The sequence below is a fragment of the Mauremys reevesii genome, linkage group 4 (assembly GCF_016161935.1).
Source record: "Mauremys reevesii isolate NIE-2019 linkage group 4, ASM1616193v1, whole genome shotgun sequence".
Classification (NCBI taxonomy): domain Eukaryota; kingdom Metazoa; phylum Chordata; order Testudines; family Geoemydidae; genus Mauremys; species Mauremys reevesii.
The window spans coordinates 145,807,065-145,945,813 of record NC_052626.1 but is presented as its reverse complement, the minus strand read 5'-3'; the positions used below and the strand labels follow the sequence as shown (position 1 = coordinate 145,945,813).

General features: G+C 54.2%; 5 protein-coding genes, 1 long non-coding RNA gene and 1 pseudogene across 7 annotated transcripts; 5 read left to right on the top strand and 2 right to left on the bottom strand.

Moving 5' to 3' along the window:
• Positions 1-10,203: 10,203 nt before the first annotated feature.
• LOC120403240 lies at positions 10,204-15,358 on the bottom strand. Its single transcript, XR_005597498.1, has 3 exons — positions 15,277-15,358; positions 10,831-10,976; positions 10,204-10,588 (listed from the first exon to the last, which is right to left on the bottom strand). It is a non-coding gene; the product is annotated as an uncharacterized LOC120403240 (long non-coding RNA).
• Positions 15,359-19,206: 3,848 nt separating this feature from the next.
• LOC120403187 (zinc finger protein 436-like) lies at positions 19,207-24,793 on the top strand. 2 transcript variants are annotated; one of them, XM_039534030.1, is made up of 5 exons: positions 19,207-19,409; positions 19,991-20,095; positions 22,386-22,512; positions 23,067-23,171; positions 23,733-24,793. In XM_039534030.1, exons 1-5 carry the CDS (start codon positions 19,371-19,373, stop codon positions 24,422-24,424), a joined length of 1,068 nt encoding a protein of 355 aa, XP_039389964.1. In that variant the 5' UTR covers positions 19,207-19,370; the 3' UTR covers positions 24,425-24,793. The 2 variants fall into 2 exon arrangements, with proteins under 2 accessions (XP_039389964.1, XP_039389965.1); XM_039534031.1 differs by lacking the exons at positions 19,207-19,409; positions 19,991-20,095 and adding an exon at positions 21,704-21,930.
• A 1,307-nt stretch (positions 24,794-26,100) lies between these two features.
• On the top strand, positions 26,101-29,458 carry LOC120404078 (zinc finger protein 629-like). Its single transcript, XM_039536085.1, has 4 exons — positions 26,101-26,136; positions 27,517-27,616; positions 28,197-28,838; positions 28,923-29,458. Exons 1-4 carry the CDS (start codon positions 26,110-26,112, stop codon positions 29,456-29,458), a joined length of 1,305 nt encoding a protein of 434 aa, XP_039392019.1. The 5' UTR covers positions 26,101-26,109.
• A 19,188-nt stretch (positions 29,459-48,646) lies between these two features.
• LOC120403131 lies at positions 48,647-77,683 on the top strand (annotated as a pseudogene).
• An 11,948-nt stretch (positions 77,684-89,631) lies between these two features.
• Positions 89,632-107,730, top strand: LOC120403130 (integrin alpha-X-like). The gene is made up of 31 exons (XM_039533893.1): positions 89,632-89,667; positions 90,006-90,116; positions 90,374-90,488; positions 90,639-90,742; positions 91,043-91,107; positions 92,029-92,143; positions 92,276-92,406; positions 92,760-92,905; positions 93,250-93,403; positions 95,338-95,488; positions 95,893-95,966; positions 96,333-96,462; positions 96,618-96,766; positions 97,715-97,855; positions 98,162-98,368; positions 98,559-98,689; positions 98,995-99,152; positions 99,311-99,465; positions 99,613-99,744; positions 100,857-100,930; positions 101,109-101,250; positions 101,513-101,626; positions 104,766-104,845; positions 105,003-105,086; positions 105,331-105,409; positions 105,646-105,753; positions 105,994-106,077; positions 106,254-106,367; positions 106,586-106,678; positions 106,856-106,966; positions 107,163-107,730. Exons 2-31 carry the CDS (start codon positions 90,080-90,082, stop codon positions 107,262-107,264), a joined length of 3,480 nt encoding a protein of 1,159 aa, XP_039389827.1. The 5' UTR covers positions 89,632-89,667; positions 90,006-90,079; the 3' UTR covers positions 107,265-107,730.
• Positions 107,731-112,820: 5,090 nt separating this feature from the next.
• On the top strand, positions 112,821-127,864 carry LOC120403220 (integrin alpha-M-like). Its single transcript, XM_039534079.1, has 30 exons — positions 112,821-113,154; positions 113,415-113,529; positions 113,679-113,782; positions 114,083-114,147; positions 115,025-115,139; positions 115,314-115,444; positions 116,222-116,367; positions 116,756-116,909; positions 117,653-117,803; positions 118,176-118,249; positions 118,592-118,721; positions 118,945-119,093; positions 119,459-119,599; positions 119,901-120,107; positions 120,574-120,704; positions 121,036-121,193; positions 121,361-121,515; positions 121,680-121,811; positions 122,978-123,051; positions 123,403-123,544; positions 123,758-123,871; positions 123,983-124,062; positions 125,308-125,391; positions 125,549-125,627; positions 125,883-125,990; positions 126,229-126,312; positions 126,489-126,602; positions 126,817-126,909; positions 127,076-127,186; positions 127,362-127,864. Exons 1-30 carry the CDS (start codon positions 113,118-113,120, stop codon positions 127,482-127,484), a joined length of 3,501 nt encoding a protein of 1,166 aa, XP_039390013.1. The 5' UTR covers positions 112,821-113,117; the 3' UTR covers positions 127,485-127,864.
• Positions 127,865-132,239: 4,375 nt separating this feature from the next.
• Positions 132,240-135,762, bottom strand: LOC120403212 (cytochrome c oxidase subunit 6A2, mitochondrial-like). The gene is made up of 3 exons (XM_039534070.1): positions 135,552-135,762; positions 133,884-134,026; positions 132,240-132,390 (listed from the first exon to the last, which is right to left on the bottom strand). Exons 1-3 carry the CDS (start codon positions 135,649-135,651, stop codon positions 132,295-132,297), a joined length of 339 nt encoding a protein of 112 aa, XP_039390004.1. The 5' UTR covers positions 135,652-135,762; the 3' UTR covers positions 132,240-132,294.
• Positions 135,763-138,749: the final 2,987 nt, after the last annotated feature.

Below are 138,749 nucleotides of genomic sequence, written 5' to 3'. Positions count from 1 at the left end.
TTTGTGTGTGAGAGGGGTCTGGGCAAGGCATAGGTGTAGGGTTTTAAAAGTACTTGGTTTGTTTCAAACCAACAGGGTTTTTTCCTGTGCAAAATGTGGTTTTAAATGGATTTTAAAAGCAGTTTGGTTTTTATTCTGCAAAATGAGATGCATTTTAAAAAAATGTTTTTGAGGTTTTTGTTGTTGTTTGTTTGTTTGTTGTTTTTTGGTTTATGTTTTAAGTGGTAGAAATAAACTCAAAACCGGTGTTTCTCGTACAGCCTGAACTGGATGATTTGTTTTAAAGCTGTGACTTTTTAAACAGAAAAACACCCTAATGAATATTTAGTTTTTAAGTTTACAAGACGGTTTCATGTGTTTTATAATAATGCCGTTTGCTCCACAGTACGGTGAAAACATGAGAGATCCTTAGAGCAGAGGGAAAACAAGCTCAGAAGAAAAGGGAACGAGACAGCTGAAAGGGAAAATTCACCAGCATCAGTGACTGATGGATGGAAGAAGCCCAGTAAATATATTTTGCTTATTGGTTGGGTTGTTCTGTGAGGTTTTGTATTTGAAGTGAATACATAGGTGTGGGTGAGAAAGATGGTAAAGTTCAGTTTTGTAAAATGGTTCCCCCCACCCCCCATAGGCCTGGGCAACTTTTCTGACAACGCTTAGTCCGCGCTACAAGGACACCTCCTCCAGAACCGCCAAAGAACCAGGAATCTGCTTTGAGACTTTTAACAACGCAAAACAGCACAAGAGTGCAGATGAAGCATCCGGGCAGTCCAAACCTCATATCCGGCAAACCCAAGGGCAAAACAAGACTCTGGTAAACAACAACCACAACTCCAGTTCCTCAGCGGCCACTGCCACAGCAAACCCTGAGAAAACACCCACATTCACAAACCCAGAGCATGCGTTCGAGGGACTCTGAACGTGCGCAGAACCACACACATTCACAAACCCGGAGCATGCGCTCGAGGGACTCTGAACGTGCGCAGAACCACACACATTCACAAACCCGGAGCATGCGCTCTAGGGGTTGTGAATAAAACACCAAGGACTGACAAACCATTCTCCCAAAACCATAAGCTTGTCACCGCTCCCCTATATTCTAGTATTTGGGAACAGTTTGATGGTTCATTCAGAAAACTGATGGACGCTGTGTCCCCAGAGGGCGGGGGGCTAAAAAACGGCATTCTAAAGAGAGTTGGTAAAAATCTGACGCTTCGCTCAGAACACTGGTGACCTCTGTATCCTCAGGGGGCCTAACGACCGACCACAACTCACTTACTGGATGCTGAAACGAGTCTGTTCTTCAAAGAACCGACTGAGCCAAATACTAAAAGGCTAAACCTTACAGCGCCGAGCTTCAAAGGTGCCTAATGTACGTGAAGCCGAGTGACGCGGAGAAAGTGAAAATCAGTCTGTATCTACCAGAACAGGGACAGAATGTAACTGCAACCCCCCAGAAACACCAAAGAGCTCAGAGTCTGTTGCTCAGCAGGTGCTGGATAACGTGAAGAAGCGTTCTAAGAAAAATGCATTCGTACTGCTAAAGAAGCTGGGCCAGGCTACAAATCTCTCTTCATGGAACGATAAAGGGGCTTCTGTGTACAAAGGCTCTGTGGTTAATGGTTCTAACATGCTTGACTTAGTCCGGGCCGTGACCCAGACGCGCTCAGTTCCTAGCAGACATAGACCTTAAAGATGGGATGTGTTTATGAATGTCATGGCAGAACGGAACTTACCACCTTCCGTCATGGGCACTGCGGCCAGGAGAGCTCTATGGAACGTCTCACGACCTCGACCGTCACTTAATCCAGAGGTGAAAGTAAGCTGGTACGGGCCAGTACGGAGTAGCAGCCAGAGCCAGTACGCCGTGCCGAACCGCACCGGCTTCCTCGGCGGGGATATAAAGGGCTCAGAGCTCTGGCAGCTGTAGGGAGTCCAGAGCCCTTGCGGCTCCAGCAGCTGGGTTGGGTCTGGGATTTAAAGGGCTCACAGCAGGGGGGAAAGTAACTTCCAGGACTTACCGGTACTGCCAGTATCCTGAGGAGGCGTGGCCTCAACCGGAAGAGGCTGGGCCTCTCAAGATTTAAAGATCCTGGGGCATCGGCTGTGGCTGGGAGCCCCAGGGTCTTTAAAGTAACCCTGGGCTCAGGGGCAACGTAAAGGGCCCAGGGCTCAGGCCGCGCGAGCCCCAGGCCCTTTAGATTCCCCGCAGCTCCGGCAGCCGGATTCAGGTGTGGATTTAAAGGGCCCAGAGCTCCCACGGCTGCGGGGAGCACCGAGCCCTTTAAATCTGGCCCCAGCCTGGTTGCCAGAGCTGTGGGGGAAAATTAAAGGGCTCTGGGCTCCCTGCAGCCGCCAAAGCTCTGAGCAGTTCAAATCCTGCTCAGGAAGCCGGTGCGGTCCGGCACGGCATATTGGCTCTTCCTGGTACGCCGTACTGGTCCGTAATGGTTTATCTTCATCTCTGCTTCAGAGAACCCACGGCTGCGGGGAGCCCAGAGCCCTTTAATTACCCCCTGCAGATCTGGCAGTCGGGCTGGGGCCAGGATTTAAAGGGCTCGGAGATCCTGCGCCTGCGGGAATCCCAGAGACCTTTAAATACCCCCTGCAGCTCTGGAAGCCAGGCTGGGGCTGCGAATTAAAGGGCTCAGAGCTCCCGTGGCTACAGGGAGCCCAGAGCCTTTTAAATTCCCCCGCAGCTCTCGCAGCCGGGTTCGGGTGTGAATTTAAAGGGCCCGGAGCTGCCACGGCTGCGGGGAGCCAGAGCATTGCCGCGTTGGGGCAGGGATTTGAAGGGCCCAGAGCTCCTGCCGCTGCAGGGAGCACCGAGCTTTTTAATTCCCAGCCCCAGACCGGCTGCCGGAGCTGCAGTGGGAGGGGAGGAGGGATTTAAAGGGCTCTGGGCTCCCCACAGCCGCCGGAGCTCTGAGCCTGTTAAATCCCCGCGGAGGAAGCCGGTGCTGTCCGGCTCAGTGTACTGGCTCTTGCCGCTACGCTGTACTGGCCCGTAACGGCTTACTTTCATCTCTGGCTCAGAACTCCTATGGCTGCGGGGAACACAGAGCCCTTTAAATTCCCCCCGCAGCTCCAGGAGCTGGGCTGGGGCCGGGAATTAAAGGGCTCAGAGCTCCGGCAGTTTCTGGGAACCCAGAGCCCATTAAATCCCCCCTGCCCCCACAGCTCCAGCAGCTGGGCTGAGGCCGGGATTTAATGGGCTCAGCGCTCTCCGTGGCTGCATAAATCCCAGAGTCCTTTAATTCCGCTCCATGCAGCTCCAGCAGCTGGGTTGGGTCTGGGATTTAAAGGGCTCACAGCAGGGGGGAAAGTGACTTCCAGGACTTACCGGTACTGCCGGTATCCTGAGGGGGCGTGGCCTCAACCGGAAGAGATGGGGCCTCTCAAGATTTAAAGGTCCTGAGGCATCGGCTATGACTGGGAGCCGCAGGGTCTTTAAATTAACTCTGGGCTCAGGGGCAAATTAAAGGGCCCAGGGCTCAGGCCGCCGCGGAGCCCCGAGCCCTTTAGATTCCCCCCGCAGCTCCGGCAGCCGGATTCGGGTGTGGATTTGAAGGGCCCAGAGCTACCATGGCTGCGGGGAGCACCGAGCCCTTTAAATCTGGCCCCAGCCCGGCTGCCAGAGCTGCGGGGGGAAATTAAAGGGCTCTGGGCTCCCTGCAGCCGCCAAAGCTCTGAGACGTTCAAATCCCTGCTCAGGAAGCCGGTGCGGTCCGGCACGGCATATTGGCTCTTCCTGGTACGCCGTACTGGACCGTAATGGCTTATTTTCATCTCTGCTTCAGAGATCCCATGGCTGCGGGGAGCCCAGAGCCCTTTAATTATCCCCGGAACCCCAGCAGTCGGGCTGGGGCCAGGATTTAAAGGGCTCGGAGATCCCACAGCTGCCAGAATCCCAGAGACCTTTAAATACCCGTAGCTCCGGAAGCCAGGCTGGAGCTGCGAATTAAAGGGCTCAGAGATCCCATGGCTACAGGGAGCCCAGAGCCCTTTAAATTCCCCCGCAGCTCTGGCAGCCGGGTTCGGGTGTGAATTTAAAGGGCCCGGAGCTGCCACGGCTGCGGGGAGCCAGAGCATTGCCGCGCTGGGGCCGGGATTTGAAGGGTCCAGAGCTCCTGCTGCTGCAGGGAGCACCGAGCTTTTTAATTCCCAGCCCCAGACCGGCTGCCGGAGCTGCAGTGGGAGGGGAGGAGGGATTTAAAGGGCTCTGGGCTCCCCGCAGCCGCCGGAGCTCTGAGCCTGTTAAATCCCCGCGGAGGAAGCCGGTGCGGTCCGGCTCAGTGTACTGGCTCTTGCCGCTACGCTGTACTGGCCCGTACCGGCTTACTTTCATCTCTGGCTCAGAACTCCTATGGCTGCGGGGAACACAGAGCCCTTTAAATTCCCCCCGCAGCTCCAGGAGCTGGGCTGGGGCCGGGAATTAAAGGGCTCAGAGCTCCAGCAGTTTCTGGGAACCCAGAGCCCATTAAATTCCCCCCTGCCCCCACAGCTCCAGCAGCTGGGCTGGAGCCGGGATTTTTAATGGGCTCAGCGCTCCCCGTAGCTGCATAGATCCCAGAGCCCTTTAATTCCCCTCCATGCAGCTCCAGCAGCTGGGTTGGGTCTGGGATTTAAAGGGCTCACAGCAGGGGGGAAAGTGACTTCCAGGACTTACCGGTACTGCTGGAATCCTGAGGGGGCGTGGCCTCAACCGGAAGAGGTGGGGCCTCTCAAGATTTAAAGGTCCTGAGGCATCGGCTATGGCTGGGAGCCGCAGGGTCTTTAAATTAACTCTGGGCTCAGGGGCAAATTAAAGGGCCCAGGGCTCAGGCCGCCGCGGAGCCCCGAGCCCTTTAGATTCCCCCCGCAGCTCCGGCAGCCGGATTCGGGTGTGGATTTGAAGGGCCCAGAGCTACCATGGCTGCGGGGAGCACCGAGCCCTTTAAATCTGGCCCCAGCCCGGCTGCCAGAGCTGCGGGGGAAAATTAAAGGGCTCTGGGCTCCCTGCAGCCGCCAAAGCTCTGAGACATTCAAATCCTGCTCAGGAAGCCGGTGCGGTCCGGCACGGCATATTGGTTCTTCCTGGTACGCCGTACTGGACTGTAATGGCTTATTTTCATCTCTGCTTCAGAGATCCCACAGCTGCGGGGAGCCCAGAGCCCTTTAATTATCCCCGGAACCCCAGTAGTCGGGCTGGGGCCAGGATTTAAAGGGCTCGGAGATCCCACAGCTGCCAGAATCCCAGAGACCTTTAAATACCCCCCGCAGCTCCGGAAGCCAGGCTGGGGCTGCGAATTAAAGGGCTCAGAGCTCCCGTGGCTACAGGAAGCCCAGAGCCTTTTAAATTCCCCCGCAGCTCTGGCAGCCGGGTTCGGGTGTGAATTTAAAGGGCCCGGAGCTGCCACGGCTGCGGGGAGCCAGAGCATTGCCGTGCTGGGGCCGGGATTTGAAGGGCCCAGAGGTCCTGCCGCTGCAGGGAGCACCGAGCTTTTTAATTCCCAGCCCCAGACCGGCTGCCGGAGCTGCGGTGGGAGGGGAGGAGGGATTTAAAGGGCTCTGGGCTCCCCACAGCCGCCGGAGCTCTGAGCCCTTTAAATCCCCGCTGAGGAAGCCGGTGCGGTCCGGCACAGCGTACTGGCTCTTGCCGCTACGCTGTACTGGCCCGTACCGGCTTACTTTCATCTCTGGCTCAGAACCCCTATGGCTGCGGGGAGCCCAGAGCCCTTTAAATTCACCCCGCAGCTCCAGGAGCTGGGCTGGGGCCGGGAATTAAAGGGCTCAGAGCTCCGGTGGTTGCTGGGAACCCAGAGCTCATTAAATCTCTCCCCGCCCCCACACAGTTCCAGCAGCTGGCTGGGGCCGGGATTTAATGGGCTCAGCGCTCCCCGTGGCTGCATAGATCCCAGAGCCCTTTCATTCCCCTCCACGCAGCTCCAGCACCCAGGCTGGGGCAGGGAATTAAAGGGCTGAGAGCTCTTCGCAGCGGCAGGAGCTCCAGGCCCTTTAAATCCTGGCTCCAGCCGGGGAAGGCTCAGGATCCCCACATGGGAGCTCCACGCCCTTTAAAACCACGCTCGAACCCAGCTGCCAGAGCTGCGGGGGGGGATTTAAAGGCCCTGGGGCTCCCAGCCACAGCCGATGCTACAGGACCTTTCAATCTTGAGTGGCCCCACCCCTTCCGGTTGAGGCCACGTCCCCTCCGTACTCCGGCAGTACCGGGAAGTCCTGGAAGTTACTTTCACCCTTGACTTAATCATTCCTTTACCTGTGTTCACCTTGTGCGCCGGTGACTCCCCTGAGCCGCAGTCGCATTCCACCTCGAAGGGGGTGAACAAAGAGAGGCCACCATGCTCATCGGGGTGTCTCACAAGCAGTTGGGTTTTGGGTTCGGGTTCCGGCGTGTCCATCAAAGGCTGGGCCGAAGGGCTCCCCTCGGTCGCTCCCTCCTCCTCCTCGGCACTGTCGCTGATGTAGCGCTTTCTCCTCGGATGGTCAAAGACCCTCGGGGCGAAGACAGAGTCCGAAGTTCTCACGGGGGTGGTGAAGGAGTCCAGGTTTCCTCTCCGCAGCCTTCCCACGAGTTCTAAACCATGTGTCCTTGGTGAGAGATGGCCTCGTCCGTCCAGCGCTGGGACTTAGGAGGTGATGGTGCTGCACCCTGATTGGCAGAGGGCCCTGCGAGGAGTTCTTAGTGGGGTCAAACAGCCCACTCCCGGAGGGGTCACCCTGCCCCAGAACTCACCCTGATTGGTCAGAATCCCCTCTTGGGGTGGTCCTGTCAGGACAAAACCGATCCTAATTGGTCGAGGGCAGTGAGAGGAGTTCTTAGAGGGGTCACAAGACACACGTCAGGATAGGTCACCCTCCCACCCCAGAGCTCACCCTGATTGGTCAAATCTCCTCTTGGGGTGGTCCTTCCAGGAGGAAACCCATCCTGATTGGTAGAGGGTGGTGGGAGGAGTTCTTAGAGGGGTCACATGACACACCTGGCTTCCAGTCATGTGGCCGCCTTGACCACGAAGTTATACCCCCATGGGGCAGGACTTCCGGTGACAGGTGGGAGGGACTAAGGGGTCATGGGGCAGGGTTGGGGTTTGATTTACGGTGGGGCCTGTCTACTGCAGCCAGGTGCTGACTATGTGCAGGCCCATCCGGAGCCAGAGTCCATATCTGCGCCGGAGGTCGAAGCCTGGTGGTCGAAATTGCCGTTGTCGGGGAAGATCACGAGGAGGAGTAGGCAGGGCTGGAGCGGGTGGCTGGAGGGCCTGGAGCGAGGCTAGAGAAAGGCAAGGAGAATACTGAGCCGGGGTTCAGAACCCAAATCTGGAGCCAAGAAGGGTCACGCCAAAGTCATAGCCAGAGACCGGAGTCAAGAGTCCAGCCAGAGTCAACAGTGAGAAACCGGAGGGCAGGGCAGGGCAGGGCAGGGCAGGGGGTACATGCGGGAGGGAATGTGGATGACTTACTGGAGCCTGGAGACCCCTCATCGGGGGACTCCCTTCCTAGCAATAACAGAAGGACAGCGGGATGACAAAGATGTCTCTGAGCCTGGGCTCCAAGCCAAAGGGAGCTCCCATCCAGGCTGTGTGCCACGACCCTGTCACCCTCCCTGTTCATTTCACACTCTCAGACCCCATAGCCGGAGGGGAGAATAAAGGGGCAGAAGTGAAGGTGCCCCTGGGGGAAAGGCTCTAGGCCGGGACCCAGTCCACTTCCCAGATCTACACCCAGGATTGTGTGACCAGGCCCACAGCCCTTCCTCTGCGTCTCAGTTCCCACCTGCCAGACGGGGAGGCTGCTCCCCTGCCCCAGGGTGTTCGGGGGGAGTTTCCTTCCTGGCTGGGAAGGGCTCAGATACCGGGTGGGTGGATTGGGCCCCGGCTGGGGGATGGTCGGATGGGCACAGGGTGTTACTAGTCCCCAACGCCCCGGTCCTCCTCCCTTTCCCCTGGGTCTCCCCTCACCTCCAAAGAGGGAGCCTTGAAACACAGGGCTCCCAGACCCCACTGAGGAGCTGCTGGCCCCGCAGGAGAATACGGAGCTGGTGCTGTCACTGAACTCCTGCTCTGGGCTGGGAGGAGGTGCCACAAGTGCCAGGCTGGGGCTGGCGGGAGGCTTCTGAGGCGTGATGGGGGACGAATCCTCCTCCTCCTCCTCCTCCTCCTCCTCTTCCTCACCCCACCACACCTGGGCGCTGGGGGTGTCTGCACCAGGGAGGGAAGGAGAAAGTTTAATCCCTTCTGCTGCTGGGGGGATGCAGTGGACAGAGAAGGCTCCATGTTTCCCCTTTCTCTGTAAGGAGCCCCATGGCAGCCAGGGCCCCACCCTGCCCCTCCCAGAGACGCCCTCAGCCCCATCAGCCTCAGGGCCCCGTGGCAGTCAGCCCCCCCCCAACATGATCAGGGGAGGCCAGAGCTCCCCGACTCCACCCAGCATCCCCTGCCTTGGGGTGTGGCTGTGCTACCCCCACTGGTGTCAGTGGGGCTCATGTGGGTCAGTCCCGGTGCCTTGGCGAGCCCATGGGCACAGGATGTTACTAGTCCTCCACCGCCCCAGTCCTCCTCCCTTTCTCCTGGGTCTCCCCTCACCTCCAAAGAGGGAGCCTCGAAACACAGGGCTCCCAGACCCCATGGAGGAGCTGCTGGACCCGCAGGAGAATACGGAGCTGGTGCTGTCACTGAACTCCTGCTCTGGGCCGGGAGGAGGCGCCACAAGTGCCAGGCTGGGGCCGGCGGGAGGCTTCTGAGTCACCAGGCTGGGGCCGGCGGGAGGCTTCTGAGTTGCCAGGCTGGGACCGGCGGGAGGCTCCTCCGAGGCCAGGCTGGGGCCGGCGGGAGGCTTCTGAGTCGCCAGGCTGGGGCTGGCGGGAGGCTTCTGAGGCGTGATGGGGGACGAATCCGCCTCCTCCTCTTCTTCCTCCTCCTCCTCACCCCACCACACCTGGGCGCTGGGGGTGTCTGCACCAGGGAGGGAAGGAGAAAGTTTAATCCCTTCTGCTGCTTGGGGGATGCAGTGGACAGAGAAGGCTCCATGTTTCCCCTTTCTCTGTAAGGAGCCCCATGGCAGCCAGGGCCCCACCCTGCCCCTCCCAGAGACGCTCTCAGCCCCATCAGCCTCAGGGCCCCGTGGCAGTCAGCCCCCCCCCAACATGATCAGGGGAGGCCAGAGCTCCCCGACTCCACCCAGCATCCCCTGCCTTGGGGTGTGGCTGTGCTACCCCCACTGGTGTCAGTGGGGCTCATGTGGCTCAGTCCCGGTGCCTTGGCGAGCCCATGGGCACAGGATGTTACTAGTCCCCCACCGCCCCAGTCCTCCTCCCTTTCTCCTGGGTCTCCCCTCACCTCCAAAGAGGGAGCCTCGAAACACAGGGCTCCCAGACCCCATGGAGGAGCTGCTGGACCCGCAGGAGAATACGGAGCTGGTGCTGTCACTGAACTCCTGCTCTGGGCCAGGAGGAGGCGCCACAAGTGCCAGGCTGGGGCCGGCGGGAGGCTTCTGAGTCGCCAGGCTGGGGCCGGCGGGAGGCTTCTGAGTCGCCAGGCTGGGACCGGCGGGAGGCTTCTGAGTTGCCAGGCTGGGACCGGCGGGAGGCTTCTGAGTCGCCAGGCTGGGGCCGGCGGGAGGCTCCTCCGAGGCCAGGCTGGGGCCGGCGGGAGGCTTCTGAGTTGCCAGGCTGGGGCTGGCGGGAGGCTTCTGAGTTGCCAGGCTGGGGCCGGCGGGAGGCTCCTCCGAGGCCAGGCTGGGGACGGCAGGAGGCTTCTGAGTCGCCAGGCTGGGGCCGGCGGGAGGCTTCTGAGTCGCCAGGCTGGGGCTGGCGGGAGGCTTCTGAGTCGCCAGGCTGGGGCTGTCGGGAGGCTCCTCCGGGGCCAGGCTGGGGCCGGTGGGAGTTTCCTCCGGGGCCAGGCTGGGGCCGGTGGGAGTTTCCTCCGGGGCCAGGCTGGGGCCGGCGGGAGGCTTCTGAGTCGCCAGGCAGGGGCTGGCGGGAGGCTTCTGAGTCGCCAGGCTGGGACTGGCGGGAGGCTTCTGAGTCGCCAGGCTGGGGCCGGCGGGAGGCTTCTGAGTCGCCAGGCTGGGGCCGGCGGGAGGCTTCTGAGTCGCCAGGCTGGGGCTGGCGGGAGGCTTCTGAGTCGCCAGGCTGGGGCTGGCGGGAGGCTTCTGAGTCGCCAGGCTGGGGCCGGCGGGAGTTTCCTCCGGGGCCAGGCTGGGGCCGGCGGGAGGCCCCTCAGCTGCCACGGTGGTTGGCGGCTCCTGCTGGGCCCTGGGGCGCAGCTCCTGGCTCCTTGGCTTCCTGCAGTGGAAGCCCCAGAGCTGCCGTCCCCGGCTCCTGCCCTCCCCTGGCTCTTTGCTCCACAGCTGAACCCGGGGCCACTTCCGTTTCAGCCCAGAAGGTGCCTCTGGGTCAGCTAGAGGAGCTGCTGTCTTCCGCCTCCTCCAGCAGGCGAAGCAGCTCCTCCCTTTCCGCTGGCCACGAGCCTCTTCCCCGCCCGCGGGGACAGAGGAGCCGCTCTCCGCCTGCGCAGGCTGCCTGATGTTTGCTGGCTCTGGAGCCCCGTGCCCGGCCTTCCTCCTCAGCATCCGCCTTATTCGCTCCATCCTGGAATGGAGTGGGGAGCAGCCATGAGTCTGGCTTCAAAGCAGCCTCTCATTAACGAGCCTGCCTGCTCCCCTGCCCACCTCCCCTCTGCTGAGGCAATTTTTCCTCCCGACACATCCCACCCCAGGGCACAGGAACCCTCCACCTGGGGAACAAACCCTGACAAGGGACGGGCTGGGAGCCCCAGTGGTGGGATATTCCCACCACACAGGGGATGGCTCTGGAGAACTCCACTTACTTACTCTAGATCAGATGGAGCTGAATGACAGATGCTTGGGGTTGCTCCTCCCTTCACCCTCCTCGCTCTCCGCACCCAGGTGGCCGGAAACAGGTGCCACTCAATGCCCTGCCAGCAGGGCAAGGGGTAGCAACCAGCGATCGAAACTGGCTGTGAAAACAATACAATGCCACTAGCGGAACGCTCCTGGGACACTCCATAGCTGTACCCGGGGCCACCTCCATTTGGGACCAGAAGGTGCCTCAGGGTCAGCTAGGGGAGCTGGGGGCTTCCTCCTCCTCCAGAAAGCCAGAGCTGGCAATGCCAGCAGGACTTGATTCCCAGTCTCCCTGGCTCCGAGTGGGACCTGTTGTTCTGACTGACGGATTTGTTCCTTGTCCCCCATCCAAAGCCAATAACACATCTCTGGGTTGGCAGTCATGAGTTAGACCTTCTCAGCACCCCTCTGTCTCCCGCAGCCCTCAGCTGTTCCTTGGACTGAGGTGGCTTGGATGGTAACAGGAGTGGATATTGTTACTGGCTCACTGGGTGGTTCTAGCCAATGAGGGTCTCAGTCTAGCCTCAGAGGCCCACACCCCCAGACACTACAGGTCAGGGTGGACTGATTTAATTCCAAATGTTTTGTAGTTGTATTTTTGAGTTATTTTCCTAATGAGGGATTGATTCTCATGAAATTCTTAGTGGTGGCCGATGACAGAACACGGAGCAATGGTCTCAAGTTGCACTGTGGAAGGCTTAGCTTGGCTATTAGGAAACACTAGTTCACTAGGAGGGGGGTGAAGCCCTGGAATGGGTTCCCTAGGGAGGTGGTGGAATCTCCATCCTTACAAGTTTTTAAAGGTCAGCTTGACAAAGCCCTGGCTGGGATGATGAAGTTGGGGTTGGTCCTGCCTGCAGCAAGGGGTTGGACTAGATACCTCCTGAGTTCTGTTCCAACCCTACTCTTCTATGAGGCTAGGAATTGGGATCCATTCAAACATGTTGACTTGCTGGTTTTGCAGGATACAGAAAAACAAAAAGGTTGACTGAACCATTTGTTTTCATTTCAAACAAACTGAGGTAAAGAAGTATCTCTAGTTTGTGCACTGAACTGATTGTTCCTGCTCATAACATCCTTCCAGATTTTAGAAGTAGTAGCTCACACCTCCTCCTCTCTAGCCTTTATTCATATATTACAAGAGGAAAAGAAGCCTTCATCCTTTTCCAACTCCCAATCAGTTTCTTACATTTGAATGAAGTAGCTGCATCAACTGGAATGAAGAAAATATTCTTTCTGTACCCGCAGAAGAGGCTAGTGCTGCCAAAATCTGGCTGAGTGTTTCAATAACTTCTGGACCCCCAGGTTCTTAGGCAATGACTTCCAACAGTTCAGTGCTTTGACTTCCTCTGACACTTGGCAGCAAACATGGACTTCTTCATATATGTAGTTATTTAAATTACTTTAATAGGCTGGAGAAACTAGAGGCCTTAACATCACTTGTCATCATTTCAAATTTTATACTGGATAAGTTTAAAAAAAAACTTTTTCAATATAAATTTAAAAAACCCAGTTTGAATAAAAAAAATCTCGGGGCTGGGGGGGGGGGGGTTGTGAAAAAGCCACTGATTGGTCTTGCCCTTGATTTTAGAAGAACTACTTCATCTGAGAGAATCAGAAACTGCTTGTATTCTAGTCAAGGAGAGGAGGCAGCAAAATTCACCCTAGCAGTAATCTGTTGGGCCTTATTTGCTCAGTCTCAAACAAACAAGTGTGCAAAACTCTAGCTAGTCTCTTTTATGTAGGCCCAGCTAAGAGGTGGTGGGAGGGGCAGGAATGCTGTCTCCGTCTCGGATCCAGTAGCAATTGCACAGGATATTGCCACAAAACCTACATTTTACTGCCAAACTCTCTAAGCCAGTCCTCTTCTGCGCTTCCTGGGTTCTAAGTTTCAAATCCACAAAACCTTCCCCTTGACAGTCACTGCCCAGGTGGTGCAGCAGGCAGAGGAACCTGAGCGGTAACATTGTGACACCAGAGGTAACTCAGCCACCTGCCGCTCCCTGACTCCACTAACCCGGAGCGTAAACCCGAAGCCTGAGCCCTGCCTTGGGCATCGCTCCCACAGAAACCTGCAGGTTCCTTTACTGACTTATGCAAATCACCTGTGGAGAGTTAGCACTGACTGGCTGAATTCACTCTCAAGTCACAATGCCCTTCAGCTTACAGCATGAATGGAAGGGGCACAGGGTGGAAATCAGGCTTTTCAGGTGGCCCGTTTCCAATTGAGAAGAAGGGACAAGAGGGAAGGAGGAAGAGGGAAGCAAAATGGCCACATTCCAAATGCCCCCAGCGAGTCACAGGTTAATTCCAAGCCCAGAGGAAACCATTGTCGTCTGACTTTCTCTTTCACTTCAGCCATAGAATGTGCCTCAAAATAATTCCCATAGGAATTAGAGCAGATTTTTTAGTAAAACACCCAAGCTTGATTTTAAAAGAGGCCAGTTGTGGAAAATCCAGCACAACCCTCAGTGAATTGCTCCAAACTCTGAGGGTAAAAATGCTCCTCGCCTTCTTTCCAGTGTGTATTGGTCTAGCTTCAACTTCTAGCCATTGTCTGCTCATAACCTTTCTCTGTTAAAGGGAAGATGGAGGCTTGCGGTAGCAAGGCTCCAGGGCTCTGCGAGGTTCCCCCTGCCCCACATCCCTGTCCTGCCTGGCTGTTGGCAAGGGAGCTCTGTGAGGTCACAGACGCCTCACTCATAGAATCATAGACTATCAGGGTTGGAAGGGACCTCAGGAGGTATGTAGTCCAACCCCCTGCTCAAAGCAGGACCAATTCCCAACTAATTGTCTTTGCTCAATGGGCTGAGTTCCTGCCAAAAGCTTTTGTGAAGTCACTGCCACACCCACCTTTCCCTGGCAGGCCTGACCTCTGCCCCTGGCCAGCCCAGCTGGATGCTTGAGCTGCACCCCGGATCACCCCACTTGCTCATTATTGATTCTGGGGAGCAAGCAGGCTACCCAGTAAAACAGCAGAGTCTGTTCCGCACCCCACACTGAGTTTTTCATAGAGGCTGTGAAACAATTGTTGTGAAACAATTCAGTCTCCTAATGTGGCCTCTATTTCACGGGCTATGAAATTTCACACTCTTAGCACCCAATTAAGCCCAATTGTTTGTAATTCACTAAAAGGCACCTTCCCAACCAGTTATGATGGTAGGACACCAGGAAACAGAGACTCCACCTCTCCCCTGGGTAATTTCTTCCAGTGGCTAGTCTCCCTCACTGTCATCATTACATTGGAAATTGACAACCTCTGATAAGGGCCCAATTTATGACAATCTTTTAAATAATTTAAATAGAAGAGAAAAAATAACATTCAGTAGAACATGTTCACTGCCAAGCTTTTCAGACAGTCGCACCACTGATGTGATAGCTAAGGCCCCGGAAGCAAATCTAGCTGAAATGCTAACCCAGCTTTGGGCAGCAGTAGCTTCCTTGAAAGGTGCAGAAAATATTGTCTTCCTTTCACTTTATTCAAATCGTTCAGTTCAATCGACTAGTTTGTTGAAATTCAAGAAAGCCATTGGGCAGTCACAAAACTGGCAAACTTGTTTTCCTCCCTCAATCTAGGGATAAAAACTAGGGGATAGATCTACTGGATCATCAATCTAGAAACTCGTGGAGACAAGAATGTATCATTTCAGTTCACGAACCACACATCAAATTGCCTTTGTTTAAGAAATCTGTCAGTTTGAAATGCAAAACATTTTGATACAACTTCTTTCTTATGCTTCTCTTTCTAGCTCTGGCATGGCCTTGCTGTGTGACCAAAGAGAGGTCACTTCTTTTCTCTTTCCCTCGGTATCCTGGGGGATGGAGAAAGTTCTCTCAGCCCTAGCAGGGGAGAGATTGAGCAAGTCAGGCGCGTTAGGGCCCTCGTGCTCTAAGGGACAATGGGTGATTGTTGTTTGGGGCAAGAATCCCAACGGATTTGTTACTTGTCCCCCAACCAAAGCCAATAACACCTCTCTGTATTTTCAGTCATGAGTTAGACATTCTCAGCATCCCTCTGTCTCCCGCAGCCCTCAGCTGTTCCTTGGATTAGGGAGGCCTGGATGCTAAGAGAACTGGAATTATTTTACTGCCTTCCTGGGTGTTACTAGCCCATGATTGTCTCGGTCTGGCGCCCAAGGCCCACACCCCAGACACTAAAGATCAGGATGGGTTGATTTCACTCAAAGTTTTTTGTATTTGCATTTTTGAATTATTTTCCTAATGAAAGATTGATTCTCACGAAATCTTAGAGCTGGCAGATGACAGAACAAGGAGCAATGCTCTCAAGTTGCAGGGTGGAAGGCTCGGATATTAGCAAAAACTTTTTCCCTAGGAGGGTGGTGATGCCTGTGAATCTGCTAGGATAGAGTCCCCTATCTTGTATCTATATCTAGAGCCTATATTTTTTCTTACCTTCCACACAGATGACAACGTCTTGGAAATAAATACACGCGGGAATGAAAAACACGCACTGAATTTCCTCTACAGCAACTGGCTCTTGGTTCTGAATGAGAGACCGCGAGCTGGAGGCTTGCTGCAGCAAGGCTACAGGGCTCTCTGAGGTTCCCCCTGCCCCGCATCCCTGTCCTGCCTGGCCGTTGCCAAGGGAGCTCTGTGAAGTCACAGACGCCTCATCATCTTTGCCCAATAGGCTGAGTTCCTGCCAAAGGCCTTTGTGACATCACTGCCACACCCACCTTTCCCTGGCAGGCCTGATGTCTGCCCCTGGCCAGCCCAGCTGGGTGTTTGAGCTGCACCCCGGATCACCCCACTTGCTCATTACTGATTCTGAGGAGCAAGCAGGCCACCCAGTAAAACAGCAGAATCTGTTCCCCACCCCACACTGAGCTTTTCATAGAAGTTATGACACAATTCGATCTCCTAATCTGGCCTGTATTTCACAGGCTATGAAATTTCACATACTTTGCACCATATGAAGCCCAATTGCTTGTAAGTCACTAAAAGGCACCTTCCAGAATGACAGGCAGTTGTGACGTGAGGACACCAGGAAACAGAGACTCCACCTCTCCCCTGGGTAATTTGTTCCAGTGGCAAGTTTCCCTCACTGTCAAAAATGTGGGCCTACGTCTCATTTGAATTTCTCTGGCTTCAGCTGGCAGCTCTTGGTTCTTGTTGTGCCTTTTTTGGCTAGACTGAATTAGCCCTGCCCCATGAAATGCAATCTTCCTGTCCTACTGGACCCCTCAGCCAGGAGAACCCAGTAGGGGCCTCCTAGCTGTTTGTCTGCCCATCTGGGGACAGGACTTCCTCTCCGTGGGGATATCAGATGCACCTGCAGCAGCAATGCAGAAGTGAGTGCGCTGCATCAGCCCGGCGTTGGGCTCAGGGCTTTGGCCTTGGCAGCTTCTGCTCCAGTCACGTCTCTGGCTGCCTGGACTCAGAGCTTCTGGCCCCCTGTGGCTGCAGCCAGTGCTGGAGCACTGGGCTCAGGACTTTCATGCCCCTCCCCACTCCTGCCGGCGCTCTGGGTGCCTGGGCTCGGGGCTTCTGCCTGGCATCTGCAGCGGGGGCTCTGGGCTTCCCTTGCAGTTCCTTCTGGGGCTCAGGGGTCCACTTCTCTGGATGCCCCGAAAATGGTAGGAGCCGAGGTGCTCCCAAGTAGTAGGTAGGAACTGAGGTGCTGCCAACAGCAGGACCCACCTGCACATCTGGGAACCTCCTCTAGCTTCAGAAAGGTTGCTGGCTGCTGCCCTTGGAGCCCAGCTCTGAAGGCAGCATAGAAGTGAGGGTGACAATGCTGTGACCCCCCCCCACAACAACCTCTGAACTCCCCCATTCTCCCAGGTTGGTCGGGACCCCCATGGTTACAATACCAGGAAATGTCAGGTGGAAACATCTGAAATGGTGACGTCGGTCAATTTCAAGGTGAGAGGGTTTGTAAATTAGTCAAAGTGAGCCCTGAATGTGGTAGGGACGTGGCTATTATGGAGGCCCGAGCAGGTTTGCACTCCCAGTTCTCCTGAAAGGCCGTGGAGAATTCCTGCTGCCTGAGAAACTTCCCAGAATAAGCTACCAGGACTGGGGGGAAACGAAGGAAACCAACCAAAGCCTGAGCTAGGATGGAGAGCATTGATCCAAGCCGTGTTTGAACCCCTACACCCCCACCTGCCTGCCTGCGCTGAAACGGACAGAGGGGCACTGATTTCTAGTTGTGAACTTGCTACCGACCCTGGGCTTCAGCACAAGCCGTACAGCCCATACTCTGAACTCTTGGATAAACAGCAAAGCTGGCTTTTCCCAAACCTTTCCCCCCAGTGCCCTGCATCCACTTGGGATTGTGCCCAGCAGAGGCTGGTGGAGGGGAGGGGAAGGGAGAGGAGGACATGCAAATGTTGTGGCGTCTGCACTACTCCACAGACACACACACACAGCAATGCAGGGCGTAATATCCAGGACAATAAATTATTTGGCCATAACCTACAAAATCCTCAGTGTTGAAAGTCCAATTTCTCTAGAAAACAATGGGAGGGAGGGGTTAGGGAGCTGCAGTAACACCTGGACTTCCGGTCTCTGGCCAGGCACATCCCCCTCTCCAGAGTTTTCACTGCTATCGTCTCCAAACTGGTCCTCCTGATCTAATGTGAGGTCACATCCTGGCCTTTAGGGACATTGGTAGGATATTCCCTGTTCCCAGCTGCAGCATCACCCTCATTATCCTGCCTGATAAGGATCCTGCCTAAATGGCATGTGGCATGACAGGTTCTTTGCTGAGGGCCCTTGACAGCTCTCAGTCAAGGTCTGAATCGGATGGGCACGTGCAGCTGCATTTCCTGACTTTTTACTGGACTCCTGGACCCTCTCATGCTGCTGCTTCCAATGTTCCTTCTCGCTCAGCGCTGAGCAGCAGAATGCTCCTTGCCCTTTGGCTGTGCGACATCCAGACGTCTAGTCCTGCTGCTCTGAAAGAAACCATCTTCACAGCCCTAATCCTGGCAGATATTGATTAAAATCTTGCAGTGCTCCTCTAAGTGTAGTTATGATTGGACGTGCTTCTTGCTAGGGGGGATTTTCATACAGATGAACTGCATGAAACAGAGGGAAAGACAAAGAGAAGCATCAACATTTCTAAGAACTTGAACAATATTTGAAGACCATATATTGGTGTCTAATGACCTCCTGCTGCCGGGAGATGCAACTGGTATTTTAATGACACACTCACTCCGCTTGTGCCTGACCTGAGATTCAGGAGGGATAGCTCAGTGGTTTGAGCATTGGCCTGCTAAACCTAGTATTGTGAGTTCAGTCTTTGAGGAGGCTATCTAGGGAATGGAGGTAAATTTCTGTCTGGGGATGGGTCCTGCTTTGAGCAGGAGGTTGGACTAGATACCTCCTGAGTTCCCTTCCAACCCTGCTATTCTATGAATTCTGTCCTCTTGTGTTGGCAGAACAAATAAACCCCACCTCCAATTACCCCTTACACAATCCATTTGAGTTCAAGAAAGAGAGATCTGTCTTGCAACAAGTTTTAACATTACGGGGCAAAGACTAAGGTGAGTGGTCTATTTTTCTTTCAGTTCTAATACCTGAGGAAAGCTTCAAAATCCATTCTGTCGACCAAGAGAAAAGATTGTTTTTCTGTTCTCAAAGTGCTGATGCATTTGACCCCAAAATGTTGTCTTCATTTTCTCTCACAAAATAACTTGCAGTGAAATGGGACCAACTGCCTAAACTATCCTGAACGCTGCATGTCGGAGTTTGGGAATATCAGGATAGATCATCACCTGGCATCAGTTGTCACAGATCCATCAGCATCAGCAGAGCTACGGTGATTTATACCAACCGAGTGTCTGTTCCATTCTGCTGTACTGAGTTAAATGGTGTCATACGCTGTGCATATGAAGATGAAAATAGTCTGTTTAAAATGACCCCTTGGTTTCACAGAATCTTGTTTAATGGAGGGTTTTTATCTTTTTTTTTCTAAAAATGTGTTTCATTTATTTGAATATCAAACATTTTCATTTAAAATTTCCCAGAGTAAGTTTTGTGCTGGTGAAATATTCCCAGCTGACAGCCCTGGAGAGAGAAGATTGTGAATAATGACAGTACAGTATGAAATGGGCTTCCCCAGTGCACCATTCTCTGCCCCCATGGAAAGTCTCATGGGTTCGGGGTGGATACACACCGATAAGGGAATGAAATCTCTCTTGCTTTAGCGAGAAGGCCTCACTCCCTGCCGCGCCCGAGAGGGACAAGCCAGAACAGATGCTGCAGTGGGTGGAGCCACCGTTGCCTGTCCCCGCCCCCTGGAAGTCAAGGGGCGGGACAGGAAGTATAAAAGCCCGGCCTCAGCGTTCAGTTGGGGGCAGACTGCCAGAGAGCGCAGACGCTGGTGCCCGAGCTCCCGCCGGGCCCAGCCTGCCCCATGCTCGGTACCCGAGGAGCACTGGCCCGACCTGCCCTGTGCTCGGTACCCAGAGGAGCCTCCCCACACCCGCTATCCCGAGGAGTGGCCTGAGCTTCCCCACGCCCAGTACCCTGTGGAACCCATGGCCTGGGACCCACCGGACGACGCCAGCGGAAGACAGGTACCCAGTGAAGGGGAGATTGGAAGTGGCCCGGGGTAGCCGACCCGTCAGGCTGCAGATATACCTGAGCCCATGTCAGTGTGTTGCAGCCAGGATCCCCACTGACTGCAGCGGCTCCTCGCCGCTGTTAGGGCCCTAGGCTGGGACGCAGTGGAGCGGGAGGGCTTGCGCCCCCCTGCCACCCTCCCCAGGGTGGCAGACTCCCCCTCCCCCTGGCCTGCTAGGAGGCCTTTGCTATTGTTTCGCTCGCTGCTCAGCCCCTGCCTGAGGGCCCGAGCTCTAATTGACTCTCTGTTGCTCAGCCTTGCAGCTGAAGGCCTGAGCCCTACCGACTCGGTATTGTCGCCGCTGCCCTGAAGCAAAGAGCCTGACCCCATTATGTGCGGCAAGCCGGTGTGGCTCCCCTCAGCCCCAGGGAGGGTCGAGCCCTGGCCCCCCCCCCCCTCACCCACACTTGCATAGTTGAGTTTTCTTCTTAGTTTGAAGCGGGAGAAGGAACAGGAACATCTGGACCCGCTTAGCTTCCAAGGGAACCATCTTTCTTGATGCTGTTTGACCTGCAATTCATTGTGGCCCTTTAGGTGGAGATCAGTGGGTATTCTCTAGGAAGCTGCTTTATGACTCTGCTAAAGAACTATCTTCTGAAAAGGACACGCTGGTCCTCCCACTGTCTCCACTCACTCATGGTAAATTATAGAGATTTGTAGTCGCAGGTTGTACAGGATGATAAGATACTGCATGTGAGCATGGGAGAGAGGGAGATGTTTTACTTAGTATTCATTAGGGTCCTTTCCTTTGGAGGTGGAAGGTTTTCCAAACTCACTTGCTGCCTCTGCTTCCCGACTGCAGAACTCCAGTTTTAGGCTGTGCAAGAAGCCAGGGCAGGCAGGAGGGTCTCACCCATCGTTTTAATTCAGCTCCCGCTGCTTAACTTTGCTCTTCATTCATATCTCCTCAGTTAATATACAGTGAACCAGTGTGAACATAATCTTACTGATTTCAACAGGAATGCTGGTTATTGAACTTAATCAGCATTTATTACTAGTTTGTGGTTTTAACTGACTTCTTATACATAGCATAGCTCCTGGTTTAATTATGAAAAGGTAGGTAGACAAGTAGACGCTAGACAGATGGGGTTAGAGTTGGTGACCCGTGAGCCATATATGTTGTTACAGTGGATTTACCCCAGCTAAGACTGTGGTCCTGAAAAATTTAATATCTTACAGAACTTTGTTAAGGCTGCAGACACATTCCAGAGGTCAGAGCAGAACCCTCTGACCTCTGTTGATGAAAGTGTCACTGCACAATAATTTCAATGACAGATGAGCAGAGGCCATCAGACCCAACAACGTAGAACTGGGAGATCCAGGAGTGACAACTGCCATGAGGACAGGGCCCCTGCTGGGGATGAGACTGAATGAGATGTAACAGAACTGGGGGGGGGGGCTACCAATGGCTTTGCTGGGACCCCAGCTTTCCCCTTCACTCCGAGCCAGTGCCGCTCATTCCTCACCTGGGTGGGCACCTCTGGGGATCTCCCTTCCTGGGGAGCCCTGGAGATCCGGGACCCTCTGCTCTTCCCCTGGCTCCATCAGGGAATCCTGCTGGTGGGGAAGGAAACAGGCGAGGGAGGAGGCGCTGGGTGAAATCTCCCCTGAGGGCTTGGTGCAAAGCCCGTGCCCTGATTTTAACCCAGGCCTGTTCTCTGTAGGGGAGGGATGTTGGATCCAAGCAGGGGGAAAAGTTAACGGGGGTCCCCTGGAGGCAGTGAGATTTCGGGGGGGCGAGGGGCAGTGCCCCTTGCAGGGAACAAAGGGAAGAGAAGGGCTAGGGAATAAAAGCCAGGAGGCCTGACTCCCAGCCTCTGCTCTAACCCACTACAGCCCCCAACACAGGGATAGAACCCAGGAGTCCTGCTGACTCCCCCTACTCTAACCCACTAGATTCCCCCCGGCTGCTGGGGTGGGGGGAGCAGGGCATTGGGCGAAGGACTCCGCGGGATGACAGGATCCCATCTGCGGCTCCAACGCGGGAGCCTCTAGCCTGGGTGTCCCCGGGAAATCCTTCCTCTGGGCACCCGGGTTCCCCCCGAGGCTCCAGCCCGGCTGGCCCAGCAGCGCAGCCCCCCAGCTCCCTGCCCCCACGCCGCGGCTGCTCCGGGTGCGGGGGGGCGCGAACCCGATCTGCCCCGGCGCAGGGAGGCTGGACCCGGAGCCAGTCTGCGCCAGGAACCAGCAGCGGCTGGGCTGTTTTCCCAGGGATGGTGTTTATAACGGTGCTGATTGCCCGGACTCCTGGGTCCTCAGGGGAGAGGCCAGAAGGGAGGGGCCGCTGTGCTCATCTAGGGCTCCCCCCGAAGGACAGAGGCGGGCGCGGGCTGGGCCCCCAGTGTGTCCCGGCTGGGGAGCAGATGTAGAGAGGAAGAGCGAGATCCGCAGCGAGAGCGAGGAGGGGAGAAGGACCCCCCCCACATACACCCCTCCAGCAGGAGAACCAGACAGCCGGGGGGATGGCAGCCCTGGTAGGAAACAGTCCCTGAACTCTGCCCTTGGGCGCTACTGTAACCAACCCAGTTAATAATAAGTATGGAGTGAGGCAGTGGGGTTAGAAATGTTCCCTAACCCCCTTGGGCAATCAGAACCGCTCTGGGCCCCCGGGCAGGGGGGCTGGCTGGCTTTGGGCAGTGGGGAACGGGGCACAAGGCTTTTCCCTCTCTAGGGGGCTCTGGCTCCGATCCAGCCCCTGGGGCGGGGGACTGGCTGGCTCAAGGGGGATGGGGAAGGGGGTCTTTACCCTCTAGGGGGCTCTGGCTCCGATCCAGCCCCTGGGGCGGGGGACTGGCTGGCTCAGGGCAGCGGGGATGGGATAGATCAGGTTGGGGACTATCTTTGGTCACTGCAGAGGCATTTGGGGAGTTACATAGGAGAGAATGTGAAGAGTGTTGTTTTCACTGTCTGGCCTGTGATCACTCACCAGGCGCCAGTGGGGTTCGAGGAGGTGGCCGTGTATTTCTCCCGGGAGGAGTGGGGACTCCTGGACGAAGGGCAGAGGCAGCTCTACAGGGACGTCATGCAGGAGAATTACCAGACTCTGATCTCGCTGGGTGAGACGCAGCTGCCCCTGCTCCTTGGGGATTGCGGGGGGAGAGGGGGTTATGCACCCAGGGTGGCTTCAGCACATGATTCTTCCCGAGCTCTGTAGATTTCTCGTGGAGTGGCCCCTGAAGCCCCCAGACCCCCACCTCTTACCACTGAGATGTATTTCATTTATGTGGCTCTAGCACCTCTGAGCCCCAGCCATGGCACTGTGCTGGGTGCTGTATATTATATATTAAGTGTATTATGGTAATGCCTAAGAAACCCAGTCATGGGCCGGGCCCCCACTGAGCTTGGTGCTGCACAGACCCAGAACAGAGGCAATCCCTGCCCCATGGAGCATAATGCAGAGCCGTGACTCCCTCACAGGGGGCACAGCCCACCTGCCCCCAGGCATCTCCCTGCCCCCAAAGAGTCCCTGTGAACTTTCCCCCTCCACTCTGATCCTGTGTCCCCCCACTGAGAGCGAGGCTGGGATTAAAATCAGGACACATTCTCTGCACCGAGCCCTTGCGGGAGATTTCACCGAGCCCTGTCTCTCCTCTTTCCTTCCCCCGAGCAGGATTCCCTGTCCCCGACCTGGCCATGATCTCCTGGATGGAGCGAGGGGAAGAGCCGAGGGTCCCGGATATCCAGGGCTCTGAGGAAAGCGAGATCACCCGCACAGGTGAGGAATGAGGGACACCGGCTCGGAGTGAAGGGGGAAGCTGGGATCCCAGCCAAGCCAGCGGGAGCCCCCCAGTTCTGTCTCCACTCACTCTGTATCATCCCCAGCAGGGCCCTGTCCTCATGGCAGGTGTCACTCCTGGATCCCGCCCCTGGCAGGAGCCCTCCCCTCCCCCAGCCTTTCTCTGAGGGCTCAGCAGGGATGTTGGGGCAACCCCGAGGAAGGGTTCAGGTTCATGGGGGAGGGGTGCTTCCAGCCCATCAGGTTTTCTGCTCAGTGACAAACCCCTTTACTGACCCCTCTCTCACCGGTGCAGGGAACGAGCCCTAGCTGGATTCTCTTCAGGAATCACTCTGTGAAATGTTCTCCGTGTGTTCCCTGAAGGACATCAGACTCCATGATCATGTTATGGTCCCCTTCTGGCCTAAAATCAGTGGGGCCAGATCCCCAGAAGGTGTAAATCAATGTCACTCTGCTGGAGTCGGTTGAGCCAGATGCCCGGAGGGTGTAAATCAGCATCGTTCCACCTTCCTCTCTGAATGTCTCTTTCTTTCCCGGCAGGCGAGAGGCACTGGAGGCGGAGCCAGGAGAAAAGCCTCAAGAGGCTGGACCCCCAGCAGACCTTCCCAGGGATAGCCCGGAAGTGGGCCATGCAGAACCCCAGCCAGGGCAGGGCTTGGGGGAGCCAGCAGGAGGCACCCCCGCCCAGCAGATCTGCTACATCCAGACGCCAGGAGCGAGGCTTCGGCCGGCTCCTGGGCATCCTCTTCGAGCCCTCAGCCGTGGCAAGGCCACCTCGGCCCAGGGAGCTCGGGAGGGCCCCTGGGTGCAGAAAGGGCTCTGGGAGGCCCTACGGCTGCACCGAGGGTGACAAGAGCTTCCAGCAGAAGCCGCATTTGGTGACTCACCTGCACACCCACACGGGCGAGCGGCCCTACCTGTGCGCTGCCTGCGGCCAGGCCTTCGGCCAGAGCTCCAACCTGATCGAGCACCAGCGCACCCACACTGGCGAGACCCGCTTCCGCTGCCCCGACTGCGGGAAGTGCTTCTGCCTCAGCTCCAACCTGGCGCGGCACCGGCGCCTCCACACAGGGGAGCGGCCCTACCGCTGCACCCAGTGTGGGAGGAGCTTCTGCCACAAGCACCAGCTGACCCAGCACCACCAGGGACACACCGAGGAGGAGGCCGTTGCAGTGCTGAGCCTAGGACCCAAGGGGGCCGCCCCAGTGGTAGAGATCAGGGATGCACCGTGAGCTGTGGATGGGACACTGCCATGCCTGCGTTAGATATTGCTCAGCTTTCTGCTGCAATGTGATGCTGCAGCTTCTGTAGCACCAGGGCTGGGCCCTCTGCTGCAGTAGGATCCTGCGAAGGGTTCTGCAAAGCTCCAGGGGAAGTCACTGGCTGGCGTGACAGGGAGCTGAAAGAGCCGAGAAGCGGGAGGGAGCGTTTATTGCTGCAGTCAATAAAATGTGTTGTGATTGGTTAATGATAATGCGATGGAACTGCCACCACTTCTTGGCCACTAAAAGACTGTCAGACACGCTTAAAAAGAAACCCTACAGCTCAAAGGAAAGGGAATAAGGGGGACGGTAAAAATAAAAGCCTTACTTAAGACTTGACTTTTCACAGCCTTCACTGGTTTTCCTTCTTTTTGGGTATCTTTAATACAATGATAAAAAGATTTGGTTGTTGTTGCCATGGGCTTAAGTCAGCAGTAATTTGATATGAAACCCCAGACCGCTTTCAGCTCTTCAGTGTTTAATCTTACCCCTTTTCAGACCTGGACCCCCCCTTTTCAGCACAACAAGGGCCCTGAATGAAATTAGGATCACTAGACACTACTAGAATAAAGTGTACGGAAGGATTCATAGACTGGAAGGCACCATTAGATCATCTCCTCTGTATAACACAGGCCGTTACGACTTTCCTGAATTAATCCCTGTTTGAACTAGAGAAGATCTTTTAGAAAAGCATCCAATCTTGATTTAAAACTGGCCAGGGATGGAGAATCCACCACGATCCCTTGGTAAATTGTTCCACTGGTTAATTCCCCTCATTGTTAAAAATTCGCAAGGCACTGATGCCTGGGTAAAACTGATTATTTTAATCAGGAAATCCAGAGTTAAGAGTCCTGGGGAAATATTGGCACATCCCGATCTTGTGCATATTCATTGGAACAGGGCATCTCATCCCAGAGAAGGGAGAAAATGCTCCCTCTCTATGCACCTACAGAAACCTCCCTCTCTACAAATTTCCTGTCTTTGGGATCCGATCACCAATGAGTGTCTGTTCTGATGATGTAATCCTTTGGGGTGGAGTGTCTCTGGATAAAAATGCCTTTGCCTTTCTTGGACAGTTTCAACTAAGCTCAGTGGAATTATTTCTGTTAAAGAAACACAGTAATTGATATCATTAAATATTAGCAGGCAAATGTATAGCACGATTGGAAGCCTGGGAGCTGGGAGGAGGTGAATTACAACAGGAAATAAAAGCTCTGATTTTTAACAGTCAAGGTGATTAACCATGATTTATCCGGGAATGTGATGGATTCTTTTATCACTCAAAATCAAGATTGGACATTTCCCTTCAAAAGTTCTAGCTCAACCAGCAGTTATGAAATGGATGCAGGAGCTACTAGGAGAAATGTTCTGGCCTGTGGTAACAGGTCAGATTAAGATGATCCTAATGGCCCTTTCTTGCCTTAAAATGTATTAATCTATTATTACTCCACACACAGTAAACACACCTGACATGGCTGAACTGGCCTAAATTAGAAGAGATTCTCCGTGACCTTTTGGCACGTTTGGGCAAAGTGAGTCTAAAAGACAACAGATCAGATCCACCACTCACCTCCATGGGGGCATCTTACATTTGCTTTGCAACAGGGATAAGACACAACCCAACGTGCAGAACAGCATGAATTCATGCTGACTACATGCTTTCCTTTTTGCATTTCAAGCAGGTGAGGCACTGAATCTGGTCTAGTCGATTTCATGTTTGTTTCTAATCCATTTCACTTTTAGGCTCTAACATAATGGGGCAATCTCTGGGTAGCAAACAATGCAAGTTTCACAAAGCTTCCCCTGCTTACTTAGCAGCAGAATTTGATTCTAGACCCTTAAAGTCCACAGCATGGGCCTCTACTGCTTGAGATAAAGGAGTATTAGCATGCAGCTGTAGAAGGCTGTTATCTTCCATGTGGCTGCGCCTCAAGAGGCAGAGAAAACTATAAAAGATGCATTTTCTGATTAAAAAAAAGACATTAAACAAAAATTCCCTGCCCCTGTTCCTATAACCCCAGACATTATTAAACCAGCTCATTTTTTTTTTTACAAGAGAGAACCCTGGGGTCCTGGCTCCCAGCCCCCACTCCTCTAACCCCCCAGATCCCACTCCCCTCCCAGAGCTGAGCAGAGAACCCAGGAGTCCTGGCTCCCAGAGCTGGGCAGAGAACCCAGGAGTCCGAGCTCTTCCAAGGGCAGCAGGCAGAGGGAGGCAGCCCAGGAGCAGGAACGATGCGGCAGGGAAGATTTCAGGGGACTGGGTTGCAGGCGCACTGCATCCTGTCTCCAGCTGAGCTGCTGCTGGCAGCGGATCCTCGCCCCGGACCCCAGCGGGCGGAGCTTCTGCCCCTGCTGGGGTGGGGTGGGTTCGCTTCCCGGGTCGCTGCCGGTCCCGCGCGCGGAGCCCCGCACCACTGCCAAGGGGGCAGGAGCAGCTCAGCTGCCGGGATGCTGCCTTTAAATAGCCCCGAGCACCGCCAAAGCGCAGGGCCACGGCTGGGGCTGAGTCCTTCCGAGGGTGAGATGGGGGGCGGAAAGCAGCCACGCCGCTGTGCAAAGGGGCTGGGAGCCAGGACTCCTGGGTTCTCTCCCCAGCTCCGGGAGGGGAGTGGAGTCTGGGGGGTTACAGGAGGGGGAGGGCTGAGAGACAGGACTCCTGGGTTCTCTCCCCAGCCCTGGGAGGGGAGTGGGGTCTGGGGGTTACAGCAGGGGGAGCCAGGACTCCTGGGTTCTCTCCCTAGCTCCAGGAGGGGAGGGGAAGGGAGTGGAGGTTGAGGGGTTACAGCAGGGGGAGCCAGGACTCCTGGGTTCTCTCCCCAGCTCTGAGAGGAGTGGGGTCTGGGGGGGGAGGTTACAGCAGGGGGAGGGCTGGGAGACAGGACTCCTCCATCATTCTGGCACTGATCACTGGAAGGGCCCTTGTGAAATTTCACCTCAGCTTGGATCTGCCCCCACCCCTGTGCACAGAACAGGGCCAGGTTTAAAACCAGGCAGCAGCTTCTGAACAGAGCCCTCTGGGGAAATGTAACAAACTCACCTGTTTTCTTCCCTGCCAGCAGGATTCCCCCGTGATTGCCGTGATGCAGGGAGAGGAAGGGCCTTGTGTCCCAGATCTTCAGGGTGCTGAGGAACAGGAGAGCCTGAAAGGTTCCTGCAAAGGTGAGCAATGAGTGACACTGGTTCAGAGAGTGGCCAGGAGTGAAGGGAACAGCTGGGATCTCAGCAAAACTGCCGGGAGTCCCCCAGTTCTGTCTCGTCTGGCTCAGTGTCATCTGCAGCAGGTGCCCTGTCCTCACGGCAGGTGTCACTCCCGGCTGCCACCCCTGGCAGGAACCCTCCTCTCCCAGCCTTTCTCTGAGGGCTCAGCTGACCCATTGGGGCAGAACCAGCCTTTCCTCTCCCTACTGGGGAAGTGTTTGAGGGAATTGACTTCCTGCCCCTCAGGTTTTCTGCTCAGTGGCAAACCCATTTGCCACCCCGGGGGGGTTTGTCAACCAAGCAGACCAACTTTCTGACCAAACAAACCCAAACATCCTTGCCCCACCCCTTCTCTGAGGCCCCACCCTACTCATTTCATCCCCCTTCCCTCTGTCGTTCACTCTTCCCCACCCTCACTCTCTCACTCACTCATTTTCACCCGGCTTGGGAGTGTCACTTTTCAACCAGGTGTTTGGTTGAAAACTGGACACCTGGCAACCCCAGAGAATGAGCCCTGGCTGGATTCTCTCTCTCCCATCAGGTGGCAGGATGGATGAGGAGAGTTCCCTGCAGCATGGGCCTGTGGGAGCAGATCCAGATGGGGCATCACCCGATGAGGATGCTTCCATGGGAGAAGAGCCACATGGGATGCTGCCTGGTGGGAATGAGTCCATTGAAGAGGACCCAGATGGGGCATTGTCTGATGAGACTTTATCCCAGGTTCCAGCCCTGCGGCAAACCTCTGAGCACTCTCCTGGCTCACAAACCCCTTCAGCCTTGGAATCTCAGTGGGAAAGGCCCCCAGGGCTGCCTCTTCCATTGGCACCCACTCAGCCCAGACCAGCCCCCAAGAAACCCCCTTACCGCGAGGCACACCCGACCATCTGCAGCGAGTGTGGGAAGAGCTTCACCCGGAGCTCCCTGCTGGCCCAGCACCAGCGGGTGCACACAGGGGAGCGGCCCTACCAGTGCACTGAGTGCGGGAAAAGCTTCAGCCGCAGTTCCACCCTCATCCAGCACTGGAGGACCCACACGGGGGAGCGGCCCAATACGTGCACCGAGTGCGGGAAGGGATTCAGCCAGCGCTCCGACCTGGTGAAGCACCAGCGCACCCACACCGGGGAGCGCCCCTACCAGTGCCCCGACTGCGGTCAGAGCTTCAGCCGCAGCTCGACCTCATCAAGCACCAGCGCATCCACACCGGGAGCGGCCCTACATCTGCCCTGACTGCGGGAAGGGCTTTAGCCGCAGCTCTGACCTCTTCCAGCACCAGCGCACTCCAGCGCGGCGAGAAACCACAAGTGCACCGAAAGCGGGAAGAAGTTCAGCCGCAGCTCCAACCTCATCCGCCACCAGCGCACCCACACGGGCGAGAGGCCCCACGCCTGCCCGGACTGCGGGCGCGGCTTCTCCCAGAACTCCCACTACACGGACCACCAGCGGAGCCACCGCCATGAGAAACCCTACCACTGCACCCAGTGTGGCAAGGACTTCGGGCGCAGCTCCACCCTGGTCAAGCACTGGCGCACACCAGGGAGATCTTGTGAGCCTGGGGCAGAAGGCGGGACCTTCAACTCTCCAGTCGTGGACCAGGAATCCCAATGTGGCCTCCTGGGGAACTTGACTCAGTGTTGCCCCCAGGGTCAGCTTGAGATGTCGTCCACCAGTAGAGTCAATGCTCTTCTTCTGGGGAACTTGACCCAATATCTCCCTCAGGGTCAGCTTGGGTTTGTGGTGCCACTAGTCACCGCTGGTCCCTTGGAGAATTTGATACAGTGTATTATCCAGGGTCAGCCTGATTAACAGTGTTACAAGTCAATGCTCTTCTCCTGGGGGATTTGAAACAATGTCTCTAGCAGGGTCCATCTGATACAATGTTTCCAGTGGGATCACACATACCTCTTAACCTGGCACATTTGATACAATGTTTCCACCAGGGTCATTTCTCCTTTCCGTAAATAATTTGATTCAATGTTTCTAAGAGAGTCAATTCTTCCCTGGAGGGTAGGCCAGGGTTCCTTTGATGCAATGTCTCCTTCCTTGGGCGCATTGATACATTGTCTCCAATAGAGTCACTCTTCCTCTTTTCAGAGAACTTGGTACAATGTTTCCACCATTGTCAATTCTTCTGTCCTGGTTGCTTTGATACAACTGTATCCAAGAGGGCCAGTTCTTCGCAAGTGATATCTCTAGACCAAGATCAGTGTGATACAATGTCTCCACTCAAGGTCCTTCCTAACTACTTTGGGTGAATTGATACATTGCCTCCAGTAGAGTCAACTCTCGTCTCCCAGGGCAATTTGAATCCAGGGTGACCAATACTCCCCTTGAGGACTGGATACAATAGTCAGATCCTCAGATGGTGTGAATTGGCATGGGTCCACTGCAGTGAATGGCGTTCTAGTGATATATACTAGGTGAAGATTTGCCCCAATGTTTCCATCATTAGTTCTTCTTTCTAGGGGGATTGAAGCCAGGAACCTGATCCTGCCCTCACTTACATGGCCATTTTACATCAGTATAATTCCACTGACATCAGTGGGGTTGCTCCAGATTTACACCAAGGTCAGTGGGGTCAGAATCCAGCTGTAACTCATCTTCCATGGATATCAGTGGGGTCATTCCAGATTCATACGAGGGCCAGTGAGATCAGAATCTGCCTTGACTTCATTAACATCAGTGGGTTCCCTCTGGATTTACACTGAGGTCTCTGAGATCAGAATCCAGCCCTAACTCCCTTAACTTCAGTGGAGGAGGTGGGGATGGTCACTCCAGCTTTATACCCATCATTAACTAGAGAGGAATCGAGCATCAGTTCTGGTTTCCTGGAAGACTTGAGGCTGTTTCTGGACTTTCACAAACCTGTCCATAGATGACTGGGTATTTTTACCTTGGAGAATAAGTAAGTGGGTTAGGAAATTAGATGATGAGGATTGAAAAGAGGAGGAAATACAGAAGCAGCAACAGGTAGATTATGGTGGAAGGAGGTGTTCCGTGTATTTCCCTTGGAACATATTGGGCAGAGGGAAGGAACCAGAAGCCAAAGCAACCCCTAAAGGGATCTGTGCTTTAGTGGACAGTTGGTGGAATATAAAGAATAGGGTCTACTCAAATTCATGGCCATGAAAAACACATCATGGACCATGAAATCTGCTCTTTTATTTACTTTTACCCTATACTATAAAAGTACCCTATACTATAGGGTAGAAGTACACAGCAGTACACAGTATTTCTCAAACTGGGGGTCCTGACACAAAGGGGTGCAAGACTATTTTGGGAATCATGGTATTGCCACCCCACGTCTGTGCCGCTGCTGGTGGCAGCGCTGCCTTCAGAGCTGGGCACCTGGCCAGCAGCCGCTGCTCTCCGGCCACCCAGCTCTGAAAGCAGCACAGACGTAAGGGTGGCAATACCGTGACCCCCCTACAGTAGCCTTGCAAACCCCTTTTGGGTCGAGACCCCCAGTTTGAGAAACACTGAGTCTTAAGGGCTTTGTGTGTTTATCTTTTGCCATTTTCAAACACACATTCATAGACTCATAGACTTTAAAGTCAGAGTCATGTTTTGTTACAGCACCATGAAATTTAAGATCTGAAACTGTGACAGTCAAGATTTTTAAAATGCTGTGGCTGTGAAATTTTCAGGAATGGACTGTGAATTTGGTAGGGCCCTACTAAAGAGATATCTAAATGCTCCTTGGAGTAGGGGGAGGTGCAATGCCTCAAGTCAGGTTAATTTCCCCCTTCACCCCTTGCTCTGCAGGAATCATTAATGCACAGTCCCCTTCAGACCCAGCTTTAGAAGGGAGGTCCAAGAAATCCCATTTCAAAAGCTGATTTCACTTTCCTTATGGGCTCTGGCTGGGTGACTCAATCCTCCTGGAGTGTCTGTGTTGTCTAGGGCCATCTGTGTCTTGCCTAAAATGTTGGGGCCCTTCGTTTGAGTTATCTTCAGGGAACTGAATTTGGGAACCTCTGTATCAGAACAAAATGAGCCTCTATTGCTTGCTCTGTACATTAGAGGAAATAGACTCATAAATCTTTGCTCTGTTCTAGCCACTAGAGGGTGGTATAAGCCCACATTGTGGGTTCCACCTGCATTTGGAGTTTCAATTGCTTGTGGTAGAATAACCCACAAATCACACATCTCTGTCTGTGTCCCAAGCAGTGAACATGAGTCATATTTGCCTGTATTAAATCTCCAGCATAATTGCCGTGCATGTGTCTAAGAATGAGGGAGGCAGTTGTTTGTTTTGCTCTGTTTTTTGTTTGTGCATGTTTCCCATTGGCCAATTTGAATGAGTAGAACTTTAAATGCTTTTAAAAAAACATGAGGTTTAATTAGCCATTGGAACTCCCTGACACATGATATAATGGGGGCTGAGACTTCGGTAGGATTGAGGGAAAGGATTTATATGGAACATATGCATCTCCACTAGACCAGTGGTTTTCCACCCGTGGTCAGTCCACAAACTATGTCTCAGGGGTCTATGAAAGCTTGTTACCGTAAAAGAGTGGTTTTCAGTCTGTGGACCCCTGGGGGTCTGCAGACTACGTCTAAGATTTCCAAAGGGGTTCATATCTCCATTTGAAATGTTTTTAGAGGTCTGCTAATGAGAAAAGGTTGAAAACCACTGTATGAGACAAAGATGTCTAAGAGATCTAAGCCGTCATGCCTCTGGGCATAAACCGGACACTAATGTAGCAGAGGGAGGAAGAAACTTTCACGGTGAGTAATTTATTTTATAATGGCCCATGATGAGGCTTCTTGCACCTTGTTTGGAAGCAGCTGACGATGGCCTCTGCTGGAGACAGGATGCTGGGCAAGATAGTCCCATTGGTCTGATCCAGAGTGACAGGGAGCGGGTGAAATATCAGGCTAGATGGGCCCATGGGTCTGATCTGGGGCTGCCAGGAGGCAGGATACTGGGTCAGATGGGTCCATTGCCCGAGCAGAGGCAGTAATGCCCTGGAATACTGTTTCTGGTCATAAACCTGGTTCATTGTTTGGTCAACATCTTGTCCTTTCTGGGAACAGTTCAGAGGAGAATTGCTAATTCACCCAACCTGATCCCAGTTGAGGGACAATCTGCTAGCCCCATATTCAGCTCGTCTGTAGAGGCAGCAAACTGTATTTCTGCTTCTGTCGGTGTCTGTCAGTATTCTTGTCTGTAACTAAAACATCAATAAATATGTTGAAACAGGAGGGGGGCTGGTGGCTCAAGGAGATGGGGAATGGGGCCTTTCCTTTCTAGGGGTGCCAGCTGTGGTCTGGACCCAATGTGAGGGGACTGACTGGCTCAGAGGGTGGGGAATGAGATATGGCCCCTCTAGGGAATGCTGGCTCCAATCCAGCCCCAGGGCAGAGGGAATGGTGGTTGGTGGCGGAGGGTGAAGAATGGGGACTGAGGCCTTTCCACTCAGGGGTGCTCATTCTGATCCTGCTCCGTGGCAGAGGGACTGGCTGGCTGAGGGGGTGGGGAATGGGATATGGGGCTTTGCCTTTCTAGAGAACACCAGCTCCAAGCCAAGCTGGCGGTGACTGACTCAGGGAGGGCAAGGAATGGAATATGGGGCCATTCATTTATAAGACACCAGTTCTAGACTGGCTGGCTCAGATGGGTCGGGGAATTACAGTATACCCCTTTGCACTAACAAGGAGTATGAACTTGTCCTGTGTTAAAAATAAGGTGTGTGCTGAGTGGAATATTGTGAGATAAAATGAGGCAATTTTTGCACCTTTCCCAGAAGAAACAGAGCTGTCTTGTGAGACGATTCTTTGTGGCTCTGAATAGCGTTGTATTTTGAAGGACGGTGGAGAAGAGAAAAGAGCCAGTTTCAAGAAGACAAATGCGAGACGGGGCCTGGAGAAAGACAGGGAAAGATTCTTAGAAGACAGGAACTGAAAGAGAAACTGCAGGAGAACAGAATTTGAGTGAGAGTTTGAAGTTAAAAATAATAGGGGTAAATCCCCACACAGGAGGTAGAAACAAACAAATGTTCAGAATGAAAGCCTAGACTGGAAGTTGAAGGTTCTTAGAAGGAGAAGCTGAGGACAACTTAGTACGTTAGTGCATGGCAAAATTATCCCGTAAGTCTAAGCAAGAAAAGAGTCTCCCTACCTTAAGTGAACTATTAAGGACATCTGAAACAGAACTGGTAGGGAATTGGCCAATTAATTTTTTTTGGTCAAAAATTACCAATTTGTCAGAACTAAAAATTTCATTTAGTTTTTTTGTCAATGCTAACAAAATTTTCAACAAATTTATATCAGAACATGTTTTTAAATGGATCTTTTATTTCATTTTTTACTTTACTGTTTCACTTCATTCTGACATTAGAGTTTCATTCCAAGTTTCCTGTTTCTTTTCAACTTTAGCAGGTCATTTTTTCCAACCTGGCATATTCCTACCTTCCTTTTTATGCAATGAAGCAGTGGGATTAGAAATCAAAATGGCCACTAGTGGCCTTCATCTTCCAAGATGACAAAGGTCAAAACATTTTAGGTTTGACATTTTTGACTCAAAACATTTCATTTGGGCATTTTTTTCAAATCAAAATGTGTCAAATCATTAAAGCTGACCCTTTCAATGTTGCAGACAGAATTATCTTTGTATTTGGTCTAGTGTAACATTTGAAAAATTTAGCTTTTTGTCTCAAGTCAGGTTTAAAACAAAACTCCCAAAATCACAAAATTTTCCACAAAGTGGAAATTCAGTTTTTCAGCTAGCACTAATTTGAGGGTGAATCCAGAGGCCATCCAGTTTCACCCCAGAATGATTAAAGTTTGGGAAAGTTATGTCACTGAAAACAGGGTCTTTTAATAGGGATTGTTAGGAAACCTTAACAATTGCTGCCTTTTAAACCAGACCGTGGATAGGTGGATTTGGGTAAAGGGATTTTGCTGTACAATGGGGCCCTTATTTTGATTCCAGAAAGAAAAATGTGAAGTTTTGGTAAGAGCTGTCAATATTCTCTGGGTTTTGTGACTTATTTTTATCAAGGTTGTTTCCAGAATCATTTACATTTTTTTTATTTACCGAGAGCCAGTTCGCTGTTGAGGTTTTTGGTGTGTGAAAAAGTGTCAGTAATCATAGAACCCCACAGTTAGAAGGGACCGCAAGGGTCATCTAGTCTAATCCCCTGCCAAGATGCAGGATTTGTTGTGTCTGAACCATCCCAGACAGATGGCTCCAGCCTCCTTTTGAAAACTTCCAGTGAAGCAGCTTCCACAACCTCCCTTGGCAAGTCTGTTCCATTGTCCTACTGTTTTTACAGATAGGAAGATTTTCCTGAAATGAATCTAAATCTCTCCTGCTGTACTATAGTTTGAACCCATTGCCTCTTGCCCTGCCCTCTGGCAAGAGAGAACAACTTTTCTCCATTTCTTTTATGGCAGCCTTTCAAGTATTTGAAAACGGTTGTCCTGTCCCCCTCTTAAACTCCTCTTTTCCAAACTAAACATACCCAGTTCCTTCAGCCTTTGCCCCCGGGGCTCACATTCCACCTCTTTGATCATCTTTGTCTCTCACCTCTGGATCCTTTCCAGTTTCTCTGCATCCATTCGGTACAGCGGTGACCAACATTGGAGACAGTCCAACTGAGGCCTAACCAGCACCTGACGTACGTGCTATAATCTGTTAATGCAACCTATTTTTTTTGTTTTGTTTTGTTTTGTTTTGCAACAGCATCGCTTTGCTGACTCATGTTGTGGTTGTGACCCACCACAACTCCCAGATCCTTCTCAGCAGTGCTGCTGCCAAGCCAGTTTCCCTCCATTCTGTATTTGTGCATTTCTTCCCTAAGTGCAGCACCTTGCATTTGTCTTTGCTGGATTTCATTGTGTTGGCTGTAGGACAGTTCTCCAATGTAGCAAGAGCCCTCTGAATTTTAGCTCTATCCTCCAGTGTTGGCAAGCCCTCTTGCTTTGTGTCATCTGCAGACTAGATCAGCAAGCTCTCTCTTCCTACATCCAGGTCATTAATAAAGATGTTAGCACTGGGCCAGAACAGATCCCTGCAGAACCCCCCTTGACACCTCCCTCCAATCCGACATCCTTCCATTTGAAGAAGTTGGTTAAAAATAACATTTCAAAATTAGGCTTGTTTCAAAACCTGCAAAACAAAAAGAGTGTCTGGGCTAGTGCTTAGGGTACCAGCTTGGCATATAGATGATATACATTCAGTTTCCTGCCCTGCTACACATTTCCTGTGTGACCTTTAGTTTCTCTGGATCTCAGTTCCCATCTGTGAAATGGGTACAGATATGTGAGGGTAAATACATTAAGGATTAGGAGTTGCAGCTACGGCACGGGGTAACGGGGGCCACAGATGCAATGTGGAGTGCTGAAGAATTGTTTCCTCACTTTCTAAGCAGCTCCAGCAATCAGCCACTTAGCAAGCACATACTGTAGCTCGTTCCACTTTTCTTTAGCCCGTCTGCCCTTGGCAGAGCTCTTTGAGGGCCGGGTGCACCTTCCTTTTGTGTGACTGGGGTGGCTGTTTGCATTCTTTTAGCACAAAGAGCTGGAGGCGTGTGGGGGGGGGGTGGAATCACTTGGAAGGGAGAAGTGCCAAGACCGTTCAAGCAACGCTGCAGCTGTCCAGCCCCCAGGGTTTGGAAACGCCCTCAGGCAGGCGCGTGCTCCAGGGCAGAGGAAAGGGAAGTTCCGATTGAAGAAGATCAGGCTCAGATGTTTGTCGGAAGCGCAGGAGATGGTGAGGCAGATAAACACCGATGGAGAGAGAAGTTCAGACTGTTGCAAAAGGGTTATAAACTCTGTTCATACAGAGGCCGCTCTGCCACGCCCCATCCACCAGGCATGTCAGCGCCAGGCAAGGGATCCCTGTGTAAACAGCTGAGGTGTCCCACCTAACAGGCAGCTGCATCTCAGCACCAGGCAAGGGGTCCTCACATAAACAGCCCCTGCGCCCCACCCAGAGAAAGCTACACCCCCGTGCTGAGCCAGGGCCCCTTGTGTGTTATTGCGGCACAGCTCATACTTAGCTACAGTACCCCACCCCAAAAGCAGCTGCATTTCAGCACTGGGTGAGCTATTCCTGTCAGGGCTGGCTCTAACTTTTTTGCTGCCGCCAAACCAAAAACACGCCCCCCCCCCCGCCCCGAGCACTGCCCCGCCAAACCAAAAACACCCCCCCAGAGCGCCACCCCGCCGAACCAAAAACACCCCCCCCAGAGCGCCGCCCCGCCGAACCAAAAACACCCCGAGTGCCGCCCGCCAAACCAAAAACACCCCCAGAGCGCCACCCTGCTGAACCAAACCCCAGAGCACCGCCCTGCCGAACCAAACACCCCCAAGAGCGCCGCCCTGCCGAACCAAAAGCACCGCCCCAGAGTGCCGCCCGCCAAACCAAAAACACCCCCAGAGCGCCACCCGCCGAACCAAAAACACCCCAGAGCGCGCCCGCCGAACCAAAAACACCCCCGAGTGCCGCCCGCCAAACCAAAAACACCCAGAGCGCCACCCGCTGAACCAACCCCCAGGCGCCGCCCCGAACCAAACCCCAGAGCTCCGCCCCGCCGAACCAAAACACCCCCAGAGCGCCACCCCGCCAAACCAAAAACACCCCCAGAGCACTGCCCCACTGAACCAAAAACACCCCCCCAGAGCACCGCCCTGCCGAACCAAACACCCCCCAGCCGAACCAAAAACACCCCAGAGCGCCACCGCCAACCAAAACACCCCAGAGCGCCGCCCCGCCGAACCAAAAACACCCCCCCAGAGCACCACCCCCCCGAACCAAAAACACCCCCGAGCGCCGCCCGCCAACCAAAAACACCCCAGAGCGCCGCCCGCAACCAAAACACCCCCAGAGCGCCACCCCACCGAACCAAAAACACCCCTGAGCGCCGTCCCGCTGAACCAAAAACACTCCCAGAGCGCGCCCACAACCAAAAACACCCCCGAGTGCCGCCCGCCAAACCAAAAACACCCCCAGAGCGCCACCCGCCAACCAAACCCCCAGAGCTCCGCCACAACCAAACCCCCAGAGCTCTGCCCGCCAACCAAAAACACCCCCGAGCGCCGCCCACAACCAAAAACACCCCAGAGCTCCGCCCGCCAACCACACACACCCCCCCAGAGCTCCGCCCCGCCGAACCAAAAACACCCCCCGAGCGCCGCCCCGCCGAACCAAAAACAACCCCTTACTGAAACTTAGTGGATTTTTGGTTTTGTTTTTTTTTTGGTTGGCCAGCTCCCAGTACCAAAAGGAAGGGGAAGGATCGATGGGAAATCAGGACCCTGAGACTGACAGTCCTCAGGAGCAATGGGAAGAGACCAGCGGAGCTAAGGAGAGAGCAGGAGCCTGAGCTGAGCTGGGGAGCGGAGCCACTCCAATGGGAGTCAGAGGAGCAGCCCAAGGAGCTGCGCTGCAGGCAGAGTGGAGATGGGGCTGGAGCTGGGTGTGGGGAGCAGCTGGGGAGAGCGAGGGGGACCCTGGGCAGTGGGCCCAGTGCAGGGAGACATCCCCAGCCAAGGGGCCCTGCAGGCCAGACTGGGAGGGGGATCGTAACCCCAACAGGGCGGGGGTGACACTGGGGAGAAGAGTCCTGCCACCTAGAGCCTGAGGGCGTGTGGCCACTGCCAGAGCACATGTCCGACCCGCAGCGTCCCTGCAGCACAGCCAGGGCCTGGGCAGGAGCTCTGGGCGGTGCAAGGAACAGACTGTGAACGTCCCCTACCTTCCAGAGACACTGGTTTTGGAGTCCCCGTGCCCCAGAGCGGGGTGATGGGTTTTCCATTAACCTTCCCCATTTTTCCCTTTTATTTTTTAATTAGTTGCTGTTTAATAAATCGTATTTGCTTTGAACTGTATGCGATGATCTGTGGGTCAGGGAAGCGTGTGGTGTGAAGAGAGCACCCCGGAGTGGGGATACCCTAGCCCCTGCCCTAAGTGATCACGACAAGACTGGGGGTCGAGCCCCCCAGGAATCCTGGGCCCAGCCTTGTTGGGGTTACGAGGACTCTGCCACACAGGAGAGTGGAAGGGGAGCCCTCGAGGTCAGGCGGGGCTCTGGGTAAAGGCAGTGGGAGCGAGGACTCAGATCCTTTCACCAGCCCATTTCACCGGGGTCGTGTGTAAGCCAGGAAAGTTCCCCACAGTAGTGGGACCGTTCCCCCGCTTACACTTTATCATGAGATGGGGATCAGGCCATGATGTGAACTGTTTGGCGTGTGCAGTTGCATACCAGGCTGGTGAGAGAAATCTCAGCCGTGACGAGTCACAACTGGCAGGCAGATCCCTTGGGCTGTCGGCCTGCACATGCTGTGGGTGTTAGGTATGTGCCTCGCTCGAGAGCCAACGTTTTCAAATGCTGTCTGCAGTGTGGGTCTCCCCAACAGGGAGGCGGGTGCCAGGCTAAACCCTGAGTGACTGAGACTGTTTGGGGCATGGTCAGGGCAAAGGTTTGATCCTTAGATCTGTTCCAAAAAATTGTATGTAGACTCTGCTGAGCAGTTTTATTGGGACGGGGAGCGGTATCTCAGGACCCCCTTGATCACAAGACTGACTTCACCCTGCACAACTGATTTCAAGGTACAGTAACAACTGCCACGCCCCACCCCAGACGCAGCTGCATCTCAGGGTTGGGTGAGGGAAACCAGCATGAACAGCTCCCCCTCCCCGCATCCTAATGGTGGCTGCATCTCAGCACTCGGTGAGGGATCCCAGTGTAATCAGCTCCCATGCTCCACCTCAGAAGCAGCTACATTTTAGCACTGGCTGAGGGCTCCCTGTATGAACAGCCATCTCAGCACTGAGTGAGGGATCCCTGTATGAACAGCCCCTGGTGCTCCACCCCAGATGCAGTTGCATGTCAGTACAGGACAAGAGGTCCTTGTAGAAAGGCACAGCCTGGAAAGGGCTTTGTTCTTGTGCAGGTTTACAGGCATGAAGAGATGAAAGATGGTCTCACTGCATATTCTCAACAAGGAACAGGGTCTCCTGGCTCCATCTGTACTTTCGCCTCTTCCCCTTCCCTGTGCTGGATCAGAGAAGTGGTGTGTGTGGCGCCACAGCTGGGTCCCAGATTACAATTGGGGAAGATATAAGTCAGGCTGATTCACCGATTTCTCATCTGTCTGTATTTCCCAGCCTATTTCGGTGGGTCTCGTTCTCTGGCCTTGTTAACAGTAGACATTTTGCCTTAAAATTTTCCCCTATTGCTACCACTGGTGCTGAAATGCAGCTGCCTCTGGAGTGGGGCAAGGGGACTGCTTGTACAGGGATCCTTTGTCTGGCACTGAGATGCGGCCATGGCTGGGGTCAGGAAAGGGGACTGTTCTCATCAGAGTGCATCACCCAGCACTGAGCTGCAGCCACCTCTGGGCTGGGGTGTAACAGCTGTTTGTACAATGGTCCCTCACTCAGCGCTGAGGTGCAACCACCTCCGCAGTGGGCTGTGGGGGCTGTTTATACAGGGATCCCTCATCCGGCCATAAGATGCAACCACTTCAGAGGTGCTGTTTGGGGTGCTCAGTCTGAGCCTGATTTTTCAGAGGATGAGCACTCAGCGCTTTCTGGGGAATCATTTTCCTTGTAAGGGGGTCTCCCCCATTTGACTCCCATAAAAAACGTGCTGCTTTTGACAGTGGTGGCCACTGAATCTTCAAAGTAACTGGCTGGAATCCCTACTCTCTGCTTAGCCAGGTCTTCCACCCACCCCTCACCCTCTCCTTAAGTCAGTTATTTGTTTCTTTGATTCATGTTGGGAAACCTTTTCTAAAACCAAAGGAAACCCAGAGAAGTGACTGCTGTTAAAATGCCCCTTTAAAGTAATATTTTTATCCTTTTAATTTTTTTTGCAGGAAGGGCGTGTCTATTTTAATTTGGGGGATCTTTATAAACACAGAGGGGGAAGTAAAGAGATTGGCAAGATTTTGTCTTAGCAGGAAAGAGAGAGCTCTTTTCTCCGCAACTTCACAGGACATTATAACCCAGAGATCTTTCTCCCACAGCTTCATGAGTTGTCATAACCCAAAGATCTCTCTCCTGCAGCTTTGTGAGATGTCATAATGCAGAGATGTCTCCCCAACCATTTCAATCAATGTTACGAGGAGTTGAGAGAGACTTAATGCATGAAACTACTTGTGGCAGGATCGGGGCCTTCTCACTATGTAGCTTTTAAGGGAGGGGTGTTTGAAACAGGCCTGTGTTTTCTTTTTCTTTTTTTTTTCATTAATTTTTAATCCAATTCTGACAGTTCTCCACTGATCAAAAACCTCAACAGAAAACTGTCTGGGGGTAAATAAACAATCGAAATAAGCATCGAGAGCCTGAAGATATTGACAAAGTTTATATATAAAAAAACACGTTTTTTTTACTAGAATCAAAATCAAGGCCCCATTGTGATGGGAGTCCCCCAGTCCCCCTGCCCAGGGAGCAAGGGCTGTCTGTACAGAGATCTCTCACCTGGCACTGAGATATTGTTGTCTCAATTTGGTGATTTTTTGGTGGCAGTGGTGATGTAACAATCTGTAGTACCTATTTAGGTCACTATTCCATTGAGCTCTCAACTGGAGATTAGGACTTCCCGCTCCACATGATGGAATCCAGGTTGGCCAAGATGTGGCCACTGACCAAGACTATGCCAATCATGTTGCCTTTCTCGTGGAGAAGCCGGAGAATTTCAGCCCTGGTCTTCAAGGGTTCCAAGATGCTCCCAGTTGAACATCTTGTGGTAGAAGACCAAAGTCCAAAACCTCAGAGCTGGGCCACCAGAACCCCCCAGAGCAGGTCAGGTCAAGCACTGTAGAGAGTGCGGATGAGTTTATCTACCTAGGCTGCATGCAGAGATCAGACACTCTCTGATAATTAGGAGGCCACGAAGGCCATGTCTTGCCTATCAATGCCTTTCTCTGCACTGAGACCAAATTCATAGTCTATCAAACCTGTGTCCTACTTGCATTAATGTGTGGGTCAAAAACCTGAACCCTCTTACGGGCAGACTTGTAGCAGCTAGAGAAATTCCATACATGCTGTCAGCGTCAAATCCTGGCCATAAAGTGGTTTGAAATGTCACAATCTCTCAAAGATCTGGCCTTCCTTCCTATGTTCCAAGCAGCATCGCATTCTCTTCAGCAATGTTGCCAGGATGGACGGAAACCTCAGTATATCACGTTCTCAACTCTCCATCGACGTGCAGAGGGGTGCGCATCCTGACCCCACCTGGTGAATTCTCAGGATTAATCTAGATGTAGGAACGTCACTCTACAATGCCTGGGACAAGACCATCAACCATGGTCACTCTGGCTGGTGGGAACAGTCCTTAGTAGACTATGCATGTTTGATGATGATGATTGATTATCTATACAACTGTTACTAAAGGGTAAAAAGAAAGAGGCAGGCCCAAGAGGTGTGTGTGTGCGTTGGTTTCTGGACAGTTGTGGGTGAGGGAGGATCTCAGTGCAGTCGGGTATAATTGTGTGTGTTTGTGTATGTGGTTCTCTCAGTGCAGTTCTGTCTGTGTAGTGCAGCTTTGTGCATGATTGTCTCATTGGGGAAACGTGGCGTTTCCACTGTGGATTTGTGTGAGGTTGTATCAGCTTAGAAGTGTGTAAAGTTGACTATGTGCTGGGATATATGTGTATATATATATATATCAATATCCATTGTGATTCATATCTCCATGTAATATGTTATAGGTCAGTCAGGCCTGGTATGAATGACGCATGCTTGACATGAATATGTGTGTTGCAAGTTGGCAACCAAAGCAAGGGCTTAAGGTCAAGGACTAGTAGAACTATTTGTATAAAAACAATATTGTTATGTTCCAAGAAAAATACAGAGAACCAGCAGAAAAGGAAACACCACCAGCTGGACTGATATAAAATTGTATAAGAATTGGAGAAAATGGCACACTTTGGATCATGGCAGCTCGCCCAGGATTGTCTCTTTGGAGTTGTGTGGGCAGAAGGCCTAGTAAACAAAGGCAAAAAAGCAATGATGCATCAGAATGGACTATAAATGGTTGCCTATGATTTCTGCAAAACAGATTGATTGATCCAGATCCCCGTGTGGATATAGATGTGGTTTTCACTGGCTCCTCGCATCTTATGATGAGAGAGAATCTTGACTGGCCATCAGGACCATTCTAACCTTTGGACTCTGGCATAGTATGTTTGGGGTATGAATGTGGATTGAGTAAGGTTTGTTTTGTAATCAGTAATGAGCATTTAGAGTATTATATACTAACATGGTGTCCAGTATCTGCCTGCTCCCCATCCCGTAGGGAGACCTCTATTGCGGGGTCCAACATGTGATGAAGAATGTGGGGGTGGGAGGGGGAGATATTAAGGAGTGGCGGATTTTGAGACGGGGTCTTACAATGTTGGGGAGTCATTATTTAAGACTAATAAGGGTGACTCCTTATTAGTGAAATCTGTGGAAAAATTTGTGAGAAAAAGAAACACGTGGGGAGACACCACGTGGTGTTAGTGTTAGAATGTTACAACACTGTTGAAGAAGAGAAGTAAAGGGGTGGAAGAGGCACCCCAGTGGACTGAAGTTAAAGCCCCTTCTCTGTTAGAGAAGGAGATAATTGCATCTGGGACGTGCCCTTGGATGGAAAGTGCAGTGGAACCAGATGTAATATCTGATACCTTAGAAAACATGTTTGAGAAATATGTGCAGCTGCTCAAGCCTAATGCCAGTAAAAAGCAAACCGCTGTAGTATGGCTGTTGTGGCAAGCTGTAAAAAAGGGAATTGCATGTAAGGGGGAAGTCTGTGCAGAGTTGCAAACATTACAAGAGAATTTTAAAATGTGCCAGGAAAATTTGGAGCAGGAAGTGAGGCAGGCACAGATAATGCAAACTCAGTTAGAACAAATGGGGAAACAAAATAGGACCTGGAGAAAAGAATGATGGTTGGGAAAAGGTTAAAGCAGACAAAGATAAATTAGACCACCGAGTGATAGGAACGAAACAGTTAATTTTGAGGTTTGACTAAGGAAAAGGAAGAGGAGATTGCAAGTGTTTCTGACAGTCTGTGCCAGAAAACTGTAGCAGCATTGAAAAAGCAAGTGAAAATACAGGAACTGCAGGTCACGGCTGTGCGTCAAAAAGAGAGAGATTTGGATTTGGATTCCAATGATATTTGGTATGGAGAGGATCTGCGAGGGGGTCAAGAGAAAAGGGAATTTGATCAACCTTGAGAGGGCTTAAGGGAAGAAATAAGAAACTTGCTAGGAGAGCGTAAGCCAGAAAAGTCTATAGCAGTGATCGAACAGAGATCAACCATTAACGATGCAGCAGGGAAGACAGAGTCAAAGGAGACACAAATACTTCCTGTCAGTTCATCAGCCTTACAGTTGATGGTAAAGTCATTAGGCCCAATGGATATAAAAGATTTAACTACATGGCTAGTACAGTGGGAAGAGTTAGGAGGAACAGAGAATTTAAATATGGCCTGGTCTACACTAGGAGTTTATGTCGAATTTAGCAGCGTTAATTCGACTTAACCGTGCACCCGTCCACACCAGGAAGCTAATTAGTTCGACCTAGAGGGCTCTTTAGTTCGAATTCTGTACTCCTCCCCGATGAGGGGAGTAGCGCTAAATTCGACATGGCTATGTCGAATTAGGCTATGTGTGGACGGAAATCGACCTTAGTAGCTCCGGGAGCTATCCCACAGTGCACCACTCTGTTGACGCTCTGGACAGCAGTCTGAGCTTGGATGTTCTGACCAGCCACACAAGAAATGCCCAGGGAAAATTTGACACGCTCCGGCGCCTTGTGGATGTTCTGCAGGACCGCAGGCAGGAGGACAGAGCCCCCCTGCACTGTATCTGCAACCGCCCTCCCCTGCCACAAAGTCCCAAACCCCCCTCACCCAAAGTAACAAGAAGGAGGGGTGACAGGGGCCGTGAAAACTGTCACTGCACCCCTGCAGAGTGCACAAATACAAGAAGGCTCTCATTCCCTAAATGTTGAGAAGTCCTTCCCTTCCTGGCTCACCGAAGCCCCAATCCCAGTTTCATCCCCTAACTGTGTAGTTGATTATTAAAAGTAGTTTGCTGTTAATTACTATTTCCGTCAAGTTTTTCTACAGAAGACTGTCTGTGAAGGGGGGGAAGGGGGTTGTTAATTGCATAGGACAGTCACCTTTACCAGGGTACAGACACGGGGGCAGGATCAACAGCAGGTCACACACACAGTGCAGTCAGTAGGCACCCTGGTCGGTCTGGGAGGTGTTTTCCATGTTCTGTGTGGGTGGGGGGTACGTGACTTTGTGGCATGGGAGGGCGGTTACAGAACTTATGTAGCGGTCCTTGTCCCGGACCACAGAGCCACGCAGCAGGGGAATCTGTAACCGTCCTCCCCCGCCACAAGGTCACGTAGCCCCCGCACACAGAGTCCCGAAAAGGAGGGATGGCAGGCTCCGTTGAAACAACCAGTCCGGCACTGCAGACCGCTCTAGGAGCAGGAGCCTGTCATTCCTCGAGTGTAGAAGCGGTGTTAACATCACTGCACACTCTACCCACCACAGTCTGCGTCCCTGTTTCAACCCTTTAACGTGAATTCATTAATAAAGAAAACGTTGTTAATTAACAATGTTCCATTAACTTTATTTTTAAACGTGTGTTGGAAGGGGGGAAACGTGGTGAACGGGGTATGTAACCACAGAAGAAAGACAACAGTAACTGAAGCAGAGGCAGGTTCAGCTTCTCTGTAAAGAAACTGAACAGTCACAGGTTACCCTGCTCCCTGAGGAACCTAGCTTTCAAAGCCTCCCGGATGCACAGCGCTTCCCACTGGGCTCTTCTAATTGCACAGCCGTCTGGCTGAGTGTAATCAGCAGCCAGGTGATTTGCCTCAACCTCCCATCCCGCCATAAAGGTCTCCCCCTTGCTCTCACAGAGATTGTGGAGCACACAGCAAGCTGCAATAACAATGGGGATATTGGTTTCGCTGAGATCCGAGCGAGTCAGTAAGCTCCTCCATCTCCCCTTGAGACGTTCGAAAGCACGTTGAATGATGACAGTTACCCAAGACCACCCTCGACACATTTTTCCCCCCAGCATGCATTGTGGGGAAATCCCAGAATTCAAATGGGCTGCGGGAACTGTGGGATAGCTTCCCACAGTGCACCGCTTCCAATGTCGACGCTTGCCCCGTTAGTGTGGACTCACAAAGTCAAGTTAGTGTCCTTAGTGTGGATACACAAATTCGACTTTGTAAGGTCGATTCCACAAATTCGAATTAAGTTAAATCGAACTAATCTGGTAGTGTAGACATACCCTAAGAATAGCAAAGAATCCTGTGGCATGTTATAGACTAACAGACATTTTGCAGCATGAGCTCATGCTGCAAAACGTCTGTTAGTCTATAACGTGCCACAGGATTCTTTGCTGCTTTTACAGATCCAGACTAACACGGCTACCCCTCTGATACTTAAATATGAGTGAATCTTACAGGTTAATCAGGACATCTTCCACTGGAGAGATTAGACAGGCAGTGGATCGAGTGAAAAATGTTTTGTACAGGCAGCCAGAAACCCACCAACTGATACCACGATTTATTATGCTGTTAGGAAAAGAGAGAGGTCAAAGACCCATGAAGGTGTTATCCAGTGCAGATTACATGAAGCCTGGAGATTCACCCAGGGATTACCTGTTAAAGAGAATAACATTGGGATTATTGGCTAGAAAAAATACAACTGATGACTAATCCCAGGGCAGAGGTCGCCAGACATCTCACAGCTGATTCTTTGATGGCAGTTGATTTGAATCAGAGGGAATTTTGGAATGACGTGTTTGAAGGACTGGATAGAAATTTATTAGTGATGTCTACTAATTTGCTGAACCAAGCAGCCCAGAATGAGGGGTTAACTGTTATGAATGCACTGGAGCATTGGATAGTTTGCCAGTGAATGATGCCAGGGAAGCCAGGTGGAAGGATTGAAACCCAGAGTACCTTTTGATGAGGCAATAACATATTCAGATGAGAGTGCTTATAGATCAGGATACCGTGAGAGAGGAAAAGGTCGCGGTAGAGGACAAAACACCTCACCCCAAAAAGGTAGAGTGTGGAATAATCAAAATGAGCAGATGTGACTTGGAATATCGCTTGGAGGCATTTGAAATTGAGGGGAGGAGATGTGGATAAGTGGAATGGGAGACATACTGATGAATTGATCAAAGCAATGCAAAGGATGGAAGAAGAAATGTTTAAGGAGCAGGAAAAGGTTGCAGCTGTGCAAGCCGAGGGTTCAGAGAAACCTGCTGTACAGGGAAGCCCCGATGATAAGTTGCTCCCACTGGAAATGGGCCCTCAGGAGCGGAAGATGGTAACTGGATTAAGATGGGATTCAAGGGGGAGGCCAAGGACAACAGTCAGTGTGGGAGGTAATGGACCCAAAGGTGCCCAATTAGCTAGTGGGGCTGGTGTAAATAGAAGTTGTGATTTGACTCGATATGTGTCAGAGATTATTACAGCAGCCTCCTTTATTGGGGAAGGAGTGACAGGAAAAATGTATCATTCAGTAGAAATAGCTACACCCAGAGAGAGTGGGGGGATATTTGTTGTAAAGAACAAATGCTTCAGATAGATCCGGCGGCTGAGCCAGTAATATTGGGGACTCCTTTTTTGAAGAGGAATCGGTTAGTTTTGGATTTAACTAATGCAGTTCTGTGGCATGTGCCCGGCTGGATGGAAAGCGTCCTGACAGCAGGGTACATTCCAAGAATCTGTGCTGCAGAAGCAGTGGAGGAGATTATACTGGATCAGCAGGATGTGGGTAAAGGAGTTCCCCAGGTATGGATTAAGAATAAAGCAAAATGTGGTAAAATTGTGTTAAAATCATGGGGGACAAAGTGCCACCGCAGAGACAATGTAAATATCCCATGTAAGAAGAGACAGGAATTGTGAAAATAATCGAATCGTTAGAACAACAGGAAGTATTTAAAAAGGGGAATTCCGCATACAATTTGGCCTGTATTAAAAGCCTCAGGAGATTGGAGATTGACAGTGGATTTTAGACAAATTAATAAAATCACCCACCCTCTGGCTCTAACAGTAGCAAATCTACTTTAAGTGATGGCAAGAATACAGGGGGGTTCCTAAATGGTTCACTGTTGTCGATTTGGCAAACTGTTTTTTCGCCATCCCATTGCATCCCGATTCCTGGGCCCGCTTTGCGTTGACTTTTAAGGGACAACAGGACTTGTTTAAAAATTCCCCAGGGCCCACACTGAGCTCCAGCTATTGTGCACCAACGTGCGGTGCGAATGCTGGATCAATTATCCAAAGAGGATTGGGAGAAATGTCACCTCATATGTAAATGGCATATTAGTGTGGGTGGGGTCACTGAGGAGGAGGTGGCTGAGTGGACTAAAAATGTGTTAAAGCTCATCCAGGAAATGGGTTTCAAGGCTAATAAAGAGAAAGCCAACTAGTGCAGAGGAGAGTGAATTATTTGGGGGTGACCCTAGGGGAACAAGCAATTCAGGTAGATCAACAAAAGGCAAAATCATTAATGAATTTACCAAGGCCAGAGGATTCTCATGCCTTGAGGGTGATGTTAGGAGAGTTTAACTGTTTAAGGAAACACATGGACTTTTGCCGCTGTAACTGGACCCTTGTGGCATTTACTAAAAAAGAAAGAAGCATGGGAGCGGGGACCTGAACAAGAAAACACTTCCTGTCATTTAAAACAAGCCTTGATGCAAGCTCCAGCATTGAAATTTCCAGATAAACAAGCCACTGGTGATTAAGTTGGCAGCAACCCAAGAAATTCTAGCATCAGTTGCTAAGGCAGGAAATGGATAGGAAGTTAATACCAGCCAGGCTTCCAGTAGAGAGTCAGGAGCCCGGGCAGCACCCAGGCTTGGAGTGAGGAGTGGGGAGCCCAGGCAGCAGCCCAGATGGGATCAGGGAACTGGTAGCCCGGGGGCTAGAGCCCTCCACCCACCCCAGGCCCCAGACCCAGCTTTGAGCGGCTTTCTTGTCAATTTCATGGCTCCAGCACAGAAAGAACGGCCACCATCCGATGTAAGTAGCCCTCAGTGTCTACACAGACACTGCGTCACCCTAACTACACTGACATAAACCCTTCGCCTCTCGCAGAGGTGGAGTTATGATGTCAGCATAGTCGGCACTTACGTGGACAGGACAAGGCTGCAGTGTGGATACTGACATAATTACATCGATTTAAGCTGCCTTACGTCAACCTAACTCTGTACTGCAGACCAAGCCTTAGTGTAGCCGGGGGTCTGTCTTTCTCTCCCTGTGTAGGTTTTCATGTCTCTCTGTTTCAGTGTAGGGGTGTGTGTGTCTCTCTGCGTAGCTTTGTGTTTCCCTGTCCGAGTGTAGTTGTGTGTTTGCAAATTTAGTTGTGTGCCTCTGAATGTCTCAGTGTAGCTGGGGGCTTGTGTCTGTCTCAGCGTGGCTTGTGGTCTGAATGGAGTTGTGTGCGGGGGGGGGGGGGGGACTGGCTCAGTGTAGCTGAATGTGTTTCTGTCTGAATGTAGCTGTGTGTGACTGTCCCAGTGTCATACTTGTCTTTCTGCCTGAGTCTGAGTGTAGGCATGTGTGTGTGTGTCAGTGTATCTCTGTCTGCTTGTCTCTAGTCTGTGTAGTTTTGTGGTTCTGCCTCTCTCAGCGTAGCGGTGTGTCTGCCTCAATGCTGCTTTGTACAGTAGAACCCCAGAGTTCCGAACCCCTTGGCAACACAGGTTGGTTGTAACTCTGAACAAAACGTTATGGTTGTTCTTTCAAGCATTTACAACTGAACACTGACTTAATACAGCTTTGAACCTTTACTATGCAAAGAAAAATGCTGCTTTTAACCATCTTATATTAAATGAAACAAGCACAGAAACAGTTTCCTTAGCTTGTCAAATCTTTTTTGAAACTTTCCTTTATTTTTTAGTAGTTTATGTTTAACACTGTACTGCAGTGTATTGGTTTTTTTTGTTTTTGTTTGGGGTTTTTTTTTTTTGTCTCTGCTGCCTGATTGCACTTCCGGTGCCAAATTAGATGTATCGATAACTTGTCAGTTTGTATCTCTGGTGTTTATAACACTGACGTTCTACCGTATGTCCACCTATGTCAGTGCAGCTGTTGATGTGTCTGTCTGTCCATCTGTCTAATTCAGTTTAGTTTTCTTCCCTTCTTTCTTTGACTTCTCCCTGCATCTCCTCTGAGTCCAGTCCAGTCCCCTCCCCAGGGCTGGTCTCACCCTCCCTTCACACGACACTGATTGCACTTCTCTTTACTCTGGCACTCCGCTGCTTACTCTGCAGGCAGTGCCCTCAAATCTCACACAGCTCCCTGCACCCTACACTGCCCTCCTTCACCCGGCCCAGGATGGACCCCCTGCCTCTGCTCATCTACCTGTGCACAGGTAAGTACCGGCCAGCAGGATGGGGAAAAGCTGAAGTCCCCCATGCAAGATGCTCACTGTGTACATCTCCGGCAGGGGGATGGAAGAAGCTGGACTGTCAGGACACCTGGGTTCTGACCCTGGCTCTGGTAGAGGAGTGGGGTCTGGTGGGTCAGAGCTGGGAGGGGCTGGGAGTCAGGACTCCTGGGTTCTTTCCTTAGGACTGTGCAGAGGGTGCAGTGCAGAGCAGCTGTTCCTCCCCCACTGAGCCTCAGCCCTTCTGGCAGCAGGTTTGGGTGGGTAGCTTTGCCCAGGACCCCCAGCAGTGGGGTCGAAGCACTTCCAGACAGACCCCGTCTGCCCAGCTTCTCTGGTGCAGGCTGTGCAGAGATGCTGATCTCACCCAGCGGTTTCCAGGAGTGGCTGGAGGGGATATCCAGGGGGGACCCATCAGGGATCTGTAGGAGGTCTGGCTTGGGGGATTTGGGTGGGGTTAGTTGGGGGTGGATTGGCACTGACTTAGCTTAACATATCTGTCCTTCTGCTTCTCTCTCACACTGAACTCCTTTCTCCCAGCCCCACCTGCTCCAACACACCAGAGCCCACTCCCTTCCCAAGGCTGGAGCGAGAACCCAGGAGTCCTGATTCCCAACCCCACCGGCTCCAACCCACCGGACCCCACACTCGCTTTAGAAAGGAGTGTCTCTCTCCAAGTTTCTCAATTGGACTTCACTCATCCAGACAATGGTCCTGGCTCTCCCATCCCCCACTCCTCTAGACTTTTAGTCAGAGACACATTTGTCCAAGTCACTTCCCCTACACCCTGTCCCAAAACACCCCACACAACTCTCTTGGGCTGCTCACTTCCTCAGAGCAGCACAGCTGTGCTGTCTAGGATGGAGGAAAGTAATTCATAGAATCACAGAATATCAGGGTTGGAAGGGACCTCAGAAGGTATCTAGTCCAACCCCCTGCTCAAAGCAGGGCCAACTGTAACTTACCCCCTGCAGTTGCCCTGGGGATAGAACCCAGGAATCCTGATTCCCAGCCCCACCCCCGCTCTAACCAGCAGACCTCTCTCCCCTCCCAGAAGTGGGGGTAGGACCCAAGAGCCCAGCACCACCTCCCCCAGTTCTCCTTCCCCAGCCTCTGCAGCACCTGACCGGTGCCACTCCCAAGTGGGTTGCACCACAGGATGGGTTGTTTCCCAATTGCTTTGCAGAGCCCTGTAGGCGTGGGGGCGCCAGTCTGGTACCAGCGTCAGCGCTAGGCAGAAGACCGAACAATTGCTTAGAGCCTAGAGCAGCTCAAGGAGGCCTAGGGAGACCAGATGTCCCAATTTTATAGGGACAGTCCTGATTTTTGGATTTTGTTTTTATATAGGATCCTATTACCCCCTACCCCCGTCCTGATTTTTCACACTTGCTGTCTACTCATCCTAAGGGGGCTCCCTATTTTGTTTTTTAGCATGTGTTTGTATGTGGGGGGAAATATGCCTGCTGAGGGCCCCGCCTGGAGACAGAGCAGCTTGGGACACTCCCTGTGAGCACATACACACCACACACACTTCCTTCCTCTGGAAAGTCTTGCCAACCCACCCCCCGGACTCCTGGGTTCTACCTCCAGCAATGAGAAAGCACTAGGGGCTAGTGAAGGAGAGTGGCAGAGGGGGTGGGGTGGGCGTCAGGACTCCTGGGTTCTCCCCCTGGCTCTGGGAGGGGAGGGGGTTTTGTGGGTTGTCATGGTTACTTACCAGAAGACCTCACACTTTGGCTGAGCTCATTGAACATTCTGGGAGCTCCTCACATCCTTCCATCCCCCTCTCTTTGTGGGACCCCCCCCTGAAGTCCCCCACCCCCTGCCAGGGTCTCTGTGTGCCCATTACTCCCTTTCTCCCACGGACTCACCAATCCCCCATGATCTCTTTCCCACTCCCCTTCTCCCATACAAGAGGACCCCAATCTCCCCCACCTGCCAAGGGTTCTGGGGGCTCCATTTCCCCATCTCCACCCCCATGCCAGGATCAAGTATGCACCCCCATTGCCTCCTTCTTTCCCCCATTGCCCCCTTCTTCCCCCCCATGCCTCCTTCTCTCTCACCATTCTGCGTTGATCGGTTGTTCAGGGTGTCACATGCGATGCCGGGAGGAGGGATGGCGGAAGGTGTTCTAGACCGAGCTGGCTGTAGCTGCAGGCTCTGCTAATCAGATGCCAGGGGGTCTGTGTGTCCCCCATTTCCCTCCTTCCAGTTTTCTGGTTTTCCCCAAACCCACAGGGCTCTGCCCCTTGAGACCTGAAACATTCCCTGAAATTTTGGACACGATCAGATGTGATGTTCAAAGTGCATCATGCCGCAGACAGACACACAGATACCCGGACTCCAATTCTACGTATTCCTGTAGGGCTCAGCCAGGGACCAGCACCCCACTGTGCTAGGGGCAGTACAAACACAGAGCAAAGAGATGTTAGAACAGGGTGCAGGGGAGGGGCTGGGAGTCAGGACTCCTGGGTTCCATCCCCTAATCTGGGAGGTGAGTGGGCTTTGGTGGGTTGGAGTCGAGGAGGCTGGGACCCAGTCCCACAGCCTGGAGGGGCTGGTGCCTAAGGCCCCACCACTGGCCCCACTCTGCATAGGGGAAGCTCTAATGGATGGGTGTTTAACCCCTGCAGTGCTGGCACCGAGCCGTGGATTCAGCATGGACGTGGAGGTACCCATCACCTTCCAGGAGGCAGCAGCGGGGTTTGGGCAGAGCGTGGTGCAGTTTGGGAGTGGCAGAGCCGGGGGGTAAGTGCTGAGCGTGGGCTCAAGGCCCTACATGACTTCTGCCCACCCCTGAGGGGCCTGTCTGGCTGGCCTGCCCCACCTGCCCCCCCCCAGGGATGATGGGGTGCCCCTGAGCCCCTCTCTTCTCTCTCCCACACAGGCTGATTGCCGGGGCCCCGCTGCAGACAGGAAACGTGAATGAAACTGGCAAAGTCTACAAGTGCGACCCGGGCTCCAGACGCTGCCAGGAGATCCCCATCCAGAGTAGGGCCACCCTCTGCTATGGGGTCCAGTGGGGCAGGCTGTGGGGAGAGGGGACCTGGAGCCAGGACTCCTGGGTTCTATTCCAGTTTCTGGGAGCAGAGTGGGGGATAGGGGGTTAGAGAGGTGTTGTGTGGAGAGGCTCGGAATCAGAACTTGTTCTGTGTCAAACTCTGGGAAGGAAGTGGGGTCTAGTGGGTTAGAACAATGGGGACTGGGAATCAGGACTCCTGGGTTCTATTTCCATTCAATTGCAGGGGTATGTACAATTACTTCCTCTCCTCCCCCACCTATCTGGGAAGGAGATTGAGTCAGAAGAGTCATGTGGGGGCGGGGGGGGGAATGACTCAGAGAAATGATGGGCTAAAATATCCAGCCACAAGATTTCTCAACCTGGTGCTGGTGTGTGTCTCCTCTCAGGGCCCCTGGATGCAGTAAACATGTCCCTCGGATTGTCTCTGGCTGCTCGAGACTCCAGTCTCCTGGTGGGTACCACATCCAGAGGGGTTGGGGGGTTCTGAAGCGGCTTGTTTATACCAGGGTACACCCAGAATTAAGTTCAGTCACTTGCCCAGAATTCCACAGACTGGTCCTCCCCTCAACAGTGTTTGTGAGATAGAGTGTCAGCATGATGATGTCACAGAGTGGGTGATAACCAGGTGACATCATAGCCTCCTGAGCACCTGGGGAGCTACCATCACAAAGGAAGATGTGACCGTGGGATGTGAACGCCTGTGCGCTGTCACAGGGAGGTTGATAACTGGGCAACATTTGGAGGGAGGATGGATTGATATTGTAGGAATGGGTGAGGTCACCACAGCTAGAGCAACTGTGTGGTGATGTCATGGTGGTGGTGGTAAGTGGGGGAGGTCACCCTGACTGAAACTGTGCATTTTCAAAATATTATTTATTGGGTGTATTATGGTACACCCCTTTGTCCTAGGTCCTGTACAAACACAGAACAACAACACGGTACAAGGGGACTTACAAACTAAGTTTAAGACGAGACAACAGCTAGATACAGGCAGACAGATGGGAGAAGAACAAGGAAACAATGAGACGATATTGGTCACTGTGATCGGCAGTGGTCTCAGCACACCAGCGGCCTAATCGTTGTTAAGTTTCGTTGTAGGCCTCATGGCAAAGGAGAGCTTGAAGGAGGGTTGTGCAGGAGACAAGGCGGTAGTTTTTGTGGCTGTTTCCAGGGAGCTCATCCCAAGTGTGAGGGGTGGCACGAGAGACAGCACGAAGGGACTGGTTGGAAAACGTAACAACTGGGTGGTGGAGGCCGGCACGAGGGGCCAATCAGAGACACACCTCGACAGCTCAACACAAACTGGGAGATGATAGGTGGGGGTGGGAGAAGCCGATAAGGGCCTAGAAAGGGAAGAGCAGCAGCTCGTGTTTGATGTGATAGAGAAGAGGGAGCCAGGGGAGGGCTGCAAACAGAGGGGTGACGTGGTCGCAGCAGCATTCTGAATGGAGATGAATGGGGCATTGTTGCCATGGCAACGGGTGAATGGCCTAGGACATTGTGTAAGGTGGTGGTAGCCCGGTGCCGCAAGAATGACTTGTGATGGTGTTGTGAGGGCGACGGTAAGCAAGTGACATCACCATGACTACCGTGACTGTGACGATGTTCTGGTGGAAGGGGGGAGACCAGACAGTGCAATGAAATAGCAGGGAGGGTGATAGATTGATGACACCACCATGGTGACAGTAACTGCAGAATGATGTTGCAGGGAGGGTAATGATGGTGCACAGACATAACAGGGAGTGTGACAACCCGCTGGGTGATGTTGACATGGCAACAGTGACCGGTTGCTGCCATAGCAGGGAGCATGGGAACCAGGTGATGTCCCCATGTCGCTCCCCTGGGAGTCTGAGTGCTGGGTCCTGGGGTCCCATCTTTCCCCAGGGGATCCCCTGCCTTGGCAGGGCCTTTCTTTGCATATCCATATGGGGGAGCAGGCCCTGGGCTCTCTGCTTCACCCCAGGGTTCTCATCACCAACTGACCCCGTCCCTCTCTCGTGCCCCAGGTGTGCGGCCCCACGGTGCACCGGGCCTGCGGGGAGAACATGTACATCAATGGCTACTGCTTCCTCCTGGACCAGAGCCTCCGGCAGCTCCGGCACATCCCGGACACCCTGGCAGGTGAGGGGCAGCCCCATGGGGAGGAACTAGCACTCAGAGATTATGGTGGGGAGGAGAGGAGATGGGTCTAAATGGGCCCATGGGTCTGATATGGGGTGGGATAGCAGGCTAGGTGGGCTCATTGGTTTGATTCAGGATGTCAATAGGAGCTAGAAGTCAGGACTCCTGGGTTCTGTCCCATCTCTGGGAGGGGGGTGGGGTGTATTTTTTCCATCCCAGTGCATGTCATGCTCTACTCTCAGGACCCCTCAATGGCAGGGAAGGGATGATATTGCAACAGAGGGGACCATTGGTCTGATCCGGGGTTGCAGGGAAGGGGCAGGATACCAGGTTAGATGGACCCAGAAAAGCAAACTTTGACTCCCTCAGGGAACTGATGGGCAGGATCCCCTGGGATAATAACATGAGGGGGAAAGGAGTCCAGGAGAGCTGGCTGTATTTTAAAGAATCCTTATTGAGGTTGCAGAAACAAACCATCCCGATGTGTAGAAAGGATAGTAAATATGGCAGGCGACCAGCTTGGCTTAACAGTGAAATCTTTGCTGATCTTAAACGCAAAAAAGAAGCTTAAAAGAAATGGAAGATTGGACAAATGACCAGGGAGGAGTATAAAAATATTGCTCAGGCTGCAGGAGTGAAATCAGGAAGGCCGAATCACACTTGGAGTTGCAGCTAGCAAGAGATGTTAAGAGTAACAAGAAGGGTTTCTTCAAGTATGTTAGCAACAAGAAGAAAGTCAAGGAAAGTGTGGGCCCCTACTGAATGAGGGAGGCAACCTAGTGACAAAGGATGCAGAAAAAGCTAATGTACTCAATGCTTTTTTTGCCTCTGTCTTCACGAACAAGGTCAGCTCCCAGACTGCTGCACTGGGCAGCACAGTATGGGGAGGAGGTGACCAGCCCTCTGTGGAGAAAGAAGTGGTTCAGAACTATTTAGAAAAGCACAAGTCCATGGGGCCGGATGCGCTGCATCCGAGAGTGTTAAAGGAGTTGGCGGATGTGATTGCTGAGCCATTGGCCATTATCTTTAAAAACTCATGGCGATCGGGGGAGGTCCCAGATGACTGGAAAAAGGTTACTGTAGTGCCCACCTTTAAAAAAGGGAAGGAGGAGGATCCGGGGAACTACAGGCCAGTCAGCCTCACCTCAGTCCCTGGAAAAATCATGGAGCAGGTCCTCAAGGAATCAAGTCTGAAGCACTTAGAGGAGAGGAAAGTGATCAGGAATAGTCAGCATGGATTCACCAAGGGCAAGTCATGCCTGACTAACTTAATTGCCTTCTATGAGGAGATAACTGGCTCTGTGGATGAGGGGAAAGCAGTAGATGTGTTATTCCTTGACTTTAGCAAAGTCTCCCACAGTATTCTTGCAGGCAAGTTCAAGAAGTATGGGCTGGATGAATGGACTATAAGGTGGATAGAAAACTGGCTAGATTGTCGGACTCAGCGGGTAGTGATCAATGGCTCCATGTCTAGTTGGCAGCCAGTATCAAGCGGAGTACCCCAAAGGTCGGTCCTGGGGCCGGTTTTGTTCAATATCTTCATTAATGATCTGGAGGATGGCGTGGACTGCACTCTCAGCAAGTTTTCAGATGACACTAAACTGGGCAGAGTGGTAGATACGCTGGAAGGTAGGGATAGGATACAGAGGGACCTAGACAAATTAGAGGATTGGGCCAAAAGAAACCTGATGAGGTTCAACAAGGACAAGTGCAGAGTCCTGCCCTTAGGACGAAGGAATCCCATGCACCGCTACAGACTAGGGACCAAGTGGCTGGGCAGCAGTTCTACAGAAAAGGACCTAGGGGTTACAGTGGACGAGAAGCTGGATATGAGTCAACAGTGTGCCCTTGTTGCCAAGAAGGCTAACGGCATTTTGGGCTGTATAAGTAGGGGCATTGCCAGCAGATTGAGAGTGATCATTCCCTTCTATTCAACATTGATGAGGCCTCATCTAGAGCACTGTGTCCAGTTTTGGGCCCCACACTACAAGAAGGATGTGGAAAAATTGGAAAGAGTCCAGCAGAGGGCAACAAAAATGATTAGGGGGCTGGAACACATGAGTTATGAGGAGAGGCTGAGGGAACTGGGATTGTTTAGTCTGCAGAAGAGAAGAGTGAGGGGGGATTTGATAGCTGCTTTCAACTACCTGAAAGGGGGTTCCAAAGAGGATGGATCTAGACTGTTCTCAGTGGTAGCAGATGACAGAACAAGGAGTAATGGTCTCAAGTTGCAGTGGAGGAAGTTTAGGTTGGATATTAGGAAAAACTTTTTCACTCAGAGAGTGGTGAAGAACTGGAATGGGTTACCTAGGGAGGTGGTGGAATCTCCTTCCTTAGAGGTTTTTAAGGTCAGTTTTGACAAAGCCCTGGCTGGGATGATTTAGTTGGGAATTGGTCCTGCTTTGAGCAAGGGATTGGACTAGATACCTCCTGAGGTCGCTTCCAACCCTGATATTCTATGATTCTATGACCCATTGGTCTAGTCTAGCTCTTTCTACTGGGTTTTCTCCATGTTTGTGGTGTCAAGTCAGGAGTCGGACGTATTTCTTTCCTGTCCCTCTCAGAGTGCCCCAAACAAGTCACAGACATAGCGCTCCTCATCGATGGCTCGGGCAGCATCAGACCTTATGACTTTGGAAAGATGAAGACGTTTCTTTCTGAGATCATGAAGCGTTTCCGCAGCACCGACACGCAGGTAACAGGCAGAAGCTGAACCCTGACTACGTACCCTGCCCCTCACAATCAGTGCTGATCCCATTGCCCCAGTGCGGCTCTAGGGGGCGCTGTGCTGCAGGAAGCAGCAATGGATTTTGCATCCAAAACCAGGAAAAAATTCCTGTAGAACCAGCTACATCCTGACCGCCTGCCCCAGCCATTAACTGAGTCTGATTCCTGCTTTACTTACCCTCCACCCCCTGGGTTGTTTTTCTCTCTTCTCCCATGTATCCTGCAGTTCGCTCTCATGCAGTACTCGGACGAATTTAGAGAGCACTTCAACTTCTTACAGTACAGGAGGAGCAGCAACCCGATGACCTTGTCAGGTCGATCGTGCAGCTCAGGGAACGACGCACACGGCCAGCGCCATCCGGAAAGTGGTGTAGGTGTTGCCCTCCTCCCCATGCTGACTCCACATGGAATGGGCTGCAAGGACATGGGAGCTAAGGGACAGGGACTCAGGACTCCTGGGTTCTATCCCCAGCTGTGGGAGGGGAATGGGGACCAGTAGGTTAAAGCAGGGGGGGGATGCTGGGAGCCAGGATTCTGGGGTTCTATTGCCAGCTCTGAGTCTCTGTTGCTGTGTGACTTTAAGCAAGTCACATCTCTGCCCTGTGCCTCAGTTTCCTAAATTAAAATGGGGACATGACAGTGGCCTCCTTTGTAAAGGACTTTGAGATCTACAATGCAAAATCAGTGGACGAGCACTAGGTGTTATTACATATCAATAACCATCCCATGCATTCTCCACCCCCCTTTTCCAGGCGGGAGCTGTTCACCTCTAGGAAAGGAGCTCGGGATGAGGCCACCAAGATTCTCATTGTGATCACAGATGGGGAGAAATATGAAGATCCGCTTTCTTATGCAGACGCCATCCCAGAGGCTGAGAGAGCTGGAATCGTCCGCTACGCCATCGGGTGAGCCGCGGCTGTGCGGAGAACTAGTATGGATCTGAGCCCGTGTCCAGGTTCCCATCAGATAAGGGAGAAGACCTGACCCTGGATTATAACTGGGTCAACGTGTGACATTATAGGAGAGCTGGAGCTTCTCTATTGTTAAGGTTGATCGAAGTTTTCTAGTTACAGGTCAGGTTTTCTGACTGCCCTACTGACTCAGATTGTTTTTGAAATGTGTTATGCCTCAGGGGGACGCAGGTTAGGATTAATGGTCCAAATTTAGGGTTACTTGAACTGCCAAAATTAGGCTATCCCATCATATCATCCTCCATAAACTTATCAAGCTTAGTCTTGAAGCCAGATATGTCTTTTGCCCCCACTGCTTCCCTTGGAAGGCTGTTCCAGAACTTCACTGCTCTAATGGTTAGAAACCTTCATCTAATTTCAAGACTGAACTTCCTGATGGCCAGTTAATATCCATTTGTTCTTGTGTCCACATTGGTACTGAACTTAAATAATTCCTCTCCCTCCCTGGTATTTATCCCTCTGATATATTTATAGAGGGCAATCATATCTCCCCTCAGCCTTCTTTTGGTTAGGCTAAACAAGCCAAGCTCTTTGAGTCTCCTTTCATATGACACGTTTTCCATTCCTCGGATCATCCTAGTAGCCCGTCTCTGAACCTGTTCCAGTTTGAATTCATCCTTCTTAAACATGGGAGACCAGAACTGCACACAGTATTCCAGATGAGGTCTCACCAGTGCCTGTATAACGGTACAAACACCTCCTTATCTCTACTGGAAATACCTCGCCTGATGCATCCCAAGACCGCATTAGCTTTTTTCACGGACATATCACATTGGCAGCTCATAGTCATCCTGTGATCAACCAACACTCCAAGGTCCTTCTCCTCCTTTGATACTTCCAACCGATGCATCCCCAGCTTATAACAATAATTCTTGTTATTAATCCCTAAATGCATGACCTTGCACTTTTCACTATAAATTGCATCCTGTTAGTATTATTCCAGTTTACAAGGCCATCCAGATCTTCCTATATGATATCCCGGCCCTTCTCTGTATTGGCAATACCTCCCAGCTTTGTGTCATCCGCAAACTTTATTAGCACATTCCCACTTTTTGTGCCAAGGTCAGTAATAAAAAGATTAAAGAAGATTGGTCCCAAAACGATCCCTGAGGAATTCCACTAGTAACCTCCTTCCAGCCTGACAGTTCACCTTTCAGTACGACCCGTTGTAGTTTCCCCTTTAACCAGTTCCTTATCCACCTTTCAATTTTCATATTGATCCCCATCTTTTCCAATTTAGTTAATAATTCCCCATGTGGAACTGTATCAAATGCCTTACTGAAATCGAGGTAAATTAGATCCACTGTTTCCTTTCTCTAAAAAATCTGTTACTTTCTCAAAGAAGGAGATCAGGTTGGTTTGGCATGATCTACCGTTTGTAAAACCATGTTGTATTTTGTCCCAATTACCATTGACCTCAATGTCCTTAACTACTTTCTCCTTCAAAAATGTTTCCAAGACCTTGCATACTACAGATGTCAAACTAACAGGCCTGTAGTTGCCCGGATCACGTTTTTCCCTTTCTTAAAGATAGGATCTATGTTAGAAATTCTCCAGTCATACGGTACAACCCCTGAATTTACAGATTCATTAAAAATTCTTGCTAATGGACTTGCAATTTCATGTGCCAGTTCCTTTAATATTCTTGGATGAAGATTATCTGCGCCCCCCCAATTTAGTCCCATTAAGCTGTTTGAGTTTGGCTTTACCTTGGATGTGGTAATATCTACCTCCATATCCTCATTCCCATTTGTCATCCTACCATTATCCCTAAGATCCTCATTAGCCTCATTAAACATTGAGGCAAAGTATTTGTTCAGATTTTGGGCTATGCCTAGATTATCCTTAACCTCCATTCCATCCTCAGTGTTTAGCGGTCCCACTTCTTCTTTCTTTGTTTTCTTCTTATTTATAGAAGCAGGGTTATTCCATCAACTTCCTTAATGCAGTGTTAAGGTTTCCCAGGGCTGCTTCCTGCCCTTCCCAAACATGGAGAGTGGCTGCACTTAGGCCTCTGAAATCCATTAAATACAGTTAAGGCAAACACCCTCACAACCTTAACTCTGCCCTCTTTGAGCCATGCGTCAGCACACCAGGAACACACACAGGCCTTTACAGATGCTACAGAGCACTGGGCGCAGAGCACATGAGCACTAGGGGGCCCGGCCCATCACCTTCCCTTTGCCAAGGCAAAACTCGGATTTAGAGTCATAGATTCCCAGGCCAGAAGGGACTTTTGCGATCATCTAGTCTGAGCTCCCGTGTAGCAAAGGCCAGAGAACTGCCCCAAATAATCCTTGCTGGAAAACCAGCCAGTCTTGAGTTAAAAATTGCCAGGGATGGACAATCCACCACGGCCCGTGATGAGCTGCTCCAATGGTTAATTCCCCTCATGGTTAAACCTGACACCTTCTTTCCAAGCTGAATGGGTGTAAATTCCATTTCCAGCCACTGGACCTTGTTAGACCTTTGCTTGCTGCTTCTGTCGGGCCCAGCAACCAGGAGGTGCCTGACTCTACCACTGAACCGACTGCGTACAACCCACCCAGACTAGCGCAGTGGTCCCAATCCCAGCCCTTCACCCCTTGCCCTGAGACGTCCCCCGGAGACAGTGCAGCACTCACCCCTCACTACGCCCTGGAGATTGAGTCATGCAGGGCCCCAGAGTGCTGACAATCCCCATGGCAAGAAGATCCCTGTCCCCACCGCTGATACAACTGACACAACTCGGTGCTGAAATGAGGCAGGCTCCATAACTCCAGGCATGAGGGCACCTCTCCTCACGTCACAGTGACACCTGTGCCAAGCTGCTCCAGCGACCCCCGTCCCCGCTCCCACTCACCAGAGTGGCACATGGCGCTGGCTGAGCTGTGCCTCTCTAGGGCCCAGCAGGGCTCGGGGCGGGTGGGTGTTGGACCAGGGCTCTTGGCTATGACTGACCTTGATGCCCTGGTCTCCCCTGTACCTCCCTCTACTCCATTAAGGTTGGCGACGCCTTCTCCAGCGCTGCTGCCCAACAGGAGCTCCATGTGATCGCCTCTGAGCCCACCAGCGAGCACGTCTTCCAGGTGGACAATTTCGATGCCCTCCAGGGCATCCAGAGCCAGCTGCAGGAGAAGATCTTCGCCATCGAAGGTACCAGAGTCGGGGGAGGGGCTGCACTGGCGCCGGGGCTCTAGAAATGGGTTTTCAAGGCCGAGATGGGATGGGGAGCAGCTGGGAATCCAGAGTTCACATAGGCCCCAAATATTCTCTCTTTCCCCATCCAACATCTATCTACTGAGCTATCTCCACGTATCCCCCAAATGCTTTTCTCATCCGGGGACCCCCGGGCAGGGGACTGGCTGGCTCAAGGGGTTGAGGAATGAGATATGGGGCCTTCTCCCTAGGAGACGCTGGATCCAATCCAGCCTCGAAGTGGGGAGAAGGGCTGGCTCAGGGCATGTGACAAGGGGCCTTTACCGTCTATGATGGTCCCTCCCATGTCTGTCTGTCTGTCTGTCTCTGCCCCCAGGCACCCAGTCCCAGAGCGGCAGCTCCTTCCAGCTGGAGATGGCTCAGGAAGGATTCAGCTCCCTGCTGTCCCCTGTGAGTGACGCCTGGCCCCGGTGTGTGTCTCACGCTGCCGTGCGCTGGGGCCCTGACAGCGCTTTCGAGCTAAGAAGGAGCTGATTGGCTTAGTGCTTGCAGGGGAGACAACCCTTTACTAGCCCAGAGCGCTGCGGGAGCAGTGCAGGGGGCACCCTCCTCCCACTCAGGGTGGGAACTAGGGGGGGGCTCTATGCTCCAGCTGGGGCCAGTAGGGGCCCAGTAGGGGGTGCTCACTCCCCTGTCCATCAGCACCGACCCCAGTGTCGCAGCACATTGCTAGGGGGCGCTGTGCTGCAGGTTCTGGCCTTGTCTAGTAAATACATTCTGCGCTGTCTGTTTCCTGTAATCAGTCCCCTTTGCCGTGTGTGTTGGTTTAGGACGGGCCTGTGCTGGGAGCGGTGGGAGCCTATGACTGGTCCGGTGGGATATACCTGTACGGAGCAGCAGGAAGCCGAGCTTCATCAACGTATCCAGAACCTCCACTGACATGAATGATGCTTACCTCGGTAAGAACAAACCCACCGAGCTTCCCTTACCTATTTAAATAGCCCCCGTGCCCCACCCCAGAGCTGGCTGCATCTCAGTTCTGGGAAAGTTCTGTGCAGCACTGTTGTACGGCTGTTTCCCATCTCACCTCCCCACGTCCCTCTCTTCCTTTGAGGTTATTCGTCTCAGGTCATCACAGCCAATGGGCAGAGCAGCTACGTGGTCGGGGCCCCTCGCTATCAACACACCGGCAAAGTCGTCCTGTTCAGCCGAGATACCAAGGGTGGGGAATGGACACCCAGATCGGAGCTGTCAGGAGAACAGGTATGGGGAGCACTACTGCTAATATGGGGAGTGTGGGTGTGAGAGAAGGAGAGGGCTGGAGGAAGCCTGTAAGATTTTGACATTGTGTAATATTTGTGTTTGGCTCATGGGCGGGCAAACTTTTTGGCCTGAGGGCCGCATCGGGTTTTGGAATTGTATGGAGGGCCGGTTAGTGGAGGGGGTCGTGGCCTGGCCCCCACTCCCTAGCCTCCCCCCGGGGACTCCTGCCCCATCCACCCCCCCGGTTCGCTGACAGCCCCCCCAGGACCCCTGCCCCATCCACCTCCCCCCCACTCCCGGTCCCCTGTGTGAAATGGGCAACTGGCTGGTGCGCGTCAGACAGCAGTGCACATGCCCTGCCCTTGAGGCAGCAACATAAGGAGCTTCTACTGCAAAAACTTAGGCACCAACTCAGGTTAGGCACCTATAGGGGTCAGCAGCAGCCAGGCAGAGGTTTTGTGGATCACAGTGTCACCTAAGTCTGGGGGTTAGGCACATAAGTCCCTTTGTGGATCTGGGCCAGAAAGACTCGGGCAAGGAAAAAAACGTTGCTAGTGATATTAACAGTGTCTGAAAAGGATCACACTACACTAACAAGTGAATTTCTCCAAGATCTAACTGCCTATACATTCCAGCTGAACACAATTTATAACAGTGGCTCAGTCAGTGAATAAACTTTACTCGTGCTAGCACAACCTCTAAAAAGAATTGCACCACAACTAGCATTCAGCATCTCTCCAAGATCTAACTGCCTATGCATTCAAGAACACTTACAGCGATAGCGCCACCTGCTGTGCAGCAGGAGGGTGAGTCTAAGGATGGAATGAGTATTGGGACTGAATCCTTAGTCCCATAGGGTGAGAAGGGTCCCAGTGGGAGAAGAAGGAGGAAGTGACTAAATTGAGGGGGTGACTTATCTGCCCCTCCAGATTGGCTCGTATTTCGGGGGTACACTGTGCGCTGTGGACCTCGACAGAGATGGGAACACGGATCTGGTTCTAATTGGAGCCCCCATGTACCATACACGTCTGAATGGAGGACGGGTCTATAACTGCCCGATTAACTGGTCGGTAAGAAAGAGGATGCAGCCAGGGGGAAGATGGATGGCCTGGGGTTCTTCTTTGCCTGCACTGACAAGGGGTTGTGATGCTGGGACTATTAGCATGGGAGTAGCAGGTTTGGTGCTCCAGGGAGCAGGGTGGGGGGATCATTAGAGAACGCTCTTCCCTGCCAGTCAGTGCTGGCCCCAATGCCCCAGAGCGGCACCAAGGGGTGTTGTGCTGCAGAGAAAGGGAAAGGGGGTCAGTAGGGGGCACTCTCTGCTGGCTGTCAGTGCTGATCCTTTCCCCACATGTCTCTTTGGATGGGGCCTGCAGGGGATGACACTGATCTGCACCAAGACACTGCAAGGACAGACGGAGCAGGCGTTCGGTCGCTTTGGGGCCAGCATGTCTGAAATCGGGGACATCAGCGGGGACGGATGGACGGACGTGGCCATTGGGGCCCCCCTGGAGAATGACAATCATGGGGCCTTGTACATCTTCCATGGGGAAAAGGGAGGCCTCAGTCCCCAGTACAGACAGGTGAGCCCAGCTCCTGCACGGAGGGGTCATCACAGATCCTGAAAGAGACATCCTGGGGCTCCACGGCCCCCTAGTGCCTATTAGCCTGTAGCAGCTGCTTTCCCTTCCCTCACCCTCTGCTGCCCCCTAGTGCCCATTATACAGCACAGCCGCCCCTTCCCCACCCCTTACTGCTCTCTCTGCCCCACAGCGCATCAAGGGGTCACTGTTCCCCAGCAGGCTGCAGTACTTTGCCCAGGCCGTCAGTGGCGGGACAGACCTGACGGGGGACGGACTCCCAGACATCGCGGTGGGGGCACAAGGGCAGATCCTGCTGCTGAAGTGAGTTACTCTGTGTTGTTGTGCTGCTCCACGTGGCAGTACATGGGGGTTTGGGAGTAGGTGTGCATCACTGCTGCCCCCTGCTGGAGAATGGCACAATGACAGCTCTGCTGCTCCCTTCTCTGCCCCCAGCATCTCCTCTAGCAGAGCTGTGTGTCCATAACCAGGGCCGGCGCTTACATTAGGTGACCCTAGGCGGTCACCTAGGGCGCCAGGATTCCGGGGGCGGCATTTTGTGTGCTCCCCACGGGGCGCGCAGGAACTTCCGGTTCCGCTCCCGTCGCGCCGCCGAAGAAGGACCTTCTGCCGATGTGCCGCGGGAAACAGCGGCAGGCAATTGAGCAGCTCAATGACTGCCGCTGTTGCCTGCGGCATTTTGGCGGAGGGTCCTTCTTCGGCAGCACTATGGGAGTGGAACCAGAAGCTCCTGCGCGCCCCGTGGGGAGCGCACAAAATGGCACCCCCCGAATTCTGCCTAGGGCGCCAGAAACCCTGGCGCCGATCCTGTCCATAACCCATCATCTTGGGGTGCTGTGAGCACATCCAGGCTGGGTGGGAGGCTTTGGGGAGGGAGGGGGCCTCGCCCCATTGCAGGGAGCAGCTGGGTGATGTTTCTGTTCCCCCCATGGCAGGTCCCGGCCGGTGCTCAGAGTCGGGGTCTCCATCAGCTTCCAGCCCCCCACGATCCCCACCTCGGCCTTCAACTGCCAGGAGCAGGAGCAGCTCAACACGGAGGCCAGCAGGGCAGAGGTCTGCTTCACCGTCACTAAGAGCACCAAGGACAGCCTAGGTCAGACCAAACCCACCCCCTGCTCCCCTCCCCCCTGAGCCAGCCAGTCCCCTGCCCTGGGGTTGGATTGGAACCAGCGCCCTCTAGGGGGAAAGGCCCCGTGTCTCATTCCCCACCCCCCTGAGCCAGCCAGTGCCCCCTCCTGGAACTGGATTAGAGACAGTGTCCCCTAGAGCGGAAAAAAACCATAATCCATTTCCACCTCCTGAGCCAGCCAGTCCCTCTGCCCTAGGGCTGGATTGGAGCTGGTGCCCCCTGGAGGGGAAAGGCCCCATATCTGTATCCCATTAATGATCCTGCTCTCACGTCTCTCTGACCCTCATTTCTCCTCTGTGGTAGGCAATGGGATCTCCAGCACCATCCAGTACACCCTGTCCCTGGACCCCGGGCGGACGAAGATCCGAGCCGCCTTTGACTCCACCGGCCCCGTCCTGAGCAGGGAGCTGCGGCTCGGCATTGAGAAGAAATGTGAGAAGCATCAGATAAAGTTACCTGTGAGTGTGGGGGTTCCCAGCTCCTTCCCCTCCTGCTGTGTGTGCCCCTCCAACCCTGCCCCTTGCTCCCAAATCACCCAGAGAACAAACCTCTCTATAGATCCCACCTTTGCTCATGGGTCCCTAAGTGTCTCTCTGTCTCCACAGCTCTGCCCTGAGGACACACTGACCCCCATCACCCTGCGCCTCAACTACACCCTGACGGGGGAGCCCATCGCTGCTGCCGGTCGCCTCAGACCCATCCTGAGCGAGGACTCCGCACTGGTGTCTGTAGGCTCGGTAAGGCCTCCAGGGCCAGGCAATGGAGTTTGTGACTGTCTGCAGAGGTTTTAGTGTGTGTGCCTTTGGTTACAGTGCCTGTGCAGACTGTATCAATGCTTGGTGTTAATGAGTGAGATTGTGGTGTGGGTGAGTGTTTGAGGTTTTAGAGGTTGTGTTGTTGGTGACATTGTTGATTCAGACGGTGGTGATCTTGGTGTGGTTGTTGGCTGAGGTTGTAGTGATTGTGTTGGAAACCTTGGTTTAAACTAGACTGTAGTGGTTGTGATGGCAGTGTGAGGTGAGGTTATAGTGGTTTTGTTGTTGTTGACATTGCTGGGTTCAGACTATACTGATCTTGGTGACTGTGTGAGGCAGAGTTATAGTGGCTGTGTTGTTGAGGCTGATGTTGATACAGAATGTATTTCTGGTGGTGGGGAGATTGTAGTGGTGTTGGTGAGTGTTGGTTGAGGATGTTGTGGCTGTGTTGTAAGTTACACTGTTAGGACTGTACTGGTAGGTGGTTGCGGTTTAGACGGTAATGTTGGCCGAAGTGTAGTCTTAGGTAGAGTGGGTGAGTTATTGTGCCAATGTTGGTTCAGATTGTGTTGATTCTAATTGTGGTTGTGGTTGAAACTATAGAGGTGTTGCTGACATCATCGGTTGCGATTGCAGTGTGTGCATTGTTGGTAATAGTGTTGTTTCAGACTACATTTTTAGTGGTGGTTGATGAGATTGTAATGGTGTTGGTTACAGTGTTGGCTGAGATGGTAGTGGTTATGATGCTGGTAACAGTGTTGATTAACACTTTATTGGCTGTTGTGGTGATGGAAGAGTTGGTTGTGCACTTCATAGTGTTGGCAGAGGGTGGTGCAGCTACACTGCTGGTGACACTGTCAAATCAATATTGGGTCTGGTGGTGGTTGAGGCTGTGAATGCAGTGGTGCAGGGACAGTGTTGGGGGCAGTTATTGTGAGTGTGATGGTATATCATGGTGACGGTGTTAGTTCAGACTGTACTGGTGGTGAGAGTGACAATTAAGATTGTAGGGTGAGTGCCAATGTTGACTGAGTTTTGCTCCAATTCCCTCACACCCACCGTGCTCCCTGATTTCTCCCCCTCCCCCCTTCCCGGATCTCTCCCTAGCTCCCGTTTGAGAAGGACTGTGGCAGTGACAAAGTCTGCACTGATGAACTACAAATTTCCTTCAATTTCTCAGGGTAAGTCACCCCCTGCTGCCTCCTTCTCCACACTCCATGGTGGGGCCCATTTACTCCATCAGGCCTCAGATCATGCCAGATTTCCATGTGGCTTCTGAGTGGGAACCATTATAGGAAGCTCACAGAGCTGTCAAGGCACTGCCCTGAGGAAGCTCCCCCCTTTGTCTCCCCCTTAGCTTGAGCACCCTGGTGGTGGGGGTCACCCCGGAACTCAACACCACCGTCTCCATCCAGAATCACGGCGAGAATTCCTACAGCACCACGGTGCAGTTCTTCTACCCGGCCGCGCTGTCCTACCGCCGGGTCCTGCTGCTCCAGGTACCACCCAGTCCCCCCAAGCACTGCAGACATGTGGGGCAGGATATGAGAGACCAGCCGGTGCAGAAAGCAGGCAGGGCTCAGGAGGGGGCGCTGTGCTGCAGGGGGCAGGTGGGGGCTCAGCAGGGGGCGCTGTGCTGCAGGGGGCAGGTGGGGGCTCAGCAGGGGGGGCCTGTGGGCCCATCTCTCACTGGCTGGTCCCCTGTGCTCAGTCTAACAGGAGGGCCATGGCCGTTAGGTGCAGCTCGGCCGTGGGCTCCGAGGAGCAGACTCAGAGGAACAGCACCTGCCACATCAACCACCCCATCTTCAGGAGCGGGGCCGAGGTAGGGATGGGCCCTGGCCTGTGAACTCCCCAGGGGTGAGCCCAGCTGTGGGCAGAGAGGGGCAGTTCCCTGGGGTCAGCCCAGCCCGTGACAAGAGATGTGCTGGGGAAAACGCCCCAGGGAGCCTGGCGAGTCAGTGCAAACAGAGCCCTGAGGTCACTCCGGGGCTGAGGTCAGGCCCTGCCGGGGCTGCAAACCAAGGGCCAGACCTGGGGGGGCTGGAAATCAGACCTCACTGGGGGAGAAAATAATGAGGGGAGGGGCTGTTCCCTCCCCCTTGGGGTCCTAAAAAAGACGTGACTCGGGGTGGGGGGGGGGAACGTGGCTCCGTAAAAGACAAGGAAAGGAGAAGGAGCCAGCGTCATGGTCATGGCTGCCCCCCTGCCCGTCCCCTCGGACCCAGCGTGACACCACTGGGCCTTCGTCGTCCTGATCCTGAGAGGTGTCCTGACCCCGCCCCCGCAGTCTCTGGCAGTTCCCCAGGCCCTGACTCTCACCCGCCCTGTGTTTTCCAGGCCGTCTTCATCGCCACCTTCGACATCTCGTCTGAGGCCGACCTGGGGAACAAGCTGCAGATCACGGCCAAGGCCAGCAGGTGAGGGGGCTGGGCAGGGCCGGGGGGCAGGGTGGGGAGCAGTGGGAGGGGGCCGTGCACAGAGCAGGGCCAGGCAGAGGCCTGTGGTGCAGCCTCCCTGCACAGTTACCTGCCTGCGTCTCCTCACATCTCTCTCCTTTGCCCTCCCCTCCCCCCAGTGACAATGGCGGCCCCATCACCGAGCGCATGATGCACCGGGCGGAGCTGCCAGTCAAGTACGGCATCTTCATCATCCTCACCAGGTAGGTCAGTACGGAGATGGGGGGGAGAGCGCCCCCTACTGGGACCCCTGTTCCCTGCAGCACAGCGCCCTGTAGCGCCACACAGGGTCATAGGTGCCAGCGCTGATTGCAGGAGAGCGCCCCCTACTGAGCACCTCCCTGTAGCACAGCACCCCCTTCTGGACATGGCACCCCACCCCCACTCTCCAGCCCCATCTATCACACTCCCACCTCTCTCCTTCTTTCCATCCTTTTCCTCCCCCAGCCTCGAGGAGTCGACCAAGTACGTCAACTTCTCCTCCAAGGAGGCAGGGACAAGTGTGCCAGTGACACATCGGTACGAGGTGAGGCTGGTGGTGCAGAGTGTGAGAGGGGCAATAGGGCAAGAGGAAGGGAGTAAAACTGGTTGAATGGGATCTAGTGGATTAAAGCATGGAGGGGTGGGGGTGGGCAGGGAGCCAGGACTCCTGGGTTCTATCCCCAGCTCTGGCAGGGCAGTGGGGTCTGAGGGTTAGAGCGGGGGCTGGGGATCAGAGCTCCTCGGTTCTCTTCCTGCAGTGCCCTATGGAGAGTCTGTTTCTTTCAGGTCAAGAACCTGCGGCAGCGAAGCGTCCCCATCTCGGTCACGTTCCAGTTCCCCGTGGAGCTGAGCGGGGTCCAGGTGTGGGACGCCTCTGAGGTCGTCCCCTCCAAGGTACCTGCCTCTCCCTGCCCTTGTGTGTGTGTGAGATGGGCCCAGTGACGCCTTCTCTGCCCTACAGCGCCCCCTGCTGGGACAGGCTGCTTACAGGAGAAACACACCATGTCCCCACCCCCTAAACCAGCCAGTCTCCTGTCCTAGGGCCGGATTAGAGCTGGTGCCCCCTAGAGGGGAAAGGCCCCGTGTCCCCTTCCCGACCCCATTAACATCATGTCTCTCTCCCTCCCCAGCCCCAGCTGGCTCAGTGCGTCAGTTTGGCTGAAACGCCCGGTTCAAAGGACTTTGTGAAGCAGATGAGCGATCGCCCCCTGCTGGTGAGTACAGGCTGGTGTGGATCCCAGCAGCCCCTTCCCCTCACAACTAACACAGACAGCGAGTGGGGAGCTGGGCTGGGTGAGGGACCCCTGCTATAAACAGACCCAGACCCTCATGGTCATGCTGGGTCCCTGCACACCCCCTGCCTCACCCGGCGATATCCTTCCACCCCCCAGGACTGCTCTGTGGCCACCTGTAAGAAGATCCGGTGCAGAATCGCCTCCCTGGAAATGCAGCAGCCACTGGAGTTCATGATCAAAGGGAACGTCAGCTTCCAATGGGTCTCCCAGGTATGAGAGCTGCCACTGCCTCCTGGCACCAGATGAGGGATTCCCCTTGCACGCCATGTGAACAACTTCTCTTCCCCTCCCCAGAGGTGGCTGCATCTCAGTGCTGGGCAAGGGATTGCCCCAGTGTGAACAGCCTGTAAATTGCTCTGGGTCCCTCTGGGCTAACGCTCTGGGCTGGTTTGTGTCATTTCTGGTCAGGGATGGTAAATTTCTCTCTTCTAAGCGACAAAGAGTCTTCTGGCCCCTTATAGACTAACAGACGTATTGGAGCATGAGCTTTCGTGGGTGAATACCCACTTCATCGGATGCATGTAGTGGAAATTTCAAGGCAGGTATATATATGCAAGCAAGAATCAGGTTGGAGATAATGAGGTTAGTTCAATCAGGGAGGATGGGGCCCTCTTCTAGCGGTTGAGGGTTGAACACCAAGGGAGGAGAAACTGCTATTGTGGTTGGCTAGCCAGTCACCGTCTTTGTTTAATCCTGAGCTGATGGTGTCAAATTTGCAGATGAATTGAAGCTCAGCAGTTTCTCTTTGAAGTCTTGTCCTGAAGTTTTTTTTGCTGTAGGATGGTTACCTTTAGATCTGCTATTGTGTGTCCAGGGAGGCTGAAGTGTTCTCCTACAGGTTTTTGTATATTGCCATTCCGAATATCTGACTTGTGTCCATTTATCCTTTTACGTAGGGACTGTCCAGTTTGGCCGATGTACATAGCAGAGGGGCATTGCTGGCATATGATGGCATATATTAAATTGGTGGACATGCAGGTGAATGAACTGGTGATGGTGTGGCTGATCTGGTTAGGTCCTGTGATGGTGTCACGGGTGTAAATATGTGGGCAGAGTTGGCATCAAGGTTTGTTGCATGGATTGGTTCCTGAGTTAGAGTTACTATGGTGCAGTGTGTGGTTGCTGGTGATAATATGCTTAAGATTGGCGGGTTGTCTGTGGGCGAGGACTGGCCTGCCACCCAAGGCCTGTGAAAGCGAGGGGTCGTTGTCCAGGATGGGTTGTAGATCACTGATGATGCGTTGGAGAGGTTTAAGCTGAGGACTGTAGGTGGTGGCCAGTGGAGTCCTGTTGGTTTCTTTCCTGGGCTTGTCTTGCAGCAGGAGGCTTCTGGGTACACCATCATGTTCCAGCAACGCCCCTCCATTATGTACATCGGCCGAACTGGACAGTCCCTACGTAAAAGGGTGAATGGACACAAGTGGGTATTTGTTGCATCGCAGGCGTACATGAACAAAGCTCAACAATCAGTGTGATTGGCAGCAAAGTCCTTTATTTCTCTCCAGCATGCTCTTATATACAATTAAGCTCAAGCAATCAAGCAGTTGCTAATTGGTTAATAAGGTACACACAGGCACAACTGTAACTTCATTGGGTAATTGCCATTCTGTCTAACCTTCTAATTTATTATCCCGTTACTGCCTACCAGCAGATAAGAACTAGCCTCATCCTAGAAACTTGCATGTCAGTTTCTCACACTCTCATGCACAACAATCCCACACCTCCCCCCTTTTCTCATAATAAAAAGGGAAGGCACAGCAAAACATTCCCAGCTCATAGCATAACATTACTACAATTTATTACACAGCAAAACTAAAAGCAAATCTAAACACCAGCTGCCTAACTAAACCGTAACAATATCTTCTGCAGTGCCCTACTTTTACCTATACATCCCTCCTCCAGGTAACGCAAGTGGCCCAAGGGGCCAGGAGGGTTCTGCCAATGTGAAAACACCCACAAAGCAGGTTTCCAATAAGGGCTTCCACTGCAGCAACATGGGGCAAGCAAAAGGCCGTAGTATTTATGGCACTCTGCGCCAAAATCAGCCAAGGCCGGGCCCACTTCGCCGGAATCCACCTGGGACCTTGAAAACAATCTCAGCTAGGCCGCCTGGCATTTGCCTCGCTCTGGCATAACAACTTTATCTCATCCCTCTGTTCTTGTAACCACGCTGCTGTAATTTTCCACCAAGGCAGCATAGGGAAGATGCAACCGGACATCTCCCCCCTATTCTTAAACACAAAAAAAAATTAAAAACATCCAATAAACTACACCAAACTTTATAGCAAAAGGCATGCAAAACAAAACCAAAAACAAATAATCTATCTTATGCTGTAGGGCTCACCTGTAACCATGCAATTCTCAACATATAACACCAACAACACCAAACAAAACAAACATAAAACAACAAGGGTAAAACAAATAAATAATATAAATTCTGCAGGGTTCCCCCATTCTCTATTGCACACCAAATTGTGACAAAATTTCTATTACCAATCCATCCCTCATGTGTCAGGTGATCAAACTGACACTGAGGGGGGGGGGGGGTTCACAGCAGAAAACACAACATAAACCACATAAACATCTCAACAACACCACAACAATTCTGGCCAGAAAACACATATCACAAACAAACATAAAACATAAAACATAAATGTAAACTCTATAAATAAATGCATGGTACATTAAATGCTATGCAGCTAACACCAATTTTCTTTAATATCTAAAAAACAAAAACAAAACTACCCCTACTGGGCAAGCAATCATTACATACAATATACAAATACCCTCATTACTATCAGGCAAAAAAAAAAAGGAAATTACATCATCAATTAAATCATTTACAATAATACAATTGCTTCCTAGCTTACCTCTAAAATCCAAAGCTAATCACAGCTTAAAATTTCTTACTATTAACTTCTGCTTTTAAACACTAAAGAACAAAAACATCACCACTTATATGCCCATAAAACCTAATACAATCTCAATTACATAGCACTATATACATTCTTCAGCTAATGCAACAAAATTATTTATGGCCAAACAATTGCAAACTAATTTCTTTGCCTAAAATTATTTACAAACATTTCAAAACACCAAAAACCTTTCTCTTAGCATTTTTACAAAATTCAGCTATTATTCCCTTTAGCAACCACAAAATTAACTTTTACTCTGCCTTAAATTACTCGCTTGTACTCCAACAACAACCTTTCTCAACTTAAATCACCATTCCAAGTATCCCCCTGAATATTTGAAATTCCCAAGCTTTTGTCTGTAGCCTGGCCGCCTGGGCCCGATCCTTTTTTCCTCTTCAGATTCTCTGTCTGTTGCCTACCCACCTGGGCCCAATCCCTCTTTCCTCTTGCTAAACCGTTCCTTACATGAACACCAACTTATTCCACTATCAATTTAGCTAGGAGGGTGTACTTCTTAACTAGCCCCCACCCTTCTAGTCTCTACAGCAAGCAATTATCTGTACTTTCCCACCATGGGGGCTACATCTAATATCAAGCAATCTACAACGGCCAATAATCAGCACATAACACAAAATTAACAAAAATCTAATAAGGCTAACAAAAGCACTTTACATAAAGGTACTTCGGGTCACATAAATTCAAAGCCATTCTCCCATGTTACCTAAATTTATTCCTAAATAACCCACAACTCCCCCCTTGAGAATACTCAACAAACCCTTTGGCTGAGTTTTCTCAAACTTGAAAAACAACAAACAATGAAACTCTAGAAAGCTGGGGTAATTAATTCCACAATCATCCTCCCCATGAACCCGGCAGGGTTCGGTATGTAAGAGCCCTCACCCCCCAACCCAACCGGTCCACATGCTGGGGAGGAGCACTGCAAATAATCACACTTCCACCCAGATAGTGTCCAGGTATATCTTTACAGCCCCAGATCAGATGGTACTCCTAATGTATCTGTAAGGGCAGTGGGCTATCCTGGTGCTCAAAATCACTCCGAATGGCCATCAGCTGGTCATTCAAAATGTCAAACATACTAGCTCCCACGGCAACGCTTCCGCAGCCTCAGTAATAGCCCATACCATTTCTGCCAATAGCTTCTGGGTCATGAAACTAATGACAAAAACAACATGTAACTCACCAACTCCAACCTATACTGGGCTTAGCGGAGCTTCAACAATAAAACAAAATAAGGGCATATCATTTACAATCCAATTAGGGAGGGCTACCAAAATAGGGGGGGGGCAATACATGCTAAAAAAAAAATGTATCCAAAACACAGGACGCAGCCTGTAAAATAAAACCCAAAATCCAATTAATATCACATTGCTCAGCAGGAGTCCCAAATTTCTTCCTGCCAGCATACAATTCTTTGTTTCTTCACCAGGGTCAGTTCTCAATGTCTTTTTAGTCAGGAATTTCTGGACTTTGACAATATCAACAACGTGAATGTTTTTTCTTCTTTTCCACCACCGTCGTGGTTCAGCTTCTACGGGGGAAATTTACCAGAACATCATCCTGTAGTAATTTTGCTTCTTTCAAAAAACAACAAAAAAAATCCAATAACACAATGGGGGCTACCCTGCAGCGGACAAGGGAGAGGTTAGCCAGCACATCACTTTGTCCTTTTTTCCTGCTGTTTAGAAGCACAATAAAGCCAAATAAAATTAATAATAAAAAAAAAATAGGCCAATCATCAATAGTAGAATCATCCTAATATAAAGGGGTCTTTTGCAATAAAAATCATGGGTCCAAGCAGTCAGTCTCCTGGTTCCAAGACTCCTGGTTCCAGGGCTGCTAAGATCTTTGAGCAGCTCTTCCATACCTGTGAAAGGAGACAGCTAACACATTCCATTAGTGCCTGGCAGAATTTTGCAGCTCTCATTAGCTTTTTTGGGCCCAGTCAAGCTCTCTTTAGTCTGGGCTGTTCGCCAAGTCTTAGCTGTTAGCAATGTGCGTCCTTGACTGGGGCGAGAAAAAAATGAGCTTTTCTTCGGTTAAATCATTTTGTTCTCTCTCCTTCCCTGCTTGGCTTCTTTTAATCTGTGCAGCCTGTGTCAGAACACCCAGCTGTTGCTGCTCATACCGGAGAAGCATAACGGTTTTCCCGGCACTGTCCCCGGCTCAGACCAGCCAGCGTAGGACGCCTTCTCCGGGCTGCTGCCAAAACAACTTACTTGCTTGTAGGTCCGAACGACCTCCGGGGCCACGGCATGAGCCTCTGCCTGCGCCATGCACTCCAAAGTTTTCCCGTCCTCATCGAGTGCCCGAAGGGCGGTCCGGAGCCTCTCCAGCTCCCCCTCTTTCCACGATGATCCTGGAAGACCTTGCATTTGATCTAACTTATTATTAATGGCCTGCAGCTGTTGACCCCGGCGCTCCATTTTCTTATAAAGGGCATTAAACTGGGTAAACTGAATAGGCGTAATCAAATTGGGATAGACCTGTGATGGCACGTGTCTCACCCGAGCCTCCTTTATTTCCCCGCATTCGTGACACCCCCAGGTCCCGTGGACACGGCATGGCTTGGGAGGGGGTGCATACGGCAAAGCTGTTTTCATAGGCTCGGGCGTATTGGAGGGTAGTGGAACCATAACAGGGGCAACATTATCCAGGTCGGAAGCCAAAGGTATCACCGTGTCCTTGCCACCGAAAAACTCCCTGGCTCCAACCGACAACACAGAAGGCATTTCGGGCGTTGGGCGGAAAAGCTTAAAAAGGGCCGCCTGGACTCCTGACTCGGCCACGAGAGTTTTTACTATCTTCTTTGTCTTATTCCATACTGGACTCAGGGAAAAGGCTTCCTTATCGCCCTGAGCCACCGACTTCCAAAGCTTGGAGCCTAGCCGCTCCCACACAGTTTTATTAAAAATTGTACTCGGCTTAACAAAAGGTTCCCTTCTCTGTCCCCACCGCAGCAGGCGGGATAACATATCAAAGGGGAGCCTTTCTCCCTGCCGCTTCATAATGTGCAATAAAGGCTTCTGTGTTATCTTTTCTTCAGCTGATACAGCGGTACTCACGTTAGCTGCTCTGCCCTTCTCCACCGCGGCTTATAGCCGCCCTTCTCCTCCGCGGCTTATAGCCGCCGCTTTCCTCCGCGACTTATAGCCGCCCCTCTCCTCCGCGGCTTATAGCCGCTCTCCTCAGGGCTCAGGTGCGCCTCTCTTTTCGGACGCCCGGGGGCTTCTCCAGCACTCCCCGCCGCGGCTCCCAGCTGCCCGCCTCTGGGCTCAGGCTCCTGGCCGTTCGCCTCTGGGCTCAGGCTCCTGACACTATCATCACTCGTCACGAATCACGCCGGATAAGCACTGCCCGCCTCTGGGCTCAGGCTCCTGGCCGTTCACCTCTGGGCTCAGGGCTTCTCCGCCTGGGTCAGGCCACCGACACTTTCATTCGATACGAATCACGTCGGGGTCACCATTTGTTGCATCGCAGGCGTACATGAACAAAACTCAACAATCAGTGTGATTGGCAGCAAAGTCCTTTATTTCTCTCCAGCATGCTCTTATATACAATTAAGCTCAAGCAATCAAGCAGTTGCTAATTGGTTAATAAGGTACACACAGGCACAACTGTAACTTCATTGGGTAATTGCCATTCTGTCTAACCTTCTAATTTATTATCCCGTTACTGCCTACCAGCAGATAAGAACTAGCCTCATCCTAGAAACTTGCATGTCAGTTTCTCACACTCTCATGCACAACAATCCCACAGGTATTCACCCACAAAAGCTTATGCTCCAATATGTCTGTTAATCTATAAGGTGCCACAGGACTCTTTGTCACTTTTTACAGATCCAGACTAACACGACTACCCCTCTGATACTTCTCTGTTCCAGACTCAGCAGCAGAAAGTGAGTCTGGTGAGTGAGGCCCGGATTGAATACGAGGAGGAGAAATACACCCAGAAGGAGGGATTCGTCCAGCGCCAGGTACCAGAGTGACTGCGCCCGGGATAGAGAGAGCATTGGCTAGTGATTAGAGCTGGGAGCCAGGACTCCTGGGTCCTGTCCCTGCTCTGGGTCTGGTGTGTTAGAGCAGAGGTGGGTGATGGTGCCAGGACTCCTGGGTCCCCATCTCACAGTCCCTCTCCCCCAGGTGCAGACGGTGGTGGAGCGCTCCGAGGTCTATAACTACCTGCCCATCATTGTGGGCAGCAGCGTGGGGGGCCTGATCCTGCTGGCTCTCATCACCGCAGCCCTCTACAAGGTGAGAGGGGCAGGGCTTGGACCCTCCCCACTGCCCATCACCCTGGGGCGGGCCTCTGGCCCTCCCAGCTGGTGGGGAGGAGAGGGTATTTACTTGGGGGGCTCCCACATCCCATCCCCCCACCAGGTGTGAGTCCATCTGCTTCTGTCCGGCTGGCTCTCACCATCTCTCCACTCTGTCTCTTTCCAGTTCGGCTTCTTCAAGCGCCAGTACAAGCAGAGGATGGAGGGTGATGGGGCCGAGCCGGCCCAGACCGATGCCTCTCCCCCCGATGCCCCCAAACAATAGCCCCGCCCACATCCCCTCCCCCTGGACTGCTCCAGATCTACACACCACATGACAATCTGGACTTGGAACATCCCTTCAGAGTATCCGTGTGGGGCTAGGACCAGGACGCCTGGGTTCTATCCCCAGTGGTGGGAGGGGAGTGGGGTCTAGTGGGTTACAGGACGGGGGATGGGAGCCAGGACTCCTGGGTTCTCTCCCAGCAGTGGCAGGGGAGTGGTGTCTAGTGAGTTAGAGCAGGGGGGCGGGAGCCAGGATGCCTGGGTTCTATCCCCAGTGGTGGAAGGGGAGTCGGGTCTAGTGGGTTACAGCAGCAGGGACGGGAGCCAGGACTCCTGGGTTCTATCCCAGCAGCGGGAAGGGATTGGGGTTAGAGCAAGGGGGCAGGAGCCAGGACTCCTGGGTTCTCTCCCAGCAGCGGGAAGGGGTGGGATCTAGTGCATTAGAGTGAGAAGGGCTGAGTCTCTCTCCACCTCAGTTTCCCCACTTGTAACGTGGGGATAACTATCCTGCCATTTTCTATTTCTACTGGGAGCCGTTTGGCGCACGGCTTGACTCTCACTGTGAAGGTGGCACTCCCAGAGTCATGAGGCGCCTTGATCTCAGCTGGGCTCCGTGCGGCACCAGGGTCCCCGTCTCAGTCAGGGCCTCGAGGTGCTGCTGGGTAACATCTAATAAAGCCAAGCTCTCGGAGTCATTCGCCTGCCTTGCCTGAGGTCTCGGGCATTTCAAACCGTCCCCAAATACAGCGGGTGCGTTTGTGGGCAGGAAAGGGAGTTGGGGTGTGGTTCGGGGCCAGGCTTTCAGGCCTCGTGAGGGGATGAAATCACTTGCACAATTTATTGTCATGGGGCGTTCTGCTCGCCGCTCGACAGCGCCTCCTCCTGGCCACTCTGGGGATTACCTCTGCCTGGCTGACACCCCTTCCAGTGGTTGCATCCTGTTACTCTCTGGCACTCTCAGTCCGTGGCCCCTCTCTCGCTGGCTGCTACCTCTTCATGACTTGCTCCTCCGGCCAGCTCACTAAGCGGGTTCCTCTGCCAGGGTGGGATACATTCCAAATCTCTCCAGAGAAACCACACTCAACTGTTCTCACACCCTCTGCCCTGATCCTGTCCCTCCTGCCATGACCCAGACAGCCTGCTAGCTGGCCTCTCCTGGCAGTACCCCCGGCAGGGGAATCCTCTTCTCTGGATTCCACCCCAGGGCCCTTTACCAAGCAGTCAAGGTCTGCATCTTCCCTAACTTCACTGCTCTCACCCCTGGACCACTCCCTACCTTGCTTCCCCTCATCCTAGTCAGCCCCCTCTCTCCTAGGTCTCATGGATTCCTGCCCTTCCTTTCCTCACCCTGCAGCCCTCTCCCTGGTACCAGTCTCTTGGCTTGATGTAAACCCCTGCCCTGGTCCCTCACAAATGAACTTGCATCCAATTAGCAGCCGCCTCATAGCCTAAATCTCTCCCGTTTGCCGCTTAATTGGGTCTGCCTGGCCTAAGTCAACCCGCTCAGGGCCGGTGTGGGGAGTAAGTCCCTTCACCCTGATTGAAAAGGACAAAATAAATTCCCTCCCCCAGCAGATTTACCCTGTGGAACTCCCTGTCACATGAGGTGAGGAGGCCAAGCGCTGTGGCTAGAGAGAATGAGAGGTTGGTACGGACCCCGAGCTGTGTGAGGTCAGTTCTTAGGAGCTGCAAGCCCTAGCAGGAAGTGATGGCAGCTAGCGATCAGTCTGGTCGGCTTATTGAAAGAAAGATCGAGAGGTGACTTGGTTGTGGTGTTAGGAGAAAATCCCACGTTCTAAAGAGTTCTGGCCCTGGGCTTACCCCGCACTATGCCCCTGACACCACTCCAGCTCCCAGCTGCGCAGCCAGACCCCAGGCTCCAGCCACAGGCACCCCCCCACACCATTGCCCCGCCCACCGCTGCTTGCTTCAGCCCTCCACCTCCCTGCTCCCCCTCCACTTCTCCATCTAGGGCTTAATTTGTCCCCCAGCTTGCCGGGGCTGAGTAAGTCTGCTGTGAAAAGTGATATTAACGCATATACAGCTATCAGATTTCACAGTAGCAGACTTATGAGCTAGCAAGTCTGAAAAAAATATCTACCCAACAAGCAAAACTTGGAAAGCACATTATTTGTGATTCTGTTCTGTTTAGGTCCAGTAAAGAATAGAGACAACTGTACATTATATTTATTACTTAGTCTGAAAAAAATGTAAATAAATTACAGTGATTTGGACATGGGAATGCATATTGATTTGATTTTCCTAAAGTTAATTAAGTATATTAGGAAAAACTGTCAGAGCAGCCACCAGCAAGAGTTGGTGGCTGCACTCTGAGGCCACCAAAACATTTGCTGCGAGAACCCCTGATCTAGCCTGACCTAACACGGGCCATAGGACTGCCTTGAATTCATCCTGGTTTGAAGCAGAGCAGTGGATCTTTGAGAAAAGAGCACCCAGTCTTGAGTTACAAATCGCCAGTGATAGAGAATTCACTGTGGCCCTTAGTAAATTGTTCCAAAAGTTATTTACCCTCCCTGTTAAGAATGTTACACACGATCATAGAATCATAGAAGATTAGGGTTGGAACCTCAGGAGGTATCTAGTCCAACCCTCTGCTCAAAGCAGGACCAACCACAACTAAATCATCCAGCCAGGGCTTTGTCAAGCCAGGCCTTAAAAACCTCTAAGGATGGAGATTCCACCACCTCCCTAGGGAACCCATTCCAGTGCTTCACCACCCTCCTAGTGAAAAAGTTTTTCCTAATAGCCAACCTAGACCTCCCTTACTGCAATCTGAGACCATTACTTGTTCTGTCATCTGCCACCACTGAGAATAGTCTAGATCCATCCTCTTTGGAACCCCCTTTCAGGTAGTTGAAAGCAGCTATCAAATCCCCCCTCATTCTTCTCTTCTGCAGACTAAATAATCCCAGTTCCCTCAGTCTCTCCTCATAAATCATGTCCTCCAGCCCCCTGATCATTTTCGTTGCTCTCCGCTGGACTATCTCCAATTTGTCCACATCCTTCTTGTAGTCGGGGGCCCAAAACTGGACACAGTGCTCCAGATGTGTCTTCACCAGTGCTGAATGGAGGGGAATAATCACTTCCTCGATCTGCTCCGACTAATACAGCCTAATATGCTGTTAGCCTTCTTGAAACGAGGGCACACTGCTGACTCATATCCAGCTTCTCATCCACTGTAATCCCCAGGTCCTTTTCGGCAGAACGGATGCTTTGCCAGTCGGTCCCCAGCCTGTAGTGGTGCATGGGATTCTTCCGTCCTAAGGGCAGGACTCTGCACTTGTCCTTGTTGAACCTCATCAGATTTCTTTTGGCCCAATAATTTGTCTAGGTCACTCTGGACCCTATCCCTACCCTCCAGCGTATCTACCTCTCCCCACAGCTTAGTGTCATCCATGAACTTGCTGCGGGTGGAATCCATCCCATCATCCACATCATTAATTAAGATGTTGAACAAAACCAGCCCTGCAGCACTCCAGTTATTTCCAGTCGGAATTGGTCTGGCTTCAACTTCCAGCCACTGGCTCTTGTTAGAACTTTCTCTGCTAGACTGAAGAGCCCCTGTTATGAAATTTCTGTTCCCTATGGATTAAGTCTCCCCTTAACTTGTTCTTTGTTAAACTAAATACATTGAGCTCCTTGAGTCCGTCACACGGGATTCCAGCAAGGGTTACCCCAAGGCCAAATGCCGAGGTACAATAACCTCTCTGCTCCTACTCACGATTCCTGTTTATCCCTCATGCCCTGCCATTCTTCCCTTCAGGGACTGGGCCCTGTGTCTGAAACCAGTGGCATCAAACAGCCTCGTCAAAACAAAGGTGTCACGCATAGGCACCGACTCCGTGGGTGCTCCACGGAAGAAAATGAGCAGGTGCTTAGCGCCCACCGGCAGCCAGCTCCCTCCCTTCCCCCCAGCACCTCCTGTCTGCTGGTGGCCCCACGGATCAACTCCTCCCCCTCCCTCCCAGCGCCTCTCGCCCGCTGCCATCAGCTGTTCCGCGGCATGCAGGAGGCACTAGGTGGGAGGGGGAGGAGTGGGGATGGGGCACGCTCGGGGAAGGGGGCGGAACTGGGCAGGAGGAGGCAGGGTGGGGGCTTGGGAGAAGGGCTGGGGTGGTGGGTGTACGGCCGGGGTGGGGCAGGAGTGGGAAGAGGTGGGGAAGAGGTCGGGTAGGGGTGGGAGAAGGGCTGGGGTGGGGGCGGGCATGGGGCGGGGCAGGGACTTGTGGGGAAGGGGTTGGGTGGGGGCAGGGCCTGGAGCAGAGCGGGAGGTTGAGCACCCCTGGGGCCCGGAGGAAGCTGGCGCCTGTGGTGTCACAGATCCACAGGCCCGGTGCTCTCACACGGCTCTGGAACGGTCCCTGGGAGGAGCCCTTCGCGTGTCAGCCCCCTTCGGGTCCCGCTCTCTCACTGGGGTCAGCCACTTGACTTCACCACCTCCTGGTCTGAACCGTGGAGCCGCCAGCACCCCTGCTACACACCGTGAGCTCCCTGCAGCGAGTCTGCCTGAGTTGGACACCGGGGAGAGACCTGTACCCCCAAACGGAGCAATGCCGTGACCCCCAGCTTCAGCATCCGCAGTGACTCTCAGCCAGCACTGCAAAAGCAGCAGGGTTCTTAGATGTCTGGAGCACAGCATAGAAACCCCGTGATCAGCCCGGAGCACAGGGCCCTCTGACCCCTCTTTTGTCGCAGTTCAGGGAGCCTCCTGCATCCAGCAGCCCGCACTGAACAACTCCCCACCGGGCCTCTCCTCAATCCCTTGTTCAGTCCTCAGTCCCCAGAGCCGGCTCCTTCCGCAGCGAGCCTGCGCCCCAGCACCCAGCACAGAAACCGTTGTGCTGTCTCCCCACAGGGCCGGAGGGGCACATTGGCAGGGTGCCAAGTGTAGGCTGGGCGGATGTTGGGGGGCTGCCCAGGCTGCCCCCGCCCTGGGGACACACGGAGGCAGACTCCAGGGCAGGGGAGGCTGATTGGCAAAGGATTGGGTGGGTGTGACTAGGGGCAGCTCTCCTTGGCATTGTCTGAGCTGGGCACACACAGAGAGATTCGTTCCCCGGGCAACCTACTGGCATATGCGAAACGTGCCACCTTCATGATTATTTTTTTCAATGAAAACAAATCTCTGCATGTTTGGTGTTTAAAGCTGGTGATTTGCGGGGTACAGATCCTAGCTTTTAACAAGAGCGACCTTATGTTTGTGTAAAAAGCCGACCCTTTGATGTGGACAGAGACTTTCTTTCCCCCAGGTGGCTAAAATAAATAAAATACGTTTCATAGACGGCTGAGGCCAGAAGGGGTCACACAGTCCATCCAGCGAGACCTTCAGCAGAGCTCAGGCCGGAGACTCCTTCCTGTGATTTGGGGGGAGGGATAGGAGGGGGAGCAAGGAGAGCGACAGAGATTGGGGTGGGGAGCAGCCAGTTCCAGGCTGGGAAGAGGCACCCCAGCAGCTCCCGGCTGGCTGGAGCCCGGTGTTCCCCTCTCTCCACACCGAGCCCACTGACCGAGCGACTGTGGCTCTAACCAGAATGAGCTGGGGCTCCCGCTGATCCATGTCACTCCCCTAGAGGCCTGTGCCCCGTCCATCCGTTTTCCACAGTGTCGCCCTCTAGTGGCTGCAGTTCCCTGAGAGAGGCTGAAAGGAGCTTTTCCGTTAGCTCAGCAAGCAGGAGGCTGCGTGAAAGCCCACACTCCCATTCCTGGTTCCTCCAGGTAGGCACGCAATTTAGCTCAGCTTGGAGAGACTTGAGTGTCTTGGGTGTTTGAGGGTCCTCAGCCCCGCTCCCCAGAAGTGTGTGGAAAATTCAGCTCAGCTGGCAGAGCATTTAGTGTTGATCAACCAAGATTCTTCCCGTTCATCTGACTATAAGGTCTGGCGTCCCCCCTGTGCTGGGTGCTGCACCCACACCTAGTGAGAAACATTGCCTGGCACAAGACAGAGAGAGGGGAAACTGAGGCACGGAGCAGGGACGTGATTTACCCAAGGTGATGCAGCAGGAACCTGAAATAGAAAGCAGGTCTCAGGAATTCCAGTCCGTTGGTCCACATGCGGCTGGAGCGGCTGGGAGAGAGACCGCAGACAGATTAGAACTACAGATGGGCAGCACAGAGACTGAACAGACATAAATGCAGTCAATGCTCATAACTGGGCCGAATGTAGGTGGATTTTCACGGGAATGGCAAAAGATACAAGGGTCACCGCACCTTCCATTTTGCAAACCCCTGCTCCAAAGCGTGGGGGCGCTAGCGCTTTTCAGCAAAACAGCTGTGCACATATTTTTTTTAACATGGACTAAACAATGTAAGAAAAGAAGAACGGCCATACTGGGTCAGACCCATGGTGCATCTAGCCCAGTGTCCTGGCTTCCAACAGTGGCCGATGCCAGATTCTTCATAGGGAATGAACAGAACAGGGCAATTATCAAGTGATCCATCCCTAGTCATCCAGTCCCAGCATCAGGCAGTTAGAGGCTTAGGGACACTCAGAGCATGGGGTAGCATCTATGACCATCTTGGCTAACAGCCATCGATGGACTTATCCTGCATAGAATCATCGTATAGCAAGGGGACACGGCCTCCCTCTAAGATTGACAAGGAGGAACCACCATCTGCTCCCTAGTGGGCAGAGCCAGGAAGACCACACCCACCCTGCCGGAAGCATGGGGGCGGGACAAGAAGTACAAAAGTCGGGCCCTGCAGCTCATTTGGGCTGGAGCTCCTGAGGGAGACAGATACGTCTCCCCCACTGAGGAGGACTTGTGTTGCATCGAGGACTCGCCTGAGCTGCCAGCCACTGAGTAGCTGCTGGGACTACCATTGGCCGTATATCCCAGTGAGATGGAGGATGACCCCGGGATCCAGTTACACCCTGAGGGGAGGGGAGGAAGTAGCCCAGGGACAGCTGACTGTAGTCCGGCTGCATTGCTGCCTGAATCCAGGTCAGCATATTGTGGCTGGATTCCCTGCTGACCCAGTAGCAGAACACTCCACCACAGTTAGTGCCCTGGGCTGGGACCCGATGGAGTAGGGTAGGGCCAGGTCCCCCTATCCCCCTGCTGGGAACCCCACCACTGGGTGGCCACCTCTCAACCTTAAGCCAAGAGGCCTGCGTTTATCTGACTATCGGGCAGAGCCAGGATGTCAAAGCTCCTAGACTGATTACTGCTCTGCCTTGCCTGAGGGCCAGAGACCTTAGACATTTTGGTTCCCTGCCTTGCTGGAGGGCCAGGGCTCCCAGACTATTGACTGTTCCGTCCTGCTTGAGGGCCAGAGACTGGCAGCTCACAACCCCCCATGTAATAATCTCGTGACCCCCTGAGGAGTCCCGACCCCCAGTTTGAGAGCCCCTGCTCTAGACCTTTAATCATTTTTGTTCCTCTTCTCTGGACTCTTGCCAATTTGTCCACATCTTTTCTGAAATGTGGTGCCCAGAAGTGGACACAATACTCCGTCTAAGGCCTAAATCCACACAGAGTACAGTGGAAGAATGGGAACGGTTTTCCAACCAGTTTTGCACCCACCTTATAGTTGTTCCATCTAGGCTGTATTTCCTTAGTTTGTTTATGAGACGGACATACGAGACAATATCAAAAGTCTTACTAAAGTCAAGATATACCACATCTACTGCTTCCCCCCATCCACAAGCCTTGTTACCCTGTCAAAGAAAGCTCTTAGGTTGGTTTGACATGCTTTGTTCTTGACAAATCCATGCTGACTGTTACTTATCACCTTATTATCTTCTAGATGTCTGCAAATTGATTGTTTTATTATTTGCTCCATTCTCTTTCTGGGTACTGAAGTTAAGCTGACTGGTCTGTAATTCCCAGGGTTGTCTTTACTTCCCCTTTGTACAGACTGGCACTACATTTGCCCTTTTCCAGTCCGTGGACTTATTTAATTCTTTTCTGAACCCAGTTATACTTTTGGCTTTCACAACATCCCCTCGCAAGGAGTTCCACAGGTTGACTGTGTGTCGTGTGAAGAAATACTTCCTTATGTTTGTTTTAAACCTGCTGCTTATTCATTGCATCAGCTGACCCCTGGTTCTTGTGTTATGTGAAGGAGTAAATAACACTTCCCCATTTGCTTTCTCTACACCGTTCGTGATTTTATAGACCTCTATCATATCCCCCCTTCGTTGTTTCTTTTCTAAGCTGAACAGTCCCAGTCTTTTAAAACTCTCCTCAAATGGAAGCTGTTTCATCCCCCTAATAGTTTTTGTTGCCCTTCTCTATACCTTTTCCAATTCTAACAGATCTTTTTTTGAAATGGGGTGACCAGAACTGTATGCAGTGTTCAAGGTGCCGGTGTACCATGTATTTATATAATGATATTTTCTTTCTTATTATCTCTCTCTTTCTGAATGGTTCCTAACGTTCTGTTCGCTTTTTTGACTGCCACTTCACATTGAGTGGATGTTTTCAGAACATTTTCCATGATGACGTCAAGATCTTTGGTGACAGCTAATTTAGATCCCATCATTTTGTATGCACAGCTGGGATTATGTTTTCCATTGTGCATTACTTTGCACTTGTCTACATTGAATTTCATCTGCCACTTTGTTGCCCAGTCACCCAATTTAGTGAGATCCTGGGACACTTTGTACCTCAGAGCAGCACCCACCCGCCCATTCACCACTGTCATATAATTAGGATATGTTTCCTACAAAGGATTCCTTGTGAGGTATCATTTTATCATTGTTGAACATGAATATCCTGTTGGATTATATGTGCTATTATTGTATGGGAAGTTATGAAGTTTTGACTATGCCTGTGTTACTGAAATATATTGTGAGGTTGGGAACACCCACAACCAGAGTAGCCAGACATGCTAATGGCTCATTAAAGGGAATCCACTCTCCCAACGGCCAACTCAGAAGACTTCTCAGACCAATCTCCCTAGTTCAAAGTCTTTAGCTGCCAGATGGTCTTCCAGGTGTTGAGATCTCAGAAGAGCAAGATCCCTTAATAAAGAGATTTTTTTTTTTGTTACACAAATACAGGTGTAGTAAGATGAGGCCCTGAAACATAAACTCTTGCGTCAGAGGCCTAGTCTGAGGCCTGAAGCTTGAACCAAAGTACTTCCAGGCATTGCTAAGCAAAAGCTGGGCTGTGAGCCAGAGGCAGGCCTCACTCACAGAAATAGCAAGAAGAGGAACTTGTGCCCAGATGACATCAGGACACTCCACAGACATAACAAGGAACAGGCAGGTGCATCTTAAAGACAGGACAGCACGATGGATAGATCTGTTTGTCTGGAACAAGATGATCCAAGGGGAGACAGCACCCTAATGAGCCAAGGGGCTGTACCTCAGTACGTCAGGAGGGATGAGTAATCTGCCCTGTAACTGTATAAAAGTAGGTCCCTGAGTGCGTATCTTTGTCCAGCCTAGGGAGCAGTGGGAAGTCCCGCCACTGACTGAGCTGTGTCCATTGCCAGGGCGCACATATTCGTAGTACGTCCTGTAGAGTCTATAGGAAACTATTACTGTGCTTTGTTTGACAATAAACCTGACGGGTTCCTTCTGCACCTCACTAGAGTCTGTGGTCTTTGGGGGCTCTCTTGGGATTTGCTGTGTCAGCTACCTGCGCAGAGGGAACACGCACGCAGCCAACTGTCATCATCATCGAGCAAGAGCAGAGCACCACACCAGTAGCTACTGACAACAACAGTTTAAGTTGCTTGACAGCCCAGACAATGGCATAGATCTTTTTTTCAATGACAGCATAATTTTAGTCAGTGGGGCTGTGAGGGTAACTATGGGAGACATTGTGAGCTGTTCAGACACGATGATCATGGGGCCACGGATGCAGCTTTCATGAGATTTGCAAAACTCTCCGCTCTAGTCATCAATTACTGGAGCTCGGCTAACACACAGCTCTACTCAGTCTCGTAACCCTCTGACCTTTCATAGAATCATAGAATATCAGGGTTGTAAAGGACCTCAGGAGGTATCTACTCCAACCCCCTGCTCAAAGCAGGACCAATCCCCAGCTAAATCATCCCAGCCAGGGCTTTGTCAAGCCTGACTTTAAAAACCTCTAAGGAAGGAGATTCCACCACCTCCCTACGTAACCCATTCAGTGCTTCACCACCCTCCTAGTTAAAAAGTTTTTCCTAATATCCAACCTAGACCTCCCCCACTGCAACTTGAGACCATTTCTCCTTGTTCTGTCATCTGGTACCACTGAGAACAGTCTAGATCCGTCCTCTTTGGAACCTCCTTTCAGGTAGTTGAAAGCAGCTATCAAATCCCCCCTCATTCTTCTCTTCTGCAGACTAAACAATCCCAGTTCCCTCAGCCTCTCCTCATAAGTCATGTGCTCCAGCCCCCTAATCATTTTTGTTGCCCTCCACTGGACTCTCCAATTTTTCCATATCCTTCTTGTGGTGTGAGGCCCAAAACTGAACACAGTGCTCCAGATGAGGCCTCACCAATGTCACTCATTTTCTCTAGCTCATCTGCACTTTGCAGAGCCCTTTGCATATCCCGCTCAGCTGCCCTTTGTCTGAGACGGGCAGCTGCTTACGTTTTCTTCTATCATCACAAACAGCTTTGGTCGGAGAGCACAAAGGGGAGGGAAGTGCCACGACCACAACCGCGATGCTGTGGATGTGCGGCATCCAGGGTTTGGAAATGGCCTCATGCGTGCACCAGATCTGCCTTTCTTGAGGGCAGAGGAAACGGAAGTTTAAATATAGAGATCAGCCCCCGGTGTTTGTAGGAAACGAGCAAGAGCTGGTGAGAGATAGAGACCGACGGGGAGAGAAATCGAGGCTGTAACAAAAGCAGTACCAGATATAAACTCTGTTTATACTGGATCCAGTGTCCGCTCCTGCCACGCCTCACCTCAGAGGTAGCTGCATCTCAGTACCAGGCATGGGATCCCTGTATAAACAGCCCCTCTACCCCACCCCAGAGGTGGTTGCATCTCAGCACCAGGCGAGGGATCCCTAGGAACAACTGGAGATCTCAGTTCTGGATGATAAATCCCTGAATGAACAGCCCCCACACCCCACCCCAGAGGCGGCTGCATCTCAGTGCCAGGCAAGGATCCCTGTATTAAACAGACCTCATGCCGCACCCCAGAGGTAGTAGCCACAGGTGGGAATTTTAAGGCAAAAGGTCTAGTGCAGAGAAGGCCAGAGAGAGAGATGTAGAAATAGACATGGGAATGCAGAGAGTTCAGAACTCAGTGAGTCATCCTGGTTTATAACTGCCCCTATTATAATCTGCAACCCAGCCCGGGCCTCATGCACCCCACTGTCCGCAGAGCCAAATCAGCACAGCAAGGGAGAAAGGGATGTAGTAAAACCACAGACTGAGTTTTATGGAAAGAGGATTCGGCTCTTTCATATCCTCATGCCTGTCAACAAAGCACGTTTCATGCTGTGCATTTATACAGGGAACCCCTGCCCAGTGCTGAGATGCAGCTGTTTCTAGGGTGTGCACAGGGGCTGTTTATACAGGGATCCTTCAGCCAGCACTGAAATGCAGCTGCCTCTGGGGTGGGGCACAGGGATCCCCCACCCAGTGCTGAGGTACAACTGGCTCAATTCAAGCAGCAAAGAATCCTGTGGCACCTTATAGACTAACAGATGTTTTGCAGCATGAGCTTTCGTGGGTGAATACCCACTTCTTCGGATGCAAGCAGTGGAAATTTCCAGGGGCAGGTGTGTATATATAAGCAAGCAAGAAGCAAGCTAGAGATAACGAGGTTAGATCAATCAGGGAGGATGGGGCCCTGTTCCAGCAGCTGAGGTGTGAAAACCAAGGGAGGAGAAACTGGTTAAATTCAATTATTCTTTGTTGATACACCAAGCTATACAATGGCTACCAAAGGGGTAAAAAGACAGAGATAAGTTCAAGAGTTGTGTTGTGTTGTGTTCTGTGTGTGTGTGTGTGTGTGTGTGTTCTGGACACTTGTGTGTGAGTCCTGTCCCCTCCCCCGGGCGGATCTCTCTCTCCCTTCGCAAGGCACCAATATCAATTCTCTTTCCTCTGCACTCAGCTGCCTCCTCCGCAGTGCCCGCAAACCTCCCGGGACACCGCTCCCAGCAGTCAACCCACCTCCAGCTTCCCAGGATGCACCCCTTGCATCTGCTCCTTTGCCTGGGCACAGGTGAGTTGCCAGCTAGTGAGGTGGGGAAAAACTGGGGCCCTGCACACACCAGCTCATTGCCTAACCTTCGGGAAGGGGAATGGAAGCAGCTGGGCTCTCAGGACACCTGGGTTCTGTCCCCAGCTCTGGGAGAGGAGTGGGGATACAGCGGAGGGTTCAGAATCAGTCCCACACCCAGGAGGGGCTGGCCCCTCCGCCCCCACCAGTGGCACCTTCTCAATGGGGAAAACTAACATGTGGCTGTTTGACCCCTGCAGTGCTGGCCCCGAGCTGTGGATTCAGCGTGGATGTGGAGGGACCCATCGCCTTCCAGGAGGCAGCCAGGGGGTTCGGGCACAGCGTGGTGCAGTTCGGGAGTGCCAGCACCGGGGGGTAAGGGCTGAGTGTGGGCTCAGGGACCTACTGTTACTTACCTCATATCCACCCCTGAGGGGCCCATCTGGCTGGGCTGCCCTGCCTGGGCCCCACTACCCAGGGGTGACGGGGCGTCTCCTAAGCCCCCCTCTGCTCTCTCCCCCACAGGCTGCTCGTCGGGGCCCCGCTGCAGACAGGAGACGTGAATGAAACCGGCAAAGTCTACAAGTGCGACCCGGGCTCCAGACGCTGCCAGGAGATCCCCATCCAGAGTAGGGGCCCCCTGTGCTGTGGGGTCCAATGGGTTAGCACAGGGGGTCTGGGAGCTAGGACGCCTGGGTTCCATCCCCAGGTCTGGGAGCGGCGTAGGGTCTAGCAGGTTAGAGCAGGGGAGGCTGGGAATCAGGGCTCCTGCATTCTAATTTCCATGCAACAATTTGCCATCACTTCACCGCAGGAGTGCAGGGGGTGCACAAGGGAGAGGGGGTGCGAAATGACTCAGAGATATGCAGGACTAAACATATCCAATGACAAGGTTTCTCACCCTGGTGTTGGCGTGTTTCTCCTCTCAGGGCCCCCTGATGCCGTGAACATGTCCCTCGGATTGTCTGTGGCTGCCCGGGGCTCCAATCTTCTGGTGGGTACCACCCCTTGGGGTGGGGAAGTGGCTCGGTCTGTGGGTTGTACCCAGGGGGTTGGGTGAGTCTCTGCCCCGTCCCCCAGAATTCCACGGGATTCCCTTCCCCCCCAGCAATGGGAGCGGGATGAAATGTCTGCACCGTGACACCGTAGGGCCTGACCGACTGTGCACCCACCACACGCCAGGTGGGTAATGTTACCACAGGACTTGAGTGCCTGTGTGCTGCTGTCACCAGGAGGCTCACGGCTGGGTGACACTGGGATGGGGGGATGGGCTGATATCACAGGAGCGGGTGAGCTTCCTACAAGATCTCTGTGCGCTGATGACAAGTAGAGGTTGGTCATCGGATGATGTCACCATCACCGGAACACGGCATTGTCACCATGGTGAGGGATGAATGACAATGTGTGTGTAGGCGGGTGCTAACCACTAGAAAGACTGGGCCATGGCATTGTGTATAAGATGGTAACTACATAACGGTGACTACAGCGAGGGTGTGATGTTTGTCTGAGGGATGGTGAGACCCAGAACGGTGCACTGAAACAGCAGGGAGGAGGAGAACATCGCCATGGAGATAGTGACTGAGACGTGACGTTGTAAGGGATGGGGGTAACTGGGTGACATTGCCATGGGGACAGCGACTGTGTGATGACATTGTGAAGAATGGGTGTAACTGGGCAATGTCACTCTGGGACAGTGACAGGGCACTGGTATAGCAGGGAGCATGGTAACTAGGTGATGTCCCACTGTTCTCTCTCTGGGAGGCAGGTCCTGGGTCCTGGGGTCCTGTTTGCCCCATGGGGATCCCTGCCCTGGTGGGGGCTTTCCCTGCATATCCATGGGGGGAGCAGACTCCCCTCACCCCCAGTGCTCTCCTCAGGGGGCACCTACTGAACCCGTCCCTCTCTCGTGCCCCAGGCGTGCGGCCCCACGGTGCACCAGGCCTGCGGGGAGAACATGTACATCAAGGGCTACTGCTTCCTCCTGGACCAGAGCCTCCGGCAGCTCCAGCGCATCCCGGACACCCTGGCAGGTATGGGGCAGCCCCAGGAGCAGCACCAAGGGGCCACTAGATGGGCCCTTTGATCTGGTCTAGCTCTTTCCACTGAGTTTTCTCCATGTTGGTAGAGTTGAATTGGACGTATTATTTTCCCGTCCCTCTCAGAGTGCCGCAGACGTGCCACAGACATAGCGCTCCTCATCGACGGCTCGGGCAGCATCGAAGCTCAGGACTTTTCAAAGATGAAGACGTTTCTTTCTGAGATCATGAAGCGTTTCCACAGCACCGACACGCAGGTAACGGGCAGAGGCTGAACCCGGATTACGTACCCTGCTCCTTGCAGTCAGTGCTGACTCTAATTCCCCAGTACAGCGCTAGGGGGCGCTGTGCTTCAGGGAGTGGGGCAGAGGGCTAAGCAGGGGGTGCTCTCCCCTTGCAGTCAGTGCTGACCCCAATGCCCCAGTGCGGCACTAGGGGGCGCTGTGCTGCAGGGAGCAGCAATGGATTTTGCATCCAAAACCAGGAAAAAATTCCTGCAGAACCAGCTACATCCTGACCACCTGCCTCAACCATTAACTGAGTTTAATTCCCTCTTTTCTTACCCTCCACCCTGGGGTTGTTTTTCTCTCTTCCCCCCCATCTCCTGCAGTTCGCCCTCATGCAGTACTCGCACAAATTTAGAGACCACTTCGACTTCTCACAGTACAGGAGGAGTCGTGACCCCGATCACCTCCTGAAGTTGGTCTGGCAGCTCCTGGGAGAGACGCACACGGCCAGCGCCATCTGGAAAGTGGTGTAGGTGTTGCCCTCCTCCCCATGCTGACTCCACAGGGAATGGGCTGCAAGGATATGGAAGCTAAGGGACAGGGACTCAGAACTCTTGGGTTCTATCCCCAGCTGTGGGAGGGGAGTGGGGACTAGTAGGTTAAAGCAGGGGGAGGGGGGACTTGTAGACAGGACACAAGAGTTCTATTGCCAGCTCTGAGCCTCTGTTGTTGTGTGACTTTAAGCAAGTGGGGACCCTGACACTGACCTTTGTACAGGACTGTGTGATCTGCAATGCCAAAGCAGTGGATGAGCACTAGGTATTATTACGTATCAATAACCCTCCCATGCCTTCCCCACCCCCACTTTTCCAGGCGGGAGCTGTTCACCTCTGGGAGAGGCGCTCAGGATGAAGCCACCAAGATTCTCATTGTGATCACAGATGGGGAGAAAACAGGAGACCCACTTTCTTATTTAGACGTCATACCTGAGGCTGAGAGAGCTGGAATCATCCGCTACGCCATCGGGGTGAGCCGCGGCTGTGCGGAGAACTTGTATGGATCTGAGCCCGTGTCCAGGTTCCCATCAGATAAGGGAGAAGACCTGACCCTGGGTTGTAACTGGGTCAACATGTGACAATATAGGAGAGCTGGAGCTCCTCTGTTGTTCAGGTTGAGCAGAGCTCTCTCATTAAAGGTTGGGTTTTCTGCCTGCCCTACAGTCCACGTGCTGACTCCAATTGCCATGATATTTGGAATATCTCATGTGGACGCAGGTTAGGAATAGTGGTCCAAATTTGGGGTCACTTGAACAAGGGCTTCCTGACATACAGCCCCGCAGTTAAACTGCAAAATCACCAGTTCTTTTTTGCACACACCAGAAACTCAAAAAGTGGCTCTGAACCTCCCCAAACGGATCTCAGTCACTTGACATTTATCTCCGCTAGTGCACGGCACCACTGCCCCTCCGGGGAAGATGTATTCAAAAGATTATTAATCTTAGACGTTGGATGCCTAGAATGGCACATGCCAGACTGCTGAGCCAAAGAGATTGAAATGAGCATCAAGGTGTAGGGCTCTTTTGAAGCAAGAGGGTGGCTCCAGGTGACAGCAGGTTGCCATTCACCGTGAATTGGTCCTGTGGGTTTGAGCCTTACTATTGGCTAATGTTCCTTGCATTCTGCAGTGTCTCCCTTTGGATTTTTTTGCCCTGAGATCAAAATTTCTGGCTGAAAAGCCATACTTGAAAGTGCTCTAAAAGCCACATGAATGCTCTGAATTTGCATGAGAGGTGTGGTCTGATTAAACAGACGGCCGGTGAAAGACAGTAAAGGAAAATGTAATCGTGTCTCCTGAACAATTACACTGAGCGTGGAGAATAGAAGCTGGGTTATTCCATCAACTTCTTTAGTGGAGAGTTAAGGTTTCCCAGGGCTGCTTCCTGCCCTTCCCGAACGTGGAGAGCGGCTGCACTTAGGCCTCTGAAATCCATGAAATACAGTTAAGGCAAACACCCTCACAACCTTAACTCTGCCCTCTTTGAGCCACGCCCCAGCACACCAGGAACACACACAGGCCCTTACAGATGCTACAGAGCGCTGGGCACACAGCACATGAGCACTAGGGGGCCTGCCCATCACCTTCCCTTTGCCAAGGCAAAACTCAGGTTTAGAGTCATAGAGTCCCAGACCAGAAGGGAATTTTGCAATCATCTAGTCTGAGCTCCCTTGTAGCACAGGCCAGAGAACTGCCCCAAATAATCCCTGCTGGAAGCAGAGCAGATCTTTCAGAAAACCAGCCAGTCTTGTGTTAAATATTGCCAGGGATGGAGAATCCACCATGGCCCGTGGTGAGCTGCTCCAATGGTTAATTCCCCTCATGATTAAACCTGACACCTTCTTTCCAGTCTGAATGGGTGTAAATTCTGCTTCCAGTCATTGGATCTTGTTAGACCTTTGTCTGCTGCTTGTGTCAGGCCCAACGACTGGGAGGTGCCTGACTCCACCACTGAACTGACTGCACGCAACCCACCCAGACCAGCACGGTGGTCCCAGCCCTTCACCCCTTGCCCTGAGGCGTTCTCCAGAGACAGTGCAGCACTCACCCCTCACTACGCCCTGGAGATTGAGTCATACAGGGCCCAGAGCTCTGACAATCCCCATGGCAAGAAGATCCCTGTCCCCACCGCTGATACAACTGACACAACTCGGTGCTGAAATGAGGCAGGCTCCATAACTCCAGGCACGAGGACACCTCTCCTCACGTCACAGTGACACCTGTGCCAAGCTGCTCCAGCGACCCCCGTCCCCGCTCCCACTCACCAGAGTGGCACATGGCGCTGGCTGAGCAGTGCCTCTCGAGGGCCCAGCAGGGCTCGGGGCGGGTGGATGTTGGTCCAGGGCTCTCGGCTGTGACTGATCTTGATGCCCTGGTCTCCCCTGTACCTCCCTCTACTCCATTAAGGTTGGCGACGCCTTCTCCAGCACTGCTGCCCAACAGGAGCTCCAGGAGATCGCCTCTGAGCCCACCGACGAGCACGTCTTCCGGGTGGACAATTTTGACGCCCTCCAGGGCATCCAGAGCCAGCTGCAGGAGAAGATCTTCACCATCGAAGGTACCAGAGCCGGGGGAGGGGCCGCACTGGCCCGGGGGCTCTAGAAATGGGTTTTCAAGGCCGAGATGGGACGGGGAGCAGCTGGGAATCCAGAGCTCAACTAGGCCCCAAATATTCTCTCTTTCCCCATCCAACATGTAGCCATTAATCTATCGCCCTAAATGCCCCGATGCCTTTCTCATCCGCCACTCCCCCCCACTGCCCCCCTCCCCCCTCCCCGGGGCAGGGGACTGGCTGGCTGGCTCAAGGGGTGGAGGAATGGGATACAGGCACTTCTCTCTAGGGGGCACTGGATCCAATCCAGCCTCGAGGTGGGGAGAAGGGCTGGCTCAGGGAATGGGACACGGGGCCTTTACCGTCTGTGATGGTCTCTCCCGTGTCTGTCTGTCTCTCTCTCCTTATAGGCACCCAGTCCCAGAACGGCAGCTCCTTCCAGCTGGAGATGGCTCAGGAAGGATTCAGCTCCCTGCTGTCCCCTGTGAGTGACGCCTGGCCCCGGTGTGTGTCCCACGCTGCCGTGCGCTGGGGCCCTGACAGCGCTTTCGAGCTAAGAAGGAGCTGATTGGCTTAGTGCTTGCAGGGGAGACAACCCTTTACTAGCCCAGAGCGCTGCAGGAGCAGTGCAGGGGGCACCCTCCCCTCCCACTCAGGGTGGGAACTAGGGGGGCTCTATGCTGCAGCTGGGGCCAGTAGGGGGGTGCTCACTCCCCTGGCCATCAGCACTGACCCCAGTGTCGCAGCACGATGCTAGGGGGCGCTGTGCTGCAGGTTCTGGCCTCGTCTAGTAAATACATTCTGTGCTGTTTCCTGTAATCAGTCCCCTTTGCCGTGTGTGTCGGTTTAGGACGGGCCTGTGCTGGGAGCGGTGGGAGCCTATGACTGGTCCGGTGGGATATACCTGTACGGGAGCAGCGGGGAGCTGAGCTTCATCAACTTATCCAGAACCTCCACTGACATGAATGATACTTACCTTGGTAAGAACAAACCCATAGAGCTTCCCTTACCTATTTAAATAGCCTCCATGCCCCACCCCAGAGGTGGCTGCATCTCAGTTCTGGGAAAGTTCTGTGCAGCACTGTTGTACGGCTGTTTCCCATCTCACCTCCCCACGTCCCTCTCTTCCTTTGAGGTTATTCGTCTCAGGTCATCACAGCCAATGGGCAGAGCAGCTACGTGGTCGGGGCCCCTCGCTATCAACACGCCGGCAAAGTCGTTCTGTTCAGCCAAGATACCAAGGGTGGGGAATGGACACCCAGATCGCAGCTGTTAGGAGAGCAGGTATGGGGAGCGTTACTGGTAATATGGAGTGTGGGTGTGTGTGTGTGTGAGAGAGAGGGGCGGGGCTGGAGGAAGCCTGTAAGATTTTGACATCGTGTAATATTTGTGTTTGGCTTCACCTTCAGGAACGATTCAGTCAAAAAGCCTCAGGCAGGGGATAAACTTGACTGGTTTAGAGAATTGCACCGCAGTTGACATTCAGCATCTCTTCCACAGACTCCAGAGAGAAACTGCAGAATTGGAATTAATCTGCAAACTGGACACCATTAAATTAGGCTTGAATAAAGACTGGGAGTGGATGGGTCATTGCACAAAGAAAAAACTATTTTCCCATGCTAATTTTCCCCCTACTGTTACTCATACCTTCTTGTCAACTGTTGGAAATGGGCATCCCGGATTATCACTACAAAAGTTTTTTTTTCTCCTGCTGATAATAGCCCACCTTAATTGAATAGTCTTGTTATAGCTGGTATGGCAACACCCATTTTTTCATGTTCTCTGTGTATATATATCTTCCTCCTGTATTCTCCACTGCATGCATCTGATGAAGTGGGTTTTAGCCCATGAAAGGTTATGCCCAAATAAATTTGTTAGTCTCTAAGGTGCCACAAGTACTCCTAGTTCTTTTTGCTGATACAGACTAACACGGCTACACCTCTGAGAACTTATAACAGTGGCTCAGTCAGTAAATAAATTTTACTTGTGCTAGCACAACCTCTAAAAAAAATTGCACCACAACTAGCATTCAGCATCTCTCTAAGATCTAACTGCCTATACATTCAGGAACACTTACAGCGATAGCGCTACCTGCTGTGCAGCAGGAGGATGAGTCTAAGGATGGAATGAGTATTGGGACTGAATCCTTAGTCCCATAGGGTAAGAAGGGTCCCAGTGGGAGAAGGAGGAGGAAGTGACTAAATTGAGGGGGTGACTTATCTGCCCCTCCAGATTGGCTCGTATTTCGGGGGTACACTGTGTGCTGTGGACCTCGACAGAGATGGGAACACGGACCTGGTTCTAATTGGAGCCCCCATGTACTATACACCTCTGAATGGAGGACGAGTCTATATCTGCCCCATTAACTGGCCGGTAAGAAAGAGGATGGAGCAGGGAGAAGATGGATGGCCTGGGGTTCTTCTTTGCCTGACCTGCCATGGGGTTGTGATGCTGGGACAATTAGCATGGCAGTAGCAGGCGTGGTGCTCCAGGGAGCAGGGTGGAGGGATCATTAGGGGACATTTTTCCGTGCCAGTCAGTGATGGCCCCAATGCCCCAGAGCGGCACCAAGGGGTGTTGTGCTGCAGAGAGAGGGAAAAGGGGGTCAGTAGGGGGCACTCTCTGCTGGCTGTCAGTGTTGACCCTTTCCCCATGTGTCTCTTTGGATGGGGCCTGCAGGGGGCGATGCAGAACTGCAGCAAGACACTGCAAGGACAGACGGGGAAGACGTTCGGGTGCTTTGGGGCCAGCATGTCTGAAATCGGGGACATCAGTGGGGACGGACAGACGGACGTGGCCATCGGGGCCCCCATGGAGAACGACAATCGCGGGGCCTTGTACATCTTCCACGGGGAAAAGGGAGGCCTCAGTCCCCAGTACAGACAGGTGAGCCCAGCTCCTGCATGGAGGGGTCATCACAGATCCTGAAAGAGACATCATGGGGCCCCACGGCCCCCTAGTGCCTATTAGCCTGTAGCTGCCACTTTCACATCCCTCACCCTCCGCTGCCCCCTAGTGCCCATTATACAGCACAGCCGCCCCTTCCCCGCCCCTTACTGCTCTCTCTGCCCCACAGCGCATCGAGGGGTCGCTGTTCCCCAGCAGGCTGCAGTACTTTGGCCAGGCCGTCAGTGGCGGGACAGACCTGACGGGGGACGGACTCCCAGACATCGCGGTGGGGGCACAAGGGCAGGTCCTGCTGCTGAGGTGAGTTACTCTGTGTCGTTTCACTGCTCCACGTGGTAGTCACAGACTGTGTGCGTGTCTGTGTGTGTGTCTGTGTGTGTGACTGCTGCCCCCTGCTGGAGAATGGCACAATGACAGCTCTTCTGCTCCCTTCTCTGCCCCCAGCATCTCCTCAAGCAGAGCTGCGTGTCCATAACCCGTCTCCCTGGAGTGCTGCGAGCACATCCAGGCTGGGTGGGAGTCTCTGGGGAGGGAGGGAGGGTGGGATAGGGTCTGGCCCCATTGCAGGGAGCAGCTGGGTGATGGTTCTGTTCCCCCCATGGCAGGTCCCGGCCGGTGCTCAGAGTCGGGGTCTCCATCAGCTTCCAGCCCCCCACGATCCCCACCTCGGCCTTCGACTGCCAGGGGCAGGAGCAGCTCAACACAGAGGCCAGCAGGGCAGAGGTCTGCTTCACCGTCACTAAGAGCACCATGGACAGCCTAGGTCAGACCAAACCCACTCCCTGCTCCCCTCCCCCCTGAGCCAGCCAGTCCCCTGCCCTGGGGATGGATCAGAGCCAGCGCCCCCTAGGGGGAAAGGATCCGTCTCTCATTAATGATCCTTCTCTCATGTATCTGACCCTCATTTCTCCTCTCTGGTAGGCAATGGGATCTCCAGCACCATCCAGTACACCCTGGCCCTGGACCCCGGGCGGACGAAGATCCGAGCCGCCTTTGACTCCACCGGCCCCGTCCTGAGCAGGGAGCTGCGGTTCGGCATTGAGAAGAAATGTGAGAAGCATCAGATAAAGTTACCTGTGAGTTTGGGGGTTCCCAGCTCCTTCCCCTCCTGCTATGTCTGCCCCTCCAACCCTGCCCCTTGCTCCCAAATCACCCAAAGAACAAACCTCTCTATAGATCCCACCTTTGCTCATGGGTCCCTAAGTGTCTCTCTGTCTCCCCAGCTCTGCCCTGAGGACACACTGACCCCCATCACCCTGCGCCTCAACTACACCCTGACGGGGGAGCCCATTGCTGCTGCCGGCCGCCTCAGACCCATCCTGAGCGAGGACTCCGCACTGGTGTCTGTAGGCTCGGTAAGGCCTCCGGGGCCAGGCAATGGAGTTTGTGACTGTCTGCAGAGGTTTTAGTGTGTGTGCCTTTGGTTACAGTGCCTGTGCAGACTGTATCAATGCTTGGTGTTAATGAGTGAGATTGTGGTGTGGGTGAGTGTTTGAGGTTTTAGAGGTTGTGTTGTTGGTGACATTGTTGATTCAGACAGTGGTGATCTTGGTGAGGTTGTTGGCTGAGGTTGAAGTGATTGTGTTCGTAACCTTGGTTTAAGCTAGACTGTAGTGGTTGTGATGGCAGTGTGAAGTGAGGTTATAGCGGTTTTGTTGTTGTTGACATTGCTGGGTTCAGACTATACTGATCTTGGTGACTGTGTGAGGCAGGATTGTAATGGCTGTGTTGTTGATGCTGATGTTGGTACAGAAGATATTTCTGGTGGTGGGGAGATTGTAGTGGTGTTGGTGAGTGTTGTTTGAGGATGTTGTGGCTGTGTTGTAAGTTACACTGTTAGGATTGTACTGGTAGGTGGTTGCGGTTTAGACGGTAATGTTGGCAGAAGTGTAGTCTTAGGTAAAGTGGGTGAGTTATTGTGCCAATGTTGGTTCAGATTGTGTTGATACTAATTGTGGTTGTGGTTGAGACTATAGAGATGTTGCTGACAGCATCGGTTGCAATTGCAGTGTGTGCATTGTTGGTAACAGTGTTGTTTCAGACTACATTTTTAGTGGTGGTTGATGAGATTGTAATGGTGTTGGTTACAGTGTTGGCTGAGATGGTAGTGGTTATGATGCTGGTAACAGTGTTGATTAACACTTTATTGGTTGTGGTGGTGATGACAGAGTTGGTTGTGCACTTCATAGTGTTGGCAGAGGGTGATGCAGCTACATTGCTGGTGACACTGTCAAATCAGTATTGGGTCTGGTGGTGGTTGAGGCTGAGAATACAGTGGTGCCCGGGACAGTGTTGGGGGAGGTTATTGCGGGTGTGTTCATGGTGATGGTGTCAGTTCAGACTGTACTGGTGGTGAAGGTGACAATTGAGATTGTAGTGTGATTGACAATGTTGACTGAGTTTTGCTCCAATTCCCTCTCACCTACCCTGCCTCCCCCCCTCCCCCCACCTCCGGATCTCTCCCTAGCTCCCGTTTGAGAAGGACTGCGGCAGTGACAAAGTCTGCACTGATGAACTACAAATTTCCTTCAATTTCTCAGGGTAAGTCACCCCCCCCCCCACCTCCTCCCCCACACTCCATGGTGGAGCCCGTCTACTCCATCAGGCCTCAGATCATGCCAGATTTCCATATGGCTTCTGAGTGGGAACCATTATAAGAAGCTCACAGAGCTGTCAAGGCACTGCCCTGAGGAAACTCACCCCTTTCTCTCCCCCTTAGTTGGAGCACCCTGGTGGTGGGGGTCACCCCCGAACTCAACACCACCGTCTCCATCCAGAACCGTGGGGAGAATTCCTACAGCACCACGGTGCAGTTCTTCTACCCGGCCACGCTGTCCTACCGCCGGGTCCTGCTGCTCCAGGTACCACCCAGTCCCCCCAGGCACTGCAGACATGCGGGGCAGGACACAGGGGATGGATGTGAGAACTTGTGTAGAAAGCAGGCAGGGGCTCAACAGGGGGTGCTTTGCTGCAGGGGGTAAGCGGGGGCTTGTCAGGAGGTGCTGTGCTGCAGGGAGCGGGCGGGGGACTCAGCAGGGGGCGCTGTGCTGCAGGGGGCAGGGGAATGGCTCAGCAGGGGGCGCTGTGGGCTGCATCTCTCACTGGCTGGTCCCCTGTGCTCAGTCTAACAGGAGGGCCATGGCCGTTAGGTGCAGCTCGGCCGTGGGCTCTGAGGAGCAGACTCAGAGGAACAGCACCTGCCACATCAACCACCCCATCTTCAGGAGCGGGGCCGAGGTAGGGACGGGCCCTGGCCTGTGAACTCCCCAGGGGTGAGCCCAGCTGTGGGCAGAGAGGGGCAGTTCCCTGGGGTCAGCCCAGCCCGTGACAACAGATGTGCTGGGGAAAACGCGCCGGGGAGCCTGGCGAGTCAGTGCAAACAGAGCCCTGAGGTCACTCCGGGGCTGGGGTCAGGCCCTGCCGGGGCTGCAAACCAAGGGCCAGACCTGGGGGGCTGGAAATCAGACCTCACTGGGGGAGAAAATAATGAGGGGAGGGGCTGTTCCCTCCCCCTTTGGGTCCTTAAAAGAAGCAACTCAGGGTGGGGGGGTGTACACGACCGTGGCTCTGTAAAAGACAAGGAAAGGGGAAGGAGCCAGCGTCATTGTCATGGCTGCCCCCACGCCCGACCCCTCGGACCCAGCGCGACACCACTGGGCCTTCATCGTCCTGATCCTGAGAGGTGTCCTGACCCGGCCAGGCCCAGGGAGAGGGACCCTCATGCCCCTGCCCCGGACAAGATTCGACACCACCTGGGACGGGAGACTTATTTCTTCTCTTCCCGCTCCTCTCTGTCTTAGGGTACGTCTATACTATGAAATTAGGTCAAATTTATAGAAGTTGGGTTTTTAGAAATTGTTTTTATACAGTTGACTGTGTGTGTCCCCACACAAAATGCTCTAAGTGCATTAAGTCGGCAGACTGCGTCCACAGTACCGAGGCTAGCGTCGACTTCTGGAGCGTTGCACTGTGGGTAGCTGTGGGCAGCTATCCCACAGTTCCCGCAGTGTCCACCATCCATTGGAATTCTGGGTTGAGATCCCAATGCCTGATGGGGCAAAAACAGTGTCGCGGGTGGTTCTGGGTACATGTCGTCAGGCCCCCCTCTCCCTCCCTCCCTCCCTTCCTCCCTCCGTGAAAGCAACGGCAGCAAACGTTTTGCGCCTTTTTGCCTGAGTTACCTGAGCAGATGCCAAACCACGGCAAGCATGGAGCCCGCTCAGCTCACCGTCACCGTACGTCTCCTGGGTGCTGGCAGACGTGGGCCTGCATTGCTACACAGCAGCAGCTCATTGCCTTTTGGCAGCAGATGGTGCATTACGATTGGTAGCCATCGTCGTCGTATTCCTGGGTGCTCTTTTAACCGACCTCGGTGAGGTCGGTCAGGGGCGCCTGGGCAGACATGGGAGTGACTCAGCCAGGTCATTCCCATCTTCTGCCAAGCATCCAGGAAATGACGATGGCTAGCAGTTGTACTGCACTGTCTGCTGCCAGCCTAAGATGTAAAAGATAGATGGAGTGGATCAAAACAAGAAATTGACCCGATTTGTTTTGTGAAATCAATGGCCTGCTAAACCCAGGGTTTTGAGTTCAATCCCTGAGAGGGCCATTCTGTGTGACAGTTGTTTGTGTTTCTCCTTGATGCAAAGCCACCCCTTTTGTTGATTTTAATTCCCTGTAAGCTTATGTCGTCAGTCGCCCCTCCCTCCGTCAGAGCAATAGCAGACAATTGTTTCGCACAAAACCAGGCAAGGAGGCGATGGCAGTGCGGTGACGAGAGTGATGAGGACATAGACATGGTCATAGACTTCTCACAAAGTACGGGCCAGGCAATGTGCCCTGGCAATGTGCACATCATGCTGATGAGCTCTCCATGAGCTCTGCATGGTCACCTGTGCTGATCAGCTCGCCACGCTGGCCAAACAGGAAATGAAATTCAAAAGTTCGCGGGGCTATTCATGTCTACCTGGCCAGTGCATCTGAGTTGAGAGCGCTGTCCAGAGCGGTCACAATGGAGCACTCTGGGATAGCTCCCGGAGGCCAATACTCGAATTGCGTCCACACTACCCCAAATTCAACCTGACAAGGCCGATTTCAGCGCTACTCCCCTCGCCGGAGGTGGAGTAAAGAAATCGATTTAAAGAGCCCTTTAAGTCGAAAAAAAGGGCTTCGTCGTGTGGACGGGTCCAGGGTTAAATCGAGGTAACGCTGCTAAATTCGACCTAAAGTTGTAGTGTAGACCAGGCCTAAGGAGCATCTGGCTGAGCCGGCCAAGCCTGTGTGTTGTGCTCGCTGCTGTGAGCCTGTGCCCAGGATGGCAGCTAAATCCAGCACCCACGTCAGCCCGAGGCTGGTACCACTCGCCAGCTCTCGGCCCAGCTGATCCGGGGTCTCTCCAGCACGGAGGCTGCCAGCAAGAGGCAGCAGCCATGGCAGAAGCTGCATTTTCTCTCTGTGCTGCTCTTTGCTCTCCCCGCTTTGGCCTTTGCCTGGTTTTGTCCCCTGGGAACCAGGGCTGGACTTTAACCACAGCGCCCAGGCCGGCTCCAGCCCCACCACTAACCTCCTCTCCTCCCCCAGCGGCCAGTTATTGCACCCAGAGCCGCTCAGACGCGGGGGGGAGGATAAAACGCTCTCTCCAGCGACAGGCGCAGGGCAGTGGTGAGGGGCGAGGACAGAGGTGAAAGTAAGCCGGTAAGCCCTGCCAGACTGGACTGGCTTCCCCAGGCGGGCGATTTAAAGGGCCCGTGGCTCCCTGCAGTGGCTGGAGCCCCAGGCCCTTTAAATCGCCAGCAGCGGCTCCCTGCAGCGGCTGGAGCCCCGGACCCTTTAAATCGCCTCCCGAGCCCCACTGCCGGAGCCCCAGGGTAGCGGCGGCAGGGCTCTGGTGGTGATTTAAAGGGCCCAGAGCTCTGCTGCGGTAGCAGTGGCCAGAGCCCTGGGCCCTTTAAATCGCCCCTGAGCCCTGGGGCTCCCGGTCACCTCTGCAGCTGGTAGCTCTGGGGGTGATTTAAAGGCCCTGGGGCATTTAAATCTTGATGTAAAGGCCCCACCTCTACTGGTTGAGGCCGTGCCTTTTCCGGTCGCTACCACGGTCCTGCTCAGGACTCCGGCATACCGGTAAGTCCTTTAACTTACTTTCACCCCGGGCGAGGATAAAAGTCTTACTGGACACGTTACAATGCAAAGGCCTTAGCTGATTTCTTCTGTGTCTGTAAGAAAAGGATGGTGAATGGGGCGTTGCCATGGCGCCTTTGCTTCTCTGGGCCCATTTATTCCATCTAAGTTCATACAACAGTTCTCCCGAGTCTGCCCCGCCCCCGCAGTCTCTGGCAGTTCCCCAGGCCCTGACTCTCACCCCCTCTGTGTTTTCCAGGCCGTTTTCGTCGCCACCTTCGACGTCTCCTCTGAGGCCGACCTGGGGGACAGGCTGCAGATCACGGCCAAGGCCAGCAGGTGAGGGGGCTGGGCAGGGCCGAGGGGCAGGGTGGGGGCAGTGGGAGGGGGCCGTGCACAGAGCAGGGCAGGGCAGTGGCCTGTGGTGCAGCCTCCCTGCACAGTTACCTGCCTGCGTCTCCTCACATCTCTCTCCTTTGCCCTCCCCTCCCCGCAGTGACAATGGCGGCCCCATCACCGAACGCATGATGCACCGGGGGGAGCTGCCGGTCAAGTACGGCATCTTCATCATCCTCACCAGGTAGGTCAGTGCGGAGACGGGGGGGAGAGCGCCCCCTGCTGGGTCCTCTGTTCCCTGCAGCACAGCGCCCTGAAGTGCCGCACAGGGTCATAGGTGCCAGCGCTGATTGCAGGAGAGCGCCCCCTACTGAGCCCTTCCCTGGAGCACAGCGCCCCCTTCTGGACATGACACCGCACCCCCACTCTCCAGCCCCATCTATCACACTCCCGTCTCTCTCCTTTTTTCCATCGTTTTCCTCCCCCAGCCTCGAGGAGTCGACCAAGTACGTCAACTTCTCCACCGAGGAGGCAGGGACAAGTGTGCCAGTGACACATCGGTACGAGGTGAGGCCGGCGGTGCAGAGTGTGCGAGGGGCGATAGGGCAAGAGGAAGGGAGTAAAACTGGTTGAATGGGATCTAGTGCGTTAGAGCATGGAGGGGAGGGTAGGGAGCCAGGACTCCTGGGTTCTATCCCCAGCTCTGGCAGGGCAGTGGGGTCTGAGGGTTAGAGCGGGGGCTGGGGATCAGGGCACCTGGGTTCTCTTCCTGCAGTGCCCTATGGTGAGTCTGTTTCTTTCAGGTCAAGAACCTGCGGCAGCGAAGCGTCCCCATCTCGGTCACGTTCCAGTTCCCCGTGGAGCTGAGCGGGGTCCAGGTGTGGGACGCCTCTGAGGTCGTCCCCTCCAAGGTACCTGCCTCTCCCTGCCCTTGTGTGTGTGTGAGATGGGCCCAGTGACGCCTGCTCTGCCCTACGGCGCCCCCTGCTGGGAAAGGATGCATAGAGGGGATAGGCCATATGTTCCCCCACCTCCCCACAGCCAGCCACTCCCCTGCCCTGGGGCTGGACTAGAGCTGGTGTCCCCCAGAGGGGAAATGCCCCGTGTCCCCTTCCTGACCCCATTAACATCATGTGTCTCTCCCTCCCCAGCCCCAGCTGGCTCAGTGCATCAGTGAGGCTGAAACACCCGGTTTGAAGGACTTTGTGAAGCAGATGAGCGAGCGCCCCGTGCTGGTGAGTACAGGCTGTTGTGGATCCCAGCAGCCCCTTCCCCTCTGCACTAACACAGACAGCGAGTGCGGGGCTGGGCTGGGGGAGGGACCCCTGCTATAGACAGACCCAGACCCTCATGGCCATGCTGAGCCCATGCACGTCCTCTGCCTCACCCGGCGATATCCTTCCACCCCCAGGACTGCTCCGTGGCCACCTGTAAGAAGATCCGGTGCAGAATCGCCTCCCTGGAAATGCAGCAGCCGCTGGAGTTCATGATCAAAGGGAACGTCAGCTTCCAGTGGGTCTCCCAGGTACGAGAGCTGCCACTGCCTCCCAGCACAAGATGAGGGATCCTCCTACCCCCTGTGTGAACAACTCCTGTTCCCCTCCCCAGCGGTGGCTGCATCTCAGTGCTGGGCAAGGGATCCCTGTGTGAACCGCCTGTAAATTGCTCTGGGTCTCCCTGGGACGATGCTCTGGGCTGGTTTGTGTCATTTCTGGTCAGGGACGGTGAATTTCTCTGTTCCAGACTCAGCAGCAGAAAGTGAGTCTGGTGAGCGAGGCCCGGATTGAATACGAGGAGGAGAAATACACCCAGAAGGAGGGATTCGTCCAGCGCCAGGTACCAGAGTGACTGCGCCCGGGATAGAGAGAGCATCGGCTAGTGGTTAGAGCTGGGAGCCAGGACTCCTGGGTCCTGTCCCTGCTCTGAGAGGAAGTGGGGTCTAGTGTGTTAGAGCAGGGGTGGGTGATGGTGCCAGGACTCCTGGGTCCCCATCTCACAGCTCCTCTCCCCCAGGTGCAGACGGTGGTGGAGCGCTCCGAGGTCTATAACTACCTGCCCATCATCGTGGGCAGCAGCGTGGGGGGCCTGGTCCTGCTGGCTCTCATCACCGCAGCCCTCTACAAGGTGAGTGGGGCAGGGCTTGGACCCCTCCCCCACAGCCCACCACCCTGGAGGCGGGGCCTGTGGCTCTCCCAGTTGGTGGGGTAGGGGAGAGGGAATTTACTTTTGGGGCTCCCAGTCTCCATCCCCCCACCAGGCATGAGTCCATCTGCTTCTGTCCGGCTGGCTCACACCGTCTCTCCCCTCTGTCTCCTTCCAGTTTGGCTTCTTCAAGCGCCAGTACAAGCAGATGATGGAGGGTGAAATGGCCGAGCCGGCCCAGAGCGATGCCTCCACTCCCCCCAACTCCCCCGAAGAATAGCCCCGCCCACATCCCCTCCCCATGAGCTGCTCCAGAGCCACACACCAACGTGACCATCTGGACTTGGAACATCCCTTCAGAGCATCCATGGGGGGCTGGGACCAGGATGCCTGGGTTCTATCCCCAGTGGTGGGAGGGGAGTTGGATCTAGTGGCTTAGAGCAGGGGGGCAGGAGCCAGGACTCCTGGGTTCTATCCCCAGCAGTGGGAGGGGAGTAGGGTCTAGTACATTAGAGCGGGAGGGGCTGAGTATCTCTCCACCTCAGTTTCCCCACTTGTAACGTGGGGATAACTATTCTGCCATTTTCTATTTCTACTGGGAGCCGTTTGGCGCACAGCTTGACTCTCACTGTGAAGGTGGCGCTCCCAGAGTCATGGGGCGCCTTGATCTCAGCTGGGCTCCGTGCGGCACCAGGGTCCCCGTCTCAGTCAGGGCCTCGAGGTGCTGCTGGGTAACGTCTAATAAAGCCAAGCTCTCTGAGTCATTCGCCTGCCTTGCCTGAGGTCTCGGGGCATTTCAAACCGTCCCTAAATACAGCGGGTGTGTTTGTGGGCAGGAAAGGGGGATGGGGTGTGGTGCCGGGCCAGTGTGACCAGCTGTTCCACGGCATGCGGGAGGCACTAGGTGGGAGGGGGAGGAGTGGGAATGGGGCACACTCGGGGGAGGGGGCGGGACTGGGCAGGAAGAGGCAGGGTGGGGGCTTGGGAGAAAAGCTGGGGTGGGTGCGCGGCAGGGGTGGGGCAGGAGTGGGAAGAGGTAGAGTAGAGGTGCGAGAAGGGCTGGGGTGGGGGGATAGGGTGGGCATGGGGCAGGGCAGGGACTTGGGGGGAAGGGGTCAGGGCCTGGGGCGGAGCGGGAGGTTGAGCACCCCTGGGGCCCGGAGGAAGCTGGCGCCTGTGGTGTCACAGATCCACAGGCCCAGTCCCTGGGAGGAGCCCTTCACGTGTCAGCCCCCGTCGGGTCCCGCTCTCTCACTGGGGTCAGCCACTTGGCTTCACCACCTCCTGGTCTGAACCGTGGAGCCTTCAGCACCCCTGCTACACTCTGTGAGCTCCCTGCAGCAAGTCTGCCTGAGTTGGACACCGGGGAGAGACCTGTACCCTCAAACGGCGCAATGCCCTGACCCCCAGCTTCAGCATCCGCAGTGACTCTCAGCCAGCACTGCAAAAGCAGCAGGGTTCTTAGATGTCTGGAGCACAGCATAGAAACCCTGTGATCAGCCCGGAGCACAGAGCCCTCTGACCCCTCTTTTGTCCCAGTTCAGGGAGCCTCCTGCGTCCAGCAGCCCGCACTGAACAACTCCCCACCGGGCCTCTCCTCAGTCCCTTATTCAGTCCTCAGTCCCCAGAGCCAGCTGCCCCCTCCTTCGGCAGCCAGCCTTTGGTATATTCTGAAAACTTTTTTCACAGGCCTCTGTCCAGCAGGGCCGCTCAGAGGATTCAGGGGGTCGGGGGTCTTCTGCGGCGGGGGGGCCCCGCTGCCGAATTGCCACCAAAGATGCTCGAGGGGCCTGGGCCCCACGAGAGTTTTCAGGGGCCCCCAGAGTGAGTGAAGGATTCTGCTCCAGGGCCCCCGAAAAACTCTTGTGGGGGGCCCGTGCTGGGCCTGGGGCAAATTGCTCCACTTGCCACCCACCTCCCCCCGGGGCAGCCCTGCTGTCCAGACTAGCTTGTCCAGTTTTCCCTTCTCTGTAAGGTCTCTTATGGGAGCCACTATATCACTAAACCCTTTTACAACCAGAGGGTAATAGCTGGCCAGACCAACAAGGGACTGGAGCTCCTTCCCTGTTTTAAAGGCAGCTTTTACTGGGCTGTACTCATAATGGGCCAGAGCAAACAATCCACTGCCCAACCTGTGTCCTAGGTAGGAGACCTCTGCCGACCCCATCTTGCATTTGGAGACCTTGACAGTGCGATCGGCATCTCTCGGCCTTTGTAGCACAATGCTACAGGGTACACGTGATCGTGCCAGGAGCTACTGAAAATAGCCAAGTCATCTAGACAGGCTTTGGCAGATGTTTTTAACCCTGCAGCACCTCGTTAATAAGCGTCACGAGGGTTGTGCCAGACTTCTTTAAATCCAAAAGGCAACACCTAAAATTCCCACAGACCCGATTCCACTATGAAAGCAGATTTTTTTTTTCCCCTGGGCATCTAAGGGAATTTGCCAGTACCCGCGAGTTAAATCCAGCATGCTTATGAATTTTGAGGACATGGAAGACAGAAATTCAATTCTCTGGTGTGCTAACACTTCCCATGTGACCTCGGGCAAGTCAGTTTGTCTGTGCCTCAGTTTCTCCATCTGTACAATGGGGATATTTACCTTCCCCCATGGGGGGGGGGTGAGGGTAACTATGGGAGACATTGTGAGGTGTTCAGACACAATCATGGGGCCACGGGTGCCACTTTCGTGAGTTTTGCAAAACTGTGTCCCCTCTCCGCTCTAGTCATCAGTCGCTGGAGCTCGGCTAACACACGCCTCCACTCGCTCTCGTAACCCTCTGACCTTTCTCTAGCTCAGCTGCACTTTGCAGAGCTCTTTGCATGTCCCACTCAGCTGCCCTTTGTCTGAGACGGGCAGCTGCTTATATTTTATCACCACAAATAGCTTTGGTCAGAGAGCACAAAGAGGAGGGAAGTGCCACGACCACAACCGCGATGCTGTGGATGTGCAGCATTCAGGGTTTGGAAATGGCCTCATGCATGCACCAGATCTGCCTTTCTCGAGGGCAGAGGAAAGGGAAGTTTAAATATAGAGATCAGCCCCCGGTGTTTGTAAGAATTGAGCAAGAGCTGGTGAGAGATAGAGACGGACGGGGAGAGAAATCGAGGCTGTAACAAAAGCGGTACCAGATATAAACTCTGTTTATACTGGATCCAGTGTCCGCTCCTGCCACGCCTCACCTCAGAGGTAGCTGCATCTCAATACCAGGCATGAGATCCCTGTATAAACAGCCCCTCTACCCCACCCCAGAGGTGGTTGCATCTCAGCACCAGGCGAGGGATCCCTAGGAACAGCTGGAGATCTCAGTTCTGGGTGATACATCCCTGTATGAACAGCCCCCACACCCCACCCCAGAGGCGGCTGCATCTCAGTGCCAGGCAAGGATCCCTGTATAAACAGACCTCATGCCGCACCCCAGAGGTGGCATCAACAGGTCAAAATTTTAAGGCAAAAGGTCTAGTGCAGAGAAGGCCAGAGAGAGAGATGTAGAAATAGACATGGGAATGCAGAGAGTTCAGAACTCAGGGAGTCATCCTGGTTTATAACTGCCCCTATTATAATCTGGAACCCAGCCTGGGGCCTCATGCACCCCACTGTCTGCAGAGCCAAATCAGCACAGCAAGGGAGAAAGGGAAGTGAGAAAACCACAGACAGAGTTTTTTGGAAAGAGGATTCGGCTCTGTGGGACCAGCTTTCACACCCTCATGCCTGTCAACCTGCAGAAGAACAAAGCACGTTCCAGGCTGTGCATTTATACAGGGACCCCCTGCCCAGTGCTGAGATGCAGCTGTTTCTAGGGTGTGCACAGGGGCTGTTTATACAGGGATCCTTCAGCCAGCACTGAAATGCAGCTGCCTCTGGGGTGGGGCACAGGGATCCCCCACCCAGTGCTGAGATACAACTGGCTCAATTCAACAAGTCTTTGTTGTTATGCCAAGTTAGAGAGAAGCCCAAGAGGTAGGTGTGTGTGTGTGTGTGTGTGTGTGTGTGTGTGTTTTCCGGACACTTGTGTGTGGGGAGGGTAGTGGTAGATGGTAAGGTCTCAGTGAAGATATGTGTGGTTGCATATGTGGTTGTCTCTGTGCAGTTCTGTCCATGTGGTACAGCTTTGTGTGTGGTTGTTTCACTGTGGGTGTGGGTGAGGTTGTATCAGTGGAGATGTGTGTAAAGTTCTGTGTGGCTGCCTCACTGTGGCTGTGTGTAAGGCTGAGGGTGTAGTTGTCTTGGTGTGGGATTTGCTCACTGTGGCTGTGTGAAAGGCTGAGGGTGTAGTTGTCTCGGTGGGGGTTGTGTGGGATTTGCTCACTGTGGCTGTGTGAAAGGCTGCATGGGACATTGTCACTGACTTTGGCTACACACACAAGTTGCCCCAGTTTAAGTGGAACTGTTTCAGCGAAACCAGCACAGCCCCCCTGAGTGGATGCTCTGACCTTGTGTAAACAGGGGAACGGTCCCGCTATTGTGAGGAACTTTCCTGGCTTATACGCGGCCCCAGTGAAATGGGCTAGTGAAAGGATCTGAGTCTTCGCTCCCACTCCCTTTACCCAGAGGCTGCCTGACCTCGAGGGCTCCCCTTCCACTCTCCTGTCTGGCAGAGTCCTCGTAACCCCAACAAGGCTGGGCCCAGGATTCCTGGGGGGCTCGACCCCCAACCCTGCTGTGGTCACACAGGGCAGGGGCTAGGGTGTCCCCACTCCCAGGTGCTCTCTCCGCACTGGATGCTTCCTTCACCCACTGATCATTACACACAGTTCAAAGCATGTACAGTTTATTAAACAATAACCAATTTAAAAGATTTAAGAAAAAAATGGGAAAAGTTGAAGGAAAACCCGTCACCCTGCTCTGGGGAACGGGGACACCACAACCAGCGTCTCTGGGATGTCAGGGCAGTTCATTGTCTGCTCCTCACACATCCCAGGCCCCTGCGGGTCGGACACTTGCTCTGGCGGTGGCCACATGCCCTCAGGCTCTAGGGGGCAGGACACTTCTGCCTAGCGTCGCCCCCGCCCCATCAGGGTTATGATCCCCCTCCAAGTCTGGCCTGTGCTGGGCCCACTGCCCAGGTTCGTTCACCCCAGGTAGCTGCACCTGGCTCCATACTGCTCCAGCCCCAGCTCCAGCTCCACCACTGGGCCTCAGGTCTGATGCTGCTGCTCTGCCTCCAGCTCCCTGGGCTGCTTCTCTGGCCCCTCTGGCTCTGGCTGCTGCAGCCCAGCTCCCTGCTCAGGGCTGCTCCCTGAGCTGCTTCTGTGACTGCTCCCAGCTCTGACCTGCTTCTCTGGCTCCGGCTGCTGCAGCCCAGCTCCCAGCACAGGGCTGCTCTGTGGGCTGCTTCTCTGGCCCCTCTGGATCTGGCACGGCTCTGCTCCCCAGCTCAGCTTGGGCCCCTGCTTTCTACTTAGCACCGCCCCACTCTGTCTGACCCAGGCCATTCCAGCTCACACAGAGTATGGGACCCTCCTGACTCCCTGATTAGCCTGCCCGCCCTGTCAATCAGCATTGGCCTCTCCCCATTGTTCCTGGTGGGTGTCAGTCTCAGGGTCCGGATTTCCCAACCACCCTTCCCCTTTTTTTGGTACTGGTACCAAAACACCCCCACTGAGTTTTCGCAAGGGGACAACAGTTGGTTTAGGAGCAGCGTATCGGCCAAGTGAAGCGAGACCCTGCACTCAACTTGCTCAGGGTATGCAGAGCCAGGGGCCCGGCTGGATCAGGCGAGGGGCGGCTGGGTGGAAAAGCTTTGCCTACGTTAGCATCAAAGGGGTAACCTCCTAGCTGCAGCTCAGCGTAGATGTATTGCTGGTGATGAATAACTTTACCCTGGAGCCGAGCACTTGGTGTAGGTGGGGGTCTGGGTCTGTCTTTCTCTCCCTGTGACTGTCTGGCTCAGTGCAGTTTTGTACGTGCCCGTGTCTGTCAGTGTTGCTGGTGGCGTGTCTGTCTCGCTCAGTTTAGCTTTCTTTTTTCGTTCACCTGAGTCCTGTCCCCTCCCCCGGGCGGATCTCTCTCTCCCTTTGCAGGGCACCAATATCAATTCTCTTTCCTCTGCACTCAGCTGCCTCCTCCGCAGTGCCCGCAAACCTCCCGGGACACCGCTCCCAGCAGTCAACCCACCTCCAGCTTCCCAGGATGCACCCCTTGCATCTGCTCCTTTGCCTGGGCACAGGTGAGTTGCCAGCCAGTGAGGTGGGGAAAACCTGAGGCCCTGCGCACACCTGCTCATTGCCTAACCTTCGGGAAGGGGAATGGAAGCAGCTGGGCTCTCAGGACACCTGGGTTCTGTCCCCCGCTCTGGGAGAGGAGTGGGGATATAGTTGTGGGGGGCTCAGAATCAGTCCCACACCCAGGAGGGACTGGCCCCTCAGCCCCCACCAGTGGCCCCTTCTCAATGGGGAAAACTAACATGTGGCTGTTTGACCCCTGCAGTGCTGGCCCCAAGCCGTGGATTCAGCGTGGACATGGAGGGACCCATTGCCTTCCAGGAGGCAGCCAGGGGGTTCGGGCAGAGCGTGGTGCAGTTCGGGAGAGCCAGCGCCGGGGGGTAAGGGCCAAAGGCAGGCTCAGAGCCCTGTAGTTACGTGCCTCATATCCACCCCTGAGGGGCCCATCTGGCTGGGCTGCCGTGCCTGGGCCCCACTACCCAGGGGTGATGGGGCGTCCCCTAAACCCCCCTCTGCTCTCTCCCTGCAGGGTGATCGTCGGGGCCCCGCTGCAGATGGGAGATGTGAATGAAACCGGCAAAGTCTACAAGTGCGACCCAGGCTCCAGACGCTGCCAGGAGATCCCCATCCAGAGTAGGGGCACCCTGTGCTGTGGTGTCCAATGGGTTAGCACAGGGGGTCTGGGAGCTAGGACGCCTGGGTTCCATCCCCAGGTCTGGGAGCGGCGTAGGGTCTAGCAGGTTAGAGCAGGGGAGGCTGGGAATCAGGGCTCCTGCATTCTAATTTCCATGCAACAATTTGCCATCACTTCGCCGCAGGGGTGCAGGGGGTGCACAAGGGAGAGGGGGTGCGAAATGACTCAGAGATACGCAGGACTAAACATATCCAATGACAAGGTTTCTCACCCTGGTGTTGGCGTGTTTCTCCTCTCAGGGCCCCCCGATGCCGTGAACATGTCCCTTGGATTGTCTCTGGCTGCCCGGGGCTCCAATCTTCTGGTGGGTACCACCCCTTGGGGTGGGGAAGTGGCTCGGTCTGTGGGTTGTACCCAGGGGGTTGGGTGAGTCTCTGCCCCGTCCCCCAGAATTCCACGGGATTCTCCTCCCCCCCTCCCCAGCAATGGGAGCGGGATGAAATGTCAGCACCGTGACACCGTAGGGCCTGACCGACTGTGCACCCACCACACGCCAGGTGGGTAATGTTACCACAGGACTTGAGTGCTTGTGTGCTGCTGTCACCAGGAGGCTCACGGCTGGGTGACACCAGCGGTGGGGGGATGGGCTGATATCACAGGAGCGGGTGATCTTCCCACAACAAGAGCTCTGTGCGCTGATGGAAAGCAGAGGGTGGTCACCGGATGATGTCACCATCACCAGAACACGCCAGTGTCACCATGGTGAGGGATGAATGACAATGCGTGTGTAGGCGGGTGCTAACCACTAGAAAGACTGGGCCATGGCCTTGTGCAGAAGATGGTAACTAGATAACAACGGTGTGTCTACAGCGAGGGTGTGATGTTTGTCTGGGGGATGGTGGGACCCACAATGGTGCACTGAAACAGCAGGGAGGAGGAGAACATCGCCATGGAGATAGTGACTGAGACATGATGTTGTGAGGGATAGGGGTAACCGGGTGAAATCACCATGGGGACAATAACTGTGCGATGACATTGTGAATGGTGGGGGTGACTAGGTGATGTCCCCCTGTTCTCTCTCTGGGAGGCAGGTGCTGGGTCCTGGGGTCCTGTTTGCCCCATGGGGATCCCTGCCCTGGTGGGGGCTTCCCCTGCATATCCATGGGGGGAGCAGACTCCCCTCACCCCCAGTGCTCTCCTCAGGGGGCACCTACTGAACCCGTCCCTCTCTCATGCCCCAGGTGTGCGGCCCCACCGTGCACCGGGCCTGTGGGGAGAACATGTACATCAATGGCTACTGCTTCCTCCTGGACCAGAGCCTCCGGCAGCTCCAACACATCCCGGACAGCCTGGCAGGTATGGGGCAGCCCCGGGAGTGGCACCAAGGGGCCACCGATGGCGGGGGGTGGGGGAGGCAGGAAACCGGGCTAGATGGTCCCTTTGATCTGGTCTAGCTCTTTCCACTGAGTTTTCTCAATGTTTGTGGTGTTGAGTCAGGAATTGGACGTATTTCTTTCCCGTCCCGCTCAGAGTGCCCCAGACGTGCCACAGACATAGCGCTCCTCATCGACGGCTCGAGCAGCATCAGACCAGAAAACTTCAGAAAGATGAAGACGTTTCTCTCTGAGATCATGAAGCGTTTCCGCAGCACTGACACGCAGGTAACGGGCAGAGGCTGAACCCTGATTACGTACCCTGAGTACTGCCAGAGGGCAAACTCCCAGTCACTGCTGACCACAATGCCACAATGCAGCGCTAGGGGGAGCTGTGCTGCAGGGAGCAGGGCTGGGGGCTTAGTAGGGGCGCGCTCCCCTCGCAGTCAGTGCTTGCCCCAGTGCGGCACTAGGGGGCGCTGTGCTGCGGGGAACAGGGCTGGGGGCTTAGTAGGGGCATGCTCCCCTTGCAGTCAATGCTGACCCCAATGCCCCAGTGCGGCACTAGGGGGTGCTGTGCTGCAGGGACCAGCAATGGATTTTACATCCAAAACCAGGAAAAAATTCCTGCAGAACCAGCTACATCAGGGGTTGGCAACCTTTCAGAAATGGTGTGTCGAGTCTTCATTTATTCACTATAATTTAAGGTTTTGTGTGCCAGTAATACATTTTAACGTTTTTAGAAGGTCTTGTTCTATAAGTCTATAATATATAATTAAACTATTGTTGTATGTAAAGTACATAAGGTTTTTAAAATGTTTAAGAAGTTTCATTTAAAATTAAATTAAAATGCAGAGCCCCCTGGACCGGTGCCCAGGACCTGGGCAGTGTGAGTGCCCCTGAAAATCAGCTTGCGTGCCACCTTCGGCACGTGTGCCATAGGTTGCCTACCCCTGAGCTACATCCCGGTCGCTTGCCCCAGCCCTTAACTGAGTCTGATTCCTGCTTTTCTTACCCTCCACCCCTGGGGTGTTTTTCTCTCTTCTCCCCTGCCTCCACCTGCAGTTCGCCCTCATGCAGTACTCGCACGAATTTACAGAGCACTTCGACTTCTCACAGTACAGGAGGAGTCGCAACCCCGATGACCTTGTCAGGTCGGTCGTGCAGCTCAGGGGTTGGACGCACACGGCCAGCGCCATCTGGAAAGTGGTGTAGGTGTTGCCCTCCTCCCCGTGCTGACTCCACAGGGAATGGGCTGTAAGGACATACAAGCTAAGGGACAGGGACTCAGGACTCCTGGGTTCGATCCCCAGCTGTGGGAGGGGAATGGGGACTAGTAGGTTAAAGCGGGGAGGGGGGATTCTGGGAGCCAGGACTCCAGTGTTCTATTGCCAGCTCTGAGCCTCTGTTGTGTTGTGACTTTAAGCAAGTCACGTCCCCTCCTGGTGCCTCAGTTTTCCCATCAGTAAAGTGGGGACCCTGACACTGACCTCCTTTGTAAAGGACTTTGAGATCTGCAATGCCAAAGCAGTGGATGAGCGCTAGGGGTTGTTACGTATCAATAACCCTCCCAGTCATTCCCAACCCTCCTTTTTCCAGGCAGGAGCTGTTCACCACTGGGAGAGGCGCTCAGGATGAGGCCACCAAGGTTCTCATTGTGATCACAGATGGGGCGAAAATTGGAGACCTGCTTTCTTATTCAGATGCCGTCCCCGAGGCTGAGAGAGCTGGAATCGTCCGCTACGCCATCGGGGTGAGCCACAGCCTTGTGAAGAAGTAGTATGGATCTGAGCCCGTGTCCAGGAATACAGTGGTGGTGTTGGGGGATGGTACCATCAAACATGGGAGGGCACCGGCACAGAGGTTGTGGAGACGAACTGAAGCCAGGCTGTAACTGAGCCAGGGTGTGGCGCTATAGCCGAGCTGCAGTTTCACTAGCCAGAATGAGCGGCTATTGGTCAGGTTCAGCAGTGTTGTCTACTCGAAGGTGGGGGTATTCTCACTGCCCTCCAATCCACATGCCCACTCCGATGGCCTTGACATTTCGTGTGCTTCCAGGGTAGGATTAGTGATCCACATGTGGGCTGACTTGACCAAGGGGTTCCTGGGACACCTTCTCCCACAGACGCAGGATTTTACAAAATCACCCCGTTCTCAGTACTGTGATTTCATTTTCTGCACGCACTTGGGGCGCAAACAATGGCTCTGGTCCTCCCTAAGCTGACCTGTCACTCAACCCTCATGTCAGCTAGTGAACAGCATCTACTGTCCCGTGGGGGAAGAAGTATTGAACTAATGATTGGCCTTAAAGTGTAGATTATCACAGCACAGCTCCAGTGCATCCCACGCCCACACCCCGGAGCGGCACATGGTGCTGGCTGAGCGGGGCCTCTTGAAGCCCCAGCAGGGCTTGGGACGGGAGGGTATTTGCCCAGGTTCTTGGCCTATGACTGACCTCAATGCCCTGGTCTCTGTACCTCCCTCTACTCCATTAAGGTCGGCGACGCCTTCTCCAGTGATACTGCCCAACAGGAGCTCCATGTGATCGCCTCTGAGCCCACCGATGAGCACGTCTTCCAGGTGGACAATTTCGATGCCCTCCAGGGCATCCAGAGCCAGCTGCAGGAGAAGATCTTCGCCATCGAAGGTACCAGAGCTGGGGGAGGGGCCGCACTGGCCCTGGGCTCTAAAAATGGCTTTTCAAGGCTGAGATGGGACGGGGAGCAGCTGGGAATCCAAAGCTCACATAGGCCCCAAATAGCCTCTCTTTCCCCATCCAACATCCATCTACTGATCTATCTCCATAGATCCCCGTAATGCCTTTCTCATCCGGGGCCCCCGGGCAGGGGACTGGCTGGCTCAAGGGGTTGAGGAATGGGATACAGGGACTTCTCCCTAGGAGACGCTGGATCCAATCCAGCCTCAAGGTGGGGAGAAGGGCTGGCTCAGGGAATGGGACAAGGGGCCTTTACCGTCTGTGATGGTCTCTCCCGTGTCTGTCTGTCTGTCTCTGCCCCAGGCACCCAGTCCCAGAGCGGCAGCTCCTTCCAGCTGGAGATGTCTCAGGAAGGATTCAGCTCCCTGCTGTCCCCTGTGAGTGACGCCTGGCCCCGGGGCATGTCCCACGCTGCCGTGTGCTGGGACCTGACAGCGCTTTCAGCCTAAGTAGCATCAGGCTGGGTTAATGCCTGAAAGGCAGATGGCCCTTTATTAGCCCAGATTGCTGGAGGAGCAGCGTGGGAGGTGGTTTTCCCACAGTGCCTGAGAGTGGGGCTGTCCTGCCAGTGGGGACCTCAGTAGGGGGCCCTGTCTCCCCTGGCACTCCCCAGTGCCATGCTAAGCTGTGCTGTGCTGCAGGTGGTGGGGAGGTCTCGTAAATATTTCCTGTGCTGTCCATTTCCTGTAATTTCCCCTTTGCCGTGCGTGTCGGTTTAGGACGGGCCTGTGCTGGGAGCGGTGGGACCCTATGACTGGTCCGGTGGGATATACCTGTACGGGAGCGGCAGGAAGCCCAGCTTCATCAATGTATCCAGAACCTCCACTGACATGAATGATGCTTACCTCGGTAAGAACAAACCCACCGAGCTTCCCTTACCTATTTAAACAGCCCCTGCACCCCACCCCAGCAGCAGCTCCATCTCAGCACCAGGTGAGGGCTGCCTGAGTAAACTAACCCCGTACCCCACCCCAGAAGTGGCTGCATCTCAGTTCGGGCAAGGGATCCCTGTGCAGCACTGTTGTACGGCTGTTTCCCATCTCACCTCCCCACGTCCCTCTCTTCCTTTGAGGTTATTCGTCTCAGGTCGTCACAGCCAATGGGCAGAGCAGCTACGTGGTCGGGGCCCCTCGCTACCAACACACCGGCAAAGTCGTCCTGTTCAGCCGGGATACCAGTGACGGACAATGGACACCCAGATGGGAGCTGCAGGGGGAGCAGGTCTGGGGAGCGTTACAGACAATGTGGAGATGTGTGCGTGTGAGGGGTGGGGATGGTGGCTGGGGACTGGAGGAAGCCGGTAAGATTTTGACACCATGTGTTTTGCTTCACCTTCCGGAATGATTCAGTCAGAAAGACTCAGGCTCGGTCTACACTGGGGTGGGGGTCGACCTAAGATACGCAACTTCAGCTACGCGAATAGCACCACCTGCTGTGTGTAAAGAGTGGGTGAGGGAGAGGATGGAATGAACATGGGGATTGAATCCTGCTCCCAGCAAGCTATGTGTGTGGGGGGGAGGGGGTTCCCAGTGGGAGAAGAAGGAGGAAGTGACTAAAATGAAGGGGTGACTTCTCTGTCCCTCCAGGTCGGCTCGTATTTCGGGGGTACGCTGTGCGCTGTGGACCTCGACAGAGATGGGAGCACGGACCTGGTTCTGATCGGAGCCCCCATGTACTATACACCTCTGAATGGAGGGCGCGTCTATATTTGCTCGTTTAGCCGGCAGGTAGGAGAGACAAGCAGGGCCATGGGAAAGGTGGATGGCCTGGGCTTCGCATTTTACCTGGGCTGCCTGCCGTGGGGCTGGGATACTATGAAAATAAACACCGTGATACCTGGGCACTGTGCTCCAGGGAGCAGGGTGGGGGGCTCAGTAGAGGCTCCCCTGGCAGTGCGTGCTGGCCCCAATGCAGCACTAGGGGGTGCTCTGTTGCTGGGAGAGGCATGGGGAGGCTCAGTTGGAGGCACTGACCCTCACAGTCGATGCTGATCTATTTTCCATGTGCGTCTTTGAATCTGGCCTGCAGGGGGCGATGCTGAGGCGTAGGAGAACACTGCAGGGGCAGACGGGGCAGGCATTCGGGCGCTTTGGGGCCAGCATGTCCGAAATCGGGGACATCAGTGGGGATGGACAGACGGACGTGGCCATCGGGGCCCCCATGGAGAACGAAAATCGTGGGGCCTTGTACATCTTCCATGGGGAAAAGGGAGGCCTCAGTCCCCAGTACAGACAGGTGAGCCCAGCTCCTGGGAGGTGGGGTCAACACACAGTAGTGAAGGGATGTTATAGGGGCCCCATGGTCCCCTTGTGGCCATTAGCCCCTTTCTTAGTTCCCATCCTCCACTGCCCCCTAGTGCCCATTATACAGTACAGCCACCCCTTCCCCACCCCCACCCTCCGCTGCCCCTAGTGCCCATTATACAGCACAGCCGCCCCTTCCCCACCCCTCACCCTCTGCTGCCCCCTAGTGCCCATTATACAGCACAGCCGCCCCTTCCCCACCCCTCACCCTCTGCTGCCCCCTAGTGCCCATTATACAGCACAGCCGCCCCTTCCCATCCTCACCCTCCGCTGCCCCCTAGTGCCCATTATACAGCACAGCCGCCCCTTCCCCACCCCTCACCCTCTGCTGCCCCTAGTGCCCATTATACAGTACAGCCTCCCCTTCCCCGCCCCTTACTGCTCTCTCTGCCCCACAGCGCATCGAGGGGTCGCTGTTTCCCAGCACGCTGCACTACTTTGGCCAGGCCGTCAGTGGCGGGACAGACCTGACAGGGGACGGACTCCCAGACATCGCGGTGGGGGCACAAGGGCAGGTCCTGCTGCTGAGGTGAGTTACTCTGTGTTGTTGCACTGATCCACGTGGCAGTCACAGACTGTGTGTGTGTGTGTGTGTGTGTGTGTGTGTGTGTGTGTGTGTGTGTGTGTGTGTGTGTGTGTGTGTGTGACTGCTGCCCCCTGCTGGAGAATGGCACAATGACAGCTCTGCTGCTCTCTTCTTCTACCCCCCAGCATCTCCTCAAGCAGAACTGAGTGTCCATAACCCATCTCCCTGGGGTGTTGTGAGCACATCCAGGCTGGGTGGGAGACTCGGGGGCGGGAGGGGGCCTGGCCCCATTGCAGAGAGCAGCTGGGTGATGGTTCTGTTCCCCCCATGGCAGGTCCCGGCCGGTGCTCAGAGTCAGGGTCTCCATCAGCTTCCAGCCCCCCACGATCCCCACCTCGGCCTTCGACTGCCAGGGGCAGGAGCCGCTCAACACGGAGGCCAGCAGGGCAGAGGTCTGCTTCACCGTCACTAAGAACACCATGGACAGCCTAGGTCAGACCAAACCACCCCCGCTCCCCTCCCTCCTGAGCCAGCCAGTCCCCTGCCCTGGGGATGGATCGGAGCCAGCGCCCCCTAGAGGGGAAAGGCCCCGTGTCCCATTTCTCGTTAAGGTTTCCGTTCTCAGTCTCTCTGTGTACCTCATTTTCCCTCCCCTGTAGGTGCTGGGATCTTCAGCACCATCCAGTACAGCCTGGCCCTGGACCCCGAGCAGACAAGGATCCGAGCCGCCTTCGACTCCAGCGGCCCCGTCCTGAGCAGGGAGCTGCGGCTCGGCGTCGAGAAGAAATGTGAGACGTACCAGATAATGTTACCTGTGAGTGTGGGGGATCCTAACTCCTTCCCCTCCTGCTGTGTCTGCCCCTCCAACCCTGCATCTTGCTCCCAAATCACCCAGAGAACAAACCTCTCTCCGGGTCCCACACAGCCCCAAGCCCCCCTTTCCTTTCAGAGGCCCGATGTGTCTTTCTATCTCCCCAGCTCTGCCCAGAGGACACCCTGACCCCCATCACCCTGCGCCTCAACTACACCCTGATGGGGGAGCCCATCACTGCTGCCGGCCACCTCAGACCCATCCTGAGTGAGGACTCCACTGTGATGACTGCAGACCTGGTAAGGCTGCCAGGGCCACACAATGGTGTTTGTGACAGTATCAAAGATGGTTGTAGCGGATGTGGGTTTGGTTGCAGTGCTGGAGTAGCCTGTATTGATGATCTGTGTTGATGGGTAAAATTGTAATGTGTCTGACAGTGCTGGGTGAGGTTGAATTGGTTGTGTTGTTGGATAGGACTGCAGTGCTTTTGGTGATAATGTAAGCTGAGGTTGAAGCAGTTGTGTTAGTGATGTTGGTTCAGATTGTAGTGATCTTGGTGATAGTATGGTTTGAGGTTGTAGTCATTATAGTATGGGTGATATTGGTTCAGACTGTAATGGTCTTGGTGGCAGTATTGGTTCAGGTTGTTGTGGCTTTGTTGCTTGTGCTGGAGCAGACTGTATTTGTGGTGATGGTTGTGTTGAGATTGTAGTTGTATTGGTGACAATGTTGGTTGAGGTCATAATGGTTGTGTTAGTTACTGTATTGGTACAGAATATACTGATGGGTAGCAGTGATTGTAGTGGTATAGTTTGTGGTTGTTGTGGGTGACTGGTTGGTGACTATTGTTTAAGACTCTATTGACACTCTATTATGGTTGAGATTGTAATTCTGTTAGTTACCGTGTTAGTTGTAGTTACAGTGGCTGTGCCGGTAACTGTTGTTTCAGACTATATTGGTAGCGGTGGTTGGTGAGATTGTAATGGTCTTGGTTACAATGTTGGCTGAGGTTGTAGTGGTTATGTCATTGTGACAGTGTTGGTTGACACTTTAATGTAGATAGTGGTGGAAGTGGTGATTGAGACTGTAGTGGGAGTGCTAGCATTGGCAGAGGCTGTTGCATCTATATTGCTAGTGGTGGTGTTAGTTCAGACTGTGTTGATGTTGATGCTGGTTGTGGTTGAGATTGTAGGGCACTTGTTGACGGTTCTGCTGCTGGTGGAGTTGACCGCTCAGACTGTCTTGGTGCTGGTGGTGGGTTGAGAATGCAGTGGTGCAGGTAACAGTGTAGGGGGCGAATGCAGCCGTTGTGTTCTTGGTGATGCTGTTTCAGACTGTATTGCTGGTACTGGTGATAATTGAGATTATCTGATGGGTGACAATGCTGGCTGAGTTTTGCTCCGGTCCCTTCCTAACCACCCTGACCCCTGCTCCCTTCCCCCCCTCCCCTGGGATCTCTCCCTAGCTCCTGTTTGAGAAGGACTGCGGCAGTGACAGAGTCTGCACTGATGAACTACAAATTTCCTTCAGTTTCTCAGGGTAAGTCACCCCCTCTGCCTTCCCCCGCAGATAACTTCCACAGTGGGACCCGTCCAGCTCGATCAGGCCTCAGATCTGCAGCACCCAGCTGGAGATCCCCCCATATTTCCTTGTGGCATCTGACTGGGCACCGATACAGGAAGCTGGCAGCACTGGGGACCCCAGCTGGGCACTTTTATAAGAAGCTTGCACCACTGCGGCATTAGGGGCTGTGTGGGGTTCCCATCTGGGCACTGTTATAGGGAGCTCACAGCACTGGTTCCCTCTGCTGGGCACTGCCTTGAGGAAGCTTGCAGCGATGCTGGGGCACTGGCCTCCCTGAGGAAGCTCACCCCTTTCTCTCCCCCTTAGCTTGAGCACCCTGGTGGTGGGAGACACCCCTGAACTCAACACCACCGTCTCCATCCAGAATCACGGGGAGAATTCCTACAACACCACGGTGCAGTTCTTCTACCCGGCCGCGCTGTCCTACCGCCGGGTCTTGCTGCTCCAGGTACCATCAATCCCCCCAAGCACTGCAGACATGGGGTGGGGGCAGGATACAGGGGATGGGGCAGGGAGCAGGCAGGGGGCTCAATAGGGGGTGCTGTGCTGCAGAGAGCAGGTGGGGGGGCTCGGCGGGGGCACCGTGCTGCAGGGAGCAGGGGAGCGGCTCAGTAGGGATACTGGGGGCTGCATCTCTCACTAGCTGGTCCCCTGTGCTCAGTCTAACAGGAGGGCCATGACCGTTAAGTGCAGCTCGGCCGTGGGCTCCGAGGAGCAGAGTCAGAGGAACAGCACCTGCCACATCAACCACCCCATCTTCTGGAGCGGGGCCGAAGTACGGTTGCACCCCCACCCCCGGTAGCCTATCACTGCCCATCCCCTGCTTTCTCTGGCAGTTCCCCAGGCCCTGAGCCTGGCTCCCTCTCACCCCACATGTGTTTTCCAGGCCATTTTCATCGCCACATTTGACGTCTCCCCCAAAGCTGATCTGGGGGACAGTCTGCAGATCACAGCCAAAACCAGCAGGTGAGGGGGGCATGCAGGCCACAGAGGGCAGCGTGGGAGGCAGTGTGGAGAGGTAGGTGTGTAGGGCAGTGCAGTGGAGTGTGGTGCATGGTTTAGTCCATTGATGTGTAGCGTGTGGTATGTGGCACCTGGTGCAGACTGCAGGTTAGTGCAGTGATGTGTGCTCCAGTGAAATGCGGTCAGGTGTATTGCAGTGCTGTATGCTGCAGTGCAATACAGTTATACATGCGGCATTGCAGTGATGTATGGGGCAATGGCAGTTCCACAACTCCTGGTGCAGTGAAATGCAATGATGTTGGGGGGAAGTGGCATGCAGTGCAGTGATGCCATTGAGTGGAGGGCACAGCAGCTCAGTGGCCTCGGATGCAGTGCAGCACAGTGATGTGTGGCACTGCTGAGTGGCAGATGCCATAAAGCCAGGCAGAGCAGTGTGATGCAGCCCAATGCATGATGCACCGTGCTGGCTGATGATGGCTAGTACGCTGCCCCAGGGCAGACAGCCGTGGTGTAATGGTGCAGGGCAGTGATGCATGCTGAGAGGCATTGTGCAACGCTGTATGCTCAGGGAAGGGCTGTGTGGCACAGTACAGTTATCTGTACTTCAGGGTGGTGCAGTGATCCATACCTAAAGAAGTGGAGTATGGTGCAGTACAGTGATGTAAACTGGAGGGTAATGCAATGTTGTTGTATAATCCACAGCACTGGCATATGGTGCACTGTAGTGCAGTGGATTGTGGTGCAGCACACTGACATATACTGCAAGGTGGTGCAGTGGGGTATAAACCAGAGCAGTGGCATATGGTGCACCACAGCAGAGTATGGTGTAGGGCAGTGACATATGGCACAGTGCTGCAATGTAGGCTGCACCGTGGTGCAGTGATGTATAACCCAGACCAATGGTGTATGGTGCAGTGCTGTGATGTATGAGGCAGGGCAGGGCAGTGGTGTATGGTGCAGTGCAATGGAATATGGTGTTCTGCAGTGACCTATATTGCAGTGCAGTACAGTGGTGTATAACCCAGACTTTTGGTGTACGGTGCAATACAGTGACTTAGGGTACAGGCACGGGTATTTCATGCAGGGCAGTGCTGTGTGGCACAGCGATCTATGGAGCAGAGCAGGAGGATGGTTCTTTGCAGTGCAGTCCAATATTGTGCAGGGCAGTGGACTCTGGCGCATTCTCCCTGTAAAGTTAATTGGTGGTTTCTCTTCACATCTCTCTCCTTTGCCCTCCCCTGCCCCCAGTGACAATGGTGGCCCCATCACTGAGCGCATGATTCACCAGGCGGAGCTGCCGGTCAAGTACGGCATCTTCATCATCCTCACCAGGTAGGTCAGTGCGGAGACGGTGGGGAGAGTGCCCCCTACTGGGACCCCTGCTCCCTGCACACAGCGCCCCCTTCTGGACATGACATCCCACTGTCACTCTCCATTACACTCACCCACTCCTGTCTCTCTTGTTCCTTCCACCCTTTTCCTCCCCCAGCCTTGAGGAGTCGACCAAGTATATCAACTTTTCTGCCGAGGAGGCAGGGACAAGTGTGCCAGTGACACATTGGTATGAGGTGAGGCCAGTGGCACAGAGTGTGTGTGGGGGGGGATGGGGAGAGGGCTCAGAGGAGGGGGATAGAGTAGAATTGCTTGAGTGGGGTCTGAGGGTTAGAGCAGAGAGGGGTGGGGGTGGCCTGGGAACCAGGACTCCTGGGTTCTATCCCCAGCTCAGGGATGGGAGTGAGGTCTGTGGATTGAATAGGGGATTGGGGATCAGAGCTCCTGGGTTTTCTTCCTGCAGTGCCCTATGGAGAGTCTGTTTCTTTCAGGTCAAGAACCTGCGGCAGCGACGCGTCCCCATCTCGGTCACGTTCCAGTTCCCCGTGGAGCTGAGCGGGGTCCGGGTGTGGGACGCCTCTGAGGTCGTCCCCTCCAAGGTACCTGCCTCTCCCTGCCCTTGTGTGTGTGTGAGATGGACCCAGTGACGCCTGCTCTGCCCTACAGCGCCCCCTGCTGGGACAGGCTGCCTAGTGGGGATAGGCCACATGTTCCCCCGACTCCCCACAGCCAGCCAGTCCCCTCCGCTGGTGCTGGATTGTAGCTGGCGCCCCCTAGAGGGGAAAGGTCCTGTGTTCCCTTCCCACCCTCATTAATACCTTGTCTCTCCCTCCCCAGCCCCACCTGGCTCAGTGCACCAGTGAGGCTGACACGCCCGGTTCGAAGGACTTTGTGATGCAGATGAGCGAGCGCCCCCTGCTGGTGAGTACAGGCCGGTGCTGGTCCCAGCAGCCCTTTTCACTTGACACTAACGCAGACAGCGAGTGGGGGGCTGGGCTGGGTGAGGGACCCCTGCTATAGACAGACCCAGACCCACATGGCCATGCTGAGCCCATGCACACCCCCTGCCTCACCCGGCGATATCCTTCCACCCCCAGGACTGCTCCGTGGCCACCTGTAAGAAGATCCGGTGCAGAATCGCCGCCCTGGAAATGCAGCAGCCGCTGGAGTTCATGATCAAAGGGAACGTCAGCTTCCAGTGGGTCTCCCAGGTACGAGAGCTGCCTCTGCCTCCCAGCACCACGCAAGAGATCTCCCCAAGTGAACAGCCCCGGTGCCCCTCCCCAGAGGTGGCTGCATCTCAGTGCCGGGCAATGGATTGCCCCTGTGTGAACAGCCTGTAAATTGCTCTGGGTTCCCCTGGGACGATGCTCTGGGCTGGTTTGTGTCATTTCCGGTCAGGGATGGTGAATTTCTCTGTTCCAGACTCAGCAGCAGAAAGTGAGTCTGGTGAGCGAGGCCCGGATTGAATACGAGGAGGAGAAATACATCCAGAAGGAGGGATTCGTCCAGCGCCAGGTACCAGAGTGACTGCGCCTGGGATAGAGAGAGCATCGGCTAGTGGTTAGAGCTGGGAGCCAGGACTCCTGGGTCCTGTCCCTGCTCTGGGTCTGGTGTGTTAGAGCAGGGGCGGGTGATGGTGCCAGGACTCCTGGGTCCCCATCTCACAGCCCCTCTCCCCCAGGTGCAGACGGTGGTGGAGCGCTCCGAGGTCTATAACTACCTGCCCATCGTCGTGGGCAGCAGCGTGGGGGGCCTGGTCCTGCTGGCTCTCATCACCACAGCCCTCTACAAGGTGAGTGGGGCAGGGCTCGGACCCCTCCCCCACAGCCCATCACCCTGGGGGCGGGGCCTCTGGCCCTCCCAGCTGATGGGGGAGGGGAGAGGGTCCCACATCCCATCCCTCTGACCCAGGATGTGAGTCTGTCCATCCAGCTCTCTCACCATCTCTCCCCTCTGTCTCCTACCAGCTTAATTTCTTCAAGCGCCAGTACAAGGAGATGATGGAGGACACGAGGGACGGTGTTGGAGCCAGGCTGGGCCAGAGCAACTGTGCCAATGTCTGCCTCAGCCCTGACATCCCCAAACAATAGCCCCCCTGCCCCACCCCTGCCCCAGGATGCTGTGGATCTGCCCTTCCCAACATCTGCCCCCCATTGACCGCTCTGGATCTGCACCCTGATGACCTACTCAGAACATCGCCCTATAACAACGATGTGGGGTTGGGAGTCTGGACTTGTGAGTTCTCTCCCCAGCTCTGGGAGGGGAGTGAGGTCTAGTGGTTAGAGCGGCTGGGGGAAGCTGGGAGACAGGCCTCCTAGGTTCTATCCCGAGCGGATGAGAGATCTGTGCTATGCTAGATTAGAACAATATGGGACGTGAACCCTCTCGCAAAGCAATGGATGCTAAGGAGCTCAGTGTGTGCGGTTTATTAAAAAGAAGACAGGTGCGATTGCAGTGTATTGTTGTGACCAAGCGGGAATTTTTCATAATATTTTGGATGACTATTGTGTGTGCCTCAGTTTCACCTATGTGATGCATGGTTAGCTAGGTGTGTGGGGGGGAACGGCTTTTACTCTTTGCAGGTGTGACTGATGCCTGGCCTGGCCCCCATGCCCATGGAGAGCCTGAGAAGATAATGGTCACTCCAATTGCGCAGACATTTCATACCTAGCAACTGACGACCAGGGATGGCCAAACCCTCCGCAGGAAGCCAGCCGGGTGTGACCAGCTGGAGGACAAAGGGCTGGGGAGGGGCCGGGTGAGGTTGTTAAGTGTGGGCTGCTGGAGGCAGGAGGAGAAGCTTCCATCCTGGGACAAAAGAGGTTTCAGAGGGCGAGTCTGAACCAACCCAGATGGACTGTGCTGTAACTTTCTGCTCTCTGTGCTAACCACGGGGTTTCAATGCTGTGTTCCCAGAGTCGGCTCCAGCCACCAGCCCAGCCAGCTCGTGCTTGGGGCGGCAGATTCCAAGGGGCGGCATCCTGGCCAATCCTTTTTTTTTTTAGCTTCGCTACTTCGGCCGCCCCCACAGGTTTTTTTCTTTTTTCCTTCGCTGCTCCAGCCGCCCTGTAGGGGGCGGCAGCGCGGAGGAGAGGAGCGCCCTGCTGGGAGCAGTGCCCGGTTTGTAGCAAGCCCAGCAGGGCAGCCCACGTCCTTCCCTCCCCACCGATTAGAGCGGCGTGGAGCCCTCCTGGCAGGTGGCGTGGCAAGTGCCCCGCTCCCCTTCTCTCCACTCCCCCCCTCACCCCCCCCCGCTGCCCAGGGCACATCTGCAGGGCTGGGAGTCCCCCTGCACCCGCACTCCGTTCAGCCCGCGGGTTGGTTTGTTCCCCCCCTCCGCCCCTCACTGCTCCGGCCGGCCCGCAGGTTTGTTTGCTTGGGGCGGCAAAAAGCCAGAGCCGGCCCTGTGTGTTCCAGGCATCTAAGAACCCGCCTGCTTTTCCAGGGCTGGCTGAGAGTCACCACGGCTGCTAAGGGCGGGGGTGCCTGGCTCCCTTTGGGGGTACACGGCTCCCTCCGCTGTCCAGCTCAGGCCGACTCACGACAGGGAGCTCCCGGGTTGAAGCAGGGCTGCTACAGGCGCCAAAGTTTGGGCCCAGGAGGCGGGGAAGCCAATGGGCTCACCCCAGTGAGAGAGCCGGACCCGAAGGGGGCTGACGCACTGAAAGGGTCCTCCCAGGGGCTGCTCCAGAACCGGGCGAGAGCACCGGGCCTGTGGATCTGTGACAATGATTATCTCCCCAGGGAGACAAGGCCGGTCACCGCAGGGCTCTCTACTCTCGCAGAGAAACGCAGAACAAGAACCGACGGAAGCTGAAGCCAGACAAGCACCTACCGGAAATGAGGCCCCTCTTTTTCCCAGTGAAGGTGATTAACCCTTCGGACAAATTCCCAAGAGAAGTGGTGGATTCTCTGTCTCTCGCTGGCTTCAAATCCAGACTGGAGAGTGCTTTAGCCAAATGCATTGGTCCGTACAGGGGGACCGGGTGAAATCCTCCGGCCTGTTCTCTACAGCAGGTCAGACTAGAACCCATCGTCCAGCTGGAATAGCTATGAAGCCATGAAAACAATCCCCTGAAGAAATGTCCCCATGAGTGGCTGATCCCCAAAGTGTCCGCTGCAGAGTCCTCGCGCCTTCCCGGTGACAGGCAGTGTCAGGGGCAGGGTGGGCCGCAAGGTCTGATCCAGCGAGACAGGGAGGTTCTGCTTGATGGGGAAGAGGCCAGAGGTCTGAGAGCAAAGAGGGAGGAGACTGTGGATTTCCCGGGTTCTGTCCCTGTTGGGAACCCCTCTGCGTGCTGGAGAATTAGAGGGTTAAAACCAATGAGCTCTGAGCCTGGCCACTTCCCAGAGCGGTGCTGTAAGGGGACTGTCACAGCACAGGGATCGTTCTGTCCCAGCAGCCTGGACACCTGGGTCCCCCAGCCCCATATGTGTGTATCTGCAGCCCCGGGGATCACTGGCCGGCCATCAGCAGGGCGCCAGGCACAGGGGAGACACAGCCAGAGGCAGCCCCCGGGAGAGAGAGAAACAGAAGCAGAGGCAGGAAATCGGTGCCAAGAAGAAGCGGCCATAGGGATTCGTACCCTCAGGCTTTGAGGCCAGAAGGGACCATCATGATCATCTTGTCTGGCCTCCTGCACATCGCAGGCCACAGGACCTCACCCACCCGCTCCTGTAGTAGACCTAGAACCTCCGGCTGAGTCACTGAAGTCCTCAAATCGTCAAGCAACAGAGAATCCCCCTTTTGCACTAGTTTAACCTTGCATGTGCCCCATGCTGTAGAAGAAGATAATGGGGGGATTGGCTCTGATCCACAGGTGGGACAGGAGAACCCCCCGCCCCAAGCCAGCTCTGGGGCAACAATGCGGGTGGGCAGGGTTCTGTGTAGCTGAGCTCTGTGGGGGCCTGAGGAAACAGAAGTGATGGGCGCTGGGGCCAAAATTAATTGCTCAGCAGAGGGGTGGGCAGACATGGGGGTGACAGCTTCTGCAGCGGGATCCGAAATCAGGATGCTCAGCTCTGGGATGGGAGTGGGGTCTAGTGGGTTACAGCAGGGCAGTGGATTGGGCTGGGCGTGAGGACTCCTGGGTTCCATGCCCAGCTCTGGGAGGGGAGTGGGGTCTAGTGGGTTAGAGCAGGGGGGTGGATAGGGCTGGGCGTCAGGACTCCTGGGTTCCATGCCCAGCCCTGACATTATCTTGTCATGTGACCTTGTTCACATACTCTCTTCCAGTCTCTGTGCCTCCATTTCTGTCTCTGGAGTAACAGCACAAGGAGTTTCCTGTTCCTACCCTCTCCCCTCTGCTCTGCCCCTCTCCAGGATCAGAGCCAGAACCACAGCTGGGAGCCAGTGGTGAGCTGGAGCCAGTTCCCACCGGTTCGCGGGAACCGGTTGTTAAATTTAGAAGCCCTTTTAGAACCGGTTGTCCCAGCCGGGTGGCGTGGCTCTGGCCTGGCGCCCGGGCCCAGCCCCGACCGCGGCCAGCCGGGCAGGGGGGCTCCGGCCCGGCCCCGACTGCGGCTGGGTGGCGCGGCTCCAGCCCAGCCGGGCGGCGTGGCTCCAGTCCCAACCCTGGCTGAGTGGCCCAGACTGGCCCCGGCCCGGCCCCCATCTTCAGGCAACACGGTAAGGGGGCAGGGAGCAGGGAGGGGGTGTTGGATAGAGGGCAGGGGAGTTGGGGGGCTGGATTAGTGTTGGGGCAGTCAGAGGGCAGGGAACAGGGGGATTGAATGGGGGCAAGGGTCTTGGGGGGGCAGTCAGGAAGGAGCAGGGATTGGATGGGATGGTGGGGGGCAGTCAGGAAGGAGGGGAGGGTGGATGGAATGGCCGGGGGCAGGCGGGGCAGGGGTTCCAGGGGCAGTCAGAGGACAGAGAGAAGGTGTGGTTGGATGGGACAGGGGTCCGGGGGGGCCATCAGGAATGAGAGGAGGGGTTGGATGGGGCAGCAGGGGGGAGTCAGGGGACAGGGAAGGGGGGTTGGATGGGGCAGGAGTCCCAGGAGGGGTGGGGGGGCATTACCCCCTCGTGGGATGAGGAGGAGGGAACCGGTTGTTAATATTTTGGCAGCTCATCACTGGCTGGGACCCCCCCACACCTCCTAACCAGCTCTAGGGTAGCATGGGAGGGAGGATCTGTGCTGAGGGCACCCCTAACTCAGCCAGAACCTCCCCCCTCTTTTCTACCTGATGCCGCCATGACCTGGTTGAGTGAATAATTGAGCTACAGGCTGTTTACACAGGGATACCTCCACGGCACTTAGCTACAGCCACCCCTAGGGTGGAGCAGAGGGACTCTTTATGCAGGGATCCTTTGTCTGGTGCAGAGATGCAGCCACCTCTGGGGTAGGGCAAACTGGTGTCTAACAGCAACACTGCAAAAGACTTTAGGGCAGCAGATGAAGAGGCTCTCCGACTGCAATTGAAACAGTAGTGGGGGATTTCAGGAGACAGAATGGGATTGCTGGAGCTGGGATTTGGCCATTTATCTCCTCCTGAGCCCACAGCAGCCAGACAGGTTCCCAGGCGGGCGGCTGGTCCCACCCCAGGCTCTTGGTTCGTAGCGGGTGCCCAGACTCTGCTTGCCATGGGGATGCTCTAGTTCCCAGCTGGGGGGATCAGTGTCGCCACCAGAGGATGAACCCGGTTTCCCTCCCAGCGCTCTGCGCTCACCCAGCTCTGCCCCTGGAGCCTCCATCTCAGGGGTGGCACTCAGCGTGGCAAAGTGCAGTCTCCCACGTGTCCCAGCCCTGGGGGCACAGAGCGTATCCCAGATCCAGGGGTTCCCGCCCCGTGTCCCTTCCCAAGCTGTTGAATGGGCCAGAATGTAAATAAATCTCCTGGGAGACGGATCCATTCAGGTTTATTGTCACTAGACCGGGGGACCCGAGGGCGGGTGGCTCAGTGATGACCCCTTGCTTCTTCGTAGCCTGTGGGCAGGGGGTTGGTGTGGGGGTTGTGGAAGAGGGAGTGGTTCCCGTCAGCCCAGGGAAATGCCTGCAAAGAAAGAGAGGGGGTCAGGAGAGGGGTTGTTTCTGCACCTTGGCTTTCTCCAGGCTGCCTGCCCTGAGGCCAGAAAACTCACTGCACCTCTCAGCTAGGGATGCTTCCATTGCCATGTTTCAAACCCACAGGTTTTGCACCCCCTCCCTCCGCACTCTCTCCTATCCCCAAACTCCCTCTGACTCTTTGCCACTCCCAGAAGTGGCTGCCATGTCTCTAAGGCCCCGGGCGGGAGGCGGGCAGGGGTCTCTGCGCGCTGCCGTTGTCTGCTGGCACTGCCTGCACAGCTCCCATTGGCCACAGTTCCCAGCCAATGGGAGCTGTGGAGTCGGCTCTCGGAGTGGGGGCAGCGTGCAGAGACCCCCTGCTCCCCCCCCCCGGCCAGTAGCACAACTAGCGGGGTTCAGGAGCTGCTTCCCCTCAGCACGTTTTCAAAAAGCGGTGCCTGTCGGGCCGGCGCTAGTAGCAGCACAGCTGGAGTATCCATGGGGGGGCGGCAGGCGCGGCCAGAGGAGCGAGGGGTCTGGCTCCTCGGCTATCGCGCCCCACGCTCAGCGCAGCCCCAACATCGCCGCAGCCACCTTCTGCGGCGGTGGCTCAGGGCTCGGCGGCCAAGCGCTCCCTGCCCCTTGCTAATGTGGCGGGCGGGGGGAGGTGAAAAGGCCCCTGCGCCTTTAAGGCCGCCTGGCTGGCGAGCGCTGGGAGCGCGCCGAGCACCAGGAGCAGGCCGGGGGCAGGCGGCGGCACAGGACAGAAGGTGAGCAGGGGGGGGGGGTGTCCGGTGCCTTGCACTGGGGGGTCCGGGCAAGGGGCTCCCCGGGGCCAGGCCCGCAGGGCAGGGGCGCAGGCCGTGCTTTCTGGACAGGGGGCTCTGGCGCGGCGCAAGAGCCTGGAGCCTGGGGGACGGGACCCCGCGGGTGGGGCAGGGCCGCACAGCCAAGCGGGGGACATCTGCAGAGCGCGCTGGGCAGGAGAGACTCTCCCTGGGGGGGGCGTTAATCCGCACCCCCGGGAAGCCGGCAGGGGGTTAATCTAGGGGGGAAACGGGAGGAGTCGGGGGGCCATGGCCAGAGGAGGAGCCAAGGGAGGTCACCTTTTTTATGTTTGCTCCCCCTACACGTAAAACCTGGCTACGCCACTGCCCCCTGCCAGAGGCCACGGGGATGTGCCAGCCGCTTCCGGGGGCAGCACGGGGCCAGGGCAGGCAGGGAGTCTGCCTCAGTCCCCTGTGCCGCCAGACTTTTAGCAGCCTAAAATCTCCTGGTTTGGCTTGAGTAGCCTCTGGGAGAAGGAGCCCGATTCTGGGAGACTCCCATGAGGGTTGGCAACCCTTGTCAGCCCCGCTCAGAGCCACAGGCCCACCTAGCCCGGTATCCTGCCTCCCTGACAGCCCAGATCAGCCTCACGGGCCCATCTAGCCCAGTATCCCACCCCCGCGTCCTGCCCCAGATCCACCCCAGGGGCCTGTGTAACCCAATTCCTTGTACCTTGGTGCGAATACGCAGGTGGTGGTAGGGCACGAACTCCTCGGGCTTGTAGGGGTGATTCTCCATCTGCAGCCAGGCGTTCAGCATGCAGATAGCCACGCCGGGCACCGCCACCACAAATGACAGGATCCGCCATGTCCTGGCTGCAGAGACAGTCACTGCAGAGTGCATGACCCCTACCCTGCCCTGGGGCACTGGGGTCAGCGCTGACTGCCCGGGGAGAGAGTCCCCTACTGAGCCCCCATCCCGCTCCCTTAGGGTGACCAGATGTTCCGATTTTATAGTGACAGTCCCGATTTTGGGGGCTTTATATATATATATATATATAGGCACCTATTATCCCTCCACATCCCTGTCCCGATTTTTTACACTTGCTATCCGGTCACTCTACACTCCCTGCAGCACAGTGCCCCCTAGTGCTACACTGGGGTCAGCACAGACCGAGGGGAGACAGTCCCATTCTGAGCCCTCCCTATAGCATAGCGCCCTCTAGTGCTGCATTGGGGACACCACTGACAGCCCAGGGAGAGCATTACCTACTGATCCCCCTGTCCTGCTCCCTGCAGCACAGCTCCCCCTAGTGCTGCACTGGGGCCAGCACTGACCGAGGGGAGAGCACCCCTTACTGTCTCCCCCCATAGCACAGCGCCCCCTCACACTGCATTGGGGCTGGCATTGACAGAGGGGAGAGCGCCCCCTACTGAGCCCCTGCCATGCTCCCCTGCAGCACAGCCCCCCAAAGGGAAGCAGCAGAGGTCAATTTCAAAGTCACGCTCTGTCTGCAGTCTCCCCCTCCTCTCGGTGGGTAAATATAGCCCAGGCCTGATGCTCTGGCATCGCTCCAGGGCCCGGTCCAACGGCAGCGCCAGCGAGGGCACAGCCCACCTGTCAGGGGAATAAATAACGCTGCTCAGCCACCGCCCAGCCATAGGAAGTGGGGGCCCGGTTCAGCTGGGTGTTCTGCGGTCTCAGGAGCTGGTGCTGAGAGACGGGTTTGGAGCCCGCTCCTAAGGCCCCCAGCGCTTGACCGTGGGGACAGTCCCGCCTGGCTCATATTGCCCTGAATCTGGCTGGGAGGACCCTGCTGGATTTGGCTGCACAGGGGTTACATAGGGTGCAGGGGGGTAAGTCTAGCGGGAGGCAGTTATACTCCTATGCAGAACTTGGCAGATGCCCTCCACTGCTTGATCCCCACTAAACCCTTTTGCTCTGGCTGTTTCTGTAACCAGATCAGCATCCACCAGGGACTAATGATCTCCCACTCCCAGAGCAGGGCATCCCTGGGGCGAGGTTCCCTGTGCCCCGACACACACAGCCCCTCTCCACACACCACCCCATCCCCGGGGAGAGGGGCGCTCTGGTTCCCTGGACTATCCAGCCCTCAGCCTCTCTGTTGTGGCTGCCAGCCGGAGGGCTCGTTCGTGCTGGTGGGGGCGGGGGGCTGAGATGTGGGTGCTGGGGCTGAGTCCCGACAAACTCATTTCACAAGGCCACTGAATGAGTGGCAGATGGACTCAATAGCTTGGACAGGATCAGAGCCAGCAGCTCTGGGGAAAGGCTCCATGTCTCATCCCCCTCCGTTCCCAGCCAGTCCCCTGCGGCTGGATCAGAATGAGCACCGAGAAAGGAGAGGCCCCATGTCCCACTCCACCCTCACTCGTCTCTCACCTCCTGTCCCGTCCCCGTGGTGACCCCTGGCGCTGGCCGGCGCCGTGGCTAAACTTCGCCCCTTGGACACCAGCGGGGTCAATCTCCGCCACAGGCTCATGTTGGGAGGAAGCAGGGGAGGGAAAAACCAGCCTGTGAAGTCTACAACGAACACTCAGCAGTGACCTCCTTCCCGTCACCTTCTGCTCTCCTCTGGTGGCTGGTCAGGGGCTTCCCGAAGTTCTCCCGCCCCTGCCCCCCATCCCCAGGGCTCATCTGACCCAGCGTGGCCAATGAGGCAGAGGCCAGCAGGATAAACATGCCCAGCTGGGTCTCCGTCCAAAATACTTTTCTCCCATCACGTGCCCAGGACAAGGTCTCTCTGAGCCTGGCATGGTGCCCAGCAGCCCTCTCGGGTTCCTAGGGGTTGTAGTGGAGAGAGAGCGAGAGATCCTGGAGCACTGGGCAATATCTGAGGCCTGAACCATGTATTAAAGTAGAGGCTTATAAGTTTATTATTTAATACAGGAATTTGGTAGAGTTGTTGTTAGTGTCTTAGGTGTTAGCTATTTACATAAATATATTTCCAGGCTAGACCAGATACACCCCAATCTCCTACAAGCTAAGATGGCTTGGCGGTATAACGGCCACGGATACAGTGCATTGAGGACATAACCTTGTATAAGAATCACGTCTGTCCTGCATGCTTTGATTCTCATAAGCGGTTGATGCTTACAAGCAGGGTAGTAGGAGTGATGGTGTCCCAGTGGTTTTGATCACTAGATCCGGTTGATTCTTATAAATGGAGGGCCCTGTATCAGGAACAAGGAGAGGTAACAAACAGATGTCAATATGTACGGTGGGGTGTGAGTTGGGTATTCCGGTTGTATGTCTCCAGTGTATAAATGTCAGGGTACTTCACCATAACCCTTTGTGCGGGCAACAGCAAAAACTTGCGCTGTTCCTAGGCACTCATGTGCCAGTGTACCTGTGACCACGGACGCTGGGACTGTGCCTAGAGGACAAGAAACCTGGCCGACTGCCTTTGTCACTGAGCCGTGCAGGTGGGCTTTCTTTATAAGGATCATTGAGGTCTGCTGCATGAGCAGGCTGCCGGATCTGCTGCTCCAAGGACAGAAGCTCTGAGCCACCAAAACAGTGTTACTATAGCAACAACCTTCCTGTCTTCAGCAACTTAACTACTCTGGTTGTACTGTCCAGATTTGTTGAACCAGCTATCGGCCCGGAGCTGGGGACAGCACTCAGAAAGAACACACACACGCAAGCCAGCTGGGAACAGGGGCTATACTTAGGATGGACTGAATGAAGATCAATGGTAATAGAGGGTCGGCCGTCCTAGGGCTGGGAAAGGAACCCAGGAGTCCTGATGCCCGGCCCGCATTGCGCTAACCCAGGGGTTCCCAAACATTTTCCTGCGGCCTACCTGTGCAGCGGCCAGAGGCACTGGAGCCCACTATTCACACCCCTTGAGGAAAACCATAGTTTGGATGGATTTAATAATCAACACGAAGAATATTGTCAATAGACAAAGCACACGTTTCGTTCTCATTTTAATGTCAACACTTGTCATGATGGAAATCCCGAGCGGCCGGCACTCAAAGAAATGCTTCAGGATCGGTGACACCCAACCGTTTCACTCAAACCGCACTTTACAACAAACGCTGAGAGCAAAAGGTGGCGTTCAAAGAGGGAAAACGCAGGTTTGTGTAAAACTGGATGATAAGCAACACAACCGTGTTAACAAACTTGTTAAACAAAACCACATGGTGTCACTAGATGAGTTTAAAACAAAACAGTTGTCCAACTTTAAACAATTTGTGCCCCTTGTCTCGCAGCATCCAGCTGTCCAGGCTTTCAGGGGAGTAGCCGCTCCGGTATCCATCAGCCTCTTGGCCTGATGCTGCCCCCAGAGCGCCTGCAGCAGCCTAAAGAAATGGCCAAATCCCTGCTCCCGTGACCCCATTCTGCCTTCAACATCCCCCACTGCAAATGGATACAAAAAACTCCTTCCCGGTTTGTCCTGAGCTCTGGTGGTACCAGCTTGCCCTACCCGAGAGGCGGCTGCATCTCAGCGCTGGGTGATGGATCCCTATGTAAACAGTCCCCGTGCCCCACCCCAGAGGTGGCTGCATCCCTGTGTTCAGCCAGCCAGGTGAGGGCAGAGTAAGGAGGAAAGGGGGGGACGCTGGGTGGGTCCTTGCTGGACCCACCTGCACAATCTCCCCCCCCCCATATTGGCTTGGTGGGGGGTCCCCCCTGGGCTCAGCTGTCCTGCAGCCTGCTGGAGGGCGCCTCTCCATTCCCAGCTATGGCTCAGTCCCTGTAGACTCTGTATTTCCTGCTTTTCAGAGCTCTGAGGGCCTCTCCAGCCTGGAAGGGCACGAGCTGGCCCCGGCCCGAGGCGAGCTGAACGCGGAGCTCGCCACGGGTTTGCAAGTAAATAAGACTGAGATTCGGGTTCTGCCTTCCCTGTGCCTGCGTCCCCCTGCTGCCCTGAGGCTAACAGGGCTGGGGGGAGAGGGGGGCACTGCAGGGCTCAGATGCACAGACCCCAGAGCCGGCTGTGGGGTGGGGGGATTTGTCTCTCTGGCACCAGCCGCGGCTCAGGCTCCGATCCCCTTGTCACTGCAGCCGGCACGAGCCCAGGAGCTAGTCCTCAGTCACCCCCCTCCCTGCGGGCCCAGGAGCTGGGGCATGGACCAATCAGCTGCGGATACAGGGGAGGGACCGGTCGGGAAATGGACCAATCGCTGTTCGGCCTGGACGGTAGAACCCCGAACTTTGACTCTTAGTTCAAACCCCCCCTGCCACCCGGAACCAGCAAGGCTGTGTGGGGCATCCCTGGGTCTTAGTGTCCAACCGGCCCCTCTTCTGATCCCTGTTCTGACCCTTCCTGCAGGCTCCCACCACAGCTGGCTGCTGCAGCCGGGTGAGTCTTCCTCGGGAGGGGACCTAGTACTTAAAAGTGGAAAAAGCCTCCAGCCTGCCAGACCTATTAGCACAACACCGAAACTGTTAAAGAGCCAATGGCATTTAACAAGCATTTGCCAACCCCTAGGTCCGTACTGCCTGTTTCTGAATTTATTGATAAAAACAGTTGTGCAGGACTGTTGGGGATTACTCAGCTCTTCTGTTTACTCAGAACGTGTTAGTTTACAGGACCTTAGTTTCAAATTTGCTTTAAAAATATTTCAATTA

Excerpts from the sequence above, each read along its gene's own strand:
- LOC120403187 (XM_039534030.1), top strand. The coding sequence starts at position 19,371 with ATGGCCTGGGACCCACCGGACGACGCCAGCGGAAGACAG. Across the intron at positions 19,410-19,990 it reads ACGACGCCAGCGGAAGACAG|GTGGAGATCAGTGGGTATTC; the intron begins GTACCCAGTGAA and ends GTGGCCCTTTAG. Across the intron at positions 20,096-22,385 it reads ACTGTCTCCACTCACTCATG|GCGCCAGTGGGGTTCGAGGA; the intron begins GTAAATTATAGA and ends ATCACTCACCAG.
- LOC120404078 (XM_039536085.1), top strand. The coding sequence starts at position 26,110 with ATGCTTTCCTTTTTGCATTTCAAGCAG. Across the intron at positions 26,137-27,516 it reads CCTTTTTGCATTTCAAGCAG|GATTCCCCCGTGATTGCCGT; the intron begins GTGAGGCACTGA and ends CCCTGCCAGCAG. Across the intron at positions 27,617-28,196 it reads CCTGAAAGGTTCCTGCAAAG|GTGGCAGGATGGATGAGGAG; the intron begins GTGAGCAATGAG and ends CTCTCCCATCAG.
- LOC120403130 (XM_039533893.1), top strand. The coding sequence starts at position 90,080 with ATGCACCCCTTGCATCTGCTCCTTTGCCTGGGCACAG. Across the intron at positions 92,144-92,275 it reads CATCCCGGACACCCTGGCAG|AGTGCCGCAGACGTGCCACA; the intron begins GTATGGGGCAGC and ends CGTCCCTCTCAG. Across the intron at positions 96,767-97,714 it reads CGCAGCTGTTAGGAGAGCAG|ATTGGCTCGTATTTCGGGGG; the intron begins GTATGGGGAGCG and ends CTGCCCCTCCAG.
- LOC120403220 (XM_039534079.1), top strand. The coding sequence starts at position 113,118 with ATGCACCCCTTGCATCTGCTCCTTTGCCTGGGCACAG. Across the intron at positions 123,545-123,757 it reads GCCGGGTCTTGCTGCTCCAG|TCTAACAGGAGGGCCATGAC; the intron begins GTACCATCAATC and ends CCCTGTGCTCAG. Across the intron at positions 124,063-125,307 it reads ATCACAGCCAAAACCAGCAG|TGACAATGGTGGCCCCATCA; the intron begins GTGAGGGGGGCA and ends CCCTGCCCCCAG.
- LOC120403212 (XM_039534070.1), bottom strand. The coding sequence starts at position 135,651 with ATGAGCCTGTGGCGGAGATTGACCCCGCTGGTGTCCAAGGGGCGAAGT. Across the intron at positions 134,027-135,551 it reads CCACGGGGACGGGACAGGAG|CCAGGACATGGCGGATCCTG; the intron begins GTGAGAGACGAG and ends CTGTCTCTGCAG. Across the intron at positions 132,391-133,883 it reads ACCTGCGTATTCGCACCAAG|GCATTTCCCTGGGCTGACGG; the intron begins GTACAAGGAATT and ends CTTTCTTTGCAG.